This window comes from Globicephala melas, chromosome 15 (genome assembly GCF_963455315.2).
Source record: "Globicephala melas chromosome 15, mGloMel1.2, whole genome shotgun sequence".
NCBI lineage: Eukaryota > Metazoa > Chordata > Mammalia > Artiodactyla > Delphinidae > Globicephala > Globicephala melas.
The window spans coordinates 62,822,847-62,927,907 of NC_083328.1; the positions used below are offsets into that span (position 1 = coordinate 62,822,847).

General features: G+C 47.2%; 3 protein-coding genes across 5 annotated transcripts; 1 reads left to right on the top strand and 2 right to left on the bottom strand.

Moving 5' to 3' along the window:
* Positions 1–39,896: 39,896 nt before the first annotated feature.
* Positions 39,897–85,835, top strand: MMP24 (matrix metallopeptidase 24). 2 transcript variants are annotated; one of them, XM_060284062.2, is made up of 9 exons: positions 39,897–39,960; positions 59,680–59,828; positions 65,009–65,125; positions 66,801–67,105; positions 74,521–74,682; positions 76,977–77,191; positions 79,565–79,703; positions 81,114–81,380; positions 83,192–85,835. In XM_060284062.2, the coding sequence occupies exons 2-9, from the start codon at positions 59,773–59,775 to the stop codon at positions 83,527–83,529; spliced, it is 1,599 nt and encodes a 532-aa protein (XP_060140045.2). In that variant the 5' UTR covers positions 39,897–39,960; positions 59,680–59,772; the 3' UTR covers positions 83,530–85,835. The 2 variants fall into 2 exon arrangements, with proteins under 2 accessions (XP_060140045.2, XP_060140046.1); XM_060284063.1 differs by lacking the exon at positions 39,897–39,960 and adding an exon at positions 55,007–59,583.
* Positions 85,836–87,572: 1,737 nt separating this feature from the next.
* EIF6 (eukaryotic translation initiation factor 6) lies at positions 87,573–94,052 on the bottom strand. Of its 2 annotated transcripts, none has more exons than XM_060284067.1 (7): positions 93,931–94,052; positions 93,554–93,672; positions 93,334–93,419; positions 91,417–91,592; positions 90,702–90,878; positions 90,333–90,514; positions 87,573–87,835 (listed from the first exon to the last, which is right to left on the bottom strand). In XM_060284067.1, the coding sequence occupies exons 1-7, from the start codon at positions 94,042–94,044 to the stop codon at positions 87,826–87,828; spliced, it is 864 nt and encodes a 287-aa protein (XP_060140050.1). In that variant the 5' UTR covers positions 94,045–94,052; the 3' UTR covers positions 87,573–87,825. The 2 variants fall into 2 exon arrangements, with proteins under 2 accessions (XP_060140050.1, XP_030686640.2); XM_030830780.2 differs by having other exon boundaries at positions 93,902–94,036.
* A 1,002-nt stretch (positions 94,053–95,054) lies between these two features.
* FAM83C (family with sequence similarity 83 member C) lies at positions 95,055–101,596 on the bottom strand. Its single transcript, XM_030830568.2, has 4 exons — positions 100,915–101,596; positions 98,594–98,761; positions 98,260–98,384; positions 95,055–97,747 (listed from the first exon to the last, which is right to left on the bottom strand). The coding sequence occupies exons 1-4, from the start codon at positions 101,383–101,385 to the stop codon at positions 96,307–96,309; spliced, it is 2,205 nt and encodes a 734-aa protein (XP_030686428.2). The 5' UTR covers positions 101,386–101,596; the 3' UTR covers positions 95,055–96,306.
* Between the last annotated feature and the right edge of the window lie 3,465 nt (positions 101,597–105,061).

Consider the following 105,061-nt stretch of genomic DNA (forward strand, 5'->3'; position numbering starts at 1 on the left):
ATGATTATAAGGAATACTACAAACAACTGTATGCCAACAAATCAGACAACGTTGATGAAACTGACAAATTCCTAGAGAAACACAAACAATTAACACAGACTAAGAAGAAATCGAAAATCTAAATAAACTTATAACAAGTAAAGATGTTGAATTAGTAATTTTTAACTTCCCACAAAGAAAAGCCCAGGCCCAAATTAATTCACTGGTGAATTCCACCACATTTAAAGAAGAATTAACATTAATCCTTGATAAACTCTTCCGAAAAACAGAAAAGGGAACACTCTCCAGGTCATTCTATGAGGCCAGTATTAATCTGAGACCAAAACCATATAGATAGATTATAAGACAACTACAAATATCTTATAGACACGAAAATCCTCAACAAATTCTAACAAATTGAATCCAACAACATATAAAAAGGATGATATACCGTGAACAAGGGAGATTTATACCAGGGATGCAAACTTGGCTCAATTATAAAAATCACTCAGTGTAATACACCATATCAATAAAATAAAGGACAAAATCAACATGATCATCTCAATAGATGCAGAAAAAGCATTTGTTATAATCCAATACCCTGTATGATAAAAACACTCAACAAACTAGAAACAGAAGGGAACTTATTCAACCTGATAAATGTTATCTACAGAAAAACCCACAGCTTACAGCATACTTAACCTTTTCCCTAAAATCAGAAACAAGACAAGAATTTCTGCTCTCCCTACTTTTTTTTCAACATTGTACTTGAGGTTCTAGCCTGAGCAATCAGGCAAGAGTAAAATCAGGCAAGATAAAAGGCACCTGTATTAGAAGGGAATAAATAAAAGTTTATCTATTCAGAAATGACATGATTTTATATATGGAAAATCCTAAAGAATGTACTAAAACAACAATTAGAGCTAATAAACAAGTTTAGCAATGTTGCAGGATACAAGATCAATATATAAAAACCAATTGTAGGGAAAAGAATCTGAAAAAGAATAGATACTATGTATATGTATAACTAAATCATTTTTCTGTACACCCAAAACTAACACAACATTGTAAATCAAATATACCCCAATATAAAATAAAATAATATTTTAAAAAATAAAATATTGATAAAAAACATTTGTATTTCTATGCACTAGCAATAAACCATCCAATAATGAAATTAAGAAATCTATTTATAATAGCATGAAAAAGAATAAAATACTTAAGAATAAATTTAACAAAAGGAGCATAAGATCTACACACTGAAAACTACAAATCCTTATTGAAAGAAATTAAAGAAGACCTAAATAAATTAACAAATCCTGCATTCCTTGGTCAGAGACTTAATATGTTAAGGCAGCAGTATTACCCAAACTAATCTACAGATTCAATGCAGTCCCTATTAAAATTCATATGGAAGTGCAAGGGACCCAAAATAGCTCCCAAGAATATCTTGAAAAAAGTTGAGGACTCACACTTCTTGACTTAAATACTGACTACAAAGCTACAATCATCAACACAGTGTTCTACTGGCATAACAAGAGATATATAGATCAGTGGAAAAAGACTGAGACTCCAGAAATAAACCCTTATGTTGTGGTCAATTGATTTCCTACAATTTGCTAAAGTAATTCAATGGAGAAGGAATAATTTTTTCAACAAATGGTGCTGGGACAACTGTATATCAACATGCAAAAGAATGAAGTTGGGATCCCAACCTCACGCTCTAAACACAAATTAACTCAAAATGGATCAAAGTACTAAATATAAGATCTAAAGTCATAAAACGCTTAGAAGAAAACATAAGTGTAAATACTGCCCTTAGATTAGGCAATGGTTTCTTAGATATGATAAAAAAGTACAAGCAACAAAAGAAAAAAAATAGATAAATTGCAATTCTTCAAAATAAAATACTTTGGTGCTTCACAGGAAACTATCAAAGTGAAAACATATCCCACAGAATAGAAGAACATATTTGGAAATCATATATCTCATAAGAATCTAGTACTGAGAATATATAAAAAGTTCTTACAACACAAAAATAAAAAGACAGATAACCCAATTTAAAAACAGGCAAAGGATTTGAATAGGCATTTATTAAAGAATATATACCAGTAGTCAAAAGCACATGAAAAGAGGCTCAACACCATTAGTCATTAAGGAAATGTAAATCAAGACTATAATGAGATACCACTTCACACCATCAAAAATGGCTAAAATTAAAAACGATAGACAATAAACAAGTGTTGGTGAGGTCGTGGAGAAAGTGGAACCCTATGATATTGCTGGTGGAAATGTAAAACGGTACAGCCACTTCGGAAAACATTTGACAGTTCCCAAAAAGTTAAACGCAGATTTACCAATTGACTCAGCAATTCCATTCCTGGTATGTACTCAAGAGAACTGAAAACATGTCTACACAGATACTTGTACATGAATGTTCATAGCAGCGCTATTCATAACAGCCAAAGGGTGGAAACAATCCAAATACCTATCAATTGATGAATGGATAAACAAATTATGGTATATTTCTACAATAGAATACTCTGCAAGCATAAACATGAATGAAGTATTGATACATGCTACAACATGAATGAGCCTTTAAAACATTACAATAAATGAAAGAAGCCAGTCACAAAGAACCACATCTTGTATGATTCCATTTACATGAAATGTCCAGAATAGGAAATCCATAGATATAGAAAGTAGATTAGTGGTGCCTAGTGCTGGGAGGAGGAGGTGGTGATAGAAAGTGACTGCTAAAGGACACAGGGTTATTTTGGGGGTGATGAAAATATCCTAAACTTAGACTGTGATCATGGATGCACAATATAGTTAAAACATTGAACTGCATACTTTAAATGGATTAATTTTATGGTATGTGAATTATATCTCAATACAGGTGTACCTTGTTTTATTGTGTTTTGCTTTATTGCACCTCACAGATATTGCAGTTTTTACAAACTGAAGGTTTGTGGCAAACCTGCATTGATTAAGTCTATCAGAGCCATTTTTCCAATGGCGTTTGCTTACCTCCTGTCTCTGTGTCTCATTTTGGTACTTCTTACAGTATTTCAACTTTTTCATTATTATTACATCTATTATGGTGATCTGTGATCAGTGATCTTTGATGTTACTATTGTAATTGTTTGGGGACTTCATGAACTATATTCATATAAGATGGCGAACTTACTAAATGTTGTGTGTGTTCTGAATGCTCCACCAACTGACTGTTCCTCTGTCTCACACCCTCTCCTTGGGCCTCCCTATTCCCTGAGACACAACAACATTGAAATTAGGCCAATAATAATCCTACAGTGGATTCTAAGTGTTCTAACACTTCTAACTGTTCAAGTGAAAGGAAAAGTTGCATGTCTCTCACTTTAAATCAAAACCTAGAAATTAAGCTTAGTGAGGAAAGCATATTGAAAGCCAAAATAGGCTGAGAGCTAGACCTCTTGTACCAAACAGTTAGCTAAGTTGTGAATACAAAGGAAAAGTTCCTGAAGGAAATTAAAAGCACTACTCCAGTAGCACATGAACGATAAGGAAGTGAAACAGCCTTATTGCTGATATGGAGAAAGTTTGTTCTGGAGAGATGACCAAACCAGCCACAATGTTCCCTTGAGCCAAAGCCTCATCCAGAGTAAATCCCTAACTATCTTCAATTCTATGAAGGCTGAGAGAGGTGAGGAACTACAGAAGAAAAGTTTGAAGCTAGCAAATGTTAGTTCATGAGGTTGAGGAGGGAAGCCATCTCTGCAACATAAAAGTGCAAGTAAAGCTACCAGTGCTGATGTAGAAGCTGCAACAAGTTATCCAGAAGATGTAGCTAAGACAATTAATGAAGGTAGCTACACTAAACAACAGATTTTCCATGTTAGATGATACAACTTTATATTGGAAGATGCCGTCTAGGGCTGTCATAGCTAGAGGGGAGAAGTCAATGCTTGGCTTTAAAGCTTCAAAAGACAGGCTGACTCTCGTTAGGGCCTAATGCACCTGGTAATTTTATTTATTTATTTATTTGTTTTTGTTTGTTTGGTTTTTTGGGGGGGTTTTTGTTGTTGTTTTTTTTTGCGGTACGCGGGCCTCTCACTGTTGTGGCCTCTCCCATTGCGGAGCACAGGCTCCGGACGCACAGGCTCAGTGGCCATGGCTCACGGGCCCAGCCGCTCCATGGCATGTGAGATCTTCCCGGACCGGGGCACGAACCTGTGTCCCCTGCATCGGCTGGCGGACTCTCAACCACTGCGCCACCAGGGAAGCCCTCACCTGGTAATTTTAAATCGAAGACGTAGTCATTTACCATCCTGAAAATCCAAGGGCCCTTATGAATTATGCTAAACCTACTCTGCCTGTGCTCTATGATAGAACAACAAATCCTGGATGACAGCATATCTGTTTACAACGAGGTTTACTGAATATTTCAAGCCCACTGTTAAGACCTATTGCTCAGGAAAAAAAAAAAGACTCCTTTCAAAATGTTACTGCTCATTAATGCACCTGGTCACCCAAGAGCTCTGATGGAGATGGACAGTGAGATTAATGTCATTTTTTTTTAATATACTCTGCTTGTTGACTCTCTTTTTTTTAATTGAGATTAATGTTATTTTCATGCCTGCTGACACAACAGCCATTCTGTAGCCCATGGATCAAGGAGTCATTTCAACTTTATTTATTTTTTTTTAGAATTTTATGTATTTATGTATTTATTTTATTTATTATTTATTTTTGGCTGCATTGGGTCTTCATTGCTACTCGCGGGTTTTCTCTAGTTGCTGCAAACGGGGTCTACTCTTTGTTGCGGTGCGCAGGCTTCTCATTGCGGTGGCTCCTCTTGTTGCGGAGCACGGGCTCTAGGCCCACGGGCTTCAGTAGTTGTGGCACGTGGGCTCAGTAGTTGTGGCTCGCGAGCTTAGTTGCTCCACGGCATGTGGGATCTTCCCGGACGTGGGCTCAGTAGTTGTGGCTCACGGGCTCTAGAGTGCAGGCTCAGTAGCTGTGGTTCATGGGCTTAGTAGCTCTGCAGCATATGGAATCTTCCCAGATCAGGGCTCGAACCCATGTCCCCTGCATTGGCAGGTGGATTTTTAACCACTGGGCCACCAGGGAAGCCCTACATCATATATTCTTGACCTGATGGTAAAATTGAATCTGGGAGAGACTAAGCTGCTTGTCCAAGGTTCCACAGTTATCTGGTGTAGCAACTAGCACTAGAACTTGGGACTTCTGACTTTTAACCCTGAGCTAATGCTGCTATACCATGCTGTGAAAGGTGGTGGGAGTCATAAGCTGTAGAAGTAATGGGATTACTTGCAGGGATTTTCTTAAAGTTCTTATTCACATTCCGAAGAAGGAGAGGTAAAGCGTCAGAAAAACAATGGGATCAGTAACTCTGACCTTCTACAGAGCCAATATGATCCTCATTTCTAGAAGGTTCTACACCGAGTAGAGAATGAATGGAAGGTTCATTGCCTATGCTTACACATGTGAATATTTGTTCATAGCTGTGTGACCTTGGCTAAGTCAGTGCCTCTCTGAAAGGGAGCTTATACTTTCTAAGATACTTTCCAGCTCTGATAACTAGGATTCTAAGTTCCTAAGTCCAGACAGCTGGCCTTTGGGCAAATGTAAGAGTTCTAGAAGTCCCATTATTCTTCCCAGACAACTGCAGAATGTTTGGCTTATGCCTACCTGCCAATAGCCAGACTACTGGAGGCCAAATTTGAGTTTTCACAAGAAGTAAACAAATCTGGAATAAATGTAAACAAGTGACTCCCTAACGTATTCTAAAAGCCTCCTTCTGGGTGGCTTGGCTTACTGTCTTCCCCATCCTTTTTTTTTTCCCCATCCTTTTAATTCAGTTCAATATGTATGTTTTTATGGATCAATGGAACAGAATAGAGAGACCAGAAATAAACCCACTCACCTATGGTCAACTAATCTTTGCCAAAGCAGGCAAGAAGATACAATGGAGAAAAGGCAGTTTCTTCAGTAAGTGGTGTTGGGAAAGCTGGACAGCCACATGCAAATCAATGAAGTTAGAATACTCCTTCACATCATTCACAAAAATAAACTCAAAATGGCTTAAACACTTAAATATAAGACAGGATACCTTAAAACTTCTGTAAGAGAACATAGGCAAACATTCTCTGACCTAAGTCATAGCAACGTTTTCTTAGGTCAGTCTCCCAAAGCAACTGAAATAAAAGTGAAACTAAACAAATGGGACCTAATCAAACTTATAAGTTTTTGCTTAGGAAACCATAAACAAATGAAAAGACAGCAAAGGAAACCATAAACAAACGAAAAGACAACCTACAGACTGGGAGAAAATATCTGCAAAATGTGTGACTGACAAGGGCTTAGTTTCCAAAATATACAAACAGCTCACACAACTCAATAACAACAAAATAACAAACAACCCAATCAAAAAAGGGGCTGAAGCTCTAAATAAACATTTCTCCAAAGAAGACATACAGATGGCCAGTGGGCACGTGAAAAGATGCTCAACTTCGCTAATAATTATCAGAGAAATGCAAATCAAAACTACGATGAGGTATCACCTCACACTCAGCAGAATGGCCATCATTAAAAAGTCTACAAATGGGCTTCCCTGGTGGCGCAGTGGTTGAGAGTCTGCCTGCCGATGCAGGGGACACGGGTTCGTGCCCCGGTCTGGGAAGATCCCACATGCCGCGGAGGGGCTGGGTCCGTGAGCCATGGCCGTTGAGCCTGCGCGTCCGGAGCCTGTGCTCGGCAACGGGAGAGGCCACAACAGTGAGAAGCCCGCGCACTGCACACACACACACAAAAAAGTCTACAAATAATAAAGGCTGGCGAGGGTGTGGAGAAAAGGGAACACTCCTACAATGTTGGTGGGAATATAAATTGGTGCAGCCACTATGGAAAACAGTATGGAGGTTCCTTAAAAAACTAAAAATAGAATTCCATATGATCCAGCAATCCCACTCCTGGGCATATATCCAGAGAAAACCTAACTCGAAAAGGTATATGCAACCCAATACTCATAGCACTATTCACAATAGACAAGACATGGAAGCAACCTAAATGTCCATTTACAGATGAATGGATAAAGAAGATGTGGTAGGGCTTCGCTGGTGGTGCAGTGGTTAAGAATCCACCTGCCAATGCAGGGGACACGGGTCCAAGACCTGGTCCGGGAAGATCCCACATGCCGTGGAGCAACTAAGCCCGTGCACCACAACTACTGAGCCTGCACTCTAGAGCCCGCGAGCCAAAACTACTGAAGCCTGCGCGCCTAGAGCCCGCGCACCACAAGGAAGAGTAGCCCCCACTTGTTGTAACCAGAGAAAAGCCTGCGTGCAGCAACAAAGATTCAACGCAGCCAAAAATAAAATAAATAAAATAAAATAAATAAATTTATATAAAAAAGGAAGCTGTGGTATACACACGAATACTACTCAGCCATAAAAAAAGAATGAAATAATGCCATTTGCAGCAACATGGATGTACCTAGAGGTTATCATACTAAGTAAGTCAGACAGAGAAATACAAATATCACGCGATATCACTTTTATGTGGAATCTAAAATATGACACAAATGAACTTATCTACAAAACAGAAACAGACTCACAGACATAGAAAACAAACTTATGGAGAAGCGGGGTGGGGAGGGGGGAGAGGGATAAATTAGGAGTTTGGGTTTAGCAGATACAAACTACTATGTATAAAATAGATAAACAGCAACGTCCTAGCATATAGCACAGGGAACTATATTCAGTATCTTGTAATAACATATAATGGAAAAGAATATGAAAAAGAACATATATATTTATATTCTTTTTCATATTCTTTTCCATTATACATATATACATATATATATATAACTGAATCACTTTGCTGTATACCAGCAACTAACACAGCATTGTAAATCAACTATACTCCAATTTAAAAATAATAAATAAATATAAATAAAAACAAAACGCAAAACAATGTGTGTTTTGATTTTATGCCTCCTGCCAGGTCTGAGGTGTAGGCTTCTGTAACTTATTCTTCTTCCAATTCAAACAGCTGTTGCTGGGGCCTATTTGATGTAAAGCATCGTGTTAACTGCTCTCAGGATGCAGAAATGGGTAAAACATGATCCCTGAAAGGAGCTCATAATCTAGAAGGAGAGGCATACAAAACAGTTTAATTTCACACAATAGGAATGAAAAGGATACAAAGTAATTATAAGCCATGTACTGAGGGAAAGGATCTGGGAAAGCTACACAGAGGCCATAGATTCACCTGGGCCTTGAAGGAAGAGAAGGATTTCAGTAGGTGAAAGGGGGAAAGATGTTTCTCCCCTCCCAGGCTAAGATCTTTGAGGGCAAACTTTATATCTTATTTATCAACATGTTCCTGGGACTTCCCTAGTGGTCCAGTGGTAAAGAATCTGTCCTGCAATGCAGGGGACGCAGGTTCGATCCCTGGTTGGGGAACTAACATCCCACATGCTGCAGGGCAACTAAGCCCTGCGCCATAACTACAGAGCTTGCCCGCACCTCAACTAGAGAGTCCCGCGTGCTGCAAATTACAGAGCCCACGCGCTCTAGAGCCCATGCACCACAACTAGAAAAGAGGAAAAACCCCAAGCCACAACTAGAGAGAAGCCCCTGTGCCTCAGTGAAGAACCCGCGTGCTGCAAATAAACACCCTATGCAGTCAAAAAAAAGTTCCTGACATGTCCCAGCATAAAACACAACACAAGGAAAGAGTCCAGTACATGTTTATTCGATGAATGAATAATGGATTCTGGATGGACATAAAAGCATAAAGGCAAAGAGGGTGAAAGAGAACCGTATGTTTGAGGAATAATAAATGGTCTCATGTGGCTGCTCTGAGTATAGTTTACGTAAGGAAATGGGAGATAAAATGGGTCATTTGAGTACCAGATTAAGAATGCCATGCTGGGGACTTCCCTGGCAGTCCAGTGGTTAAGACGCCGTGCTTCCACTGCAGGGGGCAAGGGTTCGATTCCCTGGTCGGGGAACTAAGATCCCACATACTGGGGCTTCCCTGGTGGCGCAGTGGTTAAGAACCCGCCTGCCAATGCAGGGGACACGGGTTCGACCCCTGATCCTGGAAGATCCCACATACTGCAGAGCAACTAAGCCCATGCACCACAACTACTGAGCCTGTGCTCTAGAGCTCGCGAGCCACAACTACTGAGACCACGTGCCACAACTACTGAAGCCCACGCACCTAGAGCCCGTGCTCCACAACAAGAGAAGCCACCACAAAGAGAAGCCCACGCACTGCAACAAAGAGTAGCCCCCGCTCACTGCAACTAGAGAAAGCTCACACGCAGCAACGAAGACCGAACACAGCCAAAAATAAATAAGTAAATAAATAAAAATGAATTAAAAAAATAAAGATCTCACATGCCGCGTGGTGTGGCCAATTAAAAAAAAAGAATGCAATGCTAAGAAGTGATACTTAATTCTACAGGCAGTAGTTAACTAGTTCCTTCTCTAGGGAAATAAAAACCCTTGTTCATCATTGTAGCCTTAGTATCTACAAGAGTGCCAGGGATCTAGAAGAGTGCCAGGGATTTAAAAGATAGACAACAATGACTAGATGAATAAATAAATGGACAATTTTTGAGAAAGGAAGTGATTTCATCCAGTCTTCCACTAACTTTAATAATAATAATCCCTTTTATATATAATTTTATCATTACCGAAATATTTTTATTCTATTATCTTGTTGAAATTTTTGTTGATCTGGCAAACAAGTTTATTAGGAAAGAAGGGCATGTATTATCTTCATTTCCTAGCAGATGTTATTCTTCTCATTTCCTGGCAGATGTTAGTATTCTCATTTCCAGTATCCAAAACTCATTTCCACAGAATCCAAAACTCTGTTTCCTCTGATCTCCCCTCATCTGGCTGAAGGACTGATGTATGTGGACCTGCATATGATGGCCCTCTCATGAGCAGCTTCAGCCTGGCTCCACACTCACCAGACTCAAGACTTCTACATATTCCCCCCCAAAATAGATCCAACTCTACAATGCAGGAATATTTTACTGATTACTTAATGGAGAGCCTAGTAAAAAGGTTCATCATGCCTGCCCCATACAGCAGAAACTTAATCAAATTCTCCTTTAGATATTTCTGACCTTTTCCCCAAGATTCCTCTCCCGAGCCATCAATCATCTTTCTTCTTTGTCTTTCCTCTCACAACTTCACAATACCTTCCCACTTACAGCAAGCAACAACACCCTTGATTTTTTCAAGCCTCCCATTTTTCAGTATATGTATTTCTTTCTGCAAAACAAAAGTCATGTCATTTTTTTTGTTTTACTTTGTTTTTTAAATTTCCTCAGGCATACGTGTTGGTGTTCTCTCTCTCTCTCTCTCTCTTTTGTTTTTTTGGCCACGCCACGCAACATGTGGGATCTTAGTTCCCCGACCAGGGACCGATTCCCCAGCCCTTGGCAGTGAGAGCCTGAAGTCCTAACCACTGGGCTGCCAGTGAATTTCCCCTATTGGTGTCTCATTTCATCCAGTTAGAGGTGAAGAGGGAAGGATATTTGGTCTGGAAGCTCCGGAGAACAGATTAATGAATAAGAGGAAGTCACAGAGAAATAAATGTTAGTTCAGTATAGTAACTTTCTAACAGAGCAATCCAATAACAGAACTGGCAGCTTCACAAAATAGTGAGCTCCCTGTCACTAGAAGTATTCAAATGGGTCAGGTCCATGTTCTGACCTCCAAAACCACATGTGACAGCCCGGCATACTTTTGAAGACAGTGATCCTGTCCCCCAAATAGTCTCTTCTTTAGGTTAAACATCTCTGGCTCCCTCAAGGGTTCCTTATGTGATGTGGCTTTTCAGTATCCCAGTATTATTCTTCTGGACTTATCACAACTTTTCAATTTATATGAGTTTATTCCAAAAATATTTATTGAGTGTCTACTATGTTTCAGACACCATTTGAGGACCTGGGACTATAGCAGAGAACAAAATGAAGTGTCTGTCCTCATAGAACTTACTGTCTACTGGGAGAGAAAGACAGTAAACAAGTAAAGTTTTAAAATGTCAGTGATAATAAGTGCTATGTGGAAAAGTAAAGGAGGTGAGGGACAGTAATAAAGGGATAACGAGTGCCAGGGTGTGGTGAGTTGCTGTTTTATACAGCACAGTCAGGGCAGGCCTCTAAAATAGGATGACAAGTGAGCAGGGATCTGAAGGAAGAGAGAGAATGAAACATCACATGGCCATGGGAAGAACAATCTAATCTAAGTAGACAGAACAAATGCAAAAGTCCCGAGAGTAAGCTTGGTTTATTTGATTAACGAGGAGGATCGTTTATCTATAGTATATGGTTGGGCAAAGGAGAGAGAAGTAGCAGGACGCTCATCCCTTAGGGCCTTGTAGGCCAATTATAACTCCTTTGATTTTTATTCTAAGTGAGGTGGGAAGCCATGGGAGGCTTTTGAGAAGAGGAGTGATGTGATCTGATTTTTGTTTGAAGAGCATCACTGTGGCTACCATAGGGGAAATAGGGCTCAGGGGAAAAGACACACTCAGGGAGCCCCAAGGACACATACATTCCTCTTACGAGGCTACTATAATAATATGGGTGAAAAATGATGGTGGTGTGGACCAGGGTGTTTGCAGTAGAGATGGTGAAAGTACACTGATGTTGGATATATTATGAAGATAGAGCTGATAGAATTTGCTGACAGATTGCATGTAGGTATGAGAGAAATAGAGGAATAAAAAAGTGACTCTAAGAAATGAAAATTAAAGCCACAATATGATGCCACTACTTACCTACCAGAATAGTTAAAAAGAAAAAGACAAGACTAGGGAGGAAGGGAAGGAGAGAGGAGGAAGGGAAAAACAGTATTGGTGAGGCTATAGAACAGCTAGACCCCTACTACTCTGCCGTGGGTAATGTAAACTGGTACAACCAGTTTGGAAAACTGATAGCATCTACTAAAGGTGAATATATCCCTCCTAGGTATATTCCTAATAGAAATGCTTACATATATCCATTGAAAAACGCACATATGTTTAGTCGTAGCAGCATTATCTGTAATAGCCCCAAACTGAACACTACCCAAACAGCTGTCAAGAATAGAATGATTGCGGGGACTTCACTGGCGGTCCAGTGGTTAAGGCTCTGTGCTTCCAGTGCAGGGGGTGCATGTTTGTTCCTTGCTGGGGGAACTAAGATCCCACATGGCACGGCTAAAAAATAAATGAGAGAAAAAAACAATAGAATGATTGAAAAGATTATGCCATATTTACAAAGTAGAATATACAATGATGAAAATGAATAAACTTAAATTATGGTGATTTGTTCAAGATGGCGGAGTAGAAGGACGGGCTCTCACTCCCTCTTGAGAGAACACTGAAATCACAACTAACTGCTGAACAATCATTGACAGGAAGACACTGGAACTCACCAAAAAAGATACCCCACATCCAAAGACAAAGGCGAAGCCACAATGAGACAGTAGGAGGGGTGCAATCACAGTAAAATCAAATCCCATACTGCTGGGTGGGTGATCCACAAACTGGAGAACTCTTATACCACAGAAGTCCACCCACTGGAGTGAAGGTTCTGAGCCCCACGTCAGGCTTCCAAACCTGGGGGTCCGGCAAAGGGAGGAGGAATTCCTAGAGAATCAGACTTTGAAGGCTAGTGGGATGTGATTGCAGGACTTCAACAGGACTGGGGGAAACAGAGACTCCACTCTTGGAGGGCACACACAAAGTAGTGTGCACATTGGGACCCAGGGGAAGGAGCAGTGACCCCATAGAGACTGAACCAGACCTACCTGCTAGTGTTGGGGGGTCTCCTGCAGAGGCGGGGGGTGGCTCTGTCTCACTGTGAGGACAAGGACACTGGCAGCAGAAGTTCTGGGAAGTACCCCTTGGTGTGAGCCCTCCCAGAGTCCACCATTAGCCCCACCAAAGAGCCCCGGTAGACTCCAGTGTTGGGTCCCCTCAGGCCAAACAACCAACAGGGAGGGGACCCAGCCCCACCCATCAGCAGACAAGTGGATTAAAGTTTTACTGAGCTCTGCCCACCAGAGCAACACCCAGCTCTACCCACCATCAATCCCTCGCATCAGGAAACTTGCACAAGCCTCTTAGATAGCCTCATCCATCAGAGGGCAGACAGCAGAAGCAAGAAGAACTACAATCCTGCAGTCTGTGGAACAAAAACCACATTCATAGAAAGACAGACAAGATGAAAAGACAGAGGGCTATGTACCAGATGACGGAACAAGATAAAACCCCAGAAAAAAAACTAAATGAAGTGGAGATAGGACATCTTCCAGAAAAAGAATTCAGAATAATGATAGTGAAGATGATCCAGGACCTCGGAAAAAGAATGGAGGCATAGATCGAGAAGATGCAAGAAATATTTAACAAAGATCTAGAAGAATTAAAGAACAAGCAAACAGAGATGAACAATACAATAATTGAAATGAAAAATACACTAAAAGGAATCAATAGCAAAATAACTGAGGCAGAAGAACGGATAAGTGATCTGGAAGACAGAATGGTGGAATTCACTGCTGCAGAACAGAATAAAGAAAAAAGAATGAAAAGAAATGAAGACAGCTTAAAAGACCTCTGGGACAACATTGAATGCAACAACATTCACATTATAGGGGTCCCAGAAGGAGAAGAGAGAGAGAAAGTACCAGAGAAAATATTTGAAGAGATTATAGTGGAAAACTTCCCTAACATGGGAAAGGAAATAGCCACCCGAGTCCAGGAAGCACAGAGAGTCCCATACAGGATAAACCCAGGAGAAACATGCCAAGACACACAGTAATCAAATTGGCAAAAATTAAAGACAAAGAAAAATTTTGAAAGCAGCAAGGGAAAAATGACAAATAACATACAAGGGGACTCCCATAAGGTTAACAGCTGATTTCTCAGCAGAAACTCTGCAAGCCAGAAGGGAGTGGCATGATATACTTAAAGTGATGAAAGGGAAAAACCTACAACCAAGAGTACTCTACCTGGCAAGGATCTCATTTAGATTCGATGGAGAAATCCAAAGCTTTACAGACAAGCAAAAGCTAAGAGAATTCAGCACCACCAAGCCAGCTCCACAACAAATGCTAAAGGAACTTCTCTAAGTGGGAAACACAAGAGAAGAAAAGGACCTACAAAAACAAACCCAAAACGATTAAGAAAATGGTCATAGGAACATACATATCGATAATTACCTTAAATGTGCATGGATTAAATGCTCCAACCAAAGGACACAGGCTTGCTGAATGGATACATATATACATATATATGGATACACCATATATATGCTGTCTACAAGAGACCAACTTCAGACCTAGGGACACATACAGACTGAAAGTGAGGGGATGGAAAAAGATATTCCATGCAAATGGAAATCAAAAGAAAGCTGGAGTAGCAACACTCATATCAGATAAAATAGACTTTAAAATAAAGAATGTTACAAGAGACAAGGAAGGACACTACATAATGATCAAGGGATCCATCCAAGAAGAAGATATAACAATTATAAATATATATGAACCCAATATAGGAGCACTTCAATACATAAGGCAACTGCTAACAGCTATAAAAGAGGAAATTGACAGTAACACAATAATAGTGGGGGACTTTAAAACCTCACTTACACCAATGGACAGATCATCCAGACAGAAAATTAATAAGGAAAAACAAGCTTTAAATGACACAATAGACCATATAGGTTTATAGATATTTATAGGACATTCCATCGAAAAACAGCAGATTACACGTTCTTCTCAACTGCACACGGAACATTCTCCAGGATAGACCACACCTTGGGTCACAAATCAAGCCTTAGTAAATGTAAGAACACTGAAATCATATCAAGCATCTTTTCTGACCACAACACTATGAGAATAGAAATCAATTACAGGGAAAAAAACGTAAAAAACACAAACACATGGAGGCTAAACAATATTTTACTAAATAACCAAGCGATCACTGAAGAAATCAAAGAGGAAATCAAAAACTACCTAGAGATGAATGACAATGAAAACACGATGATCCAAAACCTATGGGATGCAGCAAAAGCAGTTCTAAGAGGGAAGTTTATAGCTAAACAAGCCTACCTCAAGAAACAAGAAAAATCTCAAATAAAAAGTCTAACATTACACCTGAAGGAACTAGGGAAAGAAGAACAAGCAAAACCCAAAGTTAGCAGAAGGAAAGAAATCATAAAGATCAGAGCAGAAATAAATGAAACAGAAACAAAGAAAAGAATAGCAAAGATCAATAAAACTAAAATCTGGTTCTTTGAGAAGAGAAACAAAATTGATAAACCATTAGCCAGACTCATCAAGAAAAAAGGGAGAGGACTCAAATCAATAAAATTAGAAATGAAAAAGGGGAAGTTACAACAGACACCGCAGAAATACAAAGCATCCTAAGAGACAACTGCAAGCAACTCTATGCCAATAAAATGGACAACCTGGAAAAAATGGACAAATTCTTAGAAAGTTATAACCACCCAAGACTGAACCAGGAAGAAATAGAGAATATGAACAGACCAATCACAAGTAATGAAATTGAAACTGTGATTAAAAATCTTCCAACAAACAAAAGTCCAGGACCAGATAGCTGGAGTAGCAATACTCATATCAGATGGCTTCACAGGTGAATTCTATCAAACATTTAGAGAAGAGTTAACACCCATCCTTCTCAAACTCTTCCAAAAAATTGCAGAGGAAGGAACACTCCCAAACTCATTCTATGAGGCAACCTTCACCCTGATACCCAAACCAGACAAATATACTACAAGAAAAGAAAGTTACATGGGCTTCCCTGGTGGCGCAGTGGCTGAGAGTCTGCCTGCCGATGTAGGGGACGCGAGTTCGTGTTCTGGTCCGGGAAGATCCCACATGCCGCGGAGCGGCTGGGACCGTGAGCCATGGCCGCTTGGCCTGCACGTCCGGAGCCTGTGCTTCGCAACGGGAGAGGCCACAACAGTGAGAGGCCTGCATACCGCAAAAAAAAAAAAAACAAACAAACAAAAGAAAGAAAGAAAAAAAAAAGAAAATTACAGACCAATATCACTGATGAACATAGATGCAAAAATCCTCAACAAAATACTAGCAAATAGAATCCAACAGAATCCATTAAAAGGATCATACACCATGATCAAGTGGGATTTATCCCAGAGATGCAAGGATTCTTCAATGTACACAAATCAATCAATGTGATACACCATATTAACAAATTGAAGAATAAAAACCATATGATCATCTCAATAGATGCAGAAAAAGCTTTTGACAAAATTCAACATCCATTTATGATAAACATTCTCCAGAAAGTGGGCATAGAGGGAACCTACCTCAACATAATAAAAGCTATATACGACAAACCCACAGCAAGCATCATTCTCAATGGTGAAAAACTGAAAGCATTTCCTCTAAGATCAGGAACAAGACAAAGATGTCCACTCTCACCACTATTATTCAACATAGTTTTGGAAGTCCCAGCCATGGCAGTCAGAGAAGAAAAAGAAGTAAAAGGAATACAAACTGGAAAAGAAGAAGTAAAGCTATCACTGTTTGCAGATGACATGATACTATACATAGAGAATCCTAAAGATGCCACCAGAAAACTACTAGAGCTCATCAATGAATTTGGTAAAGTTGCAGGATACAAAATTAATGCACAGAAATCTCTTGCATTCCTATACACTAATGATGAAAAATCTGAAAGAGAAGTTATGGAAACACTCTCATTTACCATTGCAACAAAAAGAATAAAATACCTAGGAATAAACCTACCTAGGGAGACAAAAGACGTGTATGCAGAAAATTATAAGACACTGATGAAAGAAATTAAAGATGATACAAACAGATGGAGAGATATACCATGTTCTTGGATTGGAAGAATCAATATTGTGAAAATGAGTATACTACCCAAAGCAATCTACAGATTCAATGCAATTCCTATCAAATTTCCAATGGCATATTTTACGGAACTAGAACAAAAAATCTTAAAATTTGTATGGAGACACAAAAGACCCTGAATAGACAAAGCAGTCTTGAGGGAAAAAAACGGAGCTGGAGGAGTCAGACTCCCTGGCTTCAGACTATACTACAAAGCTACAGTAATCAAAACAATATGGTACTGGCACAAAAACAGAAACATAGATCAATGGAAAAAGATAGAAAGCCCAGAGGTGAACCCACACACCTATGGTCAACTAATCTATGACAAAGGAGGCAAGGATATACAATGGAGAAAAGACAGTCTCTTCAATAAGTGGTGCTGGGAAAACTGGACAGCTACATGTAAAAGAATGAAATTAGAACACTCCCTAACACCGTACACAAAAATAAACTCAAAATGGATTCGAGACCTTAATGTAAGACCGGACACTATAAAACTCTTAGAGGAAAACACAGGAAGAACACTCTTTGACATAAATCACAGCAAGATCTTTTTTGATCCACCTCCTAGAGTAATGGAAATAAAAACAAAAATAAACAAATGGACCTGATGAAACTTAAAAGCTTTTGCACAGCAAAGGAAACCATAAACAAGATGAAAAGACAACCCTCAGATTGGGAGAAAATATTTGCAAAGGACTCAACAGACAAAGGATTTATCTCCAAAATATATAAACAGCTCATGCAGCTCAATATTAATGAAACAAACAACCCAGTCCAAAAATGGGCAGAAGACCTAAATAGACATTTCTCCAAAGGAGATATACTGATGGCCAAGAAGCACATGAAAAGCTGCTCAACATCACTAATTATTAGAGAAATGCAAATCAAAACTACAATGAGGTATCACCTCACACCAGTTAGAATGGCATCATCAGAAAATCTACAAGTAACAAATGCTGGAGAGGGTGTGAAGAAAAGGGAACCCTCTTGCACTGTTGGTGGGAATGTAAATTGATACAGCCACTATGGAGAACGGCATGGAGGTTCCTTAAAAAACTAAAAATAGAATTACCGTATGACCCAGCAATCCCACTCCTGGGCATATACCCAGAGAAAGCCATAATTCAAAAAGACACATGCACCCCCATGTTCACTGCAGCATTATTTACAATAGCCAGGTCATGGAAGCAACCTAAATGCCCATCGACAGGCAAATGGATAAAGAATATGTGGTACATATATACGATGGAATACTACTCAGCCATAAAAAGGAATGAAATTGGGTCATTTGTAGAGACGTGGATGGATCTAGAGACTGTCATACAGAGTGAAGTAAGTCAGAAAGAGAAAAATAAATATCGTATATTAACACATATGTGTGGAACCTAGAAAAATGGTACAGATGAACCAGTTTGCAGGACAGAAATTGAGACACAGATGTAGAGAACAAACGTATGGTCACCAAGGGGGGAAAGCCACGGCGGGGCAGGGGTGGTGGTGTGATGAATTGGGTGATTGGGGTTGACATGTATACACTGATGTGTATAAAATTGATGACTAATAAGGACCTGCTGTATAAAAAAATTAATTAAGTTAAATTTTAAAAAAACAAACTTAAATTACATGCTTACACTGAATTCATCTCAAAAATATAATGCTGAGCAAATGAAGCCAGACACACATAAAGTATTTACTAAATGATTCCAATTATTAAATTTCAAAGATACATAGAACTTACCTATGGTGCTGTAAGAAGTCAGGATATTGGTTACCCTTGATTAGAAGGGGGACATGAGTGCTTCTGGGGTAATCGTCTGTTTATTGATCTAGTGCTGACTATATAAATGTGCTCATTTTGTGAACATTTATTGACTTATACATTTATAATTTGTGTACTTTTCTATATTAGTATTATGTTTCAATAAAGCCTCTGTTAAAAAGATAGAACCCTGAAGTTTTTGGTCTGGGCAACTGGAGGCCAGAGTTATCATTTATTGAAAGGGGGAAGCTATAGGAGTAGCACGTTTTTGTGGGAAATACATCAATTTTTATACATTAAGTTTGATACTTAATCAGATACTTATTGGTATTGTAATGCTACTTATTAGTATTTCCATCCAAGCAGAAATGCTGACAGGTAGATGGTATGCAAGTCTGAAGTTCAGGGAAGAAGTCTAGGCTGGAACCTAAATATGGGAGCTCACCATATAGATGATGCATAAACCAATGAAGCTGGATGGGATCATCTAAGGTATAGTGAAGACCGAGAAAACACCCAAGGACTACACCCTGGGGGAGCCCCAACTTCTAATGATTGGGATGGAGGGGAAGCCATCAAAGAAATGTGAGAAGTGGCCAGGGAGGAATGAAGAGAACCAAGAGAGGGTGGCATCTCAGCAGCCAGGTGAGAAAGGTTCCAAGGGGGAAGTGATCAACGGTAGCAGATGTTCCTGGAGGTGGAGTAAGGTACGGATTGAGGATGGATTGTTGATGGAGGTCACTGGTGACTTGGTAAGAGCAATTTGGGTGGTGGGATGGACAAAAAGCCTGATTGGAGTGGGATTAAGAAAGAAAGTGGGGAAACTAATTTGAGGCAAAGAGTATAAATAACTCTTTTGAGTAGTTGGCTTGTTTCATAGGGGAGCAGAGAAGTAGGATATAAAATAGAGTATTAACTAAGGGTATTAGAAGTGTGGGATTAAGTATCTAAAAGAGGCTGTGGAGTAAAAAGAAGTTTTGGGGGGGACTTCCCTGGTGGCGCAGTGGTTAAGAATCCACCTGCCAATGCAGGGGACACAGGTTCGAGCCCTGGTCTGGGAAGATCCCATATGCCGCAGAGCAACTAAGCCCGTGTGCCACAACTAGAGCCGAGCCACAACTACTGAAGCCTGTGCACCTAGAGCCCGTGCTCCGCAACAAGAGAAACCACCGCAATGAGAAGTCCACACACCGCAACGAAGAGTACCCCGCACTCACTGCAACTAGAGAAAGCCCACGCACAGCAATGAAGACTCAATGCAGCCAAAAATAAATAAATAATTAATTTTTTAAAAAGAGAGAGCAGATTGCTCCATCTCCTATTAAAAAAAAACAAGTTTTTTTCTTTTGAGAAGGTGGATAATGTAGCATGTTTGTACACTTACAGGAATAATCAATCGGGAGGGAAATTTTGATGATGCAGGAAAAAGGACGGTCACTGGAGTTGTGTCCTTGAGGAGGTGAAAGAGGATGGAATCTAAGGCACAGATGGAGAAACTGACTTGGCTGGGAGCATAGACAGTTCACTCATAGTAACTGGAGGGGAGACAGAGCAAATGGGTAGAGATACTAATAGATCAGTAGATGTGGAAACTGTTTTCCCAGAGAACTAGGAAGCACAATTTTCATCTGAGCGTTAGAGGGACACAGTGATGGTGGTGGCTTGGAAAGAGAGGTGTGACACAATCATCTTGGAGATTGGAAGAGTGCAAGTGTGAACTGGACAATAGTTCTATAGGTAGCATTTGACTAGTGCATCATCTTTATCCAATGAAACTATTACTTTCTGGGTTTTGTATACAGTGTTTTCTCTCCAACAGTACAATCGAACTTATTACTAATCAAAATATCTGGTTTTTACTTCTGGCACTGGCCAAAAGGAGTAAGCCCATTACCGCCTTTCTCTCTCACTGATGGCAGCTAAAAATCTCGGACCAAAAATATGAAACAAAACAAAACAAAAACAGTCTGAAGACTCTGAAAAGTTAATAATAGCGGACAGATCAGGGAAGGAAGTCAAAACTTGAAGAATGCCCACTTTGGCAGTGGTGAATTTCCTAGTGGTGTTTGGTTGGGACCTTTTTCTCCTTTACCCCTGGCTTTCACCCGAGGGTGGGTCAAATCTGGGAACTCTGCAGCAGGTGCAGACAAAAAAACCACTAAGATAACCCCATCTTTCTGTCCAGAGGATCGGAAAAGGAGACATTTTGAGCTGGAGAGTGTGGGGAGAATCCCTATTTTTTTCTTCTCCCAGTCCCTGCACTGCTATGGGAGTGGTGTTGTCAGTATGGCCACCTAAAACTCTGGAGAAAACCCATTTTTAGACAGAGGATCTGGAAAAGAGACCACTGTTGTGTGGATTTTTTTTTCTTTTTTTTAATTGAAGGGTAGTTGATTTACAATGCTATATGTTTTGGGTGTACAACATAGTGATTCATAATTTTTAAAGGTTATACTCCATTTATAGTTATTATAAAATATTGGCTATATTTCCTGTGCTGTACAATATATCTTTGTAGCTTATTCATTTTTTTTTTTTTTTTTTTTGGCGGTGTGTGGGCCTCTCACTGTTGTGGCCTCTCTCGTTGTGGAGCACAGTCTCCGGACACGCAGGCTCAGCAGCCACGGCTCACGGGCCCAGCCGCTCCACGGCATGTGGGATCTTCCTGGACTGGGGCACGAACCCATGTCCCCTGCATCGGCAGGCGGACTCTCAACCACTGCGCCACCAGGGAAGCCCCTTATTCATTTTATACATAGTAGTTTGTAACTCTTAATCCCCTATCCCTATCTTGTCCATTTCCCCTTCCCTTATTCAACTGGTAACTTGTTTGTTCTCTATATCTGTGAGCCTGTTTCTGTTTTGTTATAGTCACTAGTTTGTTTTATTTGTAGATTCTACTTATAAGTGATATCATGTAGTATTGGTCTTTGATTTCACTAAGCATGATACACTGCAAGTCCATCCATGTTGTTGCAAATGGAAAAATTTCATTCCTTTTTTATGTCTGAGTAGTATTCCGTTGTATATACATACCACATCTTTATCCATTCATCTGTTGATGGACACTTGGGTTGCTTCTGTATCTTGGCAGTTGTAAATAATGCTGGTATGAACATTGGGGTGCATTTATCTTTTCAAATTAATGTTTTTGTTTTCTTTGGATATATACCCAGGAGTGGAACTGCTGGATTATATGGTAGCTCTATTTTTAGTTTTTTGAGAAACCTCCATTTTCACAGTGTCTGCACCAATTTACATGCCCACAAACAGTGTACAAGAGTTCCCTTTTCTCCACATCCTCACCAACATTTGTTATTTGTGGTCTTTTTGATGATAGCCATTCTGGCAGGTGTGAGGTGATACGTCATTGTGGTTTTGATTTGCATTTCTCTGATGATTAACGATATTGAGCACCTTTTCATGTGCCTGTTGGCCATCTGTGTGTCTTCCTTGGAAAAATGTGTATTCAGGTCTTCTGCCCATTTTTAAATCAGGTTGTTTGGTTTTTTTGATGTTGAGTAGTATGAGCTGTTTATATATTTTGGATATTAACCCCTTATTGGTCATATCATTTGCAAATATTTTCTTCCATTTAGTAGGTTGTCTTTTGTTTTGTCAGTGGTTTCCTTAGCTGTGCAAAACCTTTTAAGTTTACTTAGGTCTCATTTGTTTATTTTTGCTTTTGCTTCCTTTGCCTTAGGACACAGATCCAAAAAAATACAGCTATGATTTATGTTAACGAGTGTTCTACCTATATTCTCTTCTAGTTTTATGGTTTTTGGTCTTACATTTAGGTCTTTAATCCATATTGAGTTTTGCGTGTGAATGTTTTTCAATGTAGATTTTATTTTTATTCAGGTATGGTGAGGCCAACAGATCAGGAGATGATTGTCATAGAAAAGATGGCCACTGGGGCCACAGAGAGAATACTGAGGTCCACTGCAGGCAGAGAGAGGACCTGGAGGGATGTCTTTAAAGTGGTTTTGGAGGGAAGGAATGAGGGAGACAGGGTAAGCAAGTTTAGGATAGATTAGTTTGAATAATTTCAGGGCCTCTAGGATTTAGGGGCCCAGAGGTGATTCTGAGGTAGGGCCTCAGTATTGGTTAATTTGCATACGAATGGCACACGGGAGAGAGAGTCATTTCCTATTTCTAGGAATCAGCTAACCCTTGAAGGAGCAGCAAGGCCCTAGGTGTCAACGCACCAAATATAGAAACTAGAAAATGTGGTTAAAACTGTGGAGACTATGGAGGGAATCCCCCACCTGTTTTTCCTCTTTTCTCTTGCTAGTTCACCCCAGAGGTGGGCTGAGTCATATGGAACTGTGTGACAGGATGGAAGGCTAAAGCTCTGAGAGAACCCCAACTTTCTAGACAGAGGATTCAGAAAAAGGGGCCTCTGGGAGCCAGAGTGAGGGAGAAATCCCAGGGAGGAGGGAGCAGGAGAAGGGGGACCCTTTAATTCTGTGCATGAACCAACAGAAATTCTGGGCTCATCCCCAAGTAGCAGAACATACCTAAGCTTAGTAAGGGCTTTGGAAAATGAACTATGATATAAACCATCACCTAAGTCCCAGACCGACCCCTGAGCAGCACATGACAGGGTCAGGTCCAAATAGCTAAGGAAAAACTCTGAAAACGAACTGACACTGGAACCACCACCCATAGAAGGTGAGACAGAACTTGCAGTCTGAAACTAATTATGTTGATTTGATTGTTAATATAAAAATAATCGGGCTTCCCTGGTGGCGCAGTGGTTGAGTCCGCCTGCCGATGCAGGGGACACGGGTTCGTGCCCCGGTCCGGGAAGATCCCACATGCCACGGAGAGGCTGGGCCCGTGAGCCATGGCCGCTGAGCCTGTGCGTCCGGAGCCTGTGCTCCGCAACGGGAGAGGCCACAACAGTGAGAGGCCCACGTACCGCAAAAAAAAAAAAAAAAAAAAAAAATCAACATCCAGAAGATTTAGTAGACCTCAAAGTCCCACAATATGGACTTCCCTGGTGGCACAGTGGTTAAGAATCCACCTGCCAATGCAGGGGACACGGGTTCGAGCCCTGGTCCGGGAAGATCCCACATGCCGCAGAAAAACTAAGCCCATGCGCCACAACTAGTGAGTCTGCACTCTACAGTCAAAGCCACAACTACTGCGCCTGTGTGCTACAACTACTAAAGCCCGCGTGCCTAGAGCCCGTGCTCTGCAACAAGAGAAGCCTCCGCAATGAGAAGCCAGCGCACTGCAATGACGAGTAGCCCCGCTCCCTGCAACTAGAGATAGCCTGCACGCAGCAACGAAGACCCAATGCTGCCAAACATTAATTAATTAATTAATTTTTTAAAAAGTCCCACAATATAATATTCAAGACGGCCAGGATAAATCCAAAATTACTTAACATATCAAGAACCAGAAAAATATGACCAGTCTTCAAAGGAAAGCAAAATAAGCAAATGCTAATCCTAAAACGACCCAGATATTGAGATTACCTGACAAAGATTTTAAAGCTATTTAACCATCCTCCATGAAGTAAAAGTAAACACCTTTGAAATGATAGAAAGGTAGAAGTTCTCAGTAGAGAACCAAAAAATAAAATAAGAACAAAATGGAAATTATATGAAGAAAAAAAAATTACTAGAGGGACTCATTAGTAGAATAGAGATGACAGAGGAATGAATGAGTAAACTTGAAGACCGATCAATCTGAAGATCACAGAGGAAAAAAAAAACCATCTTTTTTTTAATGAACAGAGTTTTGGGACCTGTGGGACAATATTAAAGAAAATTGAATTCATAGTTTAAAACCTTCCTAATGAAGAAAATTCCAGGCCCAGAGTTTCACTGGCAAATTCTACCAAACACTTAAGGAAGAAATAATACTAGTTCTACACAAACTCCCCCAGAAAATAGAAATGGAGGGACACTTTGCAACTCATTTTATGAGGCCAGCATTATCCTGACACCAAAATGAGAAAAAAAAAAATTCAAGGAAACTACAGACCAATATTCCACATGAGCGTAGACTAAAAATTCTCAACAGATTATTAGCAAATGGAATCCAGAAACATATAAAAAGGATAATACTTCACTACCAATTGGAATTTATTCCAGGTAATTCAATGTTGATACAACATTCAAAAATCAATTAATGTAATTAACCATATTGACAGACTAAAGCAGAAAAAAATACATGTTAATCTCAACTGATGAAGAAAACACATTAACAGAATTCAACATCTATTCATGATAAAGTTTCTCAACAAACTAGGAACAGAAGATAACTTCCCTAACCTAAAAAAAGGACATCTACAAAAAGGGCATCATACCTAAAGACTGAATGATTTCTCCCTTATATTGGGAACACAAAAGGATGCTCAGTCTTGTGTATTCAATATTATCCAGAAAATTCTAACTAATGCAACAATGCAAGGGGGGAAAAAGACATATGGATTGGAAAGGAAGAAATAAAACTCTCTATTAGTAGCCAACATAATTGCCTATATGGAAAATTCTATTAAATCTACAAAAAATTCCTAAAACTAATTAATGAGTTTGGCAAAGTCACAGGATACAAGTCATAATATAAAAATCAATTGTATTTCTATATACTGACAACGAACAATTGGAAAACAAAATTAAATAAATAATAATTAACAGTTGCACCAAAATAATGAAAGTCTTAGGGATAAATAAAACAAAATATGTGATGGGTCTTTATGCCGAAAAACTACAACGCACCGATGAAGGAAATCAAAGCGATATAACATGTTCACCGATTGGAAGCCTCAATTCTGTTAAGACATCAGTTCTCCCTAAATTGATATGCAGATTCACTACAATCCCAATCAAAATCCCAGAAGTTTTTGTAGATATCAATAAGTTGATTCTAAAATTTATACAGAAAGGCAAAGAAACTAGAATGCTAAAACAATTTTGGAAAAGTAGAACACTGGTGGAGAAATACCACTACATTGATAAAGATAGCATAGTACTGGTGAAAGGACAGATGCATAGATCGATGGAGCAGAACAGGGAGTCCAGAAATAGATTGACACAAAAATGGCCCATTGATTATTTTACAAAAGTGCAATGGGAAAGATTGTCTTTTCAACAAATGATACTAGAGTAACTGGACATTCCTATGCAAAAATGTAAACCTTGACCTATATCTTACACTTTCTATTTTAAAAACTTAGTTGAAATGCATCTTGGACCTAAATGTAAACCTACGAAACTTTTAGAAGGAAGCAAAGGAGAAAAATCTTTGTCACCTTACGTTAGACAGAATTCTTAAATGCAACATTAAACCAAATTCATAAAAGGAAATCTTGGTAAACTGGACCACAGGATAGAGAGAACATCAGTGTGGCCAGGGCTTAAGGGTGGGAGAAGGTTTTGACTACAAAGGGTTAATACATGGAAATTTTTAGGGAATGATGAACCATTCTGTATTTTTATTGTGGTGGTTACATGACAGTGCAAAACTCACAGAACTATACACCAAAAAGTCAATTGTACTGATATAAATTACAATTAAGTTGTATATACAGATACATATACATATATTATATGGATGGATGTATTTATGAATTTTTAAAGAAGGTTTTCTTCTCATATCAAGTCATATCTAACAGATTTTGTATTTGTACAATTATTTTTCTTGAGACCAAGATTAAGACTGCCTTAATCCCAGTTAACTTTCCATTTTCTTTTATTCCATAGAACCTAAAACGTCATCACTTGAAATTTATTCTTTTTTGAGTAGATTATTCTGTCTCAAGAAGGTCCAACTCCTATTATTGGGAGTGGTAAAATTACACACTATCTGCCATTAGCACGTTAGCAGGGACCCATTTATTGGGTGAACTGGCTGTCATCGTGGATGGCAATGAGTAGGCCTCTGAGGGGCTGGGACACAGGACAGACGTGCTTTGATGGGAGCAAAGGGAAAGAAAGGCCTGCAGCTCAGGACAATGATAGGGCACCAGAGGCGAGAGGTGGAGGTGGGAGGGCAGTGATCAGAGAGCAGAGATACAAGCCTGCCAAGAACACACTGTGATAACAGCTTTGCCTCCCGCGGGCTATGGACTTAGGCCAGTCTCTTCCTTGAGCTTTCATTTCATCTCTTATGAGTCTGTCAACTCTCGGCTCACATCTGATCCATAAGATAACCAAGATCCTCTTCCTCTGCCTCCATTTATTCAACAAATGTTTATCATAACTGACTCCAATAATACTCTCTTCTGTTTGCACTAAAGCCCTTTTATATCTGCTTATTTTTTTTGATCCACAGGGAGGAGAATTAGCCCTGATTTCCGAGGAAGGAAATAGAGTCTCAGAAAAATTAAATCATTTACCTGAAGTCACCCTTTCAATACTGAAGTGGACTTTTTCCATTATCTATACTCTGCTGCCCCCTACTGTGCACATAGCATTAGGCACTAAACTGCAGACACAACACACAGTTTCTATCAATACAATCTGAGGGTTTATATTTGTTAATTTAACAAATATTTATTGAGATCCTACTATGTGCCAGAAAAAAGACAAGCATGGTTCTTGTGCTTATGGAGCTTGTGATGTAGAGGGGGGAGAGATAATTACATAAGTAATTACATAATTACAATTTGGATGAGTACTAGAAGTACAAGGTGCTATATGAGGGTATAGAATAGGGGTATATGTAGTCTAGTCTGCAGGCTTAGGGGAATTTTGCATGAAGTGTAATCTATAGGAATAGATTATTTATTGGCTATGGAGCAGGTTAAGGAGGTATCAGAGATGCCTCCCAGGCCTCTGGCATGAACTGGGCAGAAGGAATACTGTGACTCAGCTGGGGAAGCCTAGCAGAAGATGAGACTCTGACTGGGAAGAACATGAGCTTGGCTTTGGTTTTTTTCAGTTTGTAAATTCTGTGGGACCTTTAGGTATAGATATGGAATAAGTAATTGGATTTAGGAGTTTGGGAGCAAGGTCCTAGGCTAGAGATAGAAATTTGGGAGTTGTTGGGATGCAGGTGGTATTTAAAATTGTGATTAATGGGGACTTCCCTGGTGGCCCAGTGGTAAAGAATCCACCTTACAATGCAGGGGATGTGGGTTCGATCCCTGGTCGCGGAACTAGGATCCCACTAAGCCCGTGCACCACGACTACTGAGCTCACGTGCTCTGGAACCAGCGTGCCACAACTACAGAGCCCACATGCCCTGGAGCCTGTGCGCCACAACTAGAGAGAAGCCCACACCACAACGAAGATCCCACGTGCACAACTAAGACCTGATGCAGCCAAAAAAAAATTTTTTTTTTTCTTGCGGTATGCGGGCCTCTCACTGTTGTGGCCTCTCCCGTTGTGGAGCACAGGCTCTGGACGCACAGGCTCAGCGGCCATGGCTCACGGGCCCAGCCGCTCCACGGCATGTGGGATCCTCCCGGACCGGGGCACGAACCCGTGTCCCCTGCATGGGCAGGCGGACTCTCAACCACTGCGCCACCAGGGAAGCCCCCCCAATTTTTTTTTAATTAAAAATTTTTTTTAAATAAAATTGTGGTGAATGGATGAAATCTCTTTGTCAGAAAAGAAGAGGAAGGAAAAGTGTTTCTAGTGGCTGGATTATGAGTCTGGAGAAAACCACTCAATGCCCATCGGCATTCGTTTAAAGTATTACTTTCAAGGAAAAACAATGAAGAAAGACTTGTTTGTTAACGTAAATTGCTAGAAATAAAAATAGCCAAAGGCAGAAAAAAAAAAAAAACACAGAAAGAGAAGAGGGCTTATAACTGCCATGAGAAGCTCTTGAATTTAAAAGGTCAATTGGAAGAGATGGGACTAGAAAAGGAAAGTTAGAATGAGGGGCCAGAGAGGTTGAAAGGAAAATAAGAGTGTGACAAAAGCCAAGGGAAGAGTGTGTTTTAAGAGGGAGACTGTCAGGACTTCCCTGGTGGCGCAGTGTTTAAGAATCCGCCTGCCAGTGCAGGGGACACAGGTTCAATCCCTGGTCCAGGAAAATCCGACATGCCACAAAGCAACTAAGCCCATGTGCCACAACTACTGAAGCCTGTGCACCTAGAGCCCATGCTCCGCAACAAGAGAAGCCACCGCAATGAGAAGCCCGCACACCATAACAAAGAGTAGCCTCCGCTCGCCGCAACTAGAGAAAAGCCCGTGCGTAGCAACAAAGACCCAACACAGCCAAAAATAAAAATAAATAAAATAAATAAAAATATAAAAAAATAATAAGAGGGAGACTGTCGACTGTAATGGAAGTTATAAAGTAATCAAGTACAAATTAAACAAATAAATAAATAAATACACTTTTTAAAAAATCAAGTAAAAATTATTTACCTGACTCTCCTAGTAAAATTGAAGTCCAGTTGTAGAGGCCTAGTGCTTGAGAAGCCCAGGATCTCCTAGAGAAACCTCCAGAGGCTACCATAGTGTGTTGTCTTGGACCAGTGGTCTTCATACTATTTTTTTCACATACGACCCCAAAAATTTTCATAGATGATGTAACCCCAAAATTAAAAGATATTTCCCTGAAAACTATCAACAAAATGAAAAGGCAGTCTACTGAATGAGAGAAGATATTTGCAAATGATATATCTGATTAGGGGTTAAAATATACCAAGAACTCCTGCAACTCAATATCAGAGAAAACAAACAACTCAATTTAAAAATGGGCAGAAGACCTGAATACACATTTTCCCAAAGAAGACATACAGATGGCCAGCAGACACATGAAAAGATGCTCAACATCACTAATCATCAGGAAATGCAAATCAAAACCACAATGAGATATCACCTCACACCTGCCCGAATGGCCATCCTCAAAAAGACAACAAATAACAAGTGTTGGTGAGGGTGTGGAGAAAAGAGAATCTTCATGAACTGTTGGTGGGAATGTAAATTGGTACAGCCACTGTGGAAAACAGTGTGGAAGTTCTCAAAAAGTTAAAAATAGAACAACCATGTGATCCAGGAATTCCACTTCTGAGTATTTTTCTGAAGAAAACAAAGACACTAATTCAAAAAGATATATACATAGCAGGATTATTTGCAATAGCCAAGATAAGGAAGCAACCTAAGTGTCCATCGATAGATGAATGGATAAAGAAGATGTGTATATATACAATGGGATATTACTCAGCCATAAAAAGAATGAAATCTTGCCATTTGTGACAACATGGATGGACAGGGTATTATGCTAAGTGAAATGTCGGACAGAGAAAGACAAATACCGTATGATTTCAGTTATATGTGGAATCTAAAAACAAAACAAATGAACAAACATAACAAAACAGAAACAGACTCAGAGATACAGAGAACAAACAGGTGGTTGCTAGAAGGGAGGGGGGTGTGGGGATGAGTGAAATAGGTGAGGAAAATTAAGAAGTACAAACTTCCAGTTACAAAATAAATGATTCACAGAGATGAAATGTACCACATAGGGAATATAGTCAATAATATTGTAATAACCTTGTATGGTGACAGATGGTAACTAGACTTATTGTGGTGACCATTTTGTAATATATAGAAATATCAAATTACTATGCTGTGCCCCTGAAACTAGCATAGTGTTGTAGGTCATTATGCTTCAATTAAAAAAGGATGTTTCCCTGAAACTGGTATTTTTAATTGTTTCTTTGTCACTTCCAGTATTATTTTTTCTTTCTCAGACTATTTTATTTTATTTTAAAATTTTTATTGCAGTACAGTTGACTTATAATGTGTTAGTTTCAGGTGTACAGCCAAGTGAATCAGTTTTATATACATATCTCCACTCTTTTTCAGATTCTTTTCCCATACAGATTATTACAGAATATTGAGTAGAGTTCCCTGTGCTTTACAGCAGGTCCTTATTAGCCATCTATTTTACATATAGTAGTGTATATATGTTAATCCCAATCTCCTAATTTATTACTTCCCCCATGTTTCCCCTTTGGTAACCATAAATTTGATTTTGAGATCTGTGAGTCTTTCTGTTTTGTAAATAAGTTCATTTGTATCATTTTTTATTAGATTCCACATATAAGTGGTATCATAAGATATTTGTCTTTGTCTGACTGGCTTCACTTGGTATGATAATCTCTAGGTCCATCCATGTTGCTGCAAATGGCATTATTTCGTTCTTTTTTATGGCTGAGTGATATTCCATTTTATATCTGTACCACATCTTCTTTATCCATTCCTCTGTCAATGGACATTTAGGTTGCTTCCATGTCTTGGCTATTGTAAATAGTGCTGCAATGAACATGGGGTGCATGTATCTTTTTGAATTCACTTCCAGTATTTTCTATTGCCCCATGCAATAAATGTATTTTTAATTGCCTCAGGCAATAGATTACCGTAGTAAGATTCATGTTGACCCAGGATATGACTTTCTTATGAAGATTAGAAGAATTACAATTATGAAAGAAAAGCCAGCTTGGAGCCTCAACTCCAGGAACTTTCTCAGGTAGAATGCATATGGAAGTTGAGGACCTGGAAATTAATGCCCTTAAAATGATCAGTACATGAGAACCCCATAGAAAGTCTTCCTATACCATAGGGGTATCGCATACCTCCATTTGAAAGCCAGTGTTGCAAAGGATTAGAGGCAATCTGAAACTACTGCCAGGTTCCTGGAATCTGGAACTGACTGATGGGGTCAGCTGGACCTGATGAAATCAAACCCCTGTTTTTAAATGCCTGAAGGGTATAAGGAGATGCAGAGATAGGGATAGGTGGCTTGGGGGACACTCCAAAGGCTTTCAGGTTCAGGCATCTCCTACCGCTCCAGGGGACCATCTGAAACTATATCACGGCTCTTAGAATCAAGAGCTAGCCATCAGGGCTTGCTGGCCTCAGTGAAATTAGAGTCCAATCCAATTTAGCAACATAAAGGTGAGGTGTAACCATGAAGCAAAATAACTGATTATTTAACACACCCACCCAAACAGATCCACTCCAATTCATTCATTCTCTCAAATCCCAGGTCCTCAGCAATGTAGGAGGTTCTAGGGTTACTCGAATAAGCAAACAAGCATAACCCATAGGCCAAGACTTTGAGAAGCTTACAGGGACAGATTTTTAAACAAATCATCATAATACACTGTAATAAAGAGTTAATAAAACGATGGGCAAGATCTAGAGGAGCACTGAAGAAAGAGTGTCTTGGGTGAGAGGGTCAAAGAAAACTTCCCAAAGCATTTGAGTTATTTCTTGACAGGCATGTAGTACATCAGATGGTGGGGGAAGGACGTGGGAGGCGGAGGAAGCAGCATGCCACTTCAGCAGCCAGCGTCTGAGTTGGCACTCCAAGAACAAAGCCAGCTTCATGGGCATGTGACCTCGGCAGTCACACAGGGCCTTGCACTTAGAAGGGTCCCCGCACTTGTTTTAATGCTCTGCTGTCACCATCTTGGAATTCGTAATATTTTTTAAACAAGGGGCCCTGAAATTTCATTTTGCACTGGGCCTGCAAATTACATAGCAGGTCCTGCGAGGGGGCAAGATAAAGGCAGGGAAACCTGTCAGGACACTGTAGCCCAAATAGGAGATAATGAGGGGGATAAATTAATCTTGTCATAACAGTAATATAGATGCACACTGTTCTTTTCAACACCTACCTAGTGTTTCTCTGTTTAGATGTAGCAGTTTCCCCAGTTGGAAAATATTTAGGTCGATTTTGATCTTTTGTAATTACAAAGAATGCTGCAGTGAATTATTTTGTACATCTGTCTGTGTACATATGCAAAGATTATCTGTCTAGGATAAATTCTCAAAATTAGAATTGATGAGTCAAAGTTACGCTCATTTTCAAGGTTGAAAGGCATGGCTAATTTGTGCTCCAAAGCAAGTCTACCAGTTTATATCCCTTCTCAAAGTAGTTTAATCGTGCCCTCTTTAACACTCTGTAATATTCAACTTTTTGATATTTGCAGTCTCGTGGGTGAGAAAGCAATAGCTCATTGTTCCAATTTGCCTTTCTTTGATTACAAATAAGGTCGGACTTTAGAACAAAGAATATAAGTCCATATTTCCGTTTACATGAAGCCCATTTTATCCTTTGTCATTTTTGAACTGGGTAATAGGTCCTTTGCTTCATGGTTTCTAAACAGCTGTCTTACGTTAAGAAAATTAATAATAAATATTTTACTGGTTTTTTTTTTTTTTACTTTATTTCTGGTATTTTTTTTTGCCAAACAAATGAAGGCCTGAATTTTTGAAACTGCCCACATAAGTGAACTGCTTTTGCTTATATCATACCGTAATAAATGCCCTCTTTTCAGGGAATTTCCTTTAGAGACTAATACACTTACTTTTTCAAAAGTTCAACTTATATTTATGTATTTTTTTAATAGATAATATATTCACATGGTTAAAAAGTCATAGAGGTACACAGGGAGCTCTCACCCTGTCCTCAAGCCACATAGTTCCTCTCTGGGTGCCCTGGGTATCCTTCCATATTTGAAATGTAAACAAGTAAATGCACACACACGCGCGCGCGCACACACACACACACACACACACTCTTTTCTTCCCATTATTGCGTAAATAGTAGCATACCATAACCAGTATTCTGCACCTTCCTTTTTTTCATTTAACATCACATTTTGGAAATAATTTCCTAACAGTTCATAAAATACTTTGTCATTTTCTTAAATGACTGAGTGTGTTTTATTGAATGCACATCACTTTGAGGATGTTCTTAAAGGAAAAAAAATCTAAGTGGAAAATACCTTGGAGTCATTTGAGGCTGGATTCTGACACAGAGGCAGGGGATTGAACTGGGGCTTCTCTACATCCTGAACAATCAGACCCTTTCCTTCCTCCATGCCTTCACCCCTATTTTCTGCCAATTAAAACTTCACAGTCTTCCATTGCTTATAACTTTTAAACACATGTGTGGTAATGTTCAGTGTATATTGCATATAAAACAATTAGTTTTAAACATATTACTTGGTTAGATAGGCTCATCTCAAATGCTATTCCTTTTGGAAGCCTTCCTTGATCTCTGATTTTCCCCAGCCAGAGTGACTTCACTCCCTCTGAAATCCTATAGGATGTTGTAATGTGTTGTGGTTATTTGTCACATCTTATGTGTGCTCAGGTCTTAGCTCTTTTCCCTGAAGACAGTCTCACTTGCCACAGTACCTTCCAGAATGGCTGCTTAATAATGTTTATAGAATTTTTGAGGTGATTAATGAATGAACAAAAGAACAAGCAGATAAGGACATAAACTTTAGTGTCAGACACTTGGGCTTTATTCCCACTTTTGCCGTTTTCTAGGTGTATCATTGGGTAAATAGCTTCTCCTCTCACCCTTTCTTTGGAATCTGTCTCATAGGATAACTGTGAAGATTAAGTGATGTAACAAAGATAAATTGCTTTGCACATAATAAGCCCTCATTAAATGTCAGCTGCTGTAATAGGAATTCAGAGGAAGGAGAGAAATCAAGAAGTCTTCCTGAACTGGATCGTGCTCTCCAGCCTCCCATCTATACTTCCTTTCAGACCCCAAATCAGAACTTCACTCTCCTCTATTCACGTTTTCTCTCTTTTATAAAAATTTACTTATTTTATTTATTTTTATTTTTGGCTGTGCGGGCTTTCTCTAGTTGTGGCTAGTGGGGGCTGCTCTTCGTTGCGGTGCGCGGGCTTCTCATTGCAGTGGCTTCTCTTGTTGCGGAGCACGGGCTCTAGGCGTGCGGGCTTCAGTAGTTGCAGCACGCAGGCTCAGTAGTTGCGGCACACGGGCCCTAGAGTGTGTGGGCTTCAGTAATTGTGGTGCATGGGCTTAGTTGCTCTACCGCATGTGGGATCCTCCCAGACCAGGGCTTGAACCTGTGTCCCCTGCATTGGCAGGCAGATTCTCAACCACTGTGTCACCAGGGAAGTCCCTTCTTTTTCTAGTACCTCATATCCCATACATTGTATGTTTGGTCAACACTACTTTCAAAATCTATTAAGAATCCAACTACATCTCACTATCCCCACTTGGACTTGGGTCCAAGCCACCATCATCTTGCACCTGATGGATTACTGCAATAGCCTCCTAGCTGGGCTTTCTGCTTATGACTTTTCACTTGTTCTCAGCAGCAACCAAAGTGCTTCTGTTAAAGGTAAGTCAGAAGATGTCTCTTCAGTTCTCAAAAGCTTCTATTGTCTTTCTCTCTCAGGGAGAGCACCCCTTCCCTCCATAACCCTCATCTTCTAATACCCTCAACCTTCTTCCACTCCAACAACACTGGTCTCCAAGATGCTCCTCAAACCTCCCGGGCATGCTCTTGTCCCAGAACGTTTTCACTTGCTGTTCCCTCTTCTGAATTCATTTCTCTCAGATGGCTGCATGATCCACTCCCTTCTTGTTCCTTCAGTTCTTTACTGAAAACACGCCTTCTTACTGAGGTTTTCCCTGGTTATTCGATCCAAAATTACACACACACACACACACACACACACACACACACACACAGCTTTCAGCTTTCATATCCTAGTTCCCTGCTTTTCTCAACAGCTGTTACTATTTAACATACTATATATATTAATTATTTTGCTTGTTTTCTGTCACACCTAGTATAAGTTCCATGAAAGTGGGGCGTTTGATTTGATTTGTTGACTGCTCTATCCCAGCACCTAGAATATGTAGATTATATCTATTGACAATTACCACACTAAAAATCAAAGCTAGGACATTTAAAAATATTTACATATTAATTCATTTAAAATGATAAATGCATCAACATAAATAACATTTTTATGAAAAATAACTATATTTTCCAAAACAAAACAAAAAATTTAGTGAGAAGAGTGGTATTGTTTTACAGTCTTGAAAACCTGTTTAAAGTCTGACTTAATAGAAGATAGGGCTTCACTGGTGGCGCAATGGTTAAGAATCCGCCTGCCAATGCAGGAGACATGGGTTCGAGCCCTGGTCCGGGAAGATCCCACATGCCACGGAGAAACTAAGCCCGTGCACCACAACCACTGAGCCTGCGCTCTAGAGCTGGTGAGCCACAACTACTGAGCCCGTGTGCTACAGCTACTGAAGCCCACACACCTAGAGACCACGCTCTGCAACAAGAGAAACCACTGCAGTGAGAAGCCCGCGCACCACAACAAAGAGTAGCCCCCGCTCACCACAACTAGAGAAAGCCCATGTGCAGCAACAAAGACCCAATGCAGGCAAAAATAAATTAATTAATTAAATTTTTTTAAAAAGAAAACTCCCACAAATCTCAAAAAAAAGAAAAAAAATAGGGCTTCCCTGGTGGCGCAGTGGTTGAGAGTCTGCCTGCCGATGCAGGGGACACGGGTTCGTGCCCCGGTCCAGGAAGATCCCACATGCCGCGGAGTGGCTGGGCCCGTGAGCCATGGTCACTGAGCCTGCACGTCCGGAGCCTGTGCTCCACAACGCGAGAGGTCACAACAGTGAGAGGCCCGCGTACCGCAAAAAAAAAAAAAAAAAAAATAGAAGATAGATGTCTTCTTATGTCTACTTCTGCAGTCAATCTGTCGTGACATGTCATAAAACCTCTGGACAATCACACAGTCTACTCATAAGAAAATGAGAGTTAAAAAAATAATGTCTTAGTATTATTAGGAAAATAGTTTTGATCTCACAGACCCACTAAAAGGGTCAGGACCACACTTTGAGAACTGCTGGCTTAGAACATGAAGTCCAAACTCCTTAGCGTGGCATTCATATATATCCACACCTTTGTGTATATAGTTCCCTTCTCACTCTACCCAGCAAATCCCCGCTGGTCATTCAAGGCCCATCTCACCTCCTGACAGCTCTAGACAGTTGTTCCCTCCTCTCTACTGCCATAATAGTTTTCTCTTCTCTCTTATAGCACATACTACGTTATCTTCTTGGTGTCTATTTAAGTGTCTATCTCCCCAAATGACTATCTTTCTAAAGGAAGCAACTATAACTTAATCTCCTTTATATCCCCCAGCCCAGCTAACACCCAAAAGATATTTCATAAATATTTGCTGAATAAAGAAATAAGAGAGGAGGTAAAGGGAAGAGGGGGTTCCAGTTTCCCTACAGGGAGCTCTGGCACTGATATAAATAATGATTCTTGATAAGATTATCAATACCTAACTTTTTCCTAACATCGGCTCAGTTAACTATATAGTTTACAAAGTGAATCCCAAGCATTCACATGATCCTCTCCATGAAGTGGAGAGGGAAGAGTCATTAGTTTTACTTTACAAATGAGGAAACCAAGGCTCAAAGAGATGAAACGACTTGCCCAAAGATGCACTACAAATTAGTGACAGCCAATGTTGAATCCAGGTTTCTGACTCTAAGTCCAGTGCTTTTTCCCTGGAAGAGGAGAAAAGAGAAGTCAGTGCCCTAGTGATTCCATCTTAGGCTGTTACTCTGAAGCCTGCTAAACCTCCTCTTCGGCTGGCTTTACAATGCTCTCTAGATTTTTCCTACTAGGGACCTACCTTAGGGTTACATTTTATAAGCATCCAACCTCTTCCTTCTTTATCATCAATTACCTACAGCCACTCACATCTACCACCTTTGGTAGCTGGCTCATGGCCACTACCACTTGAGCCTTACATTCTCATTAGCAGTTCAATGAGCATTTGGCATTAGGAGTAAGGATATGAATAAGACAGATCTTATTCTTAGATGCTTAGTCCAGTCTGCTTCCTTTCACTCTTTGAATGTACTATTTCCTCCTTCTGGAATATACCCTCTCTCAAATCTTCTAACTTTGAGCAGTTTATTGCTCTTTCCTCAATGTTTCCATAACACTTGGTTCTCATCACTGCCATAATTTATCACGTAACCAAAATGATTTGCTTATGTCTGTCTCCCTCCTAGACTGTGAGCTGTTCAATTCAATGGTGTGGATGCACTCTTCCATCTCTGATTTCCCTGACACTGCCAATCCCTCTCCCTCTCCTTGAAACGTTTCTCCCCCTTCCTGTATACTCCATAACCCTGATTCCTCAATCGTTTTGACCACTCTTTAAACTGAACATGTCTCAACAGGGGGCCCTCACGCTTTTGCTCTTTCCTACTCCTATCTTTCAGTTTCAGCTATCATATTGACCTGAATGTTTCCAAAATACCTATTCTCCATCCTCCTCTGAACTCATTGCTGTACCCATCTCAGGGATCTTGTGGCCACCTCAAGCTCAGCAAGCCTAAAAGCAAAGCCTTTGTCAATTCCCTCAAGCTGGTTCCTCCTTATGACAACGCCATTTCTGTGAAGACACCACCACCCATCTTTCTGGACTTGCCGTTACTCCAAACTCCTTTCCCTCTTCTTCTTTGCCCAATGTGTCTTAAATTTGGCTCTTTTTTTTTCCTCCCACCCTTAAAAACCAAAATTGGGTTCTGAGGTCAGATTGCTTCAGTTCTGCCACTTATGAGTCGTGGTTAAATGAGATATAATACAGTAAAGGGCTTAACCCAGTGCTCGATACATAGTAGACATTCAATAAATGCTAATTATGTTTGTTATCATCATTTCCTTGTATGCAGAAGGTTGCCAGTAATCTCCCAACTAATCTCTTTGCCTCCTCTGGTCATTATTCTATATACTGGGAGGGGAACTAATATGGAACATCTATTAAGTGCTAAGCACTTCAACCTTACAGCAACCTTATGCAGTAATATCAGCATCATTTTATAAAAATGAACAGAGCCAAGAGATTTGAACATAGATCTGACTCTAAAGCCTGTTCCCTTTCCACACCTCCAAATTACCAGGTAACCATAAAACATCATTTTCCACACACCATCTTGCTCAAAAAAACCTTCAATCACAACCACTCCCATTTCCCTTCAGAACATAACCCAAATTCATTTTCCTAGGGTTTACAGTCTTAGACTATTTCCCTACATCCCAGCACTTTCCTATGGGAACACTGTGCTTCAGAGAAACAGATCTACTGCCCCAGCCATGTCTTGTACACATATACACCCTCATCTTCCTACCTGACATCATGCCCTCTCCATTCCCCTTCCCTTGTCTAAATCTGGCCTTTCCTTCAAGGCTTAGCTGGAGTTGCCACCACCCAACCCCTACTGCCTGTCCTGACTTCTCCAGTCCCCCATCAAGCCTCCTCTGATCCCTGGAGCACCTGCCTGTATGCTTTTTGACACTTGGTGTTTCTTTGTACTTATGTTTTCTCACCAAGCTGTAAACATCTACACTTCAGGGAATCAGCCTCTTTTTTTTTTCTTTTTTTTCTTTTTTTGTATCCCAAGTAGCCCAGAGCCCTACATATATATAGAAAGTGTTCAATAAATATGGGTTGTTTTGGATGAAAGATGATCTTCCCAACTGGTTGATGTCTCTCTCCCTCTGGGGGTAAGAGAACGAGCTTCAACTTAATTTTACCTGTTGTCTCCAGGGCTACCCCCCTGGAATGCTCCTTGGGTTTATTCTTTAGTTTCTCACCCTCCCTGCCCTCCCTTCTCCACTGCCACCCTCTCAGACTCTCTCCTCCAGGACTATTTCTTCAGCTCATTCCCTCCAACCTCACCATTACCCCAGGGCAGGTCCTCATTCCCCTCCCCCAGGCCCAGACCCCCTCCTGCAGTGTCCCGCCTCAGACCCTCTACCCCAGGACTATGCCTTTGGCTTCGGACCCCCAACCCCGGATATCCTCTCCCAGAGCCGCGGCGTGGTTCTATTTCTAGGATTATTTATTTAGCTTCTTCCCCCTCCCCCTGGGCTGCCACTCAGGCCCCCCTCCTCCAGTTCCACCCCTTTGGACCCTGCCTCCAGAGCGGGTCTTTTGGCCTCTGCGACTCCCACCCCAGGGTCGTTCCTCGGCCAGTGTCTCCGGGCTGGGCCGGAGCCGCCGGCTCCGCGGGTCCCGCCTGGGTGCTGCCCCCGCGCCCCTGGCCGTCCCCCGCCAGGGCGCGGCGCGCGGAGGCGGGGGCGCGCTGGCTGCCGAGGCGGCGGCGGCGGCGGCGGCGAAGACAGGCGGGCCGGGCGCGTGTCCGCGGCGCGGTGACTCGGCGGCTCCGCAGCGGCTGCAGCGGGAGGACCCGGCCGGAGCCGCCGCCGCCGCCGCCGCCGCCGCCATCGCAGCCGGGCGGCCGGGCCCCGCCGCCGGGATGCCGAAGAGCCGGGGCGGCCGCGCCGCGCCGGGGCTGTCGCCGCCGCCGCCAGGCCTGGCCCCGCGCTGGAGCCTCTGGCGGGCCCCGGAGCGGCTGCTGCTGCTGCTGCCCGCGCTCTGCTGCCTCCCGGGCGCCGCGCGGGCGGCGGCGGCGGCGGCGGCGGCGGCGGGGGCCGGGGACCGGGCGGCGCGGGCGGCCGAGGCGGAGGCGCCCTTCGCCGGGCAGGTGGGGCTGGCGCGCCGGGCCGGGGCGGGGGCTCGGGACCTCCGGGCAGGGCGGGGGGCGGCGCCGGGGCCGGGCCTGGGCCGGGCCGCGCCGGCCGCCCGGGGCGCAGAGGTGGAGTGCCGGGGGTCCGCGCCGGGACCTAGCGGCCCAGGGCGGGGGCTGGGAAGGGCCGCGCCAGGCCCGCGGGGGCCCGGAGCCGCTTCAGCACCGCGGACAGGGGCAGCGGGCGGGGGCGGAGCGGGAGGGTCGGAACTGTGGCGGTGTGGCGTGTGGCCTGCCTGACTATGTGTGAGGGAAGCCGTACAACGCCTGGGAGTAAATAGTAAGCGCAGCCAGTCTGTTGTGGTTTGGGAGAAGGACCCGAGGATGTTCAAGCTGGAGACGAGAGGACAGGGCGGGGGGGAGCGGGGGGCAGGGAGGGCGGCAGGGGACGGGGGAAGGACTCGATCACTGTCTTCGTATCTGAAGGGCTGTCACGTGGAGGAAGGACGGCCTTGCTCTGCGTGGCCCCGCAGGACAGAACTAGGGCCAACGGGGGTGGGGGTAAGGGTCGCAAGAAGGCGAATTTCGCTCAACATGAGAAGAAGTTTGTAACAATCGGAGCTGCTCATCGCAGACATGTGCAAGCAAAAGCTCCAGGAGGGGACTGGATGCATGCATGCATAATACCTGCCTGGATACAAGCATAATAATAACAATAATGCCAGCTAGCATCGACTGAGCACTCACTATGTGCCAGGCCTGGTGCTGAGTTTTATGTGGATTATCGCGTTTAATCCTCGTAACTACGCTACGAGATATTTGTAATTATTTTCCTCATTTTACAGATGAGGATACAGACTCACAGAACTAAGTAACTTGCCCAAGATCACACAGCTAGTGAGTAATGGAGTTGGGATTCTAACCTAGGCAGGCTGACTGTAGTCTCCGCATATTTAACCATGATATTATCCTATGTCACACAAGGGGGGCGGGGGGCAGTTAGACTAGGTAATATCTCTGGTCTCTTGCAACCCACAGGTCTGCAATTCTGATAAGTGATGTTGAGACAGTGTTTTTTTTGCTGAGGAATATCAGAGTGATTGCCTCACTTATTGTAAGAGATGGAGTGTGTTTGTTGAAGCAATCTATTTGTTCAGAAGAATCTGTCAGAACAGGAATTCTTAACTGGGCATGGGACTCAGGGAGTCTGAAATCTTGTGTAAAATTGTGTTTGTATGTGCAAATGGGTTTTTCTTGGAGAGGATCCCTCGATTTCTTCAGACTCTCAGAGGGGTACATGATCCCCCCCAAATTAGGGTGTGTAGAAAGTCTCTAGTCCTGCTGGTAGTTTTCTTCCAAATGCCTTATAATTGCTGTTGACTTTTAGTGAAAACTTTCCCTAGCTTGTTTGTGTTTTCAGCTTTATTTCCTCTCAGAGTAATGCATTTCATGAGTTTATACCCTATAAAAAGTAGGATTCCTTTAGTCTCCCTGAATGCACAGGGTGAGGCTGAAAGACCCTAGCCTGGGATTTAGGAGGCCTGGGCTTCTAATCCTACCTTGGCTCCTGGTGGCTTCTGTGACCTTGAGCCATTTCCTTGCCCTCTCTAAGCCTGAATTTTACCGTCTCTAATACAAAGAGATAGGGCTAAATGATCTCAACTCTGAAACCCTTGTATTCCTATGATATTTCAAGCATTAAGAGGAGGCTTTTTGTTTGAATATGTTAGGATTGGGAGAGAAGGTAAAGCTACCCACTCCTTATCTTTATCAGTTTTATAGGCTTTGATTATTCCACCTCTCTCAGCCTTTGTCTTTTCATACTTGTTTCCCCCTTATAATATGCCACCTCTAGAATAGTCACATTCATCCTCGTGAATCATTTTAATTATCCTTTTCTAGATATCGTTGGCTCCTAACTTTCAATGGATGTCAACCTGACCATTCTCCCCAGATATGGGACCTTGTCATCTTACACAAAGGAGGATGATTTCCTCTTTGATTTTTAGGTCCCTTCCTGCTTCTGCCTATCTTTTTGTCAGCCTTCCTGATCCCAACACATTAGGACACTGCCTTTAGGAAACAATCCGCAGTAGATCCCCGATCCCTTTCCTGGGTCAAAACTGATAGCCTGGAGCACAGCACCCTATCTGTGTATTATCCTTACCGGAGTACATTGTTACCTTACACTTCCCACGTTGACATTTAGCTTCCATTTTGTGTCCCACTCAGTACCTTCCTTCAGCTCTCTCTCTCTCTCTCCCCCTCCCTCTCTCTCTCTCTCTCCTTTGGCAGAGCATGTCCCTACCTGAAAGGGCTTAGTACGATCTGCAGTCCTGAAATTTTCACTTTGCTCTACGTCTTCTGGATCACTGATAAAAAATTGAAATCAGACGGATCCCAGCATGGTCTCTTGGGGACCCCTGCATTCTTAATCTCCTTTCATTTAGAGACGTGACCAGCTCCATCTATTTATTTATTTCCACCTATTAATTTATTGCCTTCTATTGTTTACTTCCTTCTACCATTTTCTCTCTGAGTTCTCAGGCCCTCATCACCCTCAGTTCCATGGTATCTCCATTTTCCATTTCTAATATATTGTCCAAAACTTTCTGAAAGATAATTATATCCACTCCTTCTGTGGACAATTTGCACACTATTATCCCCTCATTGAATCCTAATGGATCACGTGATTGAAACCTTATAGAAATATTGATGCTTTTCAGCGAGAAGATAACGTTGCTTAGTCCTCTCTCTGTCTTTTAAGGCCTCTGCAGTCTGACTCCACCCTACCACCTCACTAGAAGCTGCCTTTCCCCCTGCTCATCCATACACATCCTTACTCCAGACAAGCTTGTCTCTCCTTTATCCTAAGATAAGCTCCCCATGTTTCCCTGGACATTTACACATGCTGTACCTCCCCCCATCCATCTGCCTCCTTTCTTAAAGTTCCAGCTCAAGCCCTGCCTCTCTAGGAAACTCTCCCTGACTTCTCTAGGCATTTATTTCTCTCTTCTCAGAAGAGCACTTTGAGGCAGCTCCAGCCAGCTTGTCATTTAATTTTTTTTTTAATACTTAAACATTATTTTCAGGAAAAGGGTTGTGGTTCTTAGGCAGGGCCTTCCCCAACCAAAGTGCTTTATGGTTTTAGATCCAGCACAGTCCTCAACTCTCAATGTTCGTTGTTAATTACTCAGAAAGCATCCAATGATTCTTCTCTTCATCCTTTAGGCCAAAAAGTTACATGCATCTGAAATAGACACTCATGGGCATGTGGTCTCAAGGTGCCTTCTAAAACCCTTCTTAGGGATAAAACTCATTGCCTGCCTGTCCTTCCTTCAATGAAAATAGAGGATATTCTGCTTGTCAGTGGTTCCACAATGACACCCTTGAGTTCTTTCATATAGGCTGTCATCAAGTGGTAGTGATATACAATAGAGAGGAATTGAGAGGTACGGTTTAGGGTACAGGTTAGGGTACGACAACGGGTTAGGGTTAGGGTACGTGTTAGGGTACGGGTTAGTGTTAATGTATGGGTTAGAACTAGGGTACGGGTGACCTTAGAGATCCCTAAGTAAGCGCACTTAACAGATACTTTGTAAATTGCCATAAGTGAGTTGCCCAAGGTCACTAAGCCTGACAGTAGGTGATTCAGAACTAGAACTTTTCCCTGGTTTCCTGACTTCTTGGTTGAAAGCGTTTTCACTGTCTTTGTCTTTGATTTCATATTTCTGATCTTTTATTACCAAAAGACAAAGCCCCCCCAAAATTTGTTCAATCTGTTTTCTCCTTTGCTTTCTTGAGTCTTTCTTTTGTATTTTGCACATTGAGGGGTCCCACTGATTCTCTAATTGGCTTCCTGTGTTTGGTTTATTTAAAGCATCTCTTTCTCTTATTATTAGCTGAGTAGAATGCCCCATAAATAGATTTTTGGCCCTCCTAACTTCCAATTTGATTCTGAGGAAGGTCAGTATAGGCAGAAAGAGACAAGGCAATCAGCACAGGCCACATGAGTGACAGAGTGTGACTCCAGGACCCAGGGCTTAATGGATTCCTGCTCTGTAGACTGGTTTTGAGGGGTCTGCTCTGGGCAGATGGAGAAAGTTCCTCAGTTTGCACCTGTAGTCAAGGAAAGTTAGAGCCCTAAATGAGTTTAGGGGTGGGGTAGGCCTATTAAGAAGCACTAACAGACTCCCAAGCCAAAACTGTATTTCAATGTGATCATGGCCTCCAATATGTCTTCATTTTTGTCTGAAAAAAAATTCTCACTCTTAGGAAGTTCTTCCTTTTACCTAACCTGAGTCTACTCTGCTGCATTTTTAAATCATTTTCTCTTATTACTACTATGGTTTTTCCTATCACATTAATAGCCTCATATCTGTAAAGCACTTTGCATTTTCCAGATGCTTTCATGTGCCTGGCCCCACTTGATCCTAGCAACAACACCATGAGGTGGACTAGGAAGATATTGTCCTCATTTTATAGAGGAGGAAACGGAGACTCAGAGAGATGATGTGGCTTGTCCACACATTGTCCAGAGACCCATATGGAGCTAATAAACAGTAAAGCAAGGACCAGAAGCTGGGTTTTCTGTCCTAGATCTGAGGTTTTCCCTATATATGAAACTGTCCTATTCTGGATTATTGTAATAGCCTTTTAGCTAATCTCCTCCACTTTCAGGTATATCCCACGCCAGTCATTGAAAGAGGTAGTTTTAGAGCAAATAAATGTAAATTATAGTTGTACCAGAGAGATTAATCTTAGAGATTAAACCTAGCCTTATGATATGGTATAGTTTAGACTCAAAATCAGAGGAAGCAATTCTTAATAGACTGCAGCCAATGACTCCTCAGGACCTAGCACAGTGCCTGGCACCTTCTAGATACTTGATAAATATTTTAAAATCGATTGTATTATCTGTGTCCCCCACCAACTTCCTTCATAGTGCTTGGCACGCAAAAGTCCGTACCTGTTTTGAAGAAAAATCAATGTATGCTAGAGGTTTAAAGGTCTGGGGAAGCACCAAAGGGGGAGGAGGTGGGGTTGGGGAAGTTAGGGAATGTTCTAGGAAGAAGGTTGGTATCGAAGATGAACCTTTGAGGGAGGAAACGGACAAAGAACGGTGAGTGGGGCAGCCCAGAGGGAAGGAAAACATGAACCAAGGATCCACACACGTGCAGGGCGTATTTAGGAAATGGTAGAGGATTTGATGTGCCTGAGGCCTTGAGTTATTGCTATTTCCAGTAAGAGTGTTTGAGAAGAGGCTGGAAAGGGAGGCTGAGAGCAGACTGTGAAATTGGCTTTTGTCCAAAGACTGAGAGGAATCATGAAAGGTTTCTGAGCAGAGAAGTGACCTGTTCAGATTCTCAGAGCCGTGTTGAGGGGACGGAGGCACCGAGGCCTGTTCTGAGTTGTTCTGGGAGCTGGCTGATGCCCTGGGCGCTTTTAGCTTTCTTCACACAACTCAGGTCTGTATACCTGTTCTAGTGTGTGGATAAAAGTTGTGCACCCCAGCTCTGGCCCTCCCCAGCTGAGCAATTCTGGAACAAATCATTTGGTTTCACTGGCCCTCAGGATCAATTTCGTTCAAGTCCTTCCCTGGTTTTTCTTCATCATTACTCCATGCATTCATTTTCAAGGGCAACTTGGAACTAGGCTTTGATGATCTATAGGATAACAGCAAAGCCACATTTATAAAAGATAATATTTTCTCAAAAATCAGACACGTTCTTATAGCAAAGTAGGTAGAGAAAAGCAAGGCATAATTATTAGCAACTCTGTTAGCAATAATTTTTTACATTTATTTATTTATTTTGCTACGCCGGGTCTTAGTTGCAGCACGTGGGATCTTTAGTTGTGGCACATGGGATGTTTGTTGCAGCACGCAGACTCTCGGTTGCGGCATGCAGGAATTAGTTCCCCAATGAGGGATCGAACCTGGACCCCCTGCACTGGGAGCGCAGTCTTACCCACTGGACCACCAGGGAAGTCCCAGCAATAATAATTTTAAAACTCCCTTCTGTACCACAAACGCTCACATCCATACCATTCTCTGTGCCCCAAAAGCACTGGGCCAGAAAGAGCCATCAGCTCTTCAGCTGGTCTTCCTCTCACCTGCCTCAGTAGAATCAGCCGCCAGCCCAGCACTTCCACCTCCTGAACAGATCTTCCCTGTGGCCGCTTCTCTTCACCACTGTTGCCTCTACTTTAGACTAAACTTCCATCCTGTCTCACCTGGATTCCAGAAACTTCCCACCTGATCCGCCTCTCTTGCCTGCCTCTAATCCTTCTTCCCACGGCAGCCAGAGTGACCTTTTAAAAATAAATCTAGGTGCTCTGTGACGACCTAGATGGGTGGAGTGGAGGGCGTGGGTGGGAGGGAGGTCCAAGAGGGAGGGGATGTGTGTATGCGTATGGCTGATTCACTTCACTGTGTGGCAGAAACTAACACAACATTGTAAGGCAATTTTACTCCAGTAAAAAATAAATAAATAAATAAATTTAAATAAATAAATAAATCTACGCAGGGGCCAGTTGTATCTGAAGCAAATATGGCAAAAGTCAAGATTTAACAAAGCCGGTTGGTGATTATCCAAGGTTTTTTTGTTGTTGTTGTTGTTTTTATTTTTGGCTGTGTTGGGTCTTCGTTTCTGTGGAAGGGCTTTCTCTTGTGGCAAGCGGGGGCCACTCTTCATCGCGGTGCGCGGGCCTCTCACTATCGCGGCCTCTCTTGTTGTGGAGCACAGGCTCCAGATGCGCAGGCTCAGTAGTTGTGGCTCACGGGCTTAGTTGCTCCACGGCATGTGGGATCTTCCCAGACCAGGGCTCGAACCCATGTCCCCTGCATTGGCAGGCAGATTCTCAACCACTGCTCCACCAGGGAAGCCCCTATCCAAGGGTTTTTTAAAAATTATTTTTATGCCTTTCTGAATGCTTATAATATTTAATTTTTTTTTAATTTTTAAACAAAAAAATCTGGTATGTGACTCCCACTCTCACCTTGCTTAAAATGGCTTTTAAGGTAAAGGCTAAACTAATATTACAATACTATGGCCACTTCTCAATTTTTATTATGGAAAAATTTCAAACACACACAAAAGTAGAACAAATAGTGTCACAAGCCCCTCGTACCCAGCAACCCCCCAGGCTGCTTAATCAGGCCTCTGAGCCCCTGCATCACCAAGTCCTCCCCACCTCTCTGCTCCCTTTTATACCAGCTTCTCAGTCAACTCCAGCTGCCCTGGCCTTCTTTGTCTTTTCTTAATAAGTAGGCTCCTTCCCATCTCAGGAATTCAATAAGCTATTCTTTTCCTGGGACACTCATTATCTGACCTTCACCTTCACCTCTTCTGCTCATACACAGGTCTCAGCTGAGATGTCACATCCTCTGGGAGGCCATCCCTGACGTCACAGCCTAGATCTCCTGTCACACACTTTCTTTCCCAGCACCTTCTCCTTTTCCTTTGCTTATCACCGTTGGAATGAAACATTTTGTCTTTCCATGTTTCCCTCCCCCTCCAGGCTGTAAGCTCCACGAGGAAGAGCTCAGTAGGAGAGACAGGCATGGAAACCACTATTGATAATGTACTATGAAAGATGCTGTAAGTAAGGGGTGCATATGGGAGCACAGAGGAAGTCCATTTAACCTTGAGATAGTCCTCCCAGGTGAGGTGACATTCCAGTTGCATTTCAGAGGAAATTTATCTATTAGTTCATCAGGGAGAGGCCAGTATCCACGTGGGAAAGGCCTTCTAGGGAGAGGGAATGAAAAAAGGCAGAGAGGAAGGAACTTGCAGGCTGTTTTCAGGCAACAGAAGCAGATCAGTAGCTAGAGGAGGGGGCACTTGGGGTAGGGAATAGAAGGGTGGGGCATACACGTCGGAGGGAAAGACTAGAAAGGTGCATTGGCGTCAGACCGTGAGGCTTGCCGAGCGCTATGCTGAGGAGCTTAGACTCTAAGACTGGCCGTGAGGATCAGCTCCACGCTCAATCCAATTAAGCTAAAGTAATAGAACTTTATATAATTACTGAGAGGTTGTCTACTTCAGCCATCTGCATATTTCAGTTGAGAAACTAAGGCCTGACCACGGTCTCTGTCTTCCTTCTTCCCTCTTCTAAAACTCATCAATAAGTTAAGCCCCGTCGGACAGAAAATGATGGCAGATTTGCAGGAAGGCACCGGAAAGGGCAAGGAAGACTAAGGCGCCTCGCTTCTCAGAGAGTGAATGTGCGCATGGCTACCCTCCTGGCCATGGGAGGAAGCCTCCCCAGAATTGGGAAACTCAGACATCCCAGTGTCTGGCTGATCCAAAACCCCAAATGTACCACCTCCCTGGGCATGGTGATTGTCTGGCTTGTGGTGGCCTCCTGGGAGTGGGCCAAGGACACTGTGCAGAGCGCCAGGGAATTCCCGCTGGTGCACTTTCCACCCACTCGAGAGATGGTGGCAGCCAAGAGGCAATGCCGTGCCATTAAGGTGTTTGTCAAGAAGCTAAGTTGGGATTTGTGGGCGATCCTGAGGGCCCTTTTTAGACTGGCTGTGAGTGGGAAAAGACGAAAAATTTAAAAAGACACAGCCTTTGGAGGCAAACCAGAGCTAGCGTGGAGGGTGTAGCACGGCAGAGAGAACCCTCCCTGGGAGGCAGGGACACTAGCCTCCGTTTTCAGCTCCTCCACTAACTTGCTCTGTGACTTTGGATAAGTCATTTCTCCCTGAGTTTTATTTTTCTCTTCCGCAAAATAAGCGTGTTAAATTAGATGATCCCTAAGTATTTGTTGATGAGTGCATTTTCTAGATACGTCCATGGTTAGGCCTTCACGTTTGAAGTTTTAAAAAATTAGTTATAACTCAGGTGGGTTCAGCAGCAAGGCTGAGACCTCAGTTCGGTGGGTGGAGGAGGAAGTGGGGTGTTGGTGGGACAGGAGTTGGAGGGAACTGCCACAGTGATAAGGCTGATTTCTGAGGAGTCACCAAAGGACACAGTGATTTGGTCCAGCAGTAATGACCAAAGGTGGTGGTCCATGTACTGCTGAAGAGTGTGGGAGAAAAATACAGACAATAACATTGTGAGAATGCTTACTATGTGCCAGGATCTGCTAAATGCTTTACATTCATCTGTTAGCTTCTTACTGCTACTGAAACAAATTACCACAAGCTTTGGGGCCTATAACAATACAAATTTATTTTCTTACAGTTCTGAAATTTATTAGTTCTTATTTAATATTATCTTACAGTCTGAAGTTTGAAATGGGACTAAAGGGACTAAAATCAAGGTGTCAGCAGGGCTGCATTATTTCTTGAGGCTGCAGGGGAGAATTCGTACCTTGCCTTTTCCAGCTTCTAGAGGCCGCCCGCATTCCTTGGCTTGTGGCCCCCTTTCGACAATGGCATTACTCTGACATCTGCTTCTGTCTTGACGTCTCCATCTCTGACTCTGATGTCCTGCCTCCCTCTTATAAGGACCATTGTGATTACACTGAGACCACCTGGATGAGCCAGGCTAATCTCCCCACCTGAAGATCCTTAACTTAATCATACCTGTAAAGTCTCCTTTGCCATGTAAGGCAACATAGCAGGTTTCAGGAATTAGGATGTGGACATCTTTGAAGGGCCATAATTTCAGCTAGTACTGAATCTTACTGAATCATCATCTTACTGAATCCTCCTAACAACCCTTCTTTTAATATCCTCTATGTAACGGATGAATAAAAATGATGGCTTAAAGAAGTTAGGTCATTTGCCCAAGGACACTCAGCTGGAAGGAGCAGAGTTAAGTAATATTTGGCATGTGGTGGCATCTGGGTCCCAAGTGACCTGTCTTTTCAGATACAACCTCACTCAGCTCCCAGGTGTGTAGGGACTAGAGTCTCACTCTCCGGAGGACACTGAGAACCAGGCAGGGAACCTGAGGTCCTGAGAAACAGATTAGTGTCCTTACAATCTCAGTTTAGGACCTGAGTGCCAGCCAGGGAAACTGAGGCCAAAACCCACTTGTAAGGGCTGGCTGAGGAGACAGGCAGGTGAAGGACCCAGGGATGAGAGCAGAGCCGAGGCACAGAGGGCAGGGGCTGGCTTTTGAGCCAACTTTAATAGAAAGCTTTCCTAAATGGCAACATGCTTCCTGGCCTAGCAAATCAGAGGTGATACTGAACACAACATGCCCATTCTTCGTGGCACAGGGTCATCAACTCCCAGCTGTCCTTACTGCGGTGGTTCTCAAACTTTAGTAGGCAACAGAATCACTTTAGGTGCTCTCTTTTTAAAAACGCAGATTCCAGGCTTCCCTGGTGGCGCAGTGATTGAGAGTCCGCCTGTCGAAGCAGGGGACACCGGTTCGTGGCCCTGTTCAGGAAGATCCCACATGCCGCGGAGCGGCTGGCCCGTGAGCCATGGCCGCTGAGCCTGCGCGTCCGGAGCCTGTGCTCCGCAACGGGAGAGGCCACAACAGTGAGAGGCCCGTGTACCGCAAAAAAAAAAAAAAAAAAAAAATCCCCCCAAAATGCAGATTCCCAGTTCCCAACCTCAGAGGGTCTGATTTTGTAGGTCTAAATTCACGTTTGGGAATACGTACTTTTAACAAGTTCATTGGATGAGGTGATGCTGACAGCCCATGATGCACAAGGACTGCCCAGTGAGAAACACAGCCTCAGTGTTTGGGGCTGCAGTGCAGTGAGGGCTTTAGAGTTGTTTGTCACCTATCAGGAAAATAACAGCCATTATTATTGCTATCGTTTACTGAGCACTCAATACCACGTATTATGTTATTTAATCTTTGCAACCACTCCACGGGGCACATGCTAAGGACATCATGCAGATGGAGCTTGATGTGAGCAGTAGCCAGGCTGAATAATTTGCTGAGGGTTGTGTAACAAGTAAATGGGAGAGTTAGGATTTGAGCCCAGCACAGTGTGTCTCCAGAGCGTGTACTCTTATCCATACCCTAAATGTCCTCTCAAGCTGCCTCGCTCCTCACTGCTCTCCACACCTCACTACCATTCATGTCCACCTGCTCAGATAAGGAAACCAGCTCTCTTTCTGAGCCCCATCCTAGGAGGCTATCGACTGAATGCCTAGTGCTTTCCCTAAATGCCTAGTGCAGAATTCAGGGTTGAAAGGACCCTTAGAGAATATTCAAGGCAGCCCTATATGGGAATCCCTTTATAATAGTGGTTCTCAACATAGGATAATTTTGCCCACCGTCGAGGGAACTCTTTGGCCAATGGAGACATTTCTGGTTGTCACAGCTGAGGGGGTGGTGCTGTTGGCATCTTGTTGTAGAAGCCAGGGATGCTGCTAAATGTCCTACGATGCACCGGACAGCCCTGTACAACAGAATTATCTGGCCCAAAATACCAGTAGTGCTGGGATTGAGAAACTCTGTTCTATAGCAAATTTTGCCCAGCAATGACTCATCCTCTCCCTGAGCACTTCAACTTGTTTTATTCAATAAAGAGGTATCTATGCTGGCCCTGTGCTAGGTGTGGGGATACAATAGTGAAGAAGACAAGACTATGGGCCCCGCCCTCGGGCATTGTGTAGTCAAGCAGAGGAGACAAGCAATTCCACTGCAACGCTGTGTGATAAGAATTGTGATAAGGAGAAGGATGGGTACTGACCAGGGATGTAGAAGGAACTCCTGAGTTAAGGGGTCAAGGAAGGCTTCCCCAGAGAAAGAGAGAGGAGCGTGATCTAGACAGAAGGAACTATGTATGTCAGGGTCTGGAAGAATTAGAACACAGAGTGCTAGGTGGGGAGTGGTGAAGGAGGCTGCAGAGGTAGGCAGGGACCATATCATAAAGCCTCTTGGTTTTTTAAAACCACTTTATTGAGGTATAATTGACATACAAAAAGCTGCACATACTTACTGCGTACAACGTAATGAGTTTGGAGCTAAGTCTACACCTGTGAAACCATCACCACAATCTATATCATAAACAAATCCATCCCCACCAAAAGTTTCCTCCTGCCCTCTTTATTTCTATCTTCATCATCACCACCACCACCATCATCATCACCTTGTGCTAAGAACTTAATGCCTGCCCTTTTAGCAAATGTTTTAAGTGTATAATACAGTATTGTTGACTATGGGCACTATGCCATACAGTAACTCTCCAGGACTTATTAATCTCGTGTAACTGAAATTTTGTACCCTATGACTAATACCTCCGGTTTCCCCCTCCCTCAAATGCTCTTGACGGGAAGACTTTGAAGCTGCCTCAGGGTATTTACACCTTCTGTTCCCTCTTCCTGGAACTCTCTCGCCTCCTTCAGGTCTCTTGCTCAGATATGACTTCCTCAGAGACATCCCCTGACCATTCTCAATAAAAAAGTTGTCCCATCACTCTCCATCTCCTTACCCTACTTTATTTTTCATAGCACTTATTGCAAAATGGTTCGTCCATTAGACTGTAACTAGAAAGTAAGGAGAGTGTTTTTGTTGGATGTTCTATCCCAGAGCCTAGCCCACAGTGCCTGGACATCATAGTAGGTCCTCAATAAATACTTATTGAATGAATAGACAGAAACAGATTCGATGTTTAGGAGGTAGAGCCTATAGTTCTTTGGTAAAAGACAATGTGGACCAAGGAGAGCGGGGAGACGTGTGTCATATGAAGCCTCTGGTTTGATAACTGGGTGGGGGGTGGTGCCGAAGCCTGGCGTAGGAATCACAGCAGAAGGGTATTGAGCTCACGGTGATCTGAGATAAGGTACAGAAAGGAGTGTGAGCTATAGAAAGTCCTGCGAGGGGAAAGGGATGCCTGTCCAGTGGTCTGACACTGGTCTCTGGTTTCAGAGACAACTGGGTTTGAATCCTGCTACTTACTAGCTTTGTGGCTCTGGATGATTATTTAAACTTTCTGAACCTCAGTTTCTTCAACTGCAAACGGGGGATCATAATTCCTACCTTGTGGGGTCGTTGCAGTCTAGACTGCCTGGCACAGTGCCAGGTATATAGTAGGAGTTCTAATAATAGTAGCTATATCCTTGTTACTATAATTAGAACATCTCTGTTAAAAAGCTGTTTATTTGAGTGAGTCAAGATCTATGTCCTGTGATCTCCTGTGCTGGTCTTAGCTTGGCCGTCTGCCAGTCTCCTTCATCCACAGCCATTTGGCTTTTTGAAGACAGTCACGTCCCCTGCAGTCCTCCCTTCTCCAGCCTAAACATCCCTCATCTTTCCTTGTGGGCTATGGTTCCTATGAATGACTCCCTCCCTCTCCTGGCCACTCTCCCTTAGTCATGCTCTAGCTTGTCGCTGTCCCTCTAGAACTGGACTTGGACTTCCCATGCATGTTGAGGTCGATGCCTTGTTCCTGTTACTCACATTGTCACCCTAGATTATGACCTCAGCTGCCCAGACTCTTTGATCAAGATCTTTGATTCTTTCTTTCTCATTCCAGCCCATGCTTCCAAATTTAACACCTTCCTGCCTGTCCCTTCTTTGTAGACTTGCCTCTGGCCTTTCTGACATTACCTTCAGACCCACTGGATTCCTGACCAAACACCAGATCCTAATCATTCCCCTGCTCCTTCTCCAGGCCTCTACAGTATGGTTTGGGTTCACATCCAACCAGATGCAATGCTCCTGAACAGCCCCAGGAGACGCTGTTTTGACCGATCCATCTCTCTCCTCCCCCATGGCCATATCTGTTTTCCAAGAGCAAACGGCAGCACACCAGTTGATCTGCTACTTGCCGCCTCCATTGACACTTCTAATCTCACCACCGCCTCTGCTGTCTGCCGCTCTCTTCCCTCTTCGGGCCACTTTTTTTCTCCTTGTTATTCTCCGCTCTCTCCTTTGCCTGCCACTGCAGCTAAACATCTCAGCTTCGGCTTCTCGGGAACCAAAATCCCGCCTTCTGGCCAGCGGACCAATCACGCGGTGTTGTTGGTAGTCTCTCCATCTTCGGTTCAGCCCAGCTATTTTGGTCCCTGCTCGCACTCTGAGATCTTTCTCACTTTCCTCTGGGTTTACACCTTTTTCAGCACTTAAAGGGTGACAGACATCTTAGAGTTGGTTAACTGATCTGTAAAGGTTAGAATTCTGACACGGCTGGTGATTGATTAATGGATCCAGGTGTAAAAAGACGAAAGGTAGGTCATTCTGTTTAAAACTGAACGGGGCTTTTTTTTTTACCTTTAGTGGATTTTATCTTTTTTCAAATGGAACAATGGAGCCTCTTGCCTCATCAGGCAAAGAAGTCAAACCACAAAACACTGAATTTCAGCAAAAACGGTTTTTTCAGTCCCTAATAGATACCAAGGATTGTGTTTGGTACTTTCATGTGTATGACTCATTAAACCTTCCCAAGATGAAATCCCTTCGTTGGTACCCAGACAGTACCTCCTAGACCAACTGTTTGTTCACTCATTCCTTCCTTCCTTCACTCACTCATTCATTCAGTGATTATTTATAATGCCAGACACTGTGCTAAGTACTGTAGCAGATATAAAAATAAATATGACAGTCTCTGCTCCTTGGGAACTCAATCTAGTGGGGAAAACATATCAACCAACAGGTGTGATACACCATGGTAGTTACGTTTAGAGCAATGTTTAGAGAAGTAAGCACTGCAGGAGTAAAGAGGGTGCCCCCTAGCTCTGCCAGGGGGCAGTTAAGGAAGGTTTTCCAAAGGAGATGACATTTCAGCTAGATTTTGAAGGATAAGTTTGCTAACATGCATAAAGAGAATGGGCTCTGTTGGCAGCAGGAACAGCCTGGAAGTGTGAAAGGGCAGGGAATGTTCTGGACTGGGGACTACTGGAGTGTAGAAGACTTCCTTCAACATTAGGAGCTTCTGCTCAGAGAAGTCAGAGGATTGCCTGGGTCACAGAGCAGGTGAATGGCAGAGACAGGGTTAAACAGCAGAAGTTGGAACTGTCTGGTCCCTAATGCATAGTCCTTAGCCTCCCACCCTGTAACACACACACACACACACGCACACACACGCACGCACGCACACACACACACACGCACTCACGCACAGCCCAGGTCCAGTCTCAATGCCCTGTTCCCTGGCTTAGAGCTGTCCTTTGACCAGTTCCTCCCCCTCCCATTTCCCCTCTTAAGGCTCTGCCCCTGAGCTCCCAGTGAACTTGGGAGGGAAGCAGAACCCAGAGAAGGCTGATGCATTCCAATGTTTGGCCCTGAACTAGACATTTGCCTAAGACCTGAGCCCTTAGATCCTAACTCCTGACACTGCTGAGAACTTCGTAATGGATGCTGATTGGCTTTGAGATGCTCCTTGCTTGAGTATCCAAAAAAAGGAGCTGGGTAAACCAGGTTGCCCTTTACAGAGGAAGAGCTACTTTCAATTCCCCAAAGTTTTAGAAGGCTGAAGAGAGTTTATGCCAAAAATTCCCTGTTCCCTATCTCCTACCATACGTAGTAATGAGGGCAGGAGGGAAGAAGATCCTTAAATTCCATACTAGCTTGGAGGTAGGTGCTCAAAAAATACTCGGTCCGTTGACTGGTTTGTCAGAATTATCTGTCGAAAGTTCCCCAGCCATTTCCCAAATGCTGTAATTCATCCTAATTGGATTTCAAGAGAACTGAGTCCACAGATAGGGAGGTATTGGATTTTAGTTTGTACCACACCTCTTTTTGGAAGGGTTTGAGGCAGTTTACAGAGTGAAGCAATGTTTTTAAGTAAGATTTTTTAAGGATGAAACATAACTTGGTGGTTGGAAAGATGAAAAAAGTAATAGCTACTTCCAAGCATCACCGTGTTCAACACTTATGCTATAAATTTGACTGAAAGATTTCTGGCAGAAAGGCCAAAAATGGAAAACCACTGGGTTACCCAGTGTGCATTTTCTGAAACCAGAAAGTATGCAGAATCTCCTGTAGGGAAACCATTTTCCTCAAGCTAAAGCTTGATAGAAAGTGATTGTGTTTGGTCCCAATAAAGCTGAGCGACAGGGCGAAGAGAACAATTCAAGTCAGCTGTCATCTCTCTGAATGCAGTGTTCCCAGTGCCGTGTGAGAGACGTTCATGCCCATAGGTCACCCGAGAGCAGGTAGGCTTGACTGTGACAGATGCACTACCCTCCATAGGACCCACGAGGACTGGCTCTTGGTCCAGGGGGAGGGCAGGATGACTAGATTTCAAAAGGCAGGGAAGGAGTCAAAGGCCATGTTTTCCACGTTGATTTTACAAAAGGTAACAGAGACACCGTCCAAAGGAATAACAAACGAATCACTTTCGAGTAATTATATGTCAGGTACATTTGATCATTTCACCTTAACGGCAATCCTGTGGAGGAAGGTCATTGTTTACATTTTACAAAGAAGGAAACTGAAGCTCAGTTTGTCCAAAGTCACACAGCTGGCAAGTGGTGAAGTCGGGATTCCATCTCAGGACTGTGTGCCTCTTTCCCACTATACCGCTCTGTTTATTCAACCCAAAAATTCTTCATTGAAGTTTCTGTAAAGAAAGAACGGAATGTGGCATGCTGGCTGGGAGGGGCTGAGGAATACTGTGCAGGAACTTAATGCTTTGATGACATAACTGACCTGGGAATAGAAACTGGAGCTGGATGAATAGACAGGTACCTTGTCAGTTGCCCTATCATGTCCATTTCCAGATGCTTTAAATGAGCTTTTTGGCTGATCTGAGACCACAGTCAAGTCACAAGTGATTCTCTGTAAGTTGCCCACTTTGTGAACAGATAATTAATGGCAAATCATCTCTCCCCACTCTCCTCCTTTCCAATCCTCTCCACTCATCACCACACTCCTCTCCCGCAAGTTCCAGCCATTTTAAATACCGCTCAGAATGTGCTATGTATCCCAACACCTCCAGGCAATTGCACATGCTGTGCAATCCTTCAAGACTTAGCTCCACCTGGAAGCCTCCCCTGAGTTCCCCCTTGCTCCCGATCTCCACCCCTCCATGTGGATAAGGCCCCCCACCTTCATTCTCCCATGGAACCCTCTACACACCTGATTGTTAGTGCTGTAGTTTCATGGTGGGTTTACTTGTTTGTCTGTGAGCTCCTTATTCATCGTTGTATCCCCAGAGCCATGCACAGTGCCCAGCAGGTGGTCAGTGCCCAGTAATGTTTGTTGAATGGAGACAATGATCAGCTACTTTGTCAGGCACTTCCTGGGCACCGGATATAGAGAGATGATTAAAACACAGACCCTTCCCTGGAGGAACTCAGAGCTCAGAGTCTGATACATAAAGTAATGATTAGAGCCTAATATTATAAGAGCTATACCATCTGTAACAGGGGATTTAGGGAGCACAGAAGAGGAAGAAAATAACAGGCTGAGGAGTGAGACAAGTCTTTCAGAGGGAGTAATTTATGGACTGAACCTTAAAATAATGAAAGATTTTTGCCAAACTTAGAAATATGCCAGGCATAGGGACTTCCCTGATGGCACAGTGGTTAAGAATCCGCCTGCCAATGCAGGGGACAAGGGTGCAAGCCCTGGTCCGGGAAGATCCCACATGCCGCAGAGCAACTAAGCATGTGCGCCACAACTACTGAGCCCGTGCTCTAGAGCCTGAGAGACACAACTACTGAGCCCACATGCCACAACTACTGAAGCCCGCGTGCCTAGAGCCCGTGCTCCACAAGAGAAGCCACTGCAGTGAGAAGCATGCGCACTGCAATGAAGAGTAGCCCCTGCTCGCCGCAACTAGAGAAAGCCTGCGTGCAGCAACGAAGACCCAACACAGCCATAAATAAATAAATAAAGCATTTCTAAAAACTAAATAAAATGGTTACAATGGTCAATTTTAGGAAAAAAAAAAAAAAGAAATATGCCAGGCAGATGGGGGAAACATACAAAGGCATGAAAGAGATTCAAAGTTTGGGAAAGTGCAAGAAGTATTGAAATCCTGTGCCAAAATTTAGAATGAAAAACAGGTTTTGGATCTCAAACATGAAAGATGTAAGGTTGTCACTCTCTTGTGGAAGTTTTAAGACTTTATTATTCTGACTTTTGTTTTGGGGTTTTTAAAAAATATTTATTTATTTATGTATTTGGTTGGTTGAGTCTTAGTTGTGGCAGGCAAGCTTCTTAGTTGTGGCTCATGGGCTCCTTAGCTGCAGCAGGCAGACTCCTTAGTTGTGGCATGCAAACTCTTAGTTGTGACATGCATGTGGGATCTATTTCCCAGGCCAGGGATTGAACCCAGGCCCCCTGCATTGGGAGCGTGGAGTCTTAACCACTGTACCACCAGGGAAGTCCCATGACTCTTCTGTTTTTACTCAGTCAGATGGATTTCATCACAAGGCAGTAAAGACGTGATAGCCACCTGGGATGAAATAAATAACAACTTGTTTATAGTTTCTGGTCTGCCTCCTTCCCAAAATGGTTTGATTTGACTTGTAACAGATGCGTCCACAATAAGACTGTTCATATAGAAACAAGAAACAAAACTATAGATGGGAAGGATATAAGCCAGCTTCCTAAGATCTGTCTGCTTCATTAGCTTACTTGATGTTCAAGATAATCCTCTGAGGAAGAGCAGCAGGTCCTGTGTGGTTTAGAGACCAGTGTGTAGGTGTGCTCCTTATAGGACATGCTTGCGGATTCCATAGATATGTGGATATTTCCCCCATTTTCCAATTGGTGCCACAGATATTTCCTGGTGCTGTGATTTCTTCCATTTCCATCCCTCGTGCTTGTTGGTGGAAATAATCATCTTTACTTTGCTGTCCTTCAGATTCATTGTTTGTTTGAGCTTCTTCATCCAAGCTACTTTCAGACTCTTGCCCTTTTAAAGTTTTTCTCCTTCTTTAAAAAAAATGACTCCATGCATAAAACTTAGAAAAGCACAGAAAAAAGTCCCCCAAGATATTATAACAAAGGATATTCAAATTAATTCTTTTTTTACTGAAAAAAATTTTGACATTATTTTAGACTTCCAGAAAAGTTTTCAAGAATAGGACAAAGAATTCCTGAATACGTTTCACCCACATTCCCCAACTCCTAACATTTAACTATATTTGTGGGGTTTTTTCTCCCTCTCTCTCCTCTCCCTCTTTCTCTCTATTTTTCCCCTGATTCTGTTGAAGAAAAAGTTGCAGACATTGTGCACCGTTATGTAAGCTGAAATACTTCAGCATGTATTCCCTAAAAACAAAGAATTCGCTTACATAACCACACTATTATTATGTTATGTGCGCCCTTCTAGGCTTTTTTCTGTGCATATATCTGTGTACTCGTATTTAAATTAAATAATACATTGTTTTGCTTATTTTGTTTATATTTATTTATAATGGCTTGCTCATTTGGAGGGATTAGCAATAAAGACCACAGATAATCTCATGCCTATTAATATTCTACAACATGATTCTTCAGCAGACTGTGCCTTTGGACACAGTGGGTTTCTGGGTGGCACAGCGTTTTATCAGGCCAACTGCTTCCGAGAATGAACTGTTCTGGTGCTCTTGCATGTGTAGTCATATATCAGTGGAAAACACCTACATGGTAAAGAGGCAGGGTACTGGAAAGCCTGGAATGCAATTTAATCTTTATTCTGCAGTCAGTAGAGATCCAGTGGAAGTTTTATAGCAGAAGAGTCAGCCAACAAGAGCTGGGTTTTCTGGAGGTTAATTTGACAGTGTCTGCAGGAGGGAATGAAGGAGGCAGGAATCAGAGGCTGAGTCCATAAGTCCCTCAGGTAAAACGATCCCTGGTTTCAAGGGCAAATCTCTGCCCAGGTAGAACAGAGCCTTCTCTCGAGTAATGCATCCTTTTCTTTTCACATGTCTTTCAGAACTGGTTAAAGTCATACGGCTATCTGCTGCCCTATGACTCACGGGCATCTGCGTTGCACTCAGGGAAGGCCTTACAGTCAGCAGTCGCCACTATGCAGCAGTTTTACGGGATCCCAGTCACCGGTGTGTTGGATCAGACAACAATCGAGTAAGATATGCATAGGACATTGTGCCTTTGAACTTTCCAGACTTACATTTGGGTTCACATTTGTCATGGCCTCATCTGTATACCATGCCCATCCTACCTTCCTATCTTTTACCCCTGCAGTGTCATCCTGGGAGGGAGTACCCCGAGGTGCCCTTTCCTATGTGAGCTGGGGATGTGCTCTGCCGTAAACTTGCTGTGTGACCTTGGACAAGACTCTTAACCCTTCTGGGTCTCAGTTTCCTTATCAGCACAATAAAGGGTTTGGTTATAGATGGTCTTAAATCTCCTCTGACACTAATAACTTGTGGGTCTGTGAGTCACCCCTCTGGCATTCCTGAGATGTCCACATCTCACTTGATACAGAGACTCTAGAATAATAATGAGTTGGCAAGTCTTATTCCACTATTCACATTTATCAAGTATTTGCTGAATGCCTGCGTGTGCCAGGCACTGGGCTTGGTCCTTTGATCCCTGCCCTCCAGAGGCTCCCCATTTAGCGAAAAACACCATCTAGCTACACTGGTCTAGAACTCAGAAGGAAACACTGAGGTTCAGGGAGATACTTAGGAGGTAATGACAAGTAAGCCAAGCTACAGGGATGGTTTTTACACTCAGGGAGAGGATAAAGAGGAGGGAGAGAAGAGTGCTGGGGATGGAACTCACAAAATAAGCCGAGAGGGCTTCCCTGGTGGCGCAGTGGTTGAGAGTCCGCCTGCCGATGCAGGGCGCACGGGTTCGTGCCCCGGTCCGGGAAGATCCCACGTGCCGTGGAGCGGCTGGGCCCGTGAGCCATGGCCGCTGAGCCTGCGCGTCCGGAGCCTGTGCTCCGCAACGGGAGAGGCCACAGCAGTGAGAGGCCCGCGTACCGCAAAAAAAAAAAAAAAAGCCGAGAAGGAGCAGCCTGAGAGGTGAAGGAAGCCCAGGGCGGGGATGCCATGGCCGTGAAGGGGGATGGTCAGCAAGGTCGGCTGCCATGGTGGTCAAACAGGAGACTGAAAGGTGTCTGCTGAGTTTAGTAACAAAGAGGTTGGCCGTTGAAACCTCCCTGGAGTGGTGGCAGGAAAGTCAGATTGCGGTGGGGAGAAGGGGAGGTGAGGAGTGGAGATGACAAAGGTAGGGACAACTTTCAAGAAGCTGGTCAGTGGGAGTTTCCTGATGGCCCAGTGGTTAGGATTCTGGGCATCCACTGCCATGGCCGGGGTTCAATCCCTGGTTGGAGCTAGAGAGGGATGAATTTTTGTTTGTTTAAGATGGGAGAGAGTTGAGTATATTATATATATTTTTAAGGAATAGCCATGAAAGTTATTAAAGCTGTTTAAGAAAAGCCATAGCTGCCACGAAGGCACGACCAAGAGCTGGAGTGAGTTTCCCAAGCAGTGGGGGAGGGGCAAGAGCCCGAGCTCAGGTGGAAAGAAGGAGCGGGGCTGGGGGAGGATGCAGGGAAGTCAGTGGGTGGAGAACAGGAAATCTAGCCAATTGTGGATCCAGGATCAATCCATCCCTTGGGTGAGTCACTCCTTGAGATAAGCATCTCTCTGGGCCTCATCTTGTTCATTTACACGGGGGTGGGTGGGGGAAGTGTTGGATTTTTGACTCTTAAATTCTAGATTCCATTATTCTAAGCTTTTAAAATTTAGTGAGTCTGGGGGTTTTTTGTTTTGTTTTGTTTTTTGGCTGTGTCGGGTCTTAGTTGCAGCATACGGGATTTTTCGTTGTGGTGCGCGGGCGCAGTAGTTGTGGTGCGTGGGCTTAGTTGCCTCACGATATTTGGGGTCTTAGTTCCCCGACCAGGGATCGAACCCGCATCCCCTGCATTGGAAGGCGGATTCTTTTTTTTTTTTTTTTTTTAATTTATTTTTTGGCTGCATTGGGTCTTCGTTGTAGCTGTGCGCGGGCTCTCTCTAGTTGTGGCGAGCGGGGGCTACTCTTCGTTGCGGTGTGTGGGCTTCTCATTGTGGTGGCTTCTCTTGTTGTGGAGCACAGGATCTAGGCACGCGGGCTTCGGTAGTTGTGGAACACAGGCTCAGTAGCTGTGGCTCGCAGGCTCTAGAGCGCAGGCTCAGTAGTTGTGGTGCACGGGCTTAGTTGCTCCACGGCACGTGGGATCTTCCCAGACCAGGGCTCGAATCCGTGTCCCCTGCATTGGCAGGCAGATTCTTAACCACTGTGCCACCAGGGAAGTCTGAGTCTGGGGTTTTATGATACTAAAATTCTGTATGAACATTTTCTATTCCTCAAATTCTCTGATTGTGAGATTGTGAAATTCTGAGATAATACATTTGACCGCTCCTATGATTCTGTGAGTACAGTGGACTCCTTGGCCCTGTGGCCTCACGAGCCAGCTGGTCAAAGAGAGCCTGACCGCCTTTCAAAGCGGAGGTTATTTTGAGGGCTTTGTGCAGGGCTCATGGCAGCGCATCCCGGGGCAGGGGCACTGGTGTGTCTGCTGAGGCACCACCTGGCCTTGGGTTTCGCTCTGTTCCAGAAGCCGCAGGCCTGTTGGACAGGCTTCAGAGAGTGGCAGGTGGCAGCAAGAGAAGGAGGCAGAGGGAAAGATCTGAGGGAGGAAGATGGCATTTCCCACTTGCCGCTCTGCCCCCCAGCTCTTCGTAGGAAGGCAGGGAACGCTGTTTTGGAGGCTTGGGAAGGAGGAAGGCGCTCGCACTTAATCCCAGACCTGATGCGGAGGGTGTTTGCGGGTAGAACTTGTAGACCTTAGTTTTGGCTCCAGCTCTGTGACCTTGGGCAATCGCTGCCTCTCTCTGGGCCTGTTTCCTCCCTGGGGGCCCTTCCAGGTCTAGTTCAGCCTCCTGGAGGTGCCTCCTGGGTCTCTTCCCAGGGACTGTCAGTGAAAGGAAGCTAGATTAGCGCTTTAAAATATTATTTTTGAGTGCCTACCTTGGGAAATGTCACACATTATTCACTCCTTCATTCATTCAACAACATAGTTCCTCTAACCCAAACTTGTGCTAAGCACAGAAAAGAAAAATAAAGAAGAAAAGCCCCAACTTTTGTTTCTCAAATTGCATTAATTAATAGTTCATTCATTCATTCAATGAAGTCCCAGTCCTGCCTCACAGTTTGCTATAGTTTGCAAGTTACTCGATTTATCTCTGTACCTTTTCCCTCGTCTGTAAAATTGGGATCAATCATTTCTGATTACCTCACAGAGCTGTTTTGAGAATCAAATTTATTTTTTTTTTAAAAAGTAAGTGAGCACTGTGAAAATGATAAACATTTATACCCATGCATGTTATTGTTATTATTTTGTCTTTTGTTATTGATTTCCGAGTGTGCACATTCTAGGTGATGTAAAGCATACAAAATGTATAAGACCTGGTTAAGTCCCTCAAGTCCCTTAATATTTGGTTAAAATAGTCTCTGTCTCCTTTTCTCTCTATTGCCAAAGGCAACTGCTTTCAACAACTGCAAATAAGGCCAGACTGTTTTTCCCCCAGCGATCTCAATCTATAGTTCCGTGAGCTGGTCATTAGGGCAGCACAGAGACATGAAATGCAAGGATGGCCCTTCCAATCAGCCGTGATCTTTTAAATCTCCTATCCTGGCCCCTATTTTATATCCCCAATGAAGTCCCAGGCTCACTGTTCCCTAATGCAACTTAACCTGACAACAAACAGTTATCAGGATTTACTTAGTTCCAAGCACAGGGCTAGCTTCTAAGGACACGATGAATACAAAACAGTTCCTGTCCTCAAAGAATTTACTATTTACTAGAGACAACAGACTAATAGATTTCAAATCACAATACAGTGTAGTTAAGTGCTGCGGATAATTACACTCCAAGTCCTACAGTTGTTCAGCCACTTTTTTATTTCTTTATTTTTATTTTTGGCTGTGTTGGGTCTTCGTTGCTGCACGCAGGCTTTCTCTAGTTGCGGTGAGCAGAAGCTGCTCTTTATTGTGGTGCGCGGGCTTCTCATTGTGGTGGTTTCTCTTGTTGAGGAGCACGGGCTTCAGTAGTTGTGGCACATGGGCTCAGTTGCTCCGCGGCATGTGGGATCTTCCCAGACTAGGGCTCGAACCCGTGTCCCCTGCGTTGGCAGGCGGACCCTTAACCACTGCGCCACCAGGGAAGTCCTGTTCAGCCACTTTTTGAACACCTGGAGTGAAAGAGACTTTACTGTCTTCCAAGCTATTCCTTTCTACCATGGGAAAGTTCTCATTCATTCATTCAACAAATCATTCTTGAACACCTTCTGAGTCAGGCACTGTGCTGGCACTGGGGATACAGGCAAGGTTCCTGTCCTTATGGAGTTAGAACCTGGTAAGAGAGACAAAGAATAAACAAAAAGCTAAGATATGATGTAATTTCAGGCAATGATAAAGAATATAAAGAAAAATTAAGCGGGATAAACAGATAGAGGTGGGACGGGGAGGGGGAAATTATTTTAGAGAGGGTGGCAGGGAAGTCCTCTTGGAGGGTGACATTTGAGCAGAGACCTTCATGAAGTAAGGGAACAAACCATGTGAAGAAGAAGGGCATGGCAAGCAGAGGACACAGCAAATGCAAAACCCTGAGCTGAATGATCTTAGCATGTTCAAGGCACAGCAGGGAGGCCACTGGAGCTGGAGCAGAGTGCCTGTGGGGAAGCAGGGGGTGCCGGTGTCATCACGCGTAGGTAGGGGTTAGATCGCGGATCACGCAGGGGCTGTGGGCCAATGTGAGGAGTTTGAGTTTTATTCTAGGTGATTGGGGAGATCATTGGGAGGTTTTAAAGCAGGGAGTGATGTGATCTAATTTCACTTACAGAGCATTTCCGCGTGCATTCCCTCCTTGGAGGCTCCCCACAAGCTAAGACCAGCGAGAACTAGAATTCTCACGTTGCCGATGAGGAAACTGAGGCTCACATTGACTCAGTCGCTTGCCCGGGCTCCTATGATTAGTGACGGAGCTGGAACTAGCAAGCCCGTGTCTTCTGACTCCCAGTCTCTCATGCAGCAGCGCTTCTTCCTATGCAGTTAGGAGTGAATGAAGTGATGAATCGAGCAGTCGATCGTGTTCCTTTCGGGGACCCCATCAGAGCCAGGGGCCCAGAGTCTGGGTGGAGTGTGCATGTTGCCATTCAGCCTGGGACCAGGGAGCTGCAGTGCCTTCCTAGAGTGTCCAGGGACCACAGTGTTGGGGGGTGTGTGTGTGTGTGTGTCCTCTCTCTGCCCAGGTGGATGAAGAAACCCCGATGTGGCGTCCCTGATCACCCGCACTTGAGCCACAGGCGGAGAAACAAGCGCTATGCCCTGACAGGACAGAAGTGGCGGCAGAAGCACATCACCTACAGGTGCCTCAACTCCCTCCCCTCCTCCTTGGCTTTGGCTCCACCCTCACTCTGATTTTCCCCGGCCTGAGTTTCTGAGGCTCACACTGTAGGCAGGTCTGCGATCAGGGCCAGGCTCTGAGACCCCCTGACTTTGTTCTCCTTGTCGCGTCCAGAGGATGCTACGTCTCCAGCTTCAGGTTTCTTTGGTCCTTTAGGGGCTCATGAGTTATGCTCTGTTCAGATTCCTAGAGTTTTTAGTTACGGGAAGTGGGGTATGTTCGGTAACTTTCACCTGGGATAAAGAACCATGGCTGAACCCATCCTCCCTACCGCTGCTTGCCAAACCCCACTCCCTCTGACCTGGATCCCTTCCCCACTTAGCCTGATTGATGGACTTCAGCCGAGATTCCCAGCACAGAGTTCCAGGTGTTTCTTAAGGAGCATAAAGAGCTGGGAACTGAATTCCAACAGTTGTCATCCCTTGACTGTCTGGGCAAAGCAGGATCAGCCTCCAAGTCAGCCCAGTGACCAAGGGCAGGGATGAAGGAACCCATCACAGCAGACGCAGACATCAGGATTCAGAGGGGGTGGGGTCGGGGCCAGGCATAGGGCAGGCTCAGCTGGGCCCTGTTTGGCACCTCTCAAGTCTCTGATTCCATCTCAGGTGGATCCCTGGGTTCAGGAGTATGATCTGAGACAAAGATCCTTTGGGTTGAGCTAAGGACTCTCCTGCTCACAAGCCGTAGAGACCAGAACAGGATGTTTTCAGGAATCTGACAAGAGGAGGAAACTTAAGAAGAATCTGGGTTAGTAACTGCATAGACTTAGAGTCTCCTCAAGCGTAGAGTTAGAAGTGGCTTCTAACCCAATTCTAACCTGAACTTCTACCACGCAACCTCTCTGGGCTTCAGTTTCCTTGCCTGTAGAATGGGTGAACAGTCTTTGCCCCAGGTGTTCTTGGGGCAGAGCAGCCAGAAGTAGTGCTGCTCCATCGTGGAGAACCATGCAATATGGATACAGTAACCTTACATAGTTAAACCTGTAACTGATTTAATCACACGCCACCCTATGCCAGCTTCTATGTACACAAACAGTAGTAGTTGGTGCCAAAGATTTTTTTACAGGATATTTGACTTAAACTCTCCACTGTTTAAGTGGGTTTTTAAAAAATATTTATTTATTTAATTTATTTATTTGGTTGTGCTGGGTCTTAGCTGCAGCTCGCGGGCTCCTTAGTTGCGGCAGGCGGACTCCTTAGTTGTGGCATGTGAACTCTTAGTTGCGACATGTGAGATCTAGTTCCCTGACCAAGGATCAAACCTGGGCACCCTGCATTGGAAGCATGGAGTCTTAACCACTGCACCACCAGGAAAGTCCCTGTTTAAGTGTTTTTATAAATTTTATAAATGTACATTTTTATGTATTGGGAGAAAAACTTAAAATTTAGGAAATGCCATGCACAACTTAATCTTTTTTCTACAAATTCAACACAAGCTTTTTCAGAGATCAAATATAAAAACACTAAGTAAAAAGGCAGGGGTGGGGACCCAGAGCCCTGCCCACGCAACCTCTTCATCAACCCCTGAGGTACCTCAGCAGAATTCTAGGCCCACATGGCCTCTGGTGTTCCTTTTAGCTCTGCTGGTCTCTGATTCTTGGTCTGTTCCTCCCTATCAATCCTCCCCTCTCTCACCAGCATTCACAACTACACCCCAAAGGTGGGTGAGTTAGACACGCGGAAAGCTATTCGCCAGGCTTTCGATGTGTGGCAGAAGGTGACCCCGCTGACCTTTGAAGAGGTGCCCTACCATGAAATCAAAAGTGACCGGAAGGAGGCCGACATCATGATCTTCTTTGCTTCTGGCTTCCATGGAGACAGCTCCCCGTTTGATGGCGAAGGGGGATTCCTGGCTCATGCCTACTTCCCTGGCCCAGGGATTGGTGGAGACACTCACTTTGATTCAGACGAGCCATGGACATTAGGAAATGCCAACCACGATGGTAAGGTCATGAGGGGACAGGGGGTTACTTGGCTGTCAGGGAAAGAAGCCCTGAGGAAGAGCTTGGAGGATACCACAGTTGAGTTTCCTGGTTTCTAGAGCTTCTTGTCCAAGAACTAAGACCCTAAGAGGGTGGGAACTGTGGTCTCTGATAATATTCAACAGTTGATCCATCAGGGCCAGGGCCAGGGAGATGGGTCAGATCACTTAGTAAATGGTCTAATTGGACTGAATTAGGAGGAAAGTCTAGGCCATGAATAAGACGGTTAAGTAATGGATCAGAGGCTGGAGGAAAAGGTTAAAAGGCTTAAAGCTGAAAGTGGTAGGCTCTGGCCTGACTGATGAGGGCTTCAAAGGCCATGCTGTGGGAAAACATGACAGACTCTCTCCCTTATGTCAACCTCACAAGTGAATAATAGGCCCCGTAATTACTCTAGCATCCTGTCTGCAGTAATCGTAACAATACTCCTCAGGTTGCAAGAGCTCTTCATCAGTACTTACTTGCAAGGCAACTGCTTAGTAAGTAGGCAACTGCACATCATTATGCCCTTTTTTAAGATGAAGAGTTTGAGGCTCAGATGGCATAGCTGGTAGGCAGCAGTGCCAGGGCTCAGACTGTGGTTCAACCACTGGCCATGTGATGAGGGGCGCATCATTCACCCTCAGTCTCCTCATCTGTCAGATGAGGGGCTGGATTAGGTGACTTCTAAAGTCCCTTCCGACTCTAATGGAACATGATGCACGTGTTTGAACATTTAAAAAAGACACAGTCTCTGCCCTTTGGAAGTCCAGAGTCGAGTCGGGGAGACAGATGTATACATAAGTCACCCTGTCGCAAGGCAGACTGTACTGAAGGACACAGCAGAAGTACCAAGAAAATGCAGTAGGACTCTGGAGGAAAGAGGGACAGAGGATTCGATTCAATTCTATTTTAGATTATAATAGATTAGAATTAGTATGTTAATATTCTAAGGCCCATGTCAAGTGTTTTCCACATACTGTATAATATGTATATGTTATTATCATCCCCATTTTACAGATAGGTAAACTGAGGTGTAGAGAAACAGTAAGTAACCTACTAAGGTCCCACAGTTGGTGAATGGGGAAATACGTTTTCAAACCCGGACATGATGATTCCAGAGCCCATACTCTTTGCTACCATGCTGTTTCCATGGCTCTCCAACTGCAGGGCACGACAGAATCACCTAGAAACCTTTTTTAAGAATTCAGATTCCAGGCTCCAGGCCCCTAACCTCTTGCTATTCTGATTCTCTGATTCTGGGTTCAGGCCTGGGAATCTGCACATGGTCTCATAAATTCCCCAAGTGCTTCTGAGGCCGGCGTCCATTACCTTGAGAAACACTGTCTTAATCCCCAGAGTTTCCCTGACTTGCCTGATCATAAGAATCAACCAGGTTCTTGTTATAAACATGGATTCCCAGGCCCTTCCCCCGGAAATTCCAATTCTTAAGCTTAGGCAAGTTGGGGAACCACTAGGCCTTCTTTTTCCTTGGAGATGCTTCAGGCTGAGAGCAGCCTTTAAAGGCCCATTTCCTCTGAGGCTGTGTCTGCTGTCTGTAGGTGGGGACTGCCTCCTTAAAAGCATTTCATATCATTGCATGGATCAGGGATCACGACTCTTGTCCTGTCTGTCAAAGGGTGGTTCAGGAGGTGATGTGGCGAAGGCTCAGCCTAGGCAAAGTTATGAAACTGCTCCATTTTTCTTTGTCCCCCACCCTCTTCTTTGGGCTTCTTTCCTATCTAGCTCCATTTCCTCAGCCCAGGAATCCTCTCCCTTATGTCTTGGATGTGTTTCCTGGTTTTCTGAACACGTATTCTTTATCTTGTTCTTATTCTTGGATCAGTGTCAACCAATGGTTGTCTGTGCTAACTGATAAAGTGTGACGAGAGGAGAACTAACGTTTTTGAGCCACTGTTATGTGCCAGGCACTGTTAGCTGATAACAGTCATAGCCCTGATAGAGATACATGAATTATTAAGGACATTCCTCCTCTACCCTGCCTTTCCCAGCCCTGGGTGTGCACTTCCCACAACTGCTCCTTGCTGGTGGAGACCTTGGACCAGTCTCCAAATCCTGAGAACTTCTGGTGGTGTGTGTGGGAAGGAGCTGGGACCTGTGGATGGGCTCCATCCCAGCACCCTCTCATCTGTCCCACCCCATCCTGACGAATGACCAAGAATTCGGATAGAAATTCCAAGATAGCTAATGTCTTCTTTGGACAAGAGTCAGGACTTTAGAAAAAAAAAAAAAGAAAAAGAAAAAAAAGAGTCAGGACTTTGCTCTGGAAAACCAAGCAGAACTATCCAGTTGCAGCTCATAACCCCAGCAATAGACTGCTAGGAACCGGAAGGCAGCCATTGCCATAGGACGGCCTTTGGAAGGAGAGGAAAGGAACCAAGATTGATTGAGCACCTATATGTTATCTCGTTTAATTTCCACATAAACTCAGCGAGGGCGTGAGCGCAGCCTCCCAGGAATTTTTTGTTTATTAGCTTTCTTCTCTATTCTAAATTTCCATTACAGAAAATTTTAAACTTACCAAGTAGGGAGAATGATAATGTGAACGCCCCCAGGCACCCATCACCCTGATTCAGCAGTTATCAACATTACGTCAGTGCTGTTTCATCTACCCTCCCCGACCCTCTTTGTTTTTTAGTGATGTATTTTAAGGAAGATCTCAGGTCTCACCTCTAAATAGTGCATTACATACCTCTAACAGATTATCTTTAACACAACCACAAAATCATGACCAACGCGACAAAATTAGCAATAATTTCTTAAAATCCAATACCCAGTGTTCATTTTCCCAAATTACCTCAAAAATGTCTTTAACGGTTGTTTGCTTGCAACAGGATCCAGAGAGCATCCACACATCATCGTCTCTTAAGGCCCTTTTCATTTACAGCAGTCACCTTGCTTCTCTTTTCTCCCTATATCTGTTGAAGAAATTAGTTATCTATTTTATATATAGCAGTGCGTATATGTCGATCCCAATCTTCCAATTTATCCCTCGCCCCTTCTTACCTCATGGTAACCATAAGTTTATTTTCTACATCTATAACTATGTCTGTTTTGTAGATAAGTTCATTTGTACCCTTTTTTTAAGATTCCACATATAAGCAATATCATATGATATTTGTCTTTCTCTGTCTGACTTAGGTTCACTTTTACCATGTCTCGCTTCTGCATGTAGCCTGAGTAGATCTACAGGCCTGACTGGATTGACTTTTTTGGCGAGGATGCTTCCCAGGTGGTGCTGGTCCCCCCTGTTGCATCACATTAGGAAGCACTTGTGACACAGGCCGTCCCCCTCTTAGCGACGTGAAGTTTGAGCAGTTGCTTCAGGTGTGTCAGCCTGACCCAACCACTATAAAATTCCCTCGGGGGACTTTATTTTAAAAAGGTTGCCTAAGCCCTAACCGCAAACTCCTGAATCAGAATCCCCTCCACCTGTGTGTTGAAAAGGCTCTCCTGGAGAACCACTAGAATGTAAAGGGGATTCTGATTCTCCACTTCTTTGGAGTCTGTGCGAAGGGCGATCTGGCCCACCACATCTTTAAGCTGATTTCGGGGAGTCTCCCAGGCACCCTGTGTCCTCATCCGTTTCCAGTGGGTCAAGCAGTGAAGTCAGCAGAATTCACTAAGCTCTGCTGGGGAGGGAGCCCAGCCCTGGGGAAGGTGACAAGACGGGAAGCGTCATGGGGACCAGCCCTTCACAGGGGACAGTCCTTCCACAGTTACTACAGTGGTTCCTCCCCACCCTGGGAGCTAGACTGGGCAGGGTGGTGAGGAAAGGAAAGTTCTGAGTGGTTGAGACGTTCACACAGTAAGCGGCAGAAGAACAGAGAAGAAAGCCAACAAACAAAAATTCCCGGGAGGCTGCATCACGCCCTCGCTGAGTTTATGTGGAAATTAAACGAGATAATGTACAGGTGCTCAATCGATCTTGGTTCCTTTGCTGTCCTTCCAAAAACCATCCTAGGGCAATGGCTGCGTCCCAGTTCCTAGCAATCTATTGCTGGGATTATGAACTGCGTCTGGATAGTTCATGCTTGGTTTTCCAGAGCAAAGTCCTGACTCTCATCCAAAGAAGACATTACTTGTGTCAAACCCAGGACTCTGAATTTTTAACAATCACCCCAGTTGGTTCTGCTGCAGATGGTCCAAAGACAACACCTGGAAAAAATACTGAACATTTGGCACTGTTCCATCCTGGCTTGTCCAGCACAGAGCTTTCCCTCAAGGAGCTCATAGTCCTGGAGCAGAAGACAGTGTGTGCTCCTGGCTATGATGTAGGGTGGAAAGTGGTCAGGGCCATAAAGATGATACAGATACACTGCTGGGAAAGTTTATAGGAGGAAGCAGTCATTGCTGGTTAGGGAAATCGAGGAAGGCTCCCTGGAGGATGTGGCATTCAGCTGAACTTTGAAGGAGTAAGGTTATTCCAGGTAGAGGGGACAGCATTGGCAAAAGAATAGAGGCAAAAGGAAATGTTGTAACCTTTGGGAGGGTTTCAGGAGTCAATGAGATGGGCCTCACCAAAGATGGAGGTCCCAAGAGAAGGAAATGAAGCAGAGACAAGATACACTGGAGTAGCCAAGTAGACTGTTGGGTGCTTGCTAGGAAGCCCAAGGACTTGAGCTCCCAGCTCAAGGGAACTCTCCCTGTTGAGGATGCTGGTCCTTCATACATAGCTTAACGTGAACTTGCTAATTAACCGTGATAGTTCTGTGCCTGGAGGTGGTGTGAGTGCTTTCTGTACCTTGCCTCATTAATCTTCACCCCATTCTTATGACGAAGGTACCATTAATCCCTTTATTTTACAGAGGAAGAGATTTAAAATGTCACACTGCTAGGACATGGCAGAGCTGGGAGTCATGGCAGTCAGACCCTCAGGGACTACACTTCTGACCACTCTGCTTCTCTGCCTTTCATCCTCTTGGGTGGTGAAGCCCTTACCAGCCTCCTGCCCATTAAGCATGTGGGTCTTCTCCATCCCTCTGCTTTTTCTGGAGTTCTCCTGCCCCTCCACACTCTCCTTCCATCTCCCCAGAGCAGCCCCCACTTAACAGGTCTCTTGGGTTTCTGTGCAGTAGGATGCCAGCTCCCCAGCTCTCCTCTGCCTTTTGGTCCCTGGAACAAACCCACAGACCCCTTTCCTTCAAGGGCTTACTCCTGTTCTCTGCAGAGACCCAGCACAGAGGCTTACAGAGTAATAGACACAGGCTGAGGACAAAGGTTTAGAGTCTAGCCAGGCGCTCAGAGCCCTGCTCCCTGGTTCTCAGCTGAAATCCCTGCGGATGCTCCCTGAGGAAGAGCCTAGTCAGGAGACAGAGGCCCAAACAGCTTGTCTCGGGTCACAGAACGGGCCAGGAGCAGAGCCAGGACCGGACCCCAGGAAGCAGGGCTGCCTTCCATTGGCGCGAGCAGCCGCCTTTGTTTGGGATGGAGCTCAGAGATGAGCTCACCCTTCCCCGCTGCCAGAGGGGCCAGGACCTGAGGAAGGAACTGGGGGAGGCCTGGCCTCCTCATGCTAGCCTGCCCTGCCCCAGCAGAAGGCCAGCCCCAGGCTCTTGGCCAAACTTCCCCTGATCTTGCCCATCCACCCTTCGCTGAAGGTACTGGTGGTGTCCGCGGAGCGGCCGGCATGCATGTGTGTGTGACTGAGTCTGCCCCATAGGGCTATTCTCTCTTCCCAAGACCTTAGCCAGGAAGGCCAGACACAATCCCCAGGCTCATCTGACCCTCGTGGGGCCCTCAGCCGGGCTGGGGTACGGCAGCTTGGCCAGTGCCACTGGGGCCAGAGTGAGCACGAGGACTCCTGACCACCTCCTGGGCTCTTGGCAGCACCCCCTGCACTTCAAGGTGGCAGGACTGGACAGTGACATGTATTAGCTCTGGGCAACAGAGGCAGGGCTCAAGGGACATTCAGATGCCACAGGTCAAGGCAAGCAGGAGTCTATAACTGGACGTAATATGAGTCAGGACTGTTGATTCGATGGCCTGCTCAACTCCCTGCCCCTTCATTTCTTCCCCAAAGCCAGGGCTGCTTAATCCCCTCGAAGTCAGGCCTTGCCCTGTCCCAGGCCTGACCCAGAAGTTCAGGGGAGTTGGCTTTAAGAGGATCTGGTTGCTGGGACCCCAAGTGCCTCGTGCTTCCTTTTTGGTCAACGGGCTTGTTCCAGGGACCAAGCTCCTGTCTTATGCATGGTGACAACAGGTGCCATGCAGCATCATGCCCTTCACACATCTTATCCTATCCGGTCCTCACACAACCCTCTGATGTAGGTACGACCTCCGCATTGTGCAAATAAGGAAATTGGGGCTCAGAGGGTAGACCTGACCGAATTCACAAAGCTCACTGGGGTAGAGCTGGAAATGAACGAGACCTGTCCTATTCAGGGGCCCAGGCTCACGACCACTCTGCTGTGTTGCCGCCTCAGCTTCACCCTCGGGATCCCGTGTCCCACTTTCAGTACCTGGACCTTTCGTTTTCACTCGCATTTGAATCCCTGCGTTGATCCTTGGCCATAGCTCAGTCCTTTCAGGACCGAGAGCTGCTGCACGACCAAGGCTCCTCCTGCCCCCGGGTCTCTGAAGATGACCGCCAGCCTGCCGCCCCCAGGACTCCCCTCTGCCCGTCACCCCCCCTCTGCCTTAGCTCAGGCTCTTTTCATCTCTCACCGGGACCCTCATACTGGCTTCCAGACCAACCCCACTGATTCCCCTGCCTCTGGTCTCATCACCCCCTAATCCTTCTTCCAACTGCAGCCAGAGTGATTTCATCATGTCACCATCAGCCCCCCCGTCCCCGACACCAACCTGCTTAAACCCCCCACTGGCCAAGAAGCCAATCCAAATTCCTTTGCATGGCATCACAAGCCCTGCGTGCCAGCCTGGCTGACCTCATCTCCCTCTGGCCCTCCCCCCCTGCTTTGTTCCGGAGCCAAGTGGAATGAAACTGCTTGTCCCTGGACGTTGTTCATAGCCTTCTCTCAGCCAGCAATGCCACCTCCGCCCCTCTCCCTCTCCTTCCCACTGAATCCTTTCTGCTGACCAACTTCTTATCTTTCTAGACTCACCTTAAGCTTCACCTTCATGAAGCTTTCCCTGAACATCTTCCTTCAAGCGTAAATGACTCCTCCTTCCTCGGAATCCTCACTCGACCCTTATAGACAGCTGTAGAAGCACCTGGAACACTAATTTCACTTATTTTGTTTCTCTGTCCCTATCCACCACTATACGGAGAGTTCTGGAAGGTAGGGGTGTGTATGTCCCAGTGTCCGGGACAGGGCCTGGCACAAAGCTTATTCTAGGTGTTTGCTGAAGTAATGGATGGACTGACTGACACCTGAGCGGGTGCCCTGGGCACCTCCCCATCTCCCCCTCCACAGGGAACGACCTCTTCCTGGTGGCCGTGCATGAGCTGGGCCACGCGCTGGGACTGGAGCACTCCAACGACCCCAGCGCCATCATGGCACCCTTCTACCAGTACATGGAGACACACAACTTCAAGCTGCCTCAGGATGATCTCCAGGGCATCCAGAAGATCTACGGTGTGTGGCAGGGGGGAGGGGCCACCGTTCCTTCCTTGGGCTGGGCCATGACTGCCTGCCTGTCGGGGCGGAGGGTTGGGGGGCGGCTGGGGACCTGGGCCTCTGACTGCTGTCTGCAAGGCTCCTCCCCCACCCCCCTCCTTCCCTGCACACTTGGGAAACCCAGGGGAGGGTCTGAGCTGCAACTGGGAGGGACAAAAGTGAACAGAGAGCCTCCCACTCCCCCTACTCTACCCGCCTCCCCCCTCCACACACCTCCCTCTCACCTCCTGTGGTTCCCTCTCAAGGGGTCCCACCTCTAGCCAAGAGAGTCACCCATCTGCCCAAGTAATGGTGATACCATAGGATAAGTATTATTACCAGAGCTTTTTTCTTAAACAAGAAAAAGACAAACTAGGCTGATATCTTGATAAGATTTGAGGGGCCTGCTACCATGCCACCCCACTCTCTGTTCACACCGGTGTGGGAAGTTCTTGTTCTCGTCAAGTCGGTGGAGATGGGAAGACCAGTTTATTACGGCAAACGCATGTCCATGTGGCACGGCCCCTACAGCCCCCAGGCTGTGGAGTACGGGAGGAGGGCTCTTCTTGGAGGCCCTGAGGACCTCACAGAGGAGGTCGCCCCACCCAAAGCCTGGAGGATGGGCAGGATCTCCACAGGTGAGGCAACAGAGGACTGGACAGGTAGTGGGGACTAGGAGGTCTTTTGAAAATAAAATGGACGCTATTTGCTGATAGATTAGACACAGGGGTGAGGTTTCTGGCTTTTGTAACTGTGGAGCAATAGATTGACCTCTGTAGCTCAGAGATGTGGGCTGGAATATTGATCTGGGATCTTTGGTGTTCAATACGGTAGCCACTAGCCACATGTGGCTATTTAAATTTATATTAATTAGAATTAAATAAAATTAAAACTTCAGTTCTTCTGCCGCACTAATAACTAGTCGCTCATTTCAAGTGCTCAATAGCCACGCGTGGCTAGAGGCTCCTGTATTGGACAGTGCAGGTACATAGGACATGTATGTCATCACAGAACGTTCTGTGGGACGGCTTGAACGGAGGTCTTTAAAGCCATGAACCTGGAAGAGATCCCTTCGGGTAGTGATTCTCAACTTGGCAGTGCATTGGAATCACCTTGGGATTTCAATTTAAAAAAAATACTGGGGCTTCCCTGGTGGCGCAGTGGTTGAGAGTCCGCCTGCCGATGCAGGGGACACAGGTTCGTGCCCCGGTCCGGGAGGATCCCACATGCCGCGGAGCGGCTGGGCCCGTGAGTCATGGCCACTGAGCCTGCGCGTCCGGAGCCTGTGCTCCGCAACGGGAGAGGCCACAACAGTGAGAGGCCCGCGTACCGCAAAAAAAAAACAAAAAAATACTGATACCCAGCCTTCACCCCCAGAAATTTGGTTTTAATTGGTCTGGGGTGACTTCTGAACATCAGGGTGTTTTAAAAGTTCCCCAGGTGATCCTAATATGCAGCCCAAGTTGAGAAGCACTGACCTAGGACCAAAATAGAGAGAGAAAGACAGAGAGAGACAGAGACAGACAGACAGACAGAGAAGGGGAGGGGAGGGGAGAGGAGAGGACCCAGGGGCATGCCGACCTTTAGAGCCGGGTGGATGAGGAAAGGCCGCCAGCAAAGCAGGCTGAGAAGGAACAGTACACGAGGTAGGAGGAAAACCAAGAGAGTGCAGGGTTCTGGAAAAGAGAGAAGAGTGTTTCAAGGCAAGTGTTTGTATGATCTTGCTACTCAAAGTGTGGGCCTCAGACCAGTAACTCTGGCATCACCTGAGAGCTTGAAAAAACACAGAATCTAAGGCCCCACCCCAGACCCTCTGAGTCACAATCTGCATTTTATCAAGATCCCTGAATGATTCATATGGACGTCAAAGTTTGGGTCAAGTAATGTTGGATTTGGCAACATGGAGGTCATTGGTGATCTTGACAGCAGTTTCAATGGGTGACGAGGCAGAGGCCATGCTGGAGCAGGATGAAGAATGGGGGGAGCAGACAGAGAGGGTAGGGGACACTGAGCCTAAGAAGGGACATGTCCTCTCTCGTAACAGGAGAGAAGAAAGAGAAGATACCAGATTTGGGGGTGGAAAGATGGGAGTTCCCATTTAATGGCTCTTTTCATGGATTTTCTCAAAGACTGGGGGAGTAAACAATGGGGGGGGGGACAGGAGGCTGGAGTGTGACAGGCTTGTCTCAGAGCTGCCCGGGTGAGGATGAGGCAATGGCAGCAGGGGGCAGGGCACGCCTGGCCCTTCTCTAAGATGCAGCCCCTCTCTCCAGGACCCCCCGCGGAGCCCCTGGAGCCCACAAGGCCCCTCCCCACACTCCCCGTCCGCAGGATCCACTCACCGTCTGAGAGGAAGCATGAGCGCCAGCCCAGGCCCCCTCGGCCGCCCCTGGGGGACCGGCCAGCCACACCAGGCGCCAAACCCAACATCTGTGACGGCAACTTCAACACGGTGGCCCTCTTCCGGGGCGAGATGTTTGTGTTTAAGGTAGGACCTCAAGGCTCCCCTTCCACTCTTTCCCCCACCTGGGGCGGGAGAGAGCTGCTGCTCTGGGATTAGGCCTGCTGTGGGGCCTGGAGGGGAGCTAGCCCAGTGGCCAGGTCATGAGGTCTCTTCCTGGTGCTGCTGGGTGAATGGACTTGTTTCCAAGAGGGAGGCGGGAAGCGGTGACCCTGCCCCTTCCTGAGGGTTAACGGTGGGGGAAAAGTGCTGGAGACCGGCCTCCACTCTGTGACTCTGAGAAAGTCACCTCCCTTGTCTGGACCTCAGTTTCTCCATCTGAGGGCTGGGAGGGTCATTTCTCTAATGAAGGGTGTGTGCAGATCAAAGGAGTCATGGCTGTGAAGATGTTGGCTTGGAGTAGGGGCTGGCACAGCAGTGGCTGCATCTGTCTCCGGATCCTGCCAGGGCTGGTTCAGAGGACTGCCTGACAGGAAGCTGGCCAGGCTACATCTTGTCCCCTGGTCTGTTCCTGTCCCTCTAGCCATGGGTTGCAGGGTGGCAGCCTGCTCAGTGTGTTGCAGTTGGGTTCTCAGGGAAGCAGGCTCTGGGACAGTGTTTGGGATGCAAGATTTTGACCAGGGAGCACCTCTGGGATCCACATCTGTGGGAAGGAGGGGAGGGAAGCACGATGGGGCAGGAGAAGATAAGCAGCAACTAGACCCACTGCAGACCCGGCCACGCCCACAGCGAGTTCCGGAGCTAGAATGGCCCGTCAGAGTTGTCCCGTGTTGGGCCCCAAATGGCTGAAACTTTATTCAGTCAGTGGGTGAGGGGGCATGACCTTGGGGGAGCTCTCTGGAGCTAGGCCATCCCCAGCGAGGTTGACAGTTGAAAACTGCCTGCTGACCACACTCCCGGCCACCAGCACAAGAGGCCCTCCGCTGACAGCGTGTCTCTGTCACACTGGCTGGTTGTGGAGAGCTGCCCCAGTCACCTTGTGGAATTCTCGCCAGCAAGCTTTGAGCTCTGACCAAGAATCAGGCGACAGGGGTCAGCCCCAGTCCTGCTCTCACTGCGTGGCTCAAGGAGAGTCACTTGGCCTTCCCTAAGACTCTGTGTATCTCAGATCTACTTAACAGGAGTTGTGAAAGTCAAAATAAGGTTTAAAAAACTGGATGTGAAAGTGCTTCGTAAAACACCTTAAAAAAAAACTTTTCTAGCTTTTGTACCTTTTTTTTTTTTTGGCTGCGTTGGGTCTTTGTTGCTGCGCGCAAGCTTTCTCTAGTTGCGGTGAGCGGGGGCTACTCTTTGTTGCGATGCGCGGGCTTCTCATTGTGGTGGCTTCTCTTGTTGCAGAGCACGGGCTCTAGGCACGTGGGCTTCACTAGTTGTGGCATGCGGGCTCAGTAGTTGTGGCTCGTGGGCTCTAGAGCGTAGGCTCAGTAGTTGTGGTGCACAGGCTTAGTTGCTCCGCAGCCTGTGGAATCTTCCCGGACCAGGGCTTGAACCCGTGTTCCCTGCATTGGCAGGCGGATTCTTAACCACTGTGCCACCAGGGAAGCCCCTGTACCATTTTTATGAATCATGTTCATTCTTCTGCACCCTTGGATCCTCCAACTGAACGGTTCCTAAGCAAGTCTGGGTTTTATCATTCCCATTCACACATAAGAAAACCGAGGTCCTAGGAGGTTACAGGCCTCGCCCAGACTGCCTACCAACCAGGGCTGCAGTGGGACCAGGCACCAATTTGAGGAGGAGGGCTTTTTTCACATTCTTGGCCTATTGAGCTGCCATTTACTTAACATTGACTATGTGCCCTGTACTGTTCTAGGCACTTCACCTATAATCTCTCATCTGACCCCCACTATTACCCCCCTTTGCAGGTGAGGCTCTTTAAGTACTGAGCCCCAGGTCATGCAACTGTAAGAGGAGGAAACTGAATTCACACCCGGGGCTTGGGGGAATTTCCACGGCTTGCTTCCCACAGACCTTACCCTGCTGGCTGGAGCCAGCCGTGAGGAGGGCACTCTGCCCGGGCTCAGTGACCAACCCCTGCTTCCCACCAGCCTGGGGAGGGGCCCCGCTGACGTCGGTGACTCTCTGCTGCCCTCATGTGGTCATCCCGGGCCCTGCATCATCCCTTCCAGCTCCCCGCGACGCCTCCTCTGCCCACCAGGCCTGTCTGCTGGCTCTGTCTCATGGCCCCTTGGGCGGCAAGAGCCATCAGGACCCTTATGTGAAGAGAGTTGATGGGCATTTTATCTTCCTCATTGGGCTTTGAAAGATAGAAGCAGACATCAGGGAGGGTTGCAAGGCTGGGCCCAGGGGAACGTGTTGGCTTGTTGGGGCCTGAGCCCCAGGGCCAAGATCACTGGGTTCAAAGGCTATGCCCCTTTCTTTCCTTGCCTTAACCCCCAGGATCGCTGGTTCTGGCGCCTGCGCAATAACCGGGTACAGGAGGGCTACCCCATGCAGATCGAGCAGTTCTGGAAAGGCCTGCCCGCCCGCATAGACGCAGCCTATGAAAGGGCTGATGGAAGATTCGTCTTCTTCAAAGGTAACGTGGCCTGTGCAGAAGGACCTGGCACGCTTTCCTGCCCTTCTCGGGACCCCCTTTTTCCACCTGTAAACTGGAAGAGGCAGGGTGGGAGGCAGATGAGCTGCAAGGGTCCTTCTAGCCCTAACAGAAACACTGCCATCTGACAGGACAGATCCCTGCAGGCAGAGAAATTAAGTCAGGGAGTGACTGCTGAGGGTCTGTATGTGCCGAAGTTGGTGGGGTGACAAGCCTCACCCCCACAAAGTATAGGGAGGTGCAGACAACTGAAGACCATCCAGTGCTCCATGGAAGGCCACGCTGTGAGTTCTGTAAGAGCCTGGAGGGGGGGAGGTCACGCAGGCTGCAGAGGCCAGGGGAGGAGGGGAACTAGCTGTATGGCAGGCCCACCCTGTGCTAGGTTGTTTCACTTCGATTATCTTGACTTGGGCCAGGCCTCAGAAGAGTAAGATTCAGATAGTGAGGAGTGAGAAAAGCATTCCAAGGGGAAGGAACAGCATGGGCAAAGGAGTAGTTCAAAGGGCTTTAGAAGACCCACCAGACAGCCCTGGAGCCCCACCGGAGAGCTGTGAGAAGTGGCCTGGAAAGGTAGTTTAGGGGAGAGTCCTGAGGAGCCCTGGCTGCCCGGCCGGACTGTGGTCTTAACCCATCAGGGCAATGCTGGAAGTTCACTGTTTGTTTCTGAGCAGCAGAGAGCCAGAGGGCAGGCGGCAATCCAGGCAGAGGCAGGAGGCCGTTTCTGAGACGGCTGCTGGAGTTGAGGAGAGCGATGTCTGTAAGGCCTGTACCAGGGAGGAGCAGTGAGGCTAGGAGGCTGACAAGGCCTTGTGAGAGGCTAAGTGCTGAGAGGAGAAGGAAAGAGAGGGTGATGCCACCTTCTTGGGGACACTGGGAGGCAGACAGGTGGTGAGGGAGGGAGCCCCTGGGGTGGAGAGGAGGAACTCCGGAAGCCGACCTGGAAATGCCCAGAGGACGGTGGGCAATCAGGGTCCTGGGCCTGGTACCCAGGTCCACTGGGAGAGCGGCAGCCTCAGAGTTGGGTGTCACTGGTAGAAGGTTGGGGGAGTACTAGTGTGTGTGTGAAGCCGTGAGAGGCTGAGGTCACCCGGAAAGGAAAAAGGAGCAAGTCACACGAAAGGAAAAGAGGGTGGGGCACGGAGCCTGGGCAGCGTGGGGCGAGCTGCCCAGGATCTGAGACTGGATTCTGGCTTCTTGCCCCCTAAGCTCTGCCTGAGCCAAGAGGCCTCAGCCTCCTCCGCCACAGGGATCAAGCAGGACCAGGGCCGTCTCCCCCTGACACTGGCTCCATGAGTGACTTTGGTCCCAGTGGATGATGGGCAAGTGGCTCTATCCACAACCTCCAGCATGAATGACCGAGGAAGGCTAATCCTGGGTTCCTCTTGGCCACAGGTGACAAGTACTGGGTGTTTAAGGAGGTGACGGTGGAGCCTGGGTACCCCCACAGCCTGGGGGAGCTGGGCAGCTGTCTGCCCCGAGAAGGCATTGACACAGCTCTGCGCTGGGAACCTGTGGGCAAGACCTACTTTTTCAAAGGCGAGCGGTACTGGCGCTACAGCGAGGAGCGGCGGGCCACGGACCCTGGCTATCCCAAGCCCATCACCGTGTGGAAGGGCATCCCCCAGGCTCCCCAAGGGGCCTTCATCAGCAAGGAAGGATGTACGTAAGAAACCGGCTGGGTTTTGTGAGGGGGAGTCTGATTTTACGTGGGTCTCACCGGGGCCCACGGGCATACTCTCAAGGTATCCAGGTTTGAGAAACACCGCCTGGTGGTAAAGACAAGTGCCTCATATCGACCCATGTTTACACAGTAAATTAATCCTCTCTTACCAGCGGCCAAGTCACAATTTCTCATCTGTAGGGATCATTCGCAATTGAGAGATGTTTTCATAGACTGACTTCATTCCCTCAGACAGCATTTCTCAAACAGTGGTCCTCAGGTGTACTCTAGGAGTCCCTCAAGGTAACAGATCTGAAATGATGGATGTGGTGGTTCAAAGGTGCTTTTTCACAGGGCTTAAAGATAAGAGAGAAGCATTTTCTAATTATGAGACATTTCCTAAGCTCCTCCTGGAGGCCAGGCTGACTCACAGCCTCTCCCTGCTCCGGACTAGAAGCTTCTCAAGAAGAGGGGCTGGGACTTACCAGGTGCAGAGTGGCTATCCATGGCTATTTGTTGAATCCATCTCTGCTCATCTGGTCAAAAGCACAGACCCTGGAGCCAGCCTGGCTGGTTTCATATCCCACCTCCACTGCTTACTAAGTTTTAGCTGTTATCATCATTATTATCTTGTTGGGGTGTTTTAGTTTTTATGGAATGTCAGGTGTCATTCATTTACTCCACAATAATTGCTGAGAGCCAGGTTGTGTGGGAGGGCTGGGGATGGAGCTTAGAACAAGACTTGCCTTGCATCCCTGGTTCGCAGTCTAGAGGCAAAAAACAAAGTGGCAACAAATGCAATAAGGGAAAGCATTTGCCAGAGAGCATCTAGGGAGAGGGCCATGTGAGAGAGGGTCGTCAGGAAGGGCTCTCCAAGGAGACGTCACCGGTAAGAAAGCCAGCAGCCACAGGGGCAGAGCTGCTATTTGGTGGCTCTCCTGTGTACCTGATGCTTTACACACATGGTCTCACTTTCTGGGGAGCCTCAGAGACAGGTGACATCAAGAACTTCAGCCAATGAAAATCCCAGCCAAGGTGGGGAGCCGGCCAATAGGAGAGTGTGAGTTGCTCTGGGTCTGTGGACTGGCGGGGCGATAAGGCTGCTGCAGGAAGCCTTGTGGTGGTTGCCAAGCCCTGCTGCCTCTTTTCCTTCCAGCCCCTCCCCCAGCAGGGTCCCAGCGACCCTGCAATCTGTGTTGCACAGTCACGTGTGCCAAGCCAAAAAAAGTCCATGATAACTGCGAAGAGGTGGTGCCCTCCGTCAACGGGAGAAATCTTTCTCCCTGCCTCCCTTGGCTCAGGCAGGAGCTGGCTCAGCCCTAGAGCTACGGAGACAGTGCCATCCAAGCCTTAAGTTGGGGGCTTGATCTGACTCACATGGGGGAAGGGCGAGGCTATGGGCACAGGATGGCAGAGCTGAGACCCAGGGCTGAGAAGAGTCCTGTCTGGGAAGCACAAAATGAGCTTACCAATGCTACTTCCAGCCCCTCAGTGGCTTCCCAGCACCTTTGAGATGACAGGGTGGGCTGCTCCAGGTCCCAGGTGCCTCTCTGCAGCTGGGCAGGTCGTCCTCCACGACCAGCCACACCACTTGCAGGGTGTGCAAGGCACCGCATGCCTACCTCCAAGAGTTCCAACACGCCCCCACCACGTCACGTGCCCACCCGCCTTTCAGAGCTCCCCTTGGGCTCCTCCCAGGTGGGAGAGGCGCCCCTCCTCCACGCTGCCACAGCACCCTGGGCCCTCACGCTGGTGCAGAACAGGTGCAGGGAAGTGTCTGGGATGGTGATGATGGGCCGTGTTTCTGCAGATTACACCTACTTCTACAAGGGCCGGGACTACTGGAAATTCGACAACCAGAAACTAAGCGTGGAGCCAGGCTACCCGCGCAACATCCTGCGTGACTGGATGGGCTGCAACCAGAAGGAGGTGGAGAGGCGCAAGGAGCGGCGGCTGCCCCAGGACGATGTGGACATCATGGTGACCATCAACGACGTGCCAGGCTCTGTGAATGCAGTGGCCGTGGTCATCCCCTGCATCCTGTCCCTCTGCATCCTGGTGCTGGTCTACACCATCTTCCAGTTCAAGAACAAGGCAGGCCCTCAGCCTGTCACCTACTATAAGCGGCCAGTCCAGGAGTGGGTGTGAGCAGCCCAGAGCCCTCTCTGTCCACTCGGTCTGGCCAGCCAGGCCCTTCCTCACCAGGGTCTGAGGGGCAGCTCTGGCCACTGCCCACCGGGGCCAGCATGGCCCTAGGCCAGGGGTCATGTAGCCGAAGTGGTGGTGCATTGGCCTAGGCTGAGCATGGGGCAGGGAGTGATGGCAGCTGTGCCCCAGGGTGGGTGTCTGGCACCCAGCTGCCAGCCTTCTGTCCTGGGTAAACCGCTCCCTACTCAAGGGAATAGGCCAGGCCCCATCAGGAGGCAGGGACCATGCCAGGAGGAGGCCCGTGGTCACTGCGCCCTGTGGCGTCCACGAGGCACCACAGCGCCATCTGTACCTGGCTGGACCCAGCACCTTCTGTGGGAAGCCAGCGCTAGCGGTCTCAGCCCCATCTGGGAGATGCCACCAGTCCTGGTCCCCCATTGCCAACACCTGCTGGTCAGATGTCCCCCCACCCCTACCCCACCGTCCTCCAAGGCTACAGGACCCCTGCTGCCGACACAGTGGGCAACAAGCCTAGGTTTCCTCTGCTGGCAACAGCAGATCCCTCAGGAAACCTGCTCCACACGTCAGGGTCTCCTGAGACCCAGGATTTAGGGTCACATGCTGCAGGCAGGGCTGTGGCCCAGCTGGGTCTGACAAGGACCCAGCTGTCATGTCGTGAATATTTCAATGTCCTGTCACTATTGTTTAAAGTCCCATTCTGCAAAGGCTGCTTGAGGCTTTAGGTGAATTAGAGGTGACTGTCTTGGTGATGAGGCCAGCCCTCCCCCCAGCGATAAGGACCAAGGTGCTGTTAAGGCCACTCTAGTGCCCAGACACGCCAGGAGCTGGGCCCCGCTAATGAGGCTAAAGGGCTGGAGCAGGAGCTGACCCCATCTCGGAGGCTGATCTGAGTTTGTAGCTGTCCTCCACTCTCCCGTTCCTCTCCCCATCCCCCAAGTCCCTGGCCCTGCTCCAGCCTGTCGCTTGTGGCCTGAGGACTCAGCCTGACTAGTGAGGTGAGACGGAAATAGCTCTGGGCCAACATTCTCACGGCCTTGGGTTAAGGGGCCCAGGGCAGCCTTCTGAAGTGCTCAGAGCCCACACCCCTAGCTACCCTGAGACCACTTCAATCTCTCAGCCCAGAAGCAGTGTTTATACCATGAGCTTGGCCCCTGCTAACCCAGCTCTCTGGGCCCATCACCCTGCATTGCTCTTCGGAAAGGGGCAGCCACAACTGGTAACAACCCCAAGCCTAGGGGCCCGCCCCTCACTGTCTCTGGCAGGAATTCCTAGGGCTCTGCTTGCCTCACTCCAACCCAGTAAGAGGCAGCCCTGCTTGTCACTACGGAGCCGGAGGCAAAACCAATGGGTTCAACTATGTCCACTGGCTCCCTGCCAAATCCAAGCAGAGGTGTCAGTCTCCAGGGTGCTGGCAGGGCCTCTGAGCCTGCATGGGCCTTGCCCCCACCCCGTGGCCTCTGGGCTTTGAGTCTGCTTAACCTGTAGCAGACAGGGACTCTGGGAGCTGTCTTGAGCAAAATCTCTCATCCCAGAGACACCTATATGGGTCCACTGTGTTCCCTGTCATCATCCTGTTTTTTCTCATTTTGGCCAAGGGCGGGCTCCCTGGGGCGGGTGGGGAACAACTGCAGAGATATTAGTGATTCATAGGTTTGTACAGTGTTTTATACTTTGCAAAGCACTTTATTAGCTCACCCCTGTCCGCTCACATGTAACTCATGCAGGCCCTGGGAGGCCAAGGGTAACTCTCACTGTGCCCGCAAATGAAGCACAGAGAGGCTGTTACTTGCCCAGGCCACCCAGTGGGCTTGCTAGACCCCTCTAGGGTCCAAGATGAGATCAGAAGTGTCTCTTTTATCCATCTTTTCTTGGCCTCCCTTCTCCCCTTCCGGGTCCCTCTCCACTCCTCAGGTTGGTGCTCTCACTTCTTGAAAGCTCTAGGCCCCCCAGGCTCCCCACTGGCTCCTGGTACTACCGAGGTCAGCTGAGAAAGAGCAGGAGATGGAGGCAGGCAGCCCAGGCTGCAGATGTGAGGGATGCAGGGCCAGGCCCAGAGAGGGCTCAGCCTGGAGCCTTCCAATCATGGATTCTCCTGCCTTGTGGTCATCCGTTTGTCCATCATCCCAGGACAGGGCAGACAGAGGGGCAAAGCACTGGAAGCCCCAGAGCCCAGCTTCCCCTCAGTCTGGGGAACATCACAGCATTTCAGTGTCAGTCACATTTTAAACTGATCAGCCTTTGTATAATGTTTTTTAAATCATTTCTAAATAAAACAAAAATACAGAGTGTGTCATTTCCCTGGGATGTGGGAACAAGGATCAGGTTCTGGGTGGCCTTAAGAAGCTTCTGGGAGACAGGGTGCTTTGCGGTGTCTGGGAGGTGCCCCATGCATCTCATCTGCCGGCCCAAAAATCAGATGCCCCCTCTCTCCAAAAGGCTGGCCCTGGAGGCCCTCGGTTACTGGGGTCTCAGGAAAACAGCCAGATAATGCCAGGGTGGCACCCAGGATGGCGGAGCAACCCCTCCCAGGAGAGGTATGGGCAGGTTCACTGTGGCAAGGTCTTTTCTCAAGTCAAGGCACATGGTGCCATGACCAAGGACAAAAGCAAGAGCCCAGTTCTTGGCAACAGGGAAAAATGAGGTGAGATTAGGTCAGCAGCCTTGGGGTCTTCTTACCAAGAGCCCTGGCCTGGTTCTGGAAGCCAGTGACAGGAAAGGCTGCCCCAGCACCCAGACGGCTGGAGAAACTGTGGGGTGGGGATGAACACGAAGGTCTGAGCTGGGCTGGGTGCAGGCTGAGAAGCCAACGAATCTGGGGTAGCGGGAGGGGCCAGAGGCAAGACGGTGTCCCAAGGCGAGGCTGCGGAGGAGGCTTTCTTCCAGTCCCCAGCGAGCTCCCCGACTCTCCGCGCGTCTCCAGGGTGGCGGAAGGTGGGGAGAGACGACAAGGACCCGAGCAGGAGAGGCGTACAGGATGACGGGAGGCGGCGGGCGGTAAGGGCGGAGAGCGACGAGTCAGTACCAGGAGGTGCAGACGATAAGGAAGCGCACGTCGTCCAGCGGCCCCCAGGCTCCGGGCTCTGGCCAGGGCCGCACAGGGCCCTCGGGCGCCGCGGGCTGGGGTTGGGGGTGGGTCTGAGGTTGGGGCTGGGGCTGGGGCTGCGCGGGCTGCACCGGCTGCGCGGGCTGCACCGGCTGCGCGGCGCCCTGGCCACCGCTCAGCTGAGCTCCCATGTTCTGCAGGACGAGAGGCCCGTCAGGTACGGGACGGGCCGCAAGCCACCCCCGCCCCGGCAGGGCCCGACCCTCACCTCGTACCGCCCGAGCCGCCGGTCAGGAGAATCCCAGAGCCGGCCTCCGCTTCCGGCTCGCCTGCGCAGCACCGTCAGCAAGGACTGGCGTTGTGACGCCACGGCGCACGAACCCCGCCCTCTGACCGCCAGCGAGGAAGGTTTCAGGGCACAGGGGCGGGGCCCAGCAAACCCGACCCACCCACCAGCAACCGGCCACACCCGCCCGAAGCCCCGGGGCTCCGCCCCGCGAGCAACTCGGAGACGCTTGGAGCCGCCCCAGCTACCCTCGCCTCTCCAGCCCGGCTCCGCACCCACCCAAGGCCCTAAAGGAAAGGGCCTACCGAGATTGGTCTGAGGCGGTCCTGGGCACCTAGCAGCCAGGCCAGCAAACCTCCATCCACCCTGGGTGAAAGAGGACAAGACTGCCCTGTAGCCAGGTGCCCCAGAGCACTTCAGGATCCTCACACTGGCCTAGGAGAGAGTTGAAACAGACTCATCTTTGAAGCCAAAAGTATGAGGCTGAAGTTGTGTGGAAAATGGGAGAAGTACAGTGGAGAGTGCTGCTTCCTCTTGTCCTGGGATGAAACCGCCCATCTGGTGATGGGGGGAGAGGAGTGGGAGACTGTAGAACTAAGAGGTGTGTGTGCATCCTACCCCACCTCCCCCCGGAACAATGGTGGGGGGCTGAGTGCAGGCTGAGGTCCCCAAATAACACATTCAGAATGGCCGGAAGAAGCTGCCCTTTAATGGGTTGGCACAGACAACAGAGCTCTCAGCCAGAAGCCATAGGACCTGTGGCAGGTTTTTGCAGTAACTATAGATTCAGGAGATGGGCACAGGAGAAGAAGGGCTGGGCGTCCAGCCACTGAGTCCAGGTGAGCTCTCTGCCACGGCCCTGCCAGCATCCAGGACAGACTGGGTGGGGCGTGGAGACGGAGCCAAAGTCCAGAGCCAGGAGCCCATGAAGAGTATGGAAGGTGACTCAGGTGAGGCTAGAGAGAGAAGGAGCATTGTCAGTAGGTACTTCACAGAGCACAGCTCACCCTCCACTCTCAAGGTGCTTGCCTCCACCCTTACCCCAGGACCTCTGTTCCAGCTCAGCCCCGAAGAGCCACACACAGAGGCCCCTCCAGATTCCACTGCTCCCACAAGTCACAAATCCAGTCTAGCACTCTCAGTGCTTAAAAACTAAAAGTAACTCCTCCACTCGGGTGGGTGAACTCAATAACTTATTCAAATCGTTACTGATCATAAATCAGAGCCTCACAGGTCAAGACCAACAAACATTAGACAAGGAAACAAGGTGGCTCAGAGAGGGTAAGGGACAGGTCCAGGCCCCAAATCCTCTAGTGGCAGGGCTGCGGCCAGAACATTCTTCCTGGAGGTGATAATCATGTGCACGATTATAAACATGAAGTACGTATTTCTTTTTTACGGCTGCCCCTCACGGCTTGTGGGATCTTAGCTCCCCGAACAGGGACTGAACACAGGCCCTTGGCAGTGAAAGCACCAAGTCCTAACCACCGGACCACCAGGGAAATTCCCTTAAGTACATATTTCTTCTTTGTTTTTCTTTTGTTATCTGAAGTTTTTATTTCTCTTTAAAGTACTAAAAAAGTTGGATTCTATCTTAGTTTTCCTAGGATTGGCTTTTCCTCATAAAATCTTAAGTAGAAGAAATGAAAGAACTTTGGGGAAGTTGAGGTACATATTTCTAATCCCCGACCTGACACCTTCCTTGTGAGGTCTCATGGGCACCTCAAACTCAAACAGGTTCAAAACCAAAGGAGGCTAATGAGTTTTGTCTCTTCTTTTCCAACACCCATGTCTTTATCTTAACTGCAATGCTGACCAGGGCTGCTGACTGCAGGCAGCTCTGCCTGGCAGTTTATGAAGTTTCACCATTAAATACATTTGCTGTAGTTTAGTAGGTAACAATTATCAGGTTACAGAAATTTCTTTCTGTTCTTAGGTTGCTAAGAAGTTTTTTTTGTTTTGTTCTTTAATTAAATGGTTAATTGTGGAAGTACTGTTTTCTTTATGAGGTTCAATGTTCCAAAAGGGGAGGAAGGGTATATTCTATTCATCACCCCATCACTACTGTCTGGCACATAGTAGGTGCTCCAAAAAAAGTTGTTGAACAAATAACAAAACCACTGGTACCACTTTCCTATTCAGACCCTTTCAACTGCTCTCCAGTGCTGACAGCAGAGCTTGTCAGTGTGGTCTCCAAACTGCCCTCATCAGAATCACCTAGGAAAGATTATTAAAACAGCCACACATGGTTGGGTCCCACGCCAAACTGAGGGAATCAGTATCTGAGGGGTGAAGGCAAGAAACTACGTTACAAGTATCCGAACATAAAACAAAGGTCAAAACACCTACAGTCAAAACTTCTTGACATGGGCATTCGGAGTCCTCAACACTGGGAATAAAACCTTTCCCCTTCACACCTTCCACACTTCCCCATCCCTGGTTCTGTTTGAAGTGCTTCCCCACCCTATCTTCGCATTTTCAATTACCTACTCATTTCCCTGAAGCCCAGACTAAATGATCTGTCCTCCCCAAAACCTTCCTGGATTCCAGAAAAGTGTATCACAGGAGCTTCCAAAACCACAGAAGGCACCTTTTACTTCTTCTTTGAAGGTAGTTAACTTATATATGGCCACTACATCTTCTCTCCCCTGCTACAATCTAAGTCCCTCTCAGAGGCAGGATGTAGCACTAAGCTGCCGGACTATCCCACATGGGGTCTTGTCCATAGGGTTCAATGAACATCAAGCAATTGAATGAATGAAGGAGGGAAAATGAAGGGAAATTCTGCCCCTGCTAAGTAGGGAGTCTGCTACTGGACACCTGCTCTACTTTGGGGTTTCTATCCTCATAAAGACTCCTGTGCTAGCTGGGTATGGCATGCCTTGAGAAGGATCCTAAATGGGGGGGTGGGGGGGAGGCACTAAATATCCAGCACCTGCTGCTCTTCCAAAGGAAGAGATTCTAGAGCCTAACACCCCAGAACCTTCCAGGGTTAGGGCCCAAGAACCCACTCTTGTTTTAAACCCACAAAGTCCAGATGATGGTGATTCTGATGCATTCCCCATACCCCCGAGTCCCTTAGGCATCTGGGTCTCCTCAGTTCCTAAAAGCAGCCTTCCCTCCTTCCTTCAATTAAAAAGCTCTTTCCTGTCTCAGGCTACTGGCTGGGGACACTGACACACAGGCAAATACAAACTGCAAAAGAATGTGGTCAGTGATAAAATAAAAGACAGACTACAGAAGGGATATACTGAGCCAGTGTCTTCAAAGACGGCAGTGGGCAGATACTCAGGAAAGGCTTGTGGACTGTACCCTGTGCTTGCTCAGCAGTGTGCAGATGTGGCCTCACACGCAAGGAGAACCTACCAGTATGAATACAGTGTGGCTCCCATTACAGGTGGCATCTCTCTCCTCTCCCCTCCCCTCCCCTCCAAAGAAGAGAGGCCCAGATACCTGTCAATGAGGGAATCCCGCATGCTGGTAGCAATGGTGCTAGGCTGGGCTTCATTCAGCTTGAAAACACTCTCCACCACTGACAGCTCTGTGCTGGTCGTGTCCAGGCCACAGAAGGCACACCAGTCGTTCACTACCATCCCAGCGGCGACCACCTCACTGCCTCGGTTCACAGTGCCCGCCTGCCAAGGGACGGCTCGGTGTGGATCATGGCACCAACAGCCAAAGTCATGAGGACTCTCCCCAAACCCTTCTCCCTGACCCTCAGCCCAAACCCAAACTGTGACAGGTAACAATCTAGATTCCCGAATACTGGGCAAAGGGATCTGCTCCAGCAGGAGACAGAGCTCAGAGAATAAGACTGCTTACCACAAGGGGGACCTGAAGGAGAGAGGACAGCTCATCCTGGTCTTCAATTGAAGTCTTGGGATGCACCAGCCCTCCCTGATTGCTGAAGACACAGTAGCTTCCTACCAGCACCTGGTCAGCTATTGTCTGTCTGAAGACTTCCACCTTTAGCACATCAGCCAGGATTTCTTCTGTTTCCTGTCAGCCAAAGGTACTGTGCTCAGCGCCCAGAACAAGCAGATCAAAGAACCCAGGGCCTCCACACCAGACCCACCCAGGGCATGACTCCCTAAGCTCACTCCTCTGCTATGTAGCTGCATATGGAAGCTTCACCCAGAAAAAGGAGGGAATACAGCTTGGAGCAGAGTCTAGACCAGCTATGGAGCCCCTAATATCCATGCATGCCCTGAAGAGCCAAAGGCTGGTCTCCACATTACCCTCCTTTCCTCTAACCCACAGGCAAGAGTTCACCTGTCAATCTTCTCTCCTAGCCCTGGCTTCAAGACCAGATGGGTCAATCTCCCTGATTCTGAAGGACTAATACACTCCCTAGCTTCTTTCTGACACTGATCACACCATGGAAGGCCTCTGTTCACTATTCCAACCAATGTCTGAACTGCAGGAGCCCAGGTATAAAGAGAAACCACAAGAGATACCCCTAATTCCTGTCTGATGGGCAAGAATGGTGGCTAACCGCTGACTCGGCTAATATCCTGTGACTCCTGGGCCGCCTCACCCTGTCCAGGTCTGGGTGGACTAAGGCCACGTAGTCATTGCAGGTGGTGACATTGCCCAGGGCCGAGAGCCGCTCCTCCACCCGCCGGATCTGCACTGAGTCTGGGAGGCAGTTGCGAATGTGTTGCAGCTCCTGGTCGGTGGCGTTGCTGGGCACCAGGAGACCATGCCTGTTCCCTGGGGAGACCCAAATTAGGGAAGGTGGGACAAGGACGGACCATGAATACACAAGATGCCTGCTGAGCCCTGGGGGCTGGGGATACAATCCAGCCCAATTAGCTTCCCCAGCAAAGCTTCAGACCCAGACCCCAGTCCTCCAAACCACTGTTCCATACAACACCCGGGGGACCAGGAGTGCCACTGGGCAGGCCAGAGATGACCTAGGAGTTTGTCCCAACACATCCTGCCCAATTCGCCATCATCAGCCAGGAGGAACCAGGACTAACAGGAAGCGCTCTTGGGCATTAGTTGCATTTTAAGAAACTGAAGTAACACTCCACACCTACCAGAATGGCTAAATTTTTTAAAAGAATGTCAATACCAAGTGTTGGCAAAGATATATGGAGCAACCAATAGGAGTATAAACTGGGCAACCACTTCAGATAATTATGTGGCATCATCTACTACATTGAATACCCAGCCATTCCTCTCCTAGGTATTATATATCCAATAGAAATACATACATTTGTTCACTAAGAAACATAGCAGCAATACTCATACCAAACTGAAAACTACCCAAATACCCACTATCAAGAGAATGAATGAATACACCGTGGTATACCTACACAAAACACAGTACACGGCAACATGAATGAACCACAGTTATCTTGTGACAACAATGACTAAACCTCTGCCTAATTCTGCAAGGTCACAACTCTGAACTTCTCAACTATAAGTTTCTCCCATCATAAAAAAAAAATCCACCAAAGATCAGGTTAAGATCTCCCTTGTTACCTAAGAACTAGCTTCAAGTCCAAAGGTCATGGTTAGGGATAAGAATGTTCGGCCTGAATAAGAAAATACTCAAGAGTCCAAAATCATCAGGCTTATGAAAAATAAAGGAACAAACTCCTATTTGAGCAAAACTAGAAAGAAGGGGAGGCAGTAAAGGCAGACAGATCCAGCTCAAAGAAAAGACAAATGGCCAGAGTCAACCGTGCTGAGGGCTATAGGGGCACATGGTAAAGGGAACTGAAGATTAAAATGGGTAACTGAACAGTACACCCCAGAATCTTAGCTTGTCATTATTATTATTATTATTTTTTTTTGGTGGTACACAGGCCTCTCACTGTTGTGGCCTCTCCCGTTGCGGAGCACAGGCTCTGGACGCACAGGCTCAGCGGCCATGGCTCACGGGCCCAGCCGCTCCGCGGCATGTGGGATCTTCCCGGGCCGGGGTACGAACCCGTGTCCCCTGCATCGGCAGGCGGACTCTCAACCACTGCGCCACCAGGGAAGCCCAGCTTGTCATTTTTTAGAGGCAGAAACAGACGCTCCGAAAGTGGAAGCAATTTGCCCAGAGTCAGTGGCCGGGGAGAGATGACAATCCAATCTTCCCTCACACCAGGTGTGGAACTGGGCGAGTCACTTGGGTTCTTTGAGTCTCAGCTTCCTCATCAGTCAAATTAGGCCAATAATTCCGACCTCCCAGGGTCTTCGTGAACAAGGACTGAAACAAGGGTAAAAGTGAAAGCCCTTAATGTTATTTGTGATTACAATGATCCAGAAGCCTTTGCCAGAGGTTGTCCCTGATCTGTTGACACTTAGGGTCCAGCACAGGCCTGAGAGATTCTGTAGTCCCTGGAAATAATGGATGAAAGCCCAGAAATCCCTGGGTCACCCGGGGTCCCTTCTAGGGGTATAATTAAAGGCGCTGGGAGGCTCCATTTCCTCCCTCGGCGACTTCCAGCTAGCTTACCCACACACATGCGCCCGATGATGCGGCAGCCGGCGATGGAGGCGTGCACCACAGGGATGGTATCAGCAAGCTCACCCTCGAACACACTGCAGGGACAAGGACTCGGTGGTCACGGGGCTGGGGGGCCTGAACCCTCCCTCTGCCCGAGCCCCAGACTCCCAAGTACCCCTCCCAGCCACCCACCCACACACTGCCCACGGGCCCCGGGCTCCCGCCGCACCTGTAGAAGTTCTCCGACCCTCCGATGGCCACCAGGCAGTAGGTGTTGGTAAGTTTAGCAAAGCAGCCGATCTCACAGTTGTTCTCGAACGACGCTCGGACCGCCATGAGGCCTAGGGGCTGCGGGACAGGGAGCTCAGGGCCGGCGGATCCTCTCCCGGAACAGGGTGCTCCGGCTTCGACCCTGGGTCCGGGTCCGGGTCCCGCGGCCTCCGCGCCTCAGGCCCCGCCGCAACCCCGCCCCTCTCGGCCCCCAGCCCTCGGGGCCCGCCCACCTAGCCCCTCCAAACACGACAGCCCCGAATCCTTCGGCCCCCAACCCTCACGACCCAGGGCGTCCGGAGCTAACCCTGCCGGTTTCTCGCCACAACCGCTCACCACGTAAACGAAACCTCCGCACGCGCAAGAGGCCTCCTCGGCCCTCGGTAGGTTTCCGTTTCCGCCTCCTCCCTGGGAGACTTCCGAGAGAACGCGGCGCACGCTGCCACGCATGCGACCACTCTAGCGCCAGCCTCTGGGAGCACTCTATGGCTGCAAGTGGTCCTGTCTCTACCCCGCCTGGCCCCGCCTCCAGCAGGCTCGCATTCATTCATTTTTTCATTCAGTCAGGAGCTTTGTAGGAGATAATATCGACCCAGACCTGTGCTGGTTGGATGTGAGGCATCAGAATGGAGGAGCCAGGGATGTCTCGCAGAAGATGGGTTGATGATGGAGTTATATCTTAGTTCCCCCACCAGGCATCGAACCCGCGCCTCCTGCATTGGAAGCGGGAAGTCTTAACCACTGGACCGTCAGGGAAGTCCCAGACGGAGTTATACCTTGAAGTAAAGCCCGAGGAGGAAGAGCAGGTGTGGGAGAGGTGAGGGACAGAGTGAGGTGTCGGACAGATGCCCAGGCCGGATCTGGAGCCCAGGGGAGACTGAAGGGCTGAGATGTGGAGCTGAAGCCTGGGGTGGATGAAGTCACCCACGGAGAAGGTGTCCATCACGGAGAAGTAAGACCACGACAGAGGCTGGAGAAGGAGGCGCGGCCAGAGGATGAAAGGAAACCATGCTGAAGAAGGTATTGGAGAGGAGAGGATGGACGAAGCCGGGTGTCAGGGAGGGTCCAGAGTGGGCAAGGGTGTAGGGGCTGATGGGCAACCACTTTCTGCCTCCCTCCCCCACCCCCGACCCCGCCCCGCCCGCAGATGGTGGCAGTCAAGAGACCTGCTCTGGTGGACGGATGAACTTGGCCCCCATTTTGTACAAAAGCCCCAGGGTCTCGCAGAATGTCACTCTCAGCGAGGACAGAGGGAAGCTTGGAGCCCCTTTCCTCCCCACCCCCCAGCCCTCCTGCAGCCGTCCACTCCCCTTCAAGGACCTCTCCATAGTTTGCCTGAATGGTGCCCTTCCCCTGTCCCCAACCTGCAGTTTCATAACTCTGCCTTCTCCAGGATACACCAGGCTGCTGCTGGGTCATAGCATGTCTGCTTTTATTGATTTGTATCACGTATACTGTCCCAGACAGGTCGCAAGCTCAGGAAAAGGACCTACATCTGACAGAGCCTATACTTCTAGGGACACTCAGCAAAATGAGGCTGGTATGTGTGTGTGTGTGTATCCACGTCCTCTCCATCCTCCCAGATTCATCTCAGACCCACTCATTCAGTCCTCTCCATGGTCTCTCTTCAGCTGGTTCCCTCTACCAGGAATTCCTCTAACCCTCGCCCCCATCTATCCAAGTCCTTCCCACCCTTCAAGGCTTGGCTCAAAGGCTGCCTCCTCTAAGAAACTTTTCTCACCACTCCATCATCACCACCATTTGCTGGCCTTCATTCTCTACCACCTTCTGTCACTGGTTAGCCTTTAATTAGATACACCAGTCGTTTATGCATTGAATCCTTGTCTCCCAGGGACTGAGTCTGATTCATTTCTCAACCCTATGGCATGTCCATCACAGGACTGGGTACACAGCTTAGGTACAAAAAGATACTGGTTGGTGCATGCATGCCTCTGTGTGTGTGTGTGTGTGTGTGGTTGTGTGCATATTTATGGTCTGTGGATCCTAAGGGGTCTACGGTGTGCACCGAATGTAACCATTCATTTACCCAAATGACATTTATTGAGTACCTATAACTAGAATCCTGAGTGTTTTGGTTTATCACATGGACTGCATCTGTGGGTGTAGTTTGTGGGTGTGAAACCTGTCAGTGTGCAGTGTATATTGTGCAGGCATTTGGAGCATCTCTGTTATTATGTGGATTTTGTGTGCATGGGGACATGGGAACTGTTGATATTTTGTGTCCTGTCTGTGCAAAAACACGATCTTAAGAAATTAAGAGTCAGAGACACAGATTTGAGCCCCTGTCACTTACTCGGACCTGATTCCAAGCAAGTCATCAAACTCGCTGGGTCCCAGCTTCTAAATTTATATTATAGGGAAGATAATATCTATGATCCTAGAACTGTACACCTACTAGAGCTCTATCTCGTAGGGTATTGTGAGGATGAAGGATGAGAAGTAACTGGTGAGAAGGGCTCAGCACAGTGACAAACGGCAGGTGCCCAGTAACCGTGGGTTCCATTTCCCCACATGTGTGCATGTACGTGTGTGAGCAAGAATCCCAAGCCCAAGGAGTGTCTAACCTGGGCCTCTAGACTCCCTCTCCTCCCTATAAGGCCGCTGCTCGAGCTCCCACCCCAGAGTCTGGGACCTGAGCCAATCTAGAGTCACAGTGGATGGAGGACGGACATGTCCTTTCTGGGAGCAGGACTACAACTGAAAGCGGCTTTGGAGCAGCTTGGACTTGGACTTGTTGTACTGAATAATGAGGTCCAGTTTGCTGTGGCCCAGGGTCAGCCATTTCTCATCCCCAGACAGGCCACTGCTACTGCCATTGCACTGGCCACCTGTGGGGCCCCTGGGGAGGCCAGGCTCAGGTCCCTGCCTGGTGCCCTGTAACTGATGATACTTGGTGATGAGGTCCAGCTGGCTGTGGCCCAGAGTCAGCCGCTTCTCATCCCCAGAGTCCACTCCAGGCTTTCTTCCAGGGCTCGGTCTGGGGAGATCATTGGACCCAGGCCCCTCACCCCGGAATGGGCCAAACTTCATGATGAGGTCCAGCTGGCTGTGTCCCAGGGTCTGCCGTTGTTCTTCTTTACCCTGCTTGCCAGGCCTGGCCAAGGAGTTGGCTTCAGGGGGCACTCTGGAGCCCCCAGCCTTGGGGGACTGTACCTGGAGGTCCAGTTGGCCATGGCTGTGGTTTGGGGACAGCCTCTTGTCCTCTGGGGTCCGATTGCCAGGCCTGGGGGAACCTGACTCAGGGGAACCCCTGGCATCCTGGGCCTGGGGCAGGAGATCCAGCTGGTTGTATCTCTGATTTGAGGCCAACCTCCTGTCCTCTGGGGCCTGCTCACTAGGCCAAAGGGAGCCTGAGATGGGGGTCACCCCAGAATCAGGGCCCCCTGCTTCTCGTGCCCTGGGGAAGGGGACGAGGAGATCCAGCTGGCCATGGCTCTGACTCAGAGACACCTTATTCTCCTCCACTGCCTCCAGGGCTGTGCCGGGTACCCAGCGGCCTCGTGGGGGGCTAGGCTTCTGGCTTCCTGTGACCCCATTCTCTGGGAGCCGGGACAGAGCTGAGACGCCCCGGGGAAAGGAGAGGAGGGGGCGAGGGTGAGCAAGCAGAGGTGACCCCCCTCCCAGGGTCACAGGGCTGGTGCTATTGGGGTTGAGGGCAGGGGAGGACTGGGACCAGGGGGACGCCCCCAGCTTGCTCAGGTTGGCCCTGTAGGGCCGAAGCAGGGGGCCGTGGTTAGGGTCTGAGAGCTGGCACTGCAGGGAGGGCTGGCCATCGGCCTCACAGCAGGCAGGGCCCGGGGAGGAGGACCCCATAGCCATGTCACTGCAGCCGCCGCCTCTTGGCTGAGCTGGGTAGGAGGAGTGACCCATGCGAGATGAGCACTTGATGCTGCTGAGGCTGGTGCTGGAGCACGACAAGGACGTGGTGCTGGGGATGCTGGGCCCGAAGGACCGGGCCACTGGGGGAGGGCACGGCACCCTGGGAGACAGGGGATCTTCACCTCCGCAGAAGCCCTCCACGGGCCGGGACTCGGCATAAAGACAGCGGAACTCCCGGTCAAAGTCTTCCACGATGCGGCCCCTCAGCTGCAGCACCATGCTCGTGTGGGCCTGGCTGCAAAGCCAGGTGAAGCTGGGGGCAGAGGGTCAGGGTCAGGAGGCAAAGTGCAGGACCTTGGGGCCAGGCAGGAGTCACAAACAGGGGAGCAAGATAAAACCACCAGCACCCCTAGGGCCCAAGTGAGGGGCAGAGCTCTGACTCCAGAGTCTGTTCTAGCCCTGGCTCAGCTTAGTGGACTTCAGCATGTGGTTTCACATCTCAGCCTCAACTTCCCCATCTGTAAAATGGACCAAGGGCCAGGTTCCCTGAAGTCCCTCCAATTCCGAGGTGCAAGAGTTATTTTCTATGCCAAGGGCATTAAAGTAGTCCTTCCACAGAGTGAGCTCCTCCAGGGCCCAGCCCAGGGCTGTCTTGCTCCCCACACTGGCCCCTGGGCCCTGCACCATGCCTGCCACATGGCGGCTGCTCAGTTCATGGTGGAAGCGATGGATGAAGAAAGGAAAGTTCAAAGCTGCCAGGTCCCAGGCACCCTCGCAAGCCGGTGGCTCAGCCCCAGGCACCCTCCCCGCCATCCACTTGCTCACCTGTAGCTGCCTGCCACCACCTGCTCACCGTCAATGATGGCGAACTTCTCCAGGGCCTGCCCCGTGAAGCGGCGGCCTGCCTTGCTGCAGTATGTGTTCCCACACGTGCTCCGCACACGCATGTTCTGGGCCAAGGAGGGAGGGAGGTTGGGAATCACCTTTAGAGGACAGGGCTCAAGCCATGTCTAAATCCCCTGGGGTCTCTGACCCAAAATAGCTATAGGAGAGCCCGGCCTCCCACTCCCATTGACCCCCCATGCTCACGAACCACCCGACTGACTCTCCTGCCCTCCCTGACTCCACACCCCAGTTCCTGCCCCCGTCCCTTGCTGACCCGTAGGTGCCCTCCATTGAGGTCCATCTTGTAGCACATCTCCAGGAAGTGCCTCAGGTGTTCCTCGGCCAGAAGCAGGTAGACGGGGACACCACGCCAGCCCGAGGCCTCCATGAGGTCACACAGAAGCTCCATGTCGGTGAAGATGTCCATTACCACAGCCACCACCTGGCGGGGGTGGGGGGGGGAGCTCAGCCCTGCCCGGGGCACTGCCGAGGCCAGGGGTAGAGGCTAGATCCCCGGAGACAGCACTGGACTGAAAAGCAGGAGGCCAGAGCCCATGAGAACACCTGAACTGGGAGGGCTTTTAGTGGTGACCCAGCCTGGGGGTTCCTGACTTGGAAGCTGGGGGGTTTCACTGTCTTGAAGCCCAGAAGGCTGTTTGAAGGTTTTTGTGTGCATTTTTCTAAGGACGGTTTGTTTATCTGTCATCTGATTCTCAAAGAGGTCTGTGGATCAGCTGTACCAGTCTAAAGGTCTACTCTACAGATGGGAAGACTGAGGCCCAGAGGGGGAAAGAGTCAGAAGCAAAACCCAGACCCCACTTCCCAGGCTAGCACCTCACACTCCCCCCACTAGCTCAAGCTGTAGCTCTGGCTGTCTGTCTGAGGCTCCCTTCTCACGGATCAGAGCTGCAGGCCAGTTACTGGGGTCTTCAGTGCCCTTTGCTAGACCCACCTGTTTCCCTGAGAAGCTGCAGAGATCTGCTGTGACCTCTTACAACTGGGACCAAGTTTTCTGCTCGGTGGAGAGGCGGGGCTTGCAATATCTGCCAAGAGAACCTCCTCTCCCAGTCCAGGCTGAGAGGCAGGAGGTGCGGAGCAAAGCACTCCAGCTCTGGAGCCAGACAGAGCTGGGTTCGAACCTGCACTCTGCTACTTCCTAGTGCTATGACCTTAGACGAATTCCTTCACCCCTGGGAGCCTCAACTTCCTCATCTGCTAAATGGAGATAGTGATAGCTACCTCTCAAGAGTTATGGGGAATTTAATGTGAAAATACTCAACACACAACAGAAGCTCAGTAAATGTTCCTCTCCTGCTGCCTCCTTAACAAACAAAGCCATTGGGCCACAGGGGGAGGAAGCACTTCCCAAGATCACTCTGAGAGTCAGTGACAGCCCAGAGTGGAAGCTTGGCTCCTGACCCAGAGGTGGAGGGTCTAGACGGGAGGATGAGAAACCAAAGCATTGAGGGATGCCCTAGTCCATGGCACAGGCCTGGCCACAGGTGAGGGGAACAGGACAAGCAAGAAAGATCAAAGGGCAGGGGTGATGACAGCAGCCATCTCACTAATAACCCCATTCCCTGTGCCAGTCGGGTCTGGCCCTCCCCTGCCTGGGACATAGGTAGACTTGCCAGGGAGGCTCTGGAGGTACCAGCAGGATGCCAGCATCCTGGCTCCTAACATCTGCAGCAGGTACCCTCAGGGCTGCTCCCCTAGCAAGAGCACTGAGTCTAAGCCACCCCAAACTCTGCCTAGGGTCATCTGATCCATCTCCCTGCCTCCTGTGTCAGAGGCCAGGCCTCCAGGAGTGAGGCTGTGCTAGTCTGTAGCTGAAGGCTTCCCAGGTACCAACACCCCACCTGCTCTGCCGCTTCCCTTTCTCCTGAGCCCTGTTCCCCATCCTTGAGCCCAGCAGCTTCCGCTCCTCTTTCCTTTGGGTGCAGAGCTAAAAGCCCAGCCCTCAAGGCCATGCTGAGGCCCAGGCACCAGTGCCCCTTCCCCTGCTTCAGGCCAGTGGAGATACAGTGCACAAAGTGAGGTGCGGTTGGGACCATTTGTCAGGAGGCAGGGCTGTGCCTGGGGCCCGGGGCCTGAGTCTAGAGCCCTTTCCCTCTCCCTGAGGCCCGGGTTCCATTTCACCAACTGACTGGAACTCCTGAGTAAGTCCCAGTCCCTTTCTGGCCTCAGTTTCCTCCTCTGTAACTCAAGGGGGTGGCTCAGATGCTCACCAAGGTTGGGGTTCTTAGTTTGGGGATCACAGACCTTTTCGAGAATCTGATGAAGGCCATAGGCCCTCTCCCCCAAAAGAGAGAGGATCCCCCTCTGCAATGAACACCACTTTGCACGCGTTTTCAGGGTGTTTGTGGAGTCCCTGAGACCCATCCCCTGTTCTAAGCGTGTTCATAATGTCCTCGAGTGCCGAGAGGTTACCAAGGTAAATAAAACACGCCCACACTCTAGGAGCTTGTGATGTGATAGGGGGCAGAGGTTCTCGTCCCAATGCTGCCCCCAAGCTGCTGTGTGGCCACACTTCCCCTCCCTGGGCCTCAGTTTCCACATCTGTGAAATGAATGTCTGAAGAGACGAGGCCCTTACCGTGCGGGCCTGGCTGAAGAGGAAATGCAGAAGGTTCTTGATGCTCTTGGCTTTGTTCCGCTGGAAGTGGATCACAGCCTGCGTGGGCCTGAAGCCCGTGGCCCGTGGCACCTCGGGCCAGCCCAAGTCCAGGTCCGGGGGGTCTACGTCGGAGGCCAGGGGGAAGTAAGTGCCGGAGGTGACTTCGGAGAGCAGGCTGAGGGGGTCAGGCCCGGCAGCCCCTGGCCCCACGGCCTCGCCTAGCTCAGAGCCCCCGCGCGCATGGCTGGTCATGTAGTCCACATCCAGAGGGCTCAGGAAGGGCAGCTCCCGTTCCTCGGAGAGGACCCGCAGGTAGGCAGCCTCTCCCCGCTCCAGGAGGGCATCGGCCGCCAGCCGGGCTGCCTCGCTGTGCTGGAGCACCCGCGATGAGCTCTCCCGCCACCGCTGCTGCTTCAGCTCCTCCACCCGGCACCGCAGGGGGCCCGCCATGCCCTGAGCTCCCAGCGCCTCCGAACACGCCTGCCCACCGGCTACCCTCACCCTCCAGCAGGCTCCATGGCCTGCACCCCGGGCTGGCCGCAGCAGGAGGAAGATACCAGCAGAAACTGCCTCCCACCCGCCTGCCCTTTGTCAGAGCCACGCTCCACCCCGTTGCCCCTGGCCTCGGGAACCTGTTGGGTCAGCCTCACATGTCCGCCTGCTGTTGGGACTCGCCCGCCCGCCGCCTGGGGAAAGGGAAGGTCCTTACTCAGCACACACTCCCTCCGCCACCGCAGCGTCACCTGCTGCATCCCCACCAGGCTCCCAGCAAGTTTCCTCCAAACCCTGCCCTTCCGGAGTCCCAGTGAAAAATGCTGTCCCACCCCTGAAAAATTCTGTTCCGGATGTCTGCGTTTCCACCACCCTCAGCTCTGGGGAAGCTCTTGACCTGGTGGCGCCAGACCCCAGCCTTTCTCCCCTCCTCGGGGGCTGAGTATTAAATGGTTAGTGAGAAAGTTGGTTGAGAGGATCGGAGGACACACTGCATGGTCCGGAGGCAAACAGCAGGCCAGTTTCCGTTCTCTGCCCCCATCAAGGGCCTTAGTCCCGGAGTCCTCAGGAGCAGGGTGAGGCTTTGCGCTGGAGAAGGGGGCTCAGCAGATGGCAGCTAGCTGGGAAGGCAGGCCGGGCAGAAGTGGTCACAAGGGTGCCAGCCCCACCTTTCTGTGGAGGGACGAGGTCCCATGAGGGTGGCCGGGACAGCAGAAGACCTAATGCCATGTCTCAACGACCCCGTTTAGTACTGGCTGCACTTGCTTTAACTGATCTGTGATCATGTCCAGATCAGACACAGGTTCCTCTATGCCCACAAAGCTTCACTTGGGGCCCAATGCATGCACAGCGGGGCTGGTGCTGGCGAGGGGATTTAGGGGCTCCCTGCGTCAAGCTGGGCCCTGGGACTAAAGACGAATGGGGCTTTGTCTCTGAGGATCCTAGAGGGGCCAAGGAGGGGCAGGGGCAGAGATCAGAGCCCCGGGTACTCTAAGGAGGCCCTTCCCTGGGCGTGGGGAGGCTGCGTGAGGGGCAGGGGGAGGAGTAAGTGGAGCCAGTCTGTGGGAGGGTAACAAGCCACGGGGGGTAGCCGAGGTGTCAGGGCCTTATCTCTGGATTTGTTTAGGGGGAGAACAGAGCCATATCTGGGTCAGAGAAGCACTCCTGGGAGGGGAGGAGTCATGTTTCTGTGTTGCTGAGTTCCTGTGTTTGTCCCTCAGTGTGTATATGTCTACCTGACAGTACATATTTTTGGATCTTTTAAAAAATTATTTTTAATTAACATAAAGTTTACCATCTTAACCATTTTTAACTGTGCAGTTCAGTGGTATTAAGTACACTCATATTGCTGTGCAACCGTCACCACCATCCATCCCCAGAACTTTTTCATCTTTCCCAACTGAAACTCTGTACCTATGAAAGGCTAAGTACCCTCCTCACCCCCTGATAGCCACCACTGTACTTTCTGAGTGTGAATTTGACTACTCTGGGTACCTCATGTAAGTGGAATCATACAGTCTTTGTCTTTTTTGTGACTGGCATATTTCACCTAGCATACAGGTTCACTCATGTTGAAGCATGTGACAGGATTTCCCTCCTTTTTAAGGCTGAATAATATTCCATTGTGTGTACATACCACATTGTTTATCCATTCACTCACTGATAGTCACTTGGATTGTTTCCACCTTTTGGCTATTGTGAATAATACTGCCTGAACATGGGTGTACAAAGTTGGCTCTGTATTTTTTAATATTTCCGTCCATGCCCACATTTGTATTAGATTCCATTTTTTTAAGTAAAAAAAACACTGAATATTGACAATTTCACGTGGCTCAACTCAGCATAGACAGGAACACCTCAGAGATATTATGGGTCCAGTTCCAGACCACCGCAATAAAGTAAATATTGATATCTCAGTAAAGTGAATCACACAATTTTTTTGGTTTCCCAGTGCATACAGAAGTTACGTTTACACTATACTATAGTCTATTAAGTGTGCAATAGAACTATGTCTAAAAAAACAATGTACATACCATAATGAAAAAATACTTTATTGCTAAAAAATGCTAGCCATCATCTGAGAACTCAGGGTTGCTACAAACCTTCAGTTGGTAAAAAAAAAAAAAAAAAATGCAGTATCTGCAAAGCACTGTATAGTGAAGTACAATAAAATGAGGTATGCCTGTACACTATACCTATGCATTACTATATACCTGGGCACGTGTGTACATTACATACTGTCTATTTGTGACGTTTGTGTGTCCGCTTGGCTGTCTTCAAGTATCTAGCTGCACATCAGTGTATATTTACCTGCATGTGCATCTGTGTATGTTCTCGTGTATGTGTCTGGGTGCATATCTGTGTGCATGAATGTCTGCGCGGCAGGGGTGGTCTTTGACCCTAACATTGGACTGTGGTACTAAGTGTCTGTACAAGGGAGCTCAGCTGAGAGGGGCAAGGATGGGAAGACTGAGTTGAAAAGGGCTCCAAGGGATCCCGGATACCCTGATAATAAAAGCGTATAAATCAAATGAAATCCCCCAGGGCTGCAGGACTGTCCACCCGTCCTATGGGCTGAGTGGGTAAAGGGCAATGGGAGGGCAGACAAGTATATCCTAGCCTTGGGGCTGAGTCTAGGGGTGGGGACCCAGGGTAACGAGAGCCATACAGATAGCTAAGCCCAGACCCTGGATGCAGTGGGTCGGGCACAGCCCCCTTAATAACTGTTATTAAGAGGAAGAAAATTATTTTCCTGTCCAGGGGGTGTGTCAGGCGCCTGCCTGGCATCATTCTGCTATCCTAGGGGCCATTTAGCCTTGTCTGTTCTTTCTTAGAAGCTGAGTGGCACCTGGGCAGGTGAATGTCGTGTGGGGCTGGTGGGAGCAGAGGCTGGGCTGCAGCCCTTCAGTTGCAGGCTGCTCTGATGCCAACACTGCCACACACCTTTACTGTGGCACCTCTGGGTCAGGGGAGACAGGATTCCTGGGAGGAGCAGCCAGGGCTAGTAGGGGCGCCAGAGTGTGCCTAAATCCCTTGAATGAAGGCAAAGTGACCTAAGAGCCTGACACAGGCACAAGTCGTGAGGATTCCCAGAGACTGGCTCGAGCTGGGTATTAAAGGATGAGACAGATTTTGAGACGTGCAGGGTGGAGGGCTGGGCGTTCCAGGCTGGAGGACTAGAGGGGCAGGGGCCTGCCTCCTGAAGGTGTTGCAAGCAGCAGTGCAGGGAAAGGACTGTCGGAAAGGCCGTCTGGAGCCACACCCTGAAGAGGGCCTTGCTGAGGCCCAGAGGTTGGCAAGACCGTCGAGCGGTATTTTAGGATAACTTAGGAAGCAGGCCCCCGGGGGCAGAGTGGCCCAAAGCAGGAGTCCCAGAAACAACCCAGGTGGTGTGGTTTGCTGTTCTTGAGCGCCACACAGGCCTTCAGGAGGCCACACTGCCTCTGGAACTTAATGGGTGAGCCAAACAATCACAACTCTGAGTCACGGTGGCGTAATCTGTAAAATGGGACCAACACCACCTCCTTCACCAGGTGGTTGTGAGGAACACGTGGACTACTCTGTGTCAAGTGCCTGACTGAGAGGACGAGGAGCTCAGTACCTGCTGAATCTAGAGCTTCTCCAGCCATGAAGG

Coding starts and splice junctions, on each gene's coding strand:
- MMP24 (XM_060284062.2), top strand. CDS start 59,773: ATGCAGCAGTTTTACGGGATCCCAGTCACCGGTGTGTTGGATCAGACA. Junction 77,192..79,564: donor GCGAGATGTTTGTGTTTAAG/GTAGGACCTCAA, acceptor CTTAACCCCCAG/GATCGCTGGTTCTGGCGCCT. Junction 79,704..81,113: donor AAGATTCGTCTTCTTCAAAG/GTAACGTGGCCT, acceptor TCTTGGCCACAG/GTGACAAGTACTGGGTGTTT.
- EIF6 (XM_060284067.1), bottom strand. CDS start 94,044: ATGCGTGGCAGCGTGCGCCGCGTTCTCTCGGAAGTCTCCCAGGGAGGA. Junction 93,673..93,930: donor GCGGAGGTTTCGTTTACGTG/GTGAGCGGTTGT, acceptor CCTGTCCCGCAG/CCCCTAGGCCTCATGGCGGT. Junction 93,420..93,553: donor GGGTCGGAGAACTTCTACAG/GTGCGGCGGGAG, acceptor TTGTCCCTGCAG/TGTGTTCGAGGGTGAGCTTG.
- FAM83C (XM_030830568.2), bottom strand. CDS start 101,385: ATGGCGGGCCCCCTGCGGTGCCGGGTGGAGGAGCTGAAGCAGCAGCGG. Junction 98,385..98,593: donor TCAATGGAGGGCACCTACGG/GTCAGCAAGGGA, acceptor TCCTTGGCCCAG/AACATGCGTGTGCGGAGCAC. Junction 97,748..98,259: donor GTGGTGGCAGGCAGCTACAG/GTGAGCAAGTGG, acceptor CTCTGCCCCCAG/CTTCACCTGGCTTTGCAGCC.